The sequence below is a fragment of the Arachis hypogaea genome, chromosome 17, assembly GCF_003086295.3.
Source record: "Arachis hypogaea cultivar Tifrunner chromosome 17, arahy.Tifrunner.gnm2.J5K5, whole genome shotgun sequence".
NCBI classification, from domain to species: domain Eukaryota; kingdom Viridiplantae; phylum Streptophyta; class Magnoliopsida; order Fabales; family Fabaceae; genus Arachis; species Arachis hypogaea.
Genome location: NC_092052.1, coordinates 2,017,753 through 2,161,931, shown reverse-complemented (window position 1 = coordinate 2,161,931; position 144,179 = coordinate 2,017,753). Strand labels below are relative to the sequence as shown.

The window sequence follows — 144,179 nt, the reverse complement described above, 5'->3', positions numbered from 1 at the left end:
CAAAATGGCGGAGTGCATCTGGTTTTATATGCGACAAAAAAGTGCCTTTAAAACTTAAAGGTAAATTCTATCGCACCGCTATAAGACCGGCTATGCTGTATGGTACGGAGTGTTGGGCGGCTAAAGGGGAGCACGAACATAAGCTGAGTGTGGCAGAGATGAAGATGTTGAGATGGATGAGTGGTCATACGCGATTGGATAAAATAAGAAATGAAGATATAAGGGAGAGAGTTGGAGTAGCACCCATTGTGGAAAAGATGGTTGAATCGCGTCTCAGGTGGTTTGGACATGTGAGAAGAAGACCAATAGAACATCCAGTCAGGAGGGTGGATGAGATGGAAGATGGACAAAGGGCGAAAAGCAGAGGAAGACCTAAGAAGACCATCCATGAGGTGGTCAAACGAGACATATAAATGGTCTCTCTGTAGACATGATACATGACAGAACACAATGGCGTTGTTTGATTCATATAGCCGACCCCACTTAGTGGGACAAGGCTTTGTTGTTGTTGTTTGTTGTTGTTGATTTATTAGAGTGAATATCAATTTTCTCAAAACGATATCATTTTTATTAGTTGTGGAAAAAAAAATCAATATGTGTAAAAAAATTAGATAGTTAAAACTTCTTATTCTTGGTGGAAGTAATTGTACATATCAAGAGTAACATATTTGTTATTAGGATAAATTGATGTTGTCCCAATATAGATCTAGAAAAAGACCTTGTCCTAGACTAATATATTATACAAAGCAACATTAGCGAATCAATTATATGTTCACTCAATATCAATATCATCAGTTAAATTTTTTAAAATTATTTTAAATTATAGACCATATTATAAATTTTTAACTTTAAATTTTAAATTATAAGTCTTAAACTCTAATTTAAAAAAAATAGAATTAAAAAAATTAACTAATATTAAGAAACTAAAAATTAATTCCTATATATCACTGTAAGTTTTTTGTCACAAAATTTAAGGACCATTCATAAAGTAAGCAAGACTATATATAAGATTTTATTTTTTTATACATAACTATTTCTGCCATTTTCAGGCATTGATAATCAAAGACTATTTAAAATGGGGGTGCTCCCATAAAGATGTAGAAAACGTCTTTTTTTAAAGATATTTTTTAATAATTAAAATTTTACATATATAATCACTTAAACTATGTTATTTTTGTTAAAATTAGATCAGACAAATTAATTTGACCGAAAAATAGTGAATCAAATTTTGAATTCGTCTAAATTAATATTATTTTTTATAAAAAATGATTACAATACCCCTATTATATAAAATGACTAAAATACTCTTATTATATATATTAATTTTGAGAATTCTAAATTCTATCCCTTTTCTTCTCTATCGTTATAGAGTTAGAATTTAAAGATTTTATATATATATATATATATATATATATGATAGGAATATTTTAGTTGTGTTTTATAATAGGGATATTGTAGTAAATTTTTTATAAAAAATATTAATTTATATCGGTTTAAAATTTTAATTTATTAATTTTTTTGTTAAATTAATTTGTCCAGTCTAATTTTAATAAAAATAATACAATTTAATTAATTATATGTATTAAATTTTAATTTTTAAATAATATATTTAAAAAAAAGATATTTTTGACATCTTCATCTAAGTGGCTCCTTTCAAAATGAGCATTTTATTCCGACCCTTCAACAACGTAATCCCAAGTCTTTCCCATTATATTCCCCAAGTCATCGACCTATTAGGATTTGTGATCAACAACGATGCATACTTCAATTATGATCGAATGCTATTGGAGAATAATCTAAATGCTTTATTCCTATTATTTTATAACTAAAATGAAAAAAATATATATTTAATTTGTAAAGAATATAATGTGATGATCAAGTTTATCAATTTCACCCAACCCGTCTCATATTTTCTCCATTCTCTTCCATGTATATATAGATTATCTCTTTCAAATTTTTCTTTAATTTTCGCCGATTTATTGTTGAAGTAAACGAAAAAGATAAACTATTAAATCAAAAATTTATATTATTGACAAAAATAATTCAAAAAATACAACCAATAAATAAGTCACGAAAAAATAATTAAAAAAGGTGACAAAAATTTAAAAATAATTTTAATGTTCTTTTCAATGAAAATGTTCTTATTATATAGTAATTTAATTACGTTAATAAGAAAATTAAATGGAAAATATTCTTCAGATCAAACAAAATACATTGTGAATTTTTCATATTATTATTGTTACCTGTTAATTACTATAGATTAAGATTAAGAGTAACAATTAGAATCCTTTTGGAGCACTAGATATTATTTTATAAATAATACTTGTATTATTACATTTATTTATATTAGCTCCCCAATCTCTATAGTCAAGCATGGATTGAAGGAAGGGTTGGAAAATTTGTACATTTATAAAGACTTTAAGAACGTATTTGCTGGGATGAATTGATGTTACGATAACGTGGTTCAATGTTGCTTATTGTAGGGCTAGAAGTGAGTCAAGTCAGCTCATGAGCCAGCTTGAATTTGGCTCGTTAATAGTTCGATAAGCTAAGTTCGTGAGTTGGTGAGCCAAATTTGAGCCTGGAATTGATCTCATAAATTAAATGAGTCAAGCTTGAGTTTGGATAAACTCAGCTCATTAGCTCGTGAGCTGACTCGATTATATATATATATATATATATATATATCCTATATGCATTTAGTCTATACTTTTAATATTATATACATATGAAATAGTAATATATAATTATATATATTAATGATTTTAATTATTTAAAATTTTATATTTATTTATTACATATAATTTTGATGTAGGACATAAATAAAAAATTTATATTTATTGATAGATAAACAATATATAAAATTGTTCTTTTTAAATATTTTTTAAAATATATAAGTTATAATTTATTGATATAAAATTATAGATTTTGTGTTTTTGTTCTATTATTTGAGCCAGCTCGTGAGCTTGAGCCAACTCGTGAACTTTCGGTGAGCCGAGTTTGAGCTTAAGAAATAGGCTCGATTGTTAATGAGCCAAGCCGTGAGCCAAGCTCAATTTTGGTGAGCCGAACTTAAGCTTGGTCTAGTTCGGCTCAGCTCGGCTCACTTCCAACCCTAGTGGGGCCATAACCACTTTCAATGTGTTGCTTTCTTTTCCATAACCATTGAATTTAGTTAGGACTATGCTACGTCAGTCACTAAAGTCAGTTCCTAATATAAAATACATATCTATCTATTCTTAATATATAAAAGTAGATACATAAACATGCACCATATTATTTTTGAGACATTTTTTTTCTTTTACTAATGTCATGTCAATAATATTGCTTACTTAGCACAATTTTAGAATCAACCACTCAATTCTTGCCAAATCAACTATTATTTCAAATCAGCCAAAAAATAAAATATACAAATAAAAAACTAAAAAATAGAATTCAATAACTTTGTAGCCTCCAAATACATTGAATTCATATTCCTATATTTATTATATCTTACCGTATTAAACAATCCAATAAATTTATAACCGCAGCAATTAATTTATAAATTAAAAGTTTAAAAAATAAAAATTATATTTTATTATTATAATTATGTTTATTATAATCATTTTAATTTTTGCCAATGAGTTATACCTCAAATGGTATAATCTTCGATATTGGTTGCGAGTTCGAGTCTCCGTAACTTTGGTAAAAAAAAATAATCATTTTAATTTTTAGAAGTAACACTAAGTACAAAAAACTATTATTGTAGTTTTTACTTATTATTAAAAATAAATTCTATTTTATTTTACTAATATAAAGTTTGAAAAGAATATTTGAAAAAAAATAATAAATTTATTAAAAGAGTATCAAAACGAAACCAAAAAATATGATATTAGACGTACATTTACCTCAAATGGCATAATCTTCCATATTGGTCGCGAGTTCGAGTCTCTGTATCTTTGGTAAAAAAAAATAATTTTAATTTTTAGAAGTAACACTAGGTACAAAGAACTATTATTGTAGTTTTTACTTATTATTAAAAACAAATTCTATTTTATTTTACCAATATAAATTTTGAAAAGAATATTTAAAAAAAAAAAAACAAATTTATTAAAAGAGTATCAAAACGAAACCAAAAAATATGATATTAGACATACATTTTCATATTAGATACAAATAAAAAATTAAAAAATAGAATCCAATAAATTTGTAACCTCCAAATATATTGAATTCATATTCCTATATTTATTATATCTTACCGTTATAAATAATACAATAATTTTATAACCGCAACAACTAATTTATTAATTTTTATAAATAACTCACTGAAAGTAATAAACATCCATATTACAAATGTCATAATAATATTATTAATCATAATAAATTTTACATTATAAGTATTTACATTCCATACCATTTAAACTACATATATAAATCTCTTATCACTATTCCTTCACATAACATCAAACTTAGCACAAAAAAATTTATTTCCGAACTGCAATGAGATTCTCTTGATGATCAGGTATGACAAAAAAAAAATCACAACATGCATCATACATTCATACTTAGGCCCAGTTTGGGTAACCAACTTAATTAAGCTCCTTTTGATAAAATAACTTAAACAATAAATGATTTTGTTAAAAGTAACTTATAAATAAGTTATTTTGTGTTTGAATTTTTAACTCTAAAAGTGCTTATTTTATAGAAATGTGATGAAAAGTAGAAGTATTATGAGAAAAGTCATTTTTTTTAACTTCTCTATAAGCTCCTAACTAACTTCTTAGAAAGTTGCAATTTGGTTTTGAAAATTGCACCAGACATTAATACTACTACTTTTCATAAGTCAAAAGTTAAAAAAAGGTTATTTATAAAGTTTCGCAAACGGGCCTTACTCAAATACCATATACCTAATGATATCATAAATTGAATATTGGAATAAGAAAAAGATCTTTACAATTTTAGCAACTATATAAAAAAAAAAGAAACAACTACATTTATGGCATATGTAATCAAACACCACAATATCCAACAATACTTTTCATAATCTCATCTATCAAATTATTAGTTGCTAGCCCAATACTTATTTTAGGTTTAGAATTCAATTAAAGGTTTTAGATCAAAGTATTACAACAACTTTTATACTATTTGATGACGACACAAAAAACTTATTGGGCACAACTGCTTCAAATCTAATGACATTTCAGAAAAATAATAACATTGAAGCACCACTTCAACAAGAGATATTACTTTAGATTTTTCACAATTGAAGATGAAAAATCATTATTTTGCTAAACACATTTTTCTATCAAAACTTTTCATTGACACAAGAATCATGCATGTACACCACTAGTCAGATTGTCAACCATTTGAATCAAGTGAGAAAATTATATACTCTCACAATTTTGTATAATATTGATTTATCAAAGAACAAATTAAAAGGAGAGATTCCGAATATTATTGGAGAGCTTCATCCACTCATAGCACTCAACCTTTCCCATAATACACTCATTTGTTCTATTCTTCAATCCATGGGATATTTGACAGAACTTAAATCATAAGACCTCTCATCGAATATGCTCACAGGTCGAATCCAAAAGAATTGACCAATCTAAACTCTTTCCAGCAACCATCTTATTATAAATTAATAGATGCATGTCTTGTTGCACACTTCTTGGGATCATGGAACACTCTCAATATAAATTTGTACTTCACATCTCTAATACTTTTTCACAATAGCATACCTTTTATAAACAATACATATTGAATTTTTTAATCATTAATGTAACGTAATCTTAGCTTCATGAAAATTCTGAAAAATATTATATTTGTTCTTTTTTAGTATTGTAAACAGAGAAGAAGTACTATTATTACTGGACACAACATTTTAATTCTAGAAAACAATCTAATTGAATTGATCAAATAATTGACTAAGAATCAAAGTATGTAAAGTACTCTCCATTTTCATCCGAGTTTTATCCTCTTATTTCTAACTAAGTATAGATGGTTTAATTTTCGTTTTGAATATAGAAACATTTTCAACTTGCATTGAGAGTTGGGATCAGCTATTACTTGATGATGGATACCAAAGAATTAGTATCTTTTTATCAAACTATTTTAGATTGACATTAGATAAAAAAAGAAGAAAAAAACAATCAAATTGTATTGGAGATATTCCTAATAGTTTGTTAATTATTCTAACATAATTACTAAAAGAATGAACACTCAAAACACCTTACCTCCTAACCCGTAAACAAAAAATCAGTTGCGTGGTCATATACCAATGCATAATAATGATAGTTGTTATAGTCTTCTAGATACTTGGAAGGTGCAAGTGAAGAAGTTTTGGACCAAGAAACTCACCACATATATATATACTTTGAAAACAGAATTCACTCGCAACATTTCTTACAACTATAGAACAATTACTTATTTTAAATATCAAATAAAAACATGAAAAACATAACAACACAAGACATAAACTTATAACACATTTACATTACAACAAAAAGCTGAAACAGAGTTGTTCTTGCACGCCGGCGGTTTCCACGGCTCCTCCTTTTGGTCCTTTTACCTCCAAAGAGGACCACTAGCCATTCAGGCTTTCCAATTGAGAAAACACAATATCCCAATCCTATTCCAAGTACCATTCCACATGCATATCCTATTGCCACTGGTTTCCAACCAAATCCGAATTTGTCTTTAGCCTCAGAAGATGGACATTGTTGCAAAGGGACATTGTTGCATTGAATTGACAATGGTAATCCGCATAGCCCAATGTTTCCCTCATAGGAATCATTTGAGAATGTATCAAACTGTTTTCCTTGAGGTATTGATCCTTCAAGATGGTTGTTGGAAAGATTAAGTACTTCAAGAGAGTTCAAATTGGTCAATTCAGCAGGAATATTCCCATCAAGCATATTTGAGGAGAGGTCCAATGATTCAAGATTTGTCAAATTTCCCAAAGAGCGGGGAATAGGACCAATGAGGTTGTTATATGAAAGGTTGAGGCTTTTGAGTCTATGAAGCTCTCCAATAACATCTGGAATCTCTCCTTCAAATTTGTTTTCTGACAAATCGATAATTACAAAGGCCTTTGGAATTTTCGTAAAAGTAAGACTGACTCTTTTAATTGTTGCAACCATAGAAATGTCATATCCTGATGGGTACCAATTTGTTCCAATATAAGACAAACTGCTTTGCACATCATCAACAATCTTCATGGCTCGAAAATTTTGTATGTATGCTTTTGGTAATGAGCCGCTAAAGTTATTACATGATATGTCAAAAATAATCAGATTTGGAAATATGTTTTCAGATTCCAAATTTGAAATCTGACCGTACAACTTATTGCCTCGTAAGACCAGTATTTCCAAATTTGATATATATTGAAGCCAATTCGGAAATGTGTCCTCAAATTGATTGTTACCGAGATCCAAATCCATAAGTATTGAGCAATTGGACAAAGATTTCGGCAATAGACCTTTGAAATTGTTGCCATTGAGATTCAGTGTAAGAAGATCCGGAAAGGTATCTGGCAAAGTTCCATGAAGTTTGTTCATTTGTAGATCCAAATCTTTAAGTAATGAGCCATTGACAAGGCACTGTGGAAATATTCCTGTGAATTTGTTGTGGGACAAGTTGATACCTTCCAGAAAGGTTGCATTACAAAAGAAGGAAGAAATGTCATCAGCCATCGAGTTGAAACTAAGATCAAGGTATTCAAGTCGATACCATGGAAAATGGTCCATCAATGTAACATTGTTGTGTGAGAGATTCAAATAAGTTAATGAATCCATACCATGTATCCATTCTGGCACTTTTCCCTGAAGACTATTGCTAGACAATTCAAGATAATATAAATTTGGAAATTTTCCTGAGAATTCCAACCAACCAGTAATATTACTAGAAAGCAACTGCAGTGTCTTCAAATTGGAGAAAGTGTGACTCACACTAGTTTCAGATTTTAGCAATAGTGAAGTACAACCTGAAAGATAAAGATACTCCAAGTTTTGAAGCTTAGAGAAGAGTGCGAAGTGGACAATACCGCTCCAGTTATCTGAAGACAAGCACAAATCAGTAAGGTTGACAAGATGGAAAATCGATTCTGGAAAATTTCCTTGGAGCTCATTGTTGCACATGTCTAAATACTTCAAAGAATAAGATGTGATTTCACTTATGTGCCCTCTGAATCTGTTATTTGACAGATCTAAGTATCTCAAAGACTTGAGGGATAAGACCCACTCAGGAATTGTTCCATTTAATAAGTTGCCTTGTAAGTATAATTGAGTGAGATTTAAAAAGGCTACTTTGTCAGGTAGTGGTCCCTCAATTTCATTATAAGAACAATACAAGGTAGAGAGTTGAGTTAAGGCAAATAATGAGGATGGCAACTTCCTTTGGAAATTATTATCCGAAAGGCCAAGGGATTGCAAATTGGTTAGCCTATCAAACACATTTGGAATTTGACCACTAAACTCATTGCTTGAAAGATCCAAGTGAATGAGATGCTGAAGGTTTGAAAGTGATGACGGGATTGAACCGTTGAGTTGATTATACGCCAAATTCAAGGAAGTGAGGTATGTTAGATTAGAGAATGATGAAGAGATAGGCCCTTGGATACCACAATTTGAAAGATCCAAGACACTAAGAGAAGTGGTACAACTTAACTCGGAAAGATGGAGTGACAATTCATTCTTTGATAGAATGAGGTGTTGAAGATTGGGTAAACAAAGTATGTCATTTGTCAAAGAACCCCTTATTCCAGTATAAAAAAGACTGAGAGTAACTAAAGTGGAAGACAAGTTGGCAATAAAAGACAAAGGGTTTGTTGTTGGAACAATTGAAGACATATCTGTTTCATCCAATACAATCTCTCTTAAATATGTTGTGTTTTGCAGCAACCTCATCAAAGTAGTTTCTTCCCACATTAAACCATGATAAAAAGAAGAGAGATCAAGTGATTGTAATTTGGAAAGGTGTGAGATTTGGGAAGGAATTTCACCTATGAATTCACAATGAGATAAATTCAAGTGTGTGAGACTCACAAACCTACCAAACTGAGATGACAATGGAGAATAATTGAAAGAATTGAAAGCAAGGCTGAGTGTTTGGAGATGAGTAAGATGAAAAAGAGTGCTATTGGGATCCATATTACCTACAAGTGCACCACAACTGAGATCGAGGCCAATCACGTGACCAGACACAGAGTTGCACGTGACACCCATCCATGAGCAGCAATCTGTCCCATTCTCCCACGTATTCATCTTTGGATAAACATGAGAGCACTCATCAGAATATTCAAAAAAGGAAGGGTTAAAAATGAATTGGGTCTTAAAGTGAAGCAAGGCAGAGCTGTCTTGGGAATGGCATAGATGAGAAGACAAACATGCAAAATGGAACATCATAAACATATACACACACAACACCACTCTAAGAACCAACAACATCAAATACCCCATTGATTTTTGATTCAAGCTTTTGCTTATTTTATGTATGTATGCCTTACTTGAAAATGGTATTGGTATTGGTATGCCATTCATCAATTAGGATCCATCTATTTATAGATGTTTTTTTAAACTGGAATTACAAGCACCTATACCCAGCCATATGCATGATTTCCATATTAAAAGCTACAGCTACCAATAATATTCATACTATCCCAATCTATCAATGTCCAACACTAATTCATAACGTAAGTTTAATTTTCTTCTAACGCGAGACCCGGAGTGCATAATAACAAAATAAATGAGAAGATAATTTTATTTCCATGATACGAAGCATTTGTGGATGAACTTAGCTTGACTCACGAAGCATTTAATTTGGGTGGTTTCTTCCAAACCCATGGCAATTTTGTGGGTAAGTTACCCTTGCCCATGTGTCTTCATCTCAGCCATTGATCAAGTAAAATTTTCAACCTTGCATTAATGCATTCATTGGTTATAGCAAAAGCTTTTAATGAACATATACCATAATAGATACTACATTAATTAGAGTATATACATACTGTATAGTGTATTGGGAAACATTTGCAATTATAATTTCTACTATCTAACTTATTTTTCATTTTAAAAAGTACCCTCCATCTCTTCCTGAAATTCAACATGCATCTCTCAGAACTTGAAAAACACATCTTCGTCCAGCAGTGAAATTTGTTATCCTAGTACCCACTATCCAACCCTGTTTGGTTTTTTCGCTTTCGTTCAGTGTTACACCAGAGAGTAATCCACCCAGCGTCCATTTAGCAAGATTGATCTCCTTCGAGTAACAGGAGCCGGAACTGGTACTCTGGTTCCGTCGGCTAGGCATCAACGTCAACTGAGGAGATGGTGAATGCTAAACTGATGTGGCTCCAGTATTCAAAATTTGTTACTGAACTTCTGCTTTTGACGAAACTGTGGCTGGTGGAAGCTGGGTTACCATCCCCATTTTTTTGCTGACTTCGAATTAGGTGCGTTGGATTAGGTAAGGTCACCTCCCTCCGACTCCGACAGTGCATTTTTTATCCGTTCAAGCTCAACCTTTGGTTGTCATCAAGGTATGTCCGATTAAGTTTTTTTGTTAATCCAGATTAGTTTAATTTTGATGATAGTCTATGCCTTTTCAACGATTATCTGTTTACGGTGTTGGTTTGCTATTCTGAAATTTGGATATAAAGTAACATTGTCCAGTTCTATGCTGTGGCTAGGTTTGGGGAATTGAAATTAAAACCTAATACTGGGGTCGTAAATAATTGGGTTAGTTTAATTGGATTTGGTTCATTTAATTTTACATGCAGCTTAGTTTAGCTTCCCTTCGTTGCTGCCATTGGCTCTGTTTATTGACATTTTTGGGTAAAATTATGGCAGGGGTTAAATTATGTCCATAAACGAGGATGATGTGAAGAATGATTCTGATAATGATTTGGGTGATGATTTCGATTATCAACCGAATGCAGAAGACGATGCTGAAGACGACGATGTGGATTCGCTGGATTCTACTAGCAAGAGTGAAGAAGTTTGTGGTGTAAAAAGAATAGCAGATTTAATGGTGGAGGATATTTGGAACCTGGAGTTTAGGACAGAGGATGAGGCCTGCCAGTTTTATAACGCTTATTCTTGTTGGCATGGATTTGTAATGAGGAAGGACGACGTGGTTAGGGATAATCAAGGTAGAATAATTAGCAGGCAACTTGTTTGCAACAAAGAGGGCTGGAGGAATATGAGGTATCTCCATCTGGATGATAGATCAAGGGAGGCAAGGTCACTAACGCGAACCAAGTGTCCAGCTCGGCTTAGGGTAAAGCTTGACTACGGCTGCGGTAGATGGAAGGTATCATGTTTTGTCGAATCTCATAACCACGATCTGACGCCACCCCAATTTGCGCATCTGGTTCCGGCCAATCGTCGTCTCACTGTGACTGATAGAGTCCAAGTGGAAAATCTTCATAATTTTGGTGTCAGGACCTGCCATATTATGGGGTATATTGCGTTCCAGAAGGGTGGATATCGTCATGCTGGCTTCACACGGAAAGATTTGTACAACCACATCGATCGGTATCGTCGGGCAAAAGTTAAAAACGGGGATGCCAATGCGGCAATAAACTATTTGATTGGCAAGTCAAGCAACGATCCGCTGTTCTTTGGAAAGTATACGTTCACTAGTGACGAAAGGCTGGAGCATATTTTTTGGACAGATGGGCAGTCAATTATCGACTATCACTGCTTTGGAGATATTGTTGCCTTTGATTCAACCTACAAGAAGAATAAATACAACAAGCCTTTGGTCATTTTCTCAGGATGCAATCATCACGGGCAGACTGTTATCTTCGGCTCCGGCCTACTATCCGACGAAACCACAGAGACGTATAAGTGGTTGTTGGAAACCTTTGTTGAAGCGATGGGTGGGAAAAGTCCAAAAGCAGTAATAACTGACGGAGACCTTGCCATGCGAGATGCAATCAAGAATGTTCTGCCTGAAGCGACCCATCGGTTATGCGGATGGCATCTGCAGAGAAATGCATGTGAGAATATAAAGAATCCTAATTTCCTGCGCGATTTTAAGGGTCTTATATATGACAACAACGACCAGAGAGACTTTGATCGGAGATGGGCAGCCATTTTGGATAAGCACAACCTTGTTGGCAGTACCTGGATGGAAAAGACGTACGAAACTCGTGAGATGTGGTCCCATTGTTTCCTCCGGGATAAGTTTTTCGGTTACATAAGGACGACATCACAGTGTGAAGGTATAAATTCTCTCATCAGATTTTATGTTAATCGCAAGAACACCCTCATTGACTTCATGCATAACCTGGATAGGGCCTTAAAGGAGTATAGAAACAACGAGTTAATAGCTGACTATAAGTCTCAGTGCTCAGAGCCAGTGATGATTACCTCGTTGGAGGTATATGAAAGATCTGTATCATGTTATTTCACGCGAAACATTTTCAAGGAAATTCGTAATGAGATTCAGAGGGCAGAGGCTTTGAATATAACGGTACTAAGCACAACCTTGGACAAGGTAGAGTTCAGTGTGACTGCTCTCGGAGACCCGGCCAAAGATCGACGGGTAGAAGTCGATAGAGGTAAGAAGCTGTTCTCGTGCTCGTGCAAGCTGTTTGAATCACGTGGTATTCCCTGTAGTCATATCTTCTGTGCCATGAAGTTCGAAAACATACTTGAGTTTCCAGATTCGTTGATATACAAAAGGTGGACAAAGAATGCAAAGAACGAATTTATTAGCACAGAAATGCATGTGAATGATGACATCGAAAGGGTCTTAAAGTTTCGAGTTGGAGCATTGGCATCGAATTGCAACAAGCTGTGTGATATTGCTTGCAAGGATCTTGCAGACTTTGATGAAGTCCAGTCTGAACTTGTCAATTTAGTTATCCGTCTGCAGTCACGCAAACAAGGCAAGTCAACTCCTAATGTTAACGTGGAAGGCATCAACGATCCATTTGTTGTCAAAAGCAAAGGAGCCCCTTCCAAGAAGTCTTCTTGGAGGAAGAAGAGAGCATGCTCTAATTGCCACAAGTACGGTCATTACTACAAGCGCTGTCCAGATCTGATGCAGCATAGTGTTGAAGGTAACCATCGCGATCGATCATACGGCAATGCATCAGCCAAGGACTCAGGTTTTAGTCCAGAGAGGTTTGCTAATTCTTCGAGGTCGTTCTCAATTAAGTCCGAACACCTCTCAGGACCTAATACCAAGGTACGATTTGTTTATTCTAAATAGGCTCCTGCTGTGAAAATCTTGTTCCGTGTTTGTCCCTTTAAAAACCATTAAACTATGTGAATGCTCCTCTGTTTGGGCAGCCTTTTAAAAAGGGTGGAACAAGGAAGTTTACGGGGACGGGTATGAGGAACCGGAAGGGTAAAGACAACACTTTTGTTGAGGTAATTTTTTTGAATATAAACATCTAATTTCCGTGTCATGAACTGGGTAAATTAATGAAGATCTCGTTCTTCTTGTCTTAAAAAAAATAATTTATAAAACAGCAGAGCCTCCATGAAAGCAGCGAATCCATTGACATCGCGTCCACGAATGGTGTTTTCAATAAAAATCTCTACTCGTTAACACAGGTGTGATGCATAAAACTCCTCTTAACCACTTTGCAATGAATGACCATTATGGTTTTATGCATGATTATAGTTTCTGATTGGGGATTATGATGTTATCAGCAGGTGAAGGAGTCACAGCAGGACAGGAGACATTCATTCACGAACTATGAATGCATTAATGATGTTGTTGATGATAAATGTGACACACGACATGTGCAGATCGATGTCCGAGATCCGTTACCATCGTCATTGCCCTGTGGCAACAAACAAGGATCGTACATGACATTGTTTGCGTCGATGCATAGGACACGTTGACCATTTCAAGGAATTAGTCTTCTGAATTTAGTGCAATGCAAGTATAATTGGTTCTAAAAGCATGATCTATCCTGATAACTTAACCGCAATGTATTAGTCACTACTTGGTATTGAGGAGTTTTAAGTTGTAGTCATTTACGTTAAGTATGAATATGTCCATTTTGGTGATAATGATGTTCAATAATATGTGTGTGATTTGCTTACAGTGCTGTATTCTCGTTGCAGTAAATTGCGGTTGACTTTTGGGTAACGATTTGCTACCATTGTGATTATGCAATTTAGTTGATCAATTAGAGTTGTGTAAATTGATTTTTTTCCCTACTTGGTCCATTATGATGACAATAATGTTGAATAATATGCATGTGTTTTGCTTACATTGGTGTATTTTAGTTGCAGTTTATTGTGGTTGCATTTGGAGTAAGGACTTCCTACCATTGTGGTTATGCAATACAGTTGAAAAAACAGACCTGTGTTAATTGAATTTTTTTACTTTCTTAGTGCATTTGATTTACCAACCAAATTATTTGATTGAATCGGTTGTAGTCTCCAAGGTTGAATTGTTCTTAGATGGTTACGAATCTCTTTTGTAACGTTGAGGTTGTGAATCTACTTTGTTATTATGGATTTCCTGTATTCATTGAAAATTTTATTTAAGGGAAAATGGCACACTGTGTATGAAAGCAGTTTGAAATATATATAGATATATGAAGCAGAGAATTCGTAAACACAAACACATTTTTATTCGCTCATATCATAGTTTCGATTATTAGGTTCAATAACATTTTGAGGTTGTTAGAGTCTTACATAATGACAGAATTTAACACTAGAAACAATAAATGTTTGAAACACTGCGGACATTTCCTTTAAGTTGTACAATAACGAATCTTTCTATGTTATCAGCTACTTGAATACGGCATGACTTCACTTTGACAGGCAGGGTTTTGCTTCATGGGATTGAGAGCTTGAATATTTCCAGAATGTAGTCATACAGCATCCGTAACATTGTTGACTATTATGACCTGATATTAAGAAAACTCATCACGGCAACTATACACATTAGATGAATAAAAAAAATCAATTAAATCAGTAAACCTAAAAAAAATGATCCACGAAACTGCTAGTTACCCTTTAGCCTTTGGGTTCTAGGTTCTTCATCAATTTCCTTTCCCAGTGTTCTACCTACATACACAACAACAGCCTATGTTAAATATAAGTATATAAATTCAAAGAAATACATCACATGGACCAACCATACATTAGTCAGATTCTTTTAATAGCTCTACTGCATGCACCCAAACACCATCCGAGACACTTCCAGTCTAAATTAGAAAAAAGAAGCATTTTTTTTACCTCTAGACGGATATCTTCCGTGGGAAAAATCAATCGGTACAGCAGCACAAGTGCCTAAGTTGGTTTGGGAATGGTACTTCTCGTTTTCACCATCTTCCTGAACTCTTGGGGGAGAAGCAACGTCATCTGTTCCCTTTGCGCTTCCTCGTCGTGCATTGAGATGAGAAAATGGTTAGTTAATATTTTGCTTTTTTCTTCCGTGCAGAAGTTTGTGGAAAAGGTACCGCGGTCGTAAGTACAACCGTTCGTGAAACATAGACGGATTACCGCTACGTACGAAAATTATGAATTACTCAAGACAAAACCCAAGGCAGTATTATAGAGGTCTGTAGCCGATGACATGTTGTCGAACTTTAATTTAGTGTGTCAAGCCGACTCCATAAGACGTTCCTTGTTCGGCTAAGTGGGAAGGAGTATCAACTCCAATTTTGTCGGAGCTACCAACGGGTGACGGAATAAAAGTCAGACGGAGGAAGGTAGATGATAGTGTTTGGTTAAATGAAGGTTGGTATGCACTTCCTGAGTTCTTAAGACTAAAGCATGGATATTTTGTGGTTTTCAAGTACATGCTGAATCCGTATACGAATTAATTGTGATCCACTTTGACTGATGCAAAGAATGACTAGTCAAGTTTGAAATGTTTTCATAACGACCAGCAGGAAGTGATACGGAAAATCATTTCCCACATCCCGGTGCTCGTGATGGAAACGGATCAACCTCGAAAATTCAATCATCTATTCACTCAGTAGGATCACAAGGAATTCATCATGGATTTAACAGTGCACAAAAAAACAACAAAATACCCATGCCTTAGCGCTAAGAAACCAACAACTCCATACCAACTTTCATTCAAACAGACACGAGCATCAATAATTTTTCTAAGTCAAACCTTTTTCCCGTCACCCGCTGGTACCTCCGACAATATTGTGTTAAAAGAGCCTAACCAAGTAACTCTGAAAATTTTATTCACATTACAACCATCACGCCATTGTCTTACCTTCATAGTCAGATTTGTTGGCTGCTTTGGGTTCGGTTATTGAGTGGCTTCACCTGTGAGTTCAGTTTCCAGCATTCGAACGGCGACGGCAACTACATGGCTGTCAATTTCATCGACCAACGTGCATCTTTGATCACAAAAGTCCACCCAGCAACAATTGGAATGAACACTGCTTCCCGAAGACAATCTGAAATCCCAGACAGACACATCAGGTATAAAACACTCAATAAGTAATTCATCAAATCAATTATATACATTAACAACCATGTTCCAACAAAATCATGTCCAAATACACAACCTAATATAATGACTTCACAAATTATTCCATAAACCGAGAAGAACTTACCATCGTATCGACGATAGAGCCACTTTGATTTAGCGAGAAACAAGTCATCATGTGAGACGATACAGGGCATCCACGATACTACCACTAATTGTGACGATTTGTGGAATTAGGGAAAACAACAACCAAATGAGCTTTGATGGGGTTGAAGACAATCTGCCTATTTGTAGAACCCTCGCTTGGTGTTGGATAGAGTGATCTTGGATGTGGATAAAGTCTTATCTCATTAGGATCGGCAATTTGTGGTTCTCGTTCTTCTCTTCCAGATCCACCTCTTCTTATCTATGCTCTGGACCTGCAAAATGAAACCACATGACCCCCACTGCAAAGTGAATAAGCCCACATCACCTATTGGCCCAACTACCTTAAACAAGTCCACCTCTAAAGACCAAGACCAAAAACCACAACGCAATAACCCAGCCTACGTACCACGTCCCATTCAATCTGTATCCTTTAATCTGTACCATATAATTGCCCCCTTAAGAAATTAAAAAAAAAGGGCACACAAAGTAACGTTAGAGCAGTGGCACAGCTGAGATCCAAGCCCAACCACAATAAATTACCCACCCTTGAGTCATTCAAAGAAACTACGGTTGGGCTATTTTACTCATTGATTGGGCCGAATTAAGTCTTTACTATTCTGTTCATGTATAAAAAAAACATTTTTCATTAAACCAGATTAAAAATAAAATAAAAAAACTGGTGACATACGGCTTCATTCAAACATTACCGGTGTTTTCATCTTTCTCGATTTACTTTTTTTCTTTTACATTTTAAGGTCAAACCAAACCAATTTTTTAAAAAGAATCCCCCCATTAAATTGTCAATTTAAAACCCAACATATAAAGAGAGTTCCACCTACAAAAATATGAGGTTTTGTTGTCTTCCTCACCTATTGGGCCAGATTTTTTTTTATTTTTTGTAAAGGCCAACAAAGTAATCAATTTATCCTGGCTATACTTCAGAAAAAAAAATTAAGGCAACTCTGCCATTTGTACTTGGAAAACTAATTTTTCTCCAATCAAGTTAAAATGGAAAAGTCAATTAAAAAACGAGCAGAAACTAATAATATTTGCGAATGCGATTCTGTTTTAGTTAATAGCGAAAGTTGTTTTCAACTAAATAACACCCAAAAAAAGTCAACGTAATTGTTCAACAAACAAGAAACATATAATACTTTCTAAACCTACGGGAAAAGTCTTAGCATGATATATTATGACAAAGAGGTCAAACACAGGGGCTAAGCGTCTTCAGCCACTCATCGTTGTGCATCCTATCTGTATCGAACCTGGATGATCGTCACTGGCTCCTTTGATATCACCTCGAAGACCCCTACACCACCTGGCTTGAAGTTGCACATTGAAGCAAAGTTCTCCCATCCTCCAGAAATAATGCCGAAGCTACCATCCTTTTTTCCACTGTACCTTGTATATGTAGCTTTGACCTGTATGTGACCATGTGTGAGGATGATAGGGTGCCTCTGACCAGTGAAGTGACTGAGATGAGGGACGTTCGGCTGATTATAACGCAAGAAATTTCTGTTAGTATTAGCTAATTTAATGCTTACTTCAGCAAAACAATATTTCAACCAAATTGTTGCAACAACTTAACGCTTACCAACAATCGCGACGACATCATGCGAGCAGTTAGGTCCATCACAAAAAAAGGCCACTTGCTTTTGACCTTTGCGGCAACCGCTCTAGCACTAGCTGAAGGAGGGATGTTGATACACTTTGCAATTTCATAATTACCAGTCCTTACATATGGTGGTTCTTCAGGATCATGGAGTTGGTATGAATTCTCAATGCCACCAAAATCAAAAATCCGGACTTGGAAATTGGAGTTTCCTTTGTGTGTGAAATATAGTATGGAGTCCAGATTGATTTTGTACATCTGATAGAACTCCTCCCAGCCTCGAGTCAATGCAATTTTTCCACTTTAGAGTTGTGTCCAGAAGCACCTACAGGGGTTATTCCTTCCGTCAGGCACAACCAGGTCCAGGTAGGGGGTACGGTTTGGTAGCTCATTGGGAGTTATAGGTAATGACTGTTACAAATTGGTCAGGTTCTGTCAAAACATCGATAGCATTGTAAAAACCTTAAAATTAAGAGGTGTTAAGGAAACGGATGTTAATTACCAGTTTGAACATTGAAGGCCTTATTACTGGCTTAAGAAACCTCATCTTGTAGTTCTGTGTCGTACCGTTATCAATCGCTTGAACTCTCTTACCATTGTCCTTCGAAGACATCATCTATGGCAAATGTCACACAGTTGCCAAGTTCAAAAAGAAACAGAATCAGATTTCATTTAAAAAACCTAATACAGTCGAATCTTTTGATTTAAAATCAACACACATGCATGTTTTTTTGAATTGAAAACAAAGTGGTTCAATTTTTCTACAAACAGTGCAACTATATTTTGTTGAACTGGTTTACTGTTGTGATCTATTAAATCTTTAACAGAATAATCTTAATCAAACCTAAATGCATAAAGTCCTTTTCAGACGAACAAATCAGAAACCCAAATCAGTCACCCATTCATTTAAAAAATGCTAAACTATCTTATTTTGATTTTACAACGATTGTATTTTTTATTACATTGACACTACATTCAGATGATGAACAACAACCGATCACTATCAGGAGAAGAGTTAGGATAGAGTTTCACCTTGTTTGACATTTTCTCCGATACGAAGCTGTTGTAGTCGATACCTTCAGCAGCAAATTCTGTGTTAGGTTGGGGTTACTATGCGAAGTGTTTTGTGAAGGAAGATGGAAGGTGAATAGTGATTACTGAAGGATACTTATGTTACACGCTTGTGAATGAAAAGAAAATATAAAGTAAAAAAACGAGGGGTTAAAAACGCGGCCTTTTAAAAAAAAAATTAGTGAGTAATTTAGCTACTTAAACCTTGCGGTTTTCGAAATTCTCCAACAAATATTCTGTTCTATCCCAAAAACTCCCCGTAAATCCCTCTCCATCGAATTTCGTTTTCAAAGAAAAACTAATTAAAATTTAATTTACCTCCCAAAAAAAAAAAAAAGAAATCCTAGGAAAATGAAATTATTAATTGTTTGCTATTAACAGCATTAATGGTTGCAAAGTTGTTGGAACACATTTTAAGACTTAAATAAAATAATTAATTTGATTAGTCGGTTTATACGTAACTACTACTATTTCCTTTAAAAATTAAATTCTGCAACAATTGTTACTATCTTATTTAATGCTAGATTAAAATAAAATCGCTAGAAACTCGAAACAAACGTTTTAATATTTTTAAATTTAACTTCAATTTTTTAAATAATTTGATTACTGGGTATCTTTTTCTTTTTCCATTTTAAAATGCCTATGAGTACCTATTTTGATAACTATTATTGTTTACATTTAATTTTTTCAATGAAAATTATTAAACAACATAAAACTAAAAAAATCTTTGCACATTTATAAATGACACATTTCCAAAACATTTTGATAATCAATAAATTAAAGGATATTTTACGTTTTCCAAACATTAGGATAACACAGAGTTTGCTAATAATAAAGTACCCTCTACCACTGATTCGACGTTTTGATTAACTTTACATTAAAAGGCTTAATAAATTTTCAACTAACATAGTAACATAGCAAAATAACTGATAAGGAAAATAGTTACACTCATTAGTGAACAATTCTTCGTCTGAGAACTTCCTTCGCATCTCCCTCCCTTCAACCACAGCCATCGTCGAAGTAATTAACCAAGAATGGAGTCTGGATTCCGGTAAGCATCTTCTTTAATTTTTACTACCTCCGTTGATATCAGCCGTATCTGTAAAGATAAAAATCGAGCATATTTAAATAACTGCATGCATAGAATAAGTAAATAAAGAGTCACAAAATGTTTGTCTCCTCCCTTCTTTTAAGTTTCGGGCCACTGTGTTTTATTTGTTGTTGTTTCTACATGTTGGTTAGGTATGTTAACGCATTAAGGAACATTCAATAATCTTACAACCAGTTCTATGTCATCGGGCTCTTTGCAACAGATGTACGTATATCCAGAATTTTGACCTCTTTTGTTGTTATGATTCTGTTAAAAAACATCTGGAAAACTAAGTTGCCATGGTTTTGTCTTGTTTCCGGCACAGGATGATGTTGAATTCCCACCTAATATCGTAAATCTCTTCAAGTGGTACAGTACCACAGATCTTTATTTGGTTGACATTCAAGACAATTGCCTCCACATCACCCCCAAGAGAGACGGTAACAGGTTCTGGATAAAGGAGCTGATTTAGGGAGGATACGGCGCATGTACAGACGAAGTTCTTTGCTGAGTGTGGAGCTTAGGTACGTTGGCTGGGGAGTATTCTACATGCTCGTCCGGGACATTAACCGGAAAGATGAAACTCCGTGTGTTGTTGATGAACTGTATGCGGGGAAGGTTTTGCCTGACCAAATCGTTCAACGCTTAGCTTCGGTGTGTGGTGCTTACTTCAACAAAGAAGCCCAACTTAGAGTCTACCAGACCGAGATGTTCCTTAGGAATCACCGCCGGAGCCAACAACAGCAATATTTCGATACTCAGCAGTCAGGGTTAGTATCATCGGACCATTATTTTCTGGTCTAATTTCTCACGTTTTCATGTTTTATGCCTAAATTTTTTTAACTCAACTACAGTGTAAACAAGAGGCAACATGGTGGGGGGCTGAGGTAGGTCCTAGTAAGCGACAGCAACCCAAGACCTCTCCTGACTCGTCCGTCAACCAGGGGTCAAATTAACAGATTTATGCAGACCTATAAATTTTGCTGTGTAGTGTAATTAATCAAAATGTTATCCTGGAGGTGTTATTTTGTATGTGATGTAATGTGTTTGATATTTGGTGACCAGTTGTGATATACTATGGTTTGTATTTATGGTGCATATGTTGCTAACTATTTTATTGCGACTATGTTTGGTTATCAGCAGTGTATCGACCAGATAGTGACTGCTACTGCATGCAAATACAATGCTACTGAATGCAAATGATACTATTTGAACATATCATATATGATAACAAAATTGTGTGGGAAAACAATGGATTACGGTAAGCATTACACAGGAAAAAAACTTTTGTGTTAACTGTTAAACAATCAGTTTTACCATGAAAATAATTTTAGAAGTTTAGCTATTCTTCTTGTTTAAGATTTGTTTGTGGCCATAACAAAATCATTGTCACAAAATTGTATTCCCTCAAGAATGCTGGGTTTTTTTTTATTTCTTAACATTGTTATTTGTTAGTCGAAGCACTCTCCCGGTTTTGGGTATTAAAAAAGTTAAGAAAAAAAAGAAACGTACTAGATTTCCAAAACAAGTACATTGTCACTGGCCCACTTAAATGTAATTTGGAATTTTTGGTCATAGTGTATAATCCTTGACGTTTTAGAAAGATTTTTTTTTATAACAACAACTTTAGGGCCCACGTAAAAAATTAAAACTTATACACAAAATGTCTACCACATACACCAGTCCGAATTTAAAATGTCCAACTAAAAAAGGTGAAATTCAAGTAATATATTTCCAAAACAACATTCCTGGTATGTCTCCTACGTTAGTCCCAACAAGTTCAAGTACATAATAATATCTTATGTTTGGGAGGTTGGTGGTGAAGGACTCCAAACGATATTAACTTAATTAATGGTAAAAAGGGTTTGTTATTTCCAATTTAAACTTCATAACCACAGCCGAATAAGGAACCGGATTGATCAAGATTCTATCAACAAAATCAAGTAACATGGAAAGATAATCTAACTTGGATAATAAAAATGAGCCTATAATGTATATTTCAGCTACCTTAACAAGTCAAGATTCTGTTGTAACTAGATTATTTTGAAAAAAAGACACTAACCTTTATCGTATATTGTATGACTAATTCACACAGCGATAATGTGTTCCTTTCCACCATCTGATCCAACATTTCATGCCCTGTATGATATGATGAACGACATTTTTGTCCCCCATGATAATGCGCGGGATTGATGCGTCGTTGAAAAGAACGAAAGCAAAATCACCCGAGTCTTTGTCCCTCCGAGGCATGACTGTTACCCTTTGAACCACATGACCAAACATGTTGCAGAAAAACTCAGCAATGCCTTCTGCAGTGGGCATGGACTCTCGACCGAAGCATACGGTCAGTGTCTTTGGACGTTCCGCGTCATCCAGCTCCTTGCAGACGTACTTCTGCTTTCCCTTATCTTGCTCAGTTTGCCTTCCTCCTTGTTGCATATGCAATCCTCGGCCATTGTTATGCCTACTCAATGCCTCTGGTGCAACCGATATGCACTGGTCCTGTGTGTTGAAACCCACTAGTTCTTTAGGATTCCTCTGGTACTCCAACCACACGGCATCCATCGTTATGTCACCTAGAATTCTAGAGCAAATGGTTGATAGGGTATCGGGAATTAGCGTTAGGAGGACGGATCTCATCCTATGAACCTGGTATAACGTGAGCTCGGTTTTCAGCACGTGTCCGAGGGTTTCGAGTTTTCTGGACTTCTCCACAACCCCAGAGAACTCCTGAGATAGTAGGCATTGCAAACAGATGACACATTCATCGGCAAGACTGTTCATAAACCAGCCTTCATTTTTTATGGCTGTTTGCACAATACCATTCAATCCCATTGTCTCCATTGACAGTAGAAATGCCATGACCATCAGGGACTGTTTAACTTCACGGTGAAGGACTTGCGTCAGCATCCTGAATGCAGTTCGATCAATTCCATGGAACATTTCCAAACATTCGATTGCCATGGTTGAGGGCTTCCTTCTAGTATCCATGTTGTATGGGTTAGAATTTGTAAGCATATAGTTTGTAGTTGTAGTTTTTTATGCTTAGACCACCAACTCATTTCCTCCTTCTTGTAGTCATGCAGCATGGTCTCCACTTTATTGCACCATGTTCTTGCTCGTAGTCCTAGACTAACCATCACCTACCTAATTGGAATATTATTTAATGGCCTTAATTACGTTGTATACATGTATATGATTTTATTGATACCACTAGGTACGGTTTATAGTTTCTTCTTGAAAAAGAACATGTGATAACTTTATCTAGTAAGGCGAAATTGAAATTAAATTGGGTAAACCTCGCCATATTCTATGAATCATAACAGGTTATTTAGCATAAGCAGTAATAATTTTTGTATACTATATTATCATAAATTTACATAATTGAATAGATCTTACTAATTAATTCTATAATAAATTTAATATTTATAGACTAAAATAAAAAATAATATGTAAAAAGTCGGAAAATATATTTTTAATTAAAACTAATAAAACATAAATTTTAGCGAGAAAATAGAATCATTAAAAAAAGTTAAATATTTATGTTGGTAGTAATTGAAATAAATGATTATCGTGTATATTGTTTGTTGTTTGCCGGTTTCCGGTTCAATGTGCACGGTTCAATATGTCCGGTCTAGTGACTAGATCTCAGACTGAATGGTCTTCGTGCCGATGGTTTGTTGTTTGGCGGTGTCCCGTTCGATGTGTACGGTTTAGGGTTCACGAGCTAGTCAATAGGTCTTATCATGAATGCTTCTGTGTCTATGGTTTATCGTTTGGCGGTTTCCGGTTCATCGTGGACGGTTTAGGGTTCGCGGTTTGATCGCTTGGTCTTTTAGTCAACGGCTTCGTGTATATTGTCTATTGTTTTCCGGTTTCCGGTTAAATGCGCACGGTTCAATGTGTCCGGTGTAGCGACTAGATCTCAGACTTAATGGTCTTCGTGCCGATGGTTTATTGTTTGGCGGTTTCTGGTTCAACGTGTACGGTTTAGGGTTCGCGGTTTGGTCGTTAGGTCTTACGGTGAATGGTTCTGTTCCTCTGGTTTATCCTTTGCCAGTTTTCGGTTCAATGCGCATGGTCCAATATTAGTTTTTATGATTTTTTTGCTTATGTTTTGTTCACATCAATCCCTTTTTTTCTATCTTTTATTACATTGTATTTATGTTGCGTATGAAATTTTTTTATTTTTTATTCTAATAAATTTTATTTAATTTTTATTGTATTTTTTTGTTCATATGATACATGTTGTTGGTTTTATCAAATTTTTATTATTTTTTTATCTGTATGTTATTTTTCATATGCTTTGATGTACTCTAGCTTTGTTTTGCATAAAATTGATTTTGCAAACTTGATTTTGATGAAAAGTAAGTTTGTGTTAAAGTGATTTATGTTTGGTAATCTTTATATCAAAATGGTTTATAGTAAAGTAAATATTGTTTGGATTACACTACTCAAAATTACTTTTAGATAAAAAATTACTAAAATAGATATCAAATTAAATAAGTTTTTTATATTATTATATTATTTTAATTTAGATATTTAAATAAGTATTATTAATTAATTTTATAACAAAATTAATATTTTCTTACTAAAATAAAAATAATATATAAAAAATGATAAAATATATTTTTATATTAAAAGCAAAAATAATATATGAAAAACATATCAAAATATACTTTATTCAATTATATTACTTATAATTTTTTTAATACTCTCAATACTCTTTTATTTAATACTATTTTAAACTATAAATTTTTAATTATTCATGACTTTATTCTTAGTTATAATTAGTTTTTAATATTTTATTCTTTTTAATGGGATCAGTAATTTATATTATAACAAAATTATAATAAATTAATATACAAGAATTACATTTACAGATTTTAACAAAGCCAAACAAAAATATTTTTTTTTACAAAATCAAAAGTAAAAATTTAATAAAAAAAAATATAATTATATATTTAAAATATTTGAATACTAAAGAGATTACAAGCAATTTACTAAAGGGTAGAATTGATAAAACAAAATAAATCCAGTCCTAACGTGATTATCTAAACGCAGAAGCTACAATTTCCAGCTCCTTATAAACGCACGTTAAAAACCTAAAATCACGTTGGCGTATAAAGAAAAAAAAGCACCCAAACAAAAAAAGAAAGCGTTCAATGCACTCAAACGTGCTTCTCTTCCTTCTAACGCAAAATCAAACACACCCATAATGGTTCCAGTTTTAGAGTGAGTAAATCCAATGTTATGATACTAAAGATTATACTAAAAAAGTTCCAAACACATTACTAATAGTTAGTTTTAAGTTTCGTTATTATCTTTCGGGGAAGGCAGTGCTTTGCGATGAGGGATGGGAAGTTCAGTCTCCTATAAATGATAGGCAACGGGCCTAAAGGTGGAAAGCAAAAAAGTCATTAAGTAATAAATTAGGGTGCAGCATAAGTTAGATAATGAGTGACCATGACAAACGAAAAATCAAAGATCTGTGTGGGAGACAGGTAATGGTATACACATAGTTAATGAAAAGGAATATAACTCATAGGAAATGGAATAAAAATTCCCCTTTTCGAGTGTTTAGCCGTCGCATTAAACTTTGTTGCGGACTAAATCTTTGACCCAGTGTGTGAAACAACAATAGATAACAACAAACACAATTCTGATATTGAGCATATTACTTTATGAGCAACTTAATGGAGACAAGCATTCATTACGAAAATTAAAACAAGTCTTCCAGTAACCGATTGGTAAAAGAAAAAAAAATATACGGTTACCAGAAAATGTTTAATAGCTTTGACTACAGAAAAGGAAATTAAACAAATGTATTGAGCTGAATAACTTCAAATAGATTTAAAGGATCGATACCTCGACTAAACGGAACTAATTAAAAAAAAAAACAGGTTGGAGCCTTATCTTTTACCAATCAGAAAAAAGATTTTTATGTAAATTATAATTTTACTCAGAAATTTAGGAATATAAACTCTGGAAACGTAAACTGCCTCATATATTAGAGGTTTATAGCCAAATATCACTCAATTGTCAAAACTCCTTTGAATAGTAGGGACAAGCTACCGTGTTTGTTATTCTTTTAAGAAATTGTGCTTGCTAGTGGAGTGCAACTCATTAACTGAACATGTTGCAGTATTTTTCATGTTTTTTTTAATAAAAAAATTAAACAGCTAAAACACCCAATGGCTGCCAGAGGAAAGCGACGCTCAACACAAAAAATAGAAAAGGGAGACGACGAAGCCAAAAAAGAACAAAGTAGAAAGATCTCAAGAAAAGTTGTCGACAAGGAAGTGATAGAACTGTCATCAAGGTTAGAATTAAATTACATTTCGAGAAACTAGTGAAGTCCTTTTATAACGATTCCGAGTGTAAAGTATTCATATTTTTAAGTTTTGTTTCTCATAGTCTCCGAGGAAGCACCATGCATGACCAGCGACTGCATGTAAATTTTAACGGTGGAGCCAGCAAAGAGATAGGTGACGACTTCAGTAAAACTACAGTCGTAGAACCTTCCCTAAAAGAAGTGGTAACGCAAATGTCGACGATGATGAATACACTTTCAAACCTGATTGCTTCCCAGACCAAGACGTGTTATCCTGTGTTTGGAACTATGCCACAAACGATCAATCTTCGGAATGGGCCGCCCGATAACTTCAACCCCACAGTAATGCCTGTGATCATGAGCGGATTCAGCATGCCATCCGGTAATCTTGAGAGGAATCTGGATTCCTCCAAGAAGATTAGATCCAACATGTCAAGCATTCATCAAGCCGCGGATTCAATATCGCATATGGCTACAAAGTGTTGTTCAATGTCTCCGAAGTGTGAACAGACACCGCCAGATGATTATGTTATTCGCCGAAGTTTGTTTAGCGATGATGATACTGGAAAGAAGACAGCTACAGAACCAGTTATAACGAGTAGCTTAGACAAGGCTGTATATGTTAGCTACTTCAACCCGGCTGACAGAAAATTGCCACTAGCGAAGGAAACCGCAAAGATACCTGCGGTGGGTTATATCATGTTAAGTATGTGTTAGAGATTTGTTGTGCTGGTTTACTATTAATAACTAACGACTTAGTTTTCGTTGTATCAGTGGAAGCTTGTTCTGTTCCGTCCCCCAGCTGAGATGGCACTGTGCAAGGACGAAGTTTCAGTCGTAACCTACGTCTTTGGTTTAGATCTGGAGGATGAAGAACTGAATTCGGAGATAATTTCACAGACAAACTTGTGGCACGCTAATAGGAGAGTCATGTATACTCTACTGCCAAACAAACCATTGGTGGACGAGGTATGGATTTTTCAGTCATTAGCCTTCGTTAATTTCATAAACGAAACTCCCAACATATAAAATAATTTTAACAAGAGAATATATGTTTATATTTTTTCTTATTGGCCGTCAATCAACGAACGCTGAAGCAGATCATAAACCTCACATCAAGCATGCTCATGTGTGATGCACGCAAGGACACCGGTTTTCCCTGCTTGTGGTTTTTACCCACTACATTTTCGGTGAGTGAAAACCATTAAGAGGATCTCCATCTCCTGGTTTCCATTGACCTTACACATGTTTATGAAAAATCTAATTTCAGCAATTTGCCCTTAATTGGACTCACTCCCCAAAGACTTTGAAACGCTATTACGCTGAGGAATACATGGGAGAGTTTGAGTCGTTATGCAAGGTAACTTTCTAATTTAATTCTCGTAATAGATGATAATGTAAATTAAAAATGCTTATTCCTGTATAACTTATTTGTGTATATTTTTGATAGATTTTTGTTCCAATGAATGAGGATAACATGCACTGGTACCTGCTTGTAATTGATATAGAAAAAAGACACCTAATATTATTGGATTCTAAACCATGCGTCTCAAGCAGAACCAGGGGCCGTCGTTGTGCTAAGCTAATGGTAGTGTTGCAAAATTTCTAATAGGCGGAAATAGAGTCTAAATTGCTTGAACAGACACCAGAGTTGACACCTGAGTTAAATTTTACTTTGATTACAGGCACTGTTTATTGAGGAGATGCTTGATGACTCCACATTCTATGCTAACCAAACAACACACAGACCAATCATTTCAGAGTATCCTCTAATACACCATGCAGAAATTGGCGAGCAGAACGATGACTCGTAAGAAACCTTACAAGTTATTATTGATTGTTGAGTTCTGAATTACTGAGATGCATCAAAGAATTTGCTAACGTGTGATGAATACGTTTTCCTTCTGCACAAGTAAAATAGACCGCTAACATATTTATTGACGTTGTAATAGTGCTATACATTGCTTTTCCGGCCAGCCTTGGTTACGGAAGATAATATTTTTTTACAGTTCTATTTCGTCTGCTATGATTTTTTTTCCTTAGAAATTAAGTTGGTTATAGACTTCAATAAACTTTTTTTACATATACAAGGAATGATTGTGGAGTTTGGGTGACAACCTGGATGAGGGAGTGCCAATGGAGGAGTAACTACAATATTAAGGTAGTTATAAAATAAAATTGGTTTCATGGTTTCATATATTATATCAAAATTTTAATCTAACCTATGCGTCTGAATTCTTTTGTTTTCTCTCCTAGGTAAATGATAGCACTAGATTACGGCTGGCTATTGATCTGGTCATGAATCCGTTCAATTTGAATCCCAGGAAGTCCTTGAGGCAGCAAAGAAATACTACAACGAAATAGCTAAAAAGGAAGAGCGATTGGTTAAGGGGTTAGGAAGTATGCTCTGAGTTATTTATACCTAAGGCATTAAAATAATTGTGTCCATTGCATAGACTTTAAATACTATAATGCTTGCAATAAGTTATTCTGGTTATGTTATTTTAAGTACGTTCTGTTAATTTTTGATTGACGTTTTGTGTTGCGCTTACTGATTGGGAAAAAGCTACTGGGTCGTAAAAAATATGATTATGTTATTTGAAGTACTTTATGTTAATTTATGAATGGAACAGCACATTGTGATATGTTAATAAAGAAAGGTTTGCATGATTTCCTATATTTTGTCAAACAATATAGTAAACATGATTTCAATAATTTACCTAAATATGAACACGATATTAAACTTATTATATTTTTTAATTTTATTATGTACAACCTTCGTTATGTTTATTCATCTAGTGATACGTATACCAATGAATGGTTATTAAACTACATTTACCTTTACCAAAACAGGAGTAATACAATTCAAATAGAGTTTATTATGTGTATTTATTATTTAGTTTAGATTTACGAAAAGGTTTGATTAGTGATAAGGTTTGAATCCTAATGGATGGCTTCAATATATCCCTTCAACTTCATTTCCAACCGGTGTGACGTCTGGTTTTACCCTCTTTAAAAGTAAAACTTGACTTCCTAGAGAAAATTATTTGACAACACCATTGTTAACCCTCTCCTAATTCACTCACCGCGCCAATCAACTTCAGAGACTAGTCACTAAAATTAGCAAACAAAGATGGAGCCAGAATTCCGGTAAGCAAATAACTAATTTTTTCTTTTTGTTAACTATTTTTTCCACACACATGACCATCTGTCCTTGCATGGTTTGTTCTTTTTAACATTGATTACTTCTCAAGTTTCGGTTATGTCCTTCCATGGTTTCTTATTCTTAACAATACTGACTTTTCAACATTTGGTTTGTGGTGGCTACCGGCTAGTTACGTCAGTGCCTTAAGGAACGTGAGAAGATGCCCTGACCAGACTTTCGTCCTAAACCTATTCCCAACAGATGTAAGCTTACTTTCGGCGCCGCAGACGCCACTTCTCTTTACGTTTTTTTATCTAATTTTTTTCAAAATCTGTTTAACATCTAATTTTGTTTCTCTGACTATAGGAAGATGTAAGGATTCCACAGCACATCGTACGACACTTTTCGTTCTTCACAACCACTGATCTGTACTTAATAGACAGACAAGACAAGTGTCTCCATATCCACCCAAATAGAGACGGTGATAACTACTGGATCAACGCAGCCGACATGGGGAGGATAAGATCTCTCCATCGACCAACTCCACGGCTTATGCTGGAACTCAGTTACGTAGGTTGGGGTATCTTCCACATGCTTGCATGGGACCATACTCGTTCGGTAGAAATGCCCAGAGCCGTTGATGAGATATATGCCTCCAACGTATTGCCGGACCAAATCAAACACTGGCTGGCGGACAGATGCAACGTACACTTCAACAAGGATGAACAGGTGGCTGCATTTGAGACCGAAAGGTTATTACGCCGGCAGCATCGGAGGCAAGAAGGTTCACCACCGTGTTCTCACGAGTCAAGGTAACAATAACTTGTTTACTTAGGAAAGTAAGTCGACATACTTTATTATATTCATTGTTGTATAATAAATTTTCCAAAATTACTGCAGGTTCAACCGCCGTCAACAGGGGGGAGGTGCAGCGGCAGTACCTAATAGTAGGGCAAATGCAGGACCTAGTAGGAGGTATGGTAGAAATTCGCCATCTGACTCTTCCGACTCGTCTGTGGACCAGATAGTACCATCATCGTAGGACAAAAGAAGAATTATTAATTTGTTTAAGGTTTATTGGTGAAATAATGTTTTGTAGTAGTGTTTCGGTAGCCATGTCTGTATGTACATGTTGACTTTTGTGGAAATCTTCCATTAGTATTCTGTGTAATAGCTTTGATTTTCTGATTATGGTGTTTGACTTTGTTATTTTGATCATTTATATACATCTATGGGTTTATTTTTGATCAAGTCTCATACAAGTCTCACAACATCTATGGGTTTTTTTATTCCGGTCATTATTTGTAAGAAAATTTGGTGACAACGATTTTTTTATCGTGTGGAAAACTTGAATGTTGTTTACCTGTGGCTGCATGGATGATGGTGTCGCAATGGTTGCTGGTAACATCCTAATTAGGTATTGGAATTACTTAATGCTGAATCTGTGGAAATGATTAATTTGGGAGTAACATGGTTTTCTTTAGGATGAGGGGTTGTAATGTTGTGATAAGGCAAACAAAATTGGAAATCAAGTATCCAGAATAGTGAGTATATCAGCAAATTAAAACTTAATAGGGAATATTTGCGGCTGCTTCTAATTTCAAACTAGAAAAACGAAAAATCAAAGATAATATTGGAGTATGTTGGAATTCCAACTGAATTTATTTACTAGGGTAGGCAAAAACTTGGGAAGACGAGTCAAATTTAATGGTACTAAACACCTAGTTCAAACAGGTTAGGATAACACCGGTAAATACAATATTCTGCCTCATCAATTCTCGTTGGATGCTGCATCTCACACAATTAATAAGTTAGACTAATTTAGGTTCATTACTTAAAAGAGAGCAACAGACTTCAACAATTCAAAAACTACAAAGTAAACACAACCGAAAACCAAGATTACGAAACGCGCGTCTAGTAAAATGGCTAAATTCCAACTTCCCTTGCCGATTATTCCGGATGAACTGCTACAAGAAATCTTCCTGCGTAGTAGTGCCAAAGCTGTAGGGAGATGTATGTGCTTGAATAAATTCTGGCACCGACAGCTACGCCAACCAGAGACATGCATACACCACATGCGAAGGCAGAAAGTATTAGATCAACATGTTTTGTTTCATGTTGGATACTCACTACTGTTAATGGGTTCAGATTCACTATATATAGTGAATGCTGCTTCTGGAGAAGAAGTGAATGTTCAGCATCCTTTCGGAGTTGGCATCCATGGGTGGTTCCGCATTGTGGGAGTGTCAAACGGGAACATATGTTTCAAGTTCTCCCGTGAACAAGACGACACAAGACTTTTGGTATGGAATCCGACAACACAATGCTCTAGAGAAATTTCCGACCCCCACAGGGACCACGGTAGATCGTTTTTCCCAGTATATGGTTTCGGTCATGTTCCAAACTCAGATGCATACACAGTCATACATATGTGCAAAAGGGACATAGCTGATGCCTACGTTTTTTTCTCTAGATATTGTTCAAGGCGTTCTACATGGTTTCACTGCGTTGATTGTCTCCCTGGTGTAGAAAAAATTGACCCTAACTCTGTTTTTAATAATGGTCACGCGTATTGGATAACTGGTACAGGAGATAGCTATGCTACACCCAAGTCTATTTTATGTTACAGTGTTGAAGATGAATCATTTAGCGAGGTGTCTATCCCTGTAGGTGCAATATATACCGTTCACAATTTACTAACCCACAAGGAAAAACTTGCACTCCTCGCTCATACACACAACGAATTTGGGTATGTCGCAGCAATTTGGCACTTGAATGAAGAAGCGGATGGAAACAGAATATTAGAGCAGTACTGCAGGTTTGCGAGTCGAAGTATCAGAGAAAATCCAATACTATTCGTGGATGATAACCTACTTTTGTTGGTGAACAATTCAAAGGAAAGAGAGTTACTCGTCAATTACAGGTACAGAGAGCTTGTGTTGACAGAATATGACATCGAACATGGCACTAGAAATCTATTGGTGAGGAGAGCATGGCGATACCCAGAAACGCCACACCCGATCACAGTAAGGTCTACACTCAAGTATTTTGCAGGGATGTTTCCTGTCTAGAAATAATTGACATTTAGATATACTCCGACTACATGTATTGTGGAACTTGGTTGAAACTCTTTGTTTAGTATTCCGGTTGATGTTAATTATGTTTTTTTTTTTTTTGTTAATGGAATCCCTAGAACTGTTATGACAATGGTTAATTCCTAGTGTTTTTTCTATCAGTCTGTCTTTACAATTGTATGTTTTACATTTTTTTAAAAGAGCCAAAATTAAGAGAAATGGTTGCATAACAACCTCAATCTATCTAATTCGATGTGTCGTGTAGTCTACCTCATGTACAGGAGATTTATAATGGTGTTATTTTGTTTCTAACCATCCTAGTATAGGGATTATGTGAGAAATAACAGTTAACCTACTAACAATTTACGCAAATATTCAATCAAGAAATGCTATTCCAAATAACATTGATCAAATTAACGGTTAACACACACATGAATGGAATAAATAGTTACCTGGAAAAACTTGGTTTCCTTTTAAAATTCTGGAGAGAGTTGGGCTTAACAGGTTTCAAGCCAGTTGCTGCATTAATCCTGACTTGAATTATCCACTAATTGTTTTTGTAGCTGGCCCAAGTTGATAGATAGCCCACTTTACTTTTAGATATACTTGAACTACCAAAAAATAAACATCTTTCCAGGTTAGTTGACCGAGCCCAATCCCAAGTATGACAGAAAGACTAAATATTCAGTTAACTAAAGTAACCAACCCTGGGGAAAAAAAAATTTCTATGACCTTTGATCATATACTATGTTACACCTTAATACCTAACCAGAACTGATCTGGGATAATCGTGAATCGAGACAATTCGACCTATAATTCGACCAAAGTTTTCCTATGTAACACGATTCGACCAAAAAAGACGACATATAAACGGACATATAAACGGGCAATGTTACAAGAGAAACTCACATGATGGCCCTGGGTTTTAGGAGAACAGTTGTATACACCACTGCTTTGTTGGACGATGACAGAACCTAGCCCAGTGCACGGAAAAACCTGCAATAAGCCATATACTCGTTGAATATTACTTTATAAGAAGAAAAAATGAGCAACCCAGTACATGGTAACCTGGTAATACCTGCAATAAGCCATTAGCACTCCATGAACAAACTCCAGCTTGCACTCTACCTCCACGGCCACGTCGCTGAAATGATCAACCCATTAGCACTCGTTCATTTACTTTAGATTATAGAGTAATAGGAATTCAATCAAGTGCATGAAGGGGTGAATAAAGTCAAACAATTTGAGCAAACAAAGGATTCAGCAATAATGGGAAGTTATGGTAATTTAAAAAGTCAGATCTTTCAATTGGAGTATTATACATCATGTGCAAGGGTATAAAGATGATGATCTACAACTTCAATACCTAATGAGATGAAGCCTTTAAAACCCAATATGTTAACAGACAGGCTAGCTTATTTCAAGCATCATAGCTTGCTGAACAATTTATGTGTATTAGAACAAAGCAGTGGCCATTCATCATGATCAAATAAACTACAAGTGTTAAGATTTATTTAGGTTCAAGGGATTAGGAATTTCGAAACATATGCAAGAAATTTTCTGAAAGGAAAGCAATTAAACTTGACCAACAAGTTGCAATTCAACAAATTTCCAAAGCCTAACATAACATTCTAGTTTACTTTCAGCTTCTTCATTCTATCACAACTTAAAATTTATGCTGCACACTAGTATATAAGAAGAAAAACAGATCTTGTCAATTATCTATTGTGATGGCCGCATGATTTGTCATGGAAGTCACCAAATCATCGGTGTATATTGTCATGCCCTTCTCCTTCCTACTCTTACAGAATTTCCGAAGATTGAGTTATAACATGACTGCAATCTCAAGCATTCGTTTCACTAATAAAAAGGTTGCTATTTTCTGGTATTCAGTCTGACTTACTACAACGTATTAGCCTTCATACGCTATTGAAATTAGTAGGGAACTTTGGTAACTAAGTCACAAAAATAGATACCATAAAACATATACGTATCTATGGGTAAAACAAAAACACGTAACTAGAAACATAAACAAATTCCAACCATATTGCACAAGTCAAATGGACGTCTTCGACAATTTTTTGCTTTTAAAGCTTCAAACGTTTGTGTCTCTACATTCTAGTAGCAATTTTCAGCAAAGAAGGAAATTATTCTTAAGTTTCTGAACCTAATCGAGGTGCTTCGGGTTCTGGTTTGCAGCTAATCAATAGACGTTGTTGATGAAGCCTCCATGTCTCTTGCAGCTGCTTCTCTAGCCTTTTTCCTCAACTCTGCTTCTCTACTTTTCTTGTTCAGCAGCTTCTCTAGTTTTGCTATTCTTTCCTCCACATGGTCTATCAAGTTATCCATTCCCAAATGTTTTCCAACATCACTCTGCTTCCCGTCACCCGATCCCCTTGTAGCCTCCCCCGCTCTGACCCTAACAATGTGGTCATCAACCCAGAGAAAGAACTTGCAATGTGCTTCTGTCACCTACAACGAATAGAACACAATTAATGTAAGGGGTTACAAAATACTCCAATTCAATCTAATTCATGTACGTCACTGTAATTAATCCCTAGATTCTACATCTACAAAATCCTTTCAAATTTTAGCATCCATTTTTAATATCAGATCAGGTACCAAGTCAATTCTTGTCACAATCATGATTTTTAATCTAGGTAGATCTATTTTGAATAAATCAACTTTTTCTCAATTCTCAGTCATTCATCAAAATTAACCAGCACCAATATCAAATCATATACAAAATCAACCCAATTTAACATCAAATCAATAACAAAGTCAAATCATTTTCATAACCAATAGGCATGCAATTCCCAACAATTCAAAATCACATCCACAACAACTTGAGCAGGGTGGAGAATAACCAAAATATAGAGTCTAAAGCTCCATTCCAGAAAATTCAAATTTTAATCAAATTTTAGCATAATCTTAGTTCTCATACATAAAGAATTGCGTGGTTACCTTTAATAATGGGCATCCAAAAAATAACCTATTTGGGTTGGTGTCTGTCTTCGACATATAACTGATGGCATATTTTTCACAGAAGCATTTTGGGGCCACACCATCTATTACATCCTGAGGTTGCAGCGAACTTGAGGTTGCATTTCCAGATCTCAGTTCCTGTTGTCCACCGGCTCCCCCTATGCCTCGTCTCGTGTTTGAGGAGCATGCATCACTGGCCATCGATCTGATTAACATTTAACACCACCATGGAAAACTATCATCATCTATTGCATTCGAAATTGAATCAATCTTCTTCGATGAACGGTGATTACAGAAAGTGATTAACAGAACAAATCATGCAAATTGGCTAAAAAAACAAAAAAACAAACGAATGATCTAGATGAAGAAGCAGTAGGGCTTACAAGGGTTTTCCGAGAGCGTTCTGCACGTGGGTCGCCGGAACCTTGCTAACAAGGGGATGACTTACGTTCTTCGAAGGTAAATCACAGAAAATGACACCCGCGTAACCCTGGACGAAGACGCAGAAGGCAGGGTCTTCCACGGGGTTAGGAAAAAACTGTCCCTAACGATGACTGACCTTGAAATCAGAGGAACGAGGTAGAAAAAGAGGTTATGGACATTACAGCGGTATTTAGGGAATGTTTTGCGAGTGGGTCGTCGGAAAAATCAAACGCTTAAGTTAAGGGGAGGGTAGAAGAAGCACTGAGGTAGATGAAGGAGCTGTGGATACTACAGGAGTATCTGGGGAAGGTTTTAGGAGTGGGTCGCCGGAAAAATCAAACCCATCACCCACATGAAGGGTAGAGAAGAAGAAGAAGTGAGATCGTAGAAGGGTAAAGGAAGCAGTGAGGTTGAAGAATGAAGCAGTTCTTTTGAAGTGTCTTTTGAGAGGTAGAAGAAGAAGCTGTACACATTGAAATGGTATTTGGGGAAGGTTTTGATTTGTATGGTATTTGGGGAGAGATTTGTAAAATCAACTATTTGCGTATTGCATCAAGTATAAATACGTTACGGGGTATAATGTAAATAATATAAAATACAATGTAGTGTGAAAACATTTAATGCATCAATTAATGAAAGGTTGAAAATTTTTTTGATCAATGGCTGAGATGAAGACACATGTGCAAGAGTAACTTACCCACAAAATTGCCATGAATTTGAAAGAAATCACCTTTAATTTGTCCATGAATTCACGTTAATGTAATTTTTTTTTTTTTGCATTAAGAATACATTCTCCCTTCCTTACCGAGGCCTAAGGGACAAATGAAGAGGGAGGGATAGTAAAAGCTAAAACTTATGATCTTTGAACACTCACACGCACATGACACGATATAGGACATGCGAATATACAAATTTTAAAATTTTATAAGATACAAGTAATCAATTATACGTCATATATATAAAATATGAAGTATTTTTTAGTTAAATTGTAGTGATAATTTGATATTTGGTTGGCATTAAAATATAAATTAATTTTTTAATTATATAAAATATTTAAAAATTTTATTTTAATAAATAATAATATATACTATTTCTAAATTTATTTTAAAATACATATTATTATATTAAGAATAAAGTTAGACATGCTAATACTTTATAGTATGTAGGTGTGTCCAAATATATTTGAAAAAGATTTTTTTATTTTTTATTAAGATACAATTAGATACAATAATATTGTATTCGAAATGTATCCGACATGTGGACACGATAACTCAGTAAAATGTACTTGTTTTATAGGATAAAACTAAGGTCAATATTGGTTTATATATGGAAATCAATGGGCATGGGAAGAAAAAGAAGTCCAGGACAAAAGTGGCACAATCCAGGTCCATGTTAAGAAATAATGCTATTTGATTAATCTTTTTTCTTTGGACAGAATTTTTGTTGGCCTATTTTGTCTGGGCTAGAATATTGATTAGTCTGAGTGTGTCAAATGAAAAAACAATTGGTGTGAGAGGCTCGTATAATTTCTCTGTATTTTTGTTGCTGTTTTATATTTGTTTTATATTTATTTGTGGGTATGATATAGTCTAGTCTGTGCGTGATGGAGTAAGAAACTTGACTTTTTTTTTTTAATTTTCTTCTTGTAATTATACTCACTAAAATATGCCATAAAGAAGTAAAATATACTACAAAATATAATTACAAGTATAAACAAATATTCAGTCACCAAAAATTAAGGACCATTCATAAAGAAGTAAAACAAGACTAGTCCGTTTCAGAAGTAACAGAAATTACTTTTTTTTATTTTTAAATTATAAAAAGTTACAATATGTGTGTTTAACACTATTTTTAAAAAAAATTTTAACTTTTCGAAAAGTTAATTAACAATTTTTTTAAGAAGTAAATATATGACTTCTCTACTTTTCGATAAGTTATTCTACCACTTCTTTACAAAAAATATTTGCTAGAAGCATTGGCCTTCCACCATCATTCTCACGTAATGTTTCATCTGCTAGAAGTACGGGCCTCCATCACCATTTTTACGTAATAATTCATCTGTTAGAAGTATTGATCTTCCACTACCATTTTCAGATAATGTTCCATCTGAACAACCTGCATATATTCTTTCTAGGTATTTTTTTAATCATTTTATCGTTCTATTTTTATTATTAAATTTGTATTTAACTGTGGTATGACATTTTAGTATTAATTTTATTTTTTTACATGTGATTTTATTTTTATATAACTTGTTATTATTTTTTTAGTTAGTTATAGCAAGTTTTTGACCTCAATAAAGAAGAAGAAAGTTCTAATAGGAGTAAAAAATAAAAAACAGCAACAAAATATACATTAACACATATTTTATATTTAATTTTTATTTTTACCTACCATATCATTTCCAATATTAGTGATTAGGTTATGTAAAATCAACATTTAATATTGGAAAGTATTTGTTATTATAGTTATTTTAATATTCATTCTGTTGTGTAAAAAAAATTATATTTTTTAAGTTATTTATCCAAATGCTACAACTTTAAAATAAGTACTTTTATAACTAAAAATTTAAATATAAAATAATTTATTTATAATTTTCTATTAATAAAATTTCTTATACTTTAAGCTCTTCTTCTAAAAGAACTTATTTAAGTTATTTATCTAAATTAGACATATATATAAGTTATTTCTATATATAACTATTTCTGCCATTTTCAGTCATTAATAGTTTAATACAATATAAATGCAAATCATGACAATCAATATATGTCAAAGATTATTAAAAATGAAAACATTTTATTCCGACCCTTCAACAGCGTAATCCCAACTCTTCTCCATTATATTCTCCAAGTCATCGACGTAGGATTTGTGATTAACAACGATGCACTAGTTCAATTATGATGGAATGCTTTTGGAGAATAATCTAAATGCATTATTCCTATTATTTTAAAACTAAAATGAAAAAAGATATATTTAATTTGTAAAGAATATAACGTGATGATCAAGTTTATCAATTTCACCCAACCCGTCTCATATTTTCTCCATTCTCTTGCATGTATATATAGATTATCTGTTTCAAATTTTTCTTTAATTTTTTCCGATTAATTGTTGAAGTAAAAGCAAAAGATAAGCTATTAAATCGAAAGCTTATATTACTAACAAAAATAATTCAAAAGATAAAACCAATAAATAAGTCACGGAAAAAAAAGACAAAAATCTAAAAATAATTTTAATGTTGTTTTTTATGCAGATTTTCTTATTATATAGTAATTTAATTGTATTAATAAGTGTTAGTCGAAAATAATTTATTTTGAAAAAGAGAGCATTTGAAGAGCTAATGAGCATATATGTTCGAGTAAGAGTTTGTCGTGACCAGTCAACAAGCTGATCAATATATTGAATTGAAGGATCAAAGGTCTTAGGGTTGCTTAGCAAAAAAAAAAAAACGAGAACGGTTACCTATAGATTAATGAACGTGGGAGTTACACTTCAATTTGATTGGTTGTCGATTTTTATAAATAGAATAAGGCTCGAAGGCACATAGGTTGAAACTTTGCTTATTATTCATGCACACTCACATTCCAGCGAATTTCTGAGTCTGCTTTGAGTCAATTTTCCTTCCACTTGTTTTTTACTTTTTATTTACATTTTCTGCAAGCTTTACTTCTTCACGTAGGTTTATTTTTCAAGCAACATTTAAGATTCCTATTCAATTTACATTCCAGTATTTTTATTATATTTCCATTTCGAAAGTCCTTTGTTCCAATCGAAAGTATTTTACTGCTTTATTTAAATTTAATGCAAACCATTTCAAATTCTGCCAATTTATTTTCAAAGCCTTTATTTACTGTTTTCAGATTTCCTTAAGTTTTTGTCCGAACGAAAGGTCTTTGATGCACTTTAAAAAACTGGTACTCCCAAAGAGAAGTAGGTTTCATTCCCAAACCGTTAGATATCGAACCATTTTTTGATTTGTTTAAAATCGACAAAACAATAAGAAAATTAAATTGGAAATATTCTTCATATCAAACAATATACATTGTGATTTTTTCATATTATTATTGTTACCTGTTAATTACTATAGATTAAGATTAAGAGTAACAATTAAAATCTTTTTTGGAGTACTAGATATATATTATTTTATAAATAATACTTGTATTATTACATTTATTTATATTAGCTCCCCAATCCCCATAGTCAAGCATGCATATTGGAAAATTTGTACATTTGAAGACCTTAACAACGTATTTGCTGGGATTAATTGATAGAGTGGACAGTTTTTTCACAATAGAAGATGAAAAATCTTTATTTTACTAAATACATTTTTCTATCAAAACTTTTCAACGACAGAAGAGAAGAATCATGCATGTACATTATATACTCTCACAATTTTGTTTGCAATATCATGTATATATGACCAATAAATCTGTTATGTGAGAAGTTTGTTAATGTTGCAAGTGTGAGAAGTGTTGAAGTTAGTCCCACATCAAAGAAAGCAAGGAAGAGTGAGGAGTTTATAAGTTGAGAGACCCATTAACTTGACATTTTAAGGTTTTGAGTTGGATGTGGTGTCTTCTCATCTTATATTATCTCACTTAATTCCTTCTCGAAATCTCCTTGGTGGTCGAGACAAAGACTTCTGGAATTTTTATTTGCAAAAGTGATACTGACTCCTTTAATTGTTGCAATCATAGAGGTTCAATGTATGCTTTGAAAATACTAATAATAATACAAATTGCTTTGAATCTTCATGGCTAGAAAATTTTTTATGTATGCTTTTGGTAATGAGCCACTAAAGTTATTGCATGATATGACAAAAATAATTAACCTGGAAAATATATTTTTGGATTTCAAATTGCCAATGGAACCATACATCTTATTGCCTCTTAAGACCAGAATTTTCAAATTCGATAGATTTTGGAGCCAATTGGGAAATGTATCTTCAAATTGCTTATTGCCAAGATTTAAATCCAGAAGATACATAGAATTGGCAAAGATTTCAGCAATAAACCTTTGAACTGGTTGCCATTGAGATCTAGTGTAAGATGTGATTTCACCACTTATTATGTGCCCTCAGAACTGATTATTTGATAAATCCAAAGTTCTCAAAGACGTTAAGGATAAAATTGATGACAAAATTGTCCCATTTAGTAAGTTACCATTGCAGTATAATTTGGTTAGATTAGAACAATCCAATAGAGGGAGTTGAGTTAAGGTAAACAATGAAGATGACAACTTCTTTTCAAAATTGTTATCCCCAATAGAAAGAATTCTCAAGTTGGTTAGCTTATCAACCACATTTGGAAGTTGAGCCCTAAGCTTATTCCTTGAAAGATCCAAATAAACAAGATGCTCAAGATTTGACAGAAATGATGGCAACTTCTATTATGTTTTTTTCTTTCTTTTTTTTTTCTTTCTCTCTCATTCATTATTGTTAATGGTGAAGACGCGCTGAAGACAAAAGTGCAGCATGGGAAGTTTGGAAACTACGTGAAAACAATGTTATTTGATTAGTTAGTGATGAGAATAATGAACAATTGAGAAAGAAAGTGGAAAAACAAGTGCATGCAAAGTCAACAAAGTAGAACCCACTACGTGTAGAAGAATTGTCCATTTACTTTTTGAAGATTTATTAATTGATTGTTTTACCCAAATCTTATCTAGAATTAAACTCACTGCATACAAGTATAATGAAATATAATAGAATTTTATTTGAAATTCCTGGAATAATAAATAATTATTTAATTAGAATGAATAATGCACTATATATATAATCCACTGTTTGGTGTTTAGTTTTAGGAACATAGTTATAAAGACATCAGTGAGTGTTTTATATAGCTGTATTATTTAATATAATGACATATTAATATATAAATTTGAAGGTACTTATTGAATATGAGAATCATAAATATGTCTACACCAATAAGCCTCGTAACTCAATTGAGATTAGCCCTTTTTGCAAGTTTTGAAATCATGGGTGTAGTGATGATCATCATGATAATAAGGGATTGATCTTTCTCTACTTAATTAACTCCCCTATCTGTTCAAATGTTTGCACATTTACACACTTCTTAGAAAAGTATAAATACCCTTGACACTTTGAGACATGTTTAAAGTAAAGAATCAAATTACAAACAGAAACTGAAACAGAATTTCCATGTAATAATGATCTTGATAGTGTTCTACTTGTTTCAATGAAGTTGTACATAACAAGTTGTTCTTGCACGCATGATCTTCCTTTTGATCCTTTTACCTCCAAAGATTCTCACAAGCCATTGAGGCTTTCTAATTCAGAAAACACAAAGCATATTTCAAATACCATTCCACATGCATATCCTATTTCTTTTCAGCCTCAGAAGATGGATATATATTGTTGTTGAGGGAAATTGTTGTTGCATTGAATTGATAATGAGAATTCACATAGATCCATGTTTCTCTTGTAAGAATTGTTTAAAAATGTATCAAACTGTTTTCTTCGAGGTATTGATCCCTCGAGAAAGTTGCTGGAAAGATTTATGACTTAAAAGAGAAATTAGAAGGGTCAGCTTAGTAGGAATTTTCCCGGTAAGCATATTTGAGGAGAGATCTAATGATTTGAGATTTATCAAATAATAACAATTAGAAAATTATTAATTTAAAATCATTGGATTAGACAAAACAATGAGAATTCAATTCGATCATGTTTGTTCAAGTAGGTTGCAAATAAAAATTCGTTGCTCATATAACATGTCATCATTTCTGTTCTTAGGATATAAATTATAGCTTCTCTGTTTTTGTTAGTTTAATCATATTAAAATAGATCAGAAAAACAACATAAGATATTGAGTAATGTATTTGGACGGTGCAAGAAGAGTAAGAAAGAAACACTTAATATGATCAAATCACAATTTACTTGCAACATTTCTTACAATATAGAACAAGCACTTACTTAAATATGTTGGACCAATTGAAGACATATCTGTCTCATCCAATCCAATCTCTCTTAAATATATTGTGTTTTGCAGCAACCTCATCAAAGTAGTTTCTTCCCACATTAAACCATGAGAAAAAAAAGAGAGATCAAGTGATTGTAATTTGGAAAGGTGTGAGATTTGAGAAGGAATTTCACCTTCAAACCCACAATAAGATAAATTCAAGTGTGTGAGACTCACAAGCTTACCAAACTGAGATGGCAATACTGCAAGTGAGATCAAGGCCACTCACGTGACCAGCAGAGAGTGGCACGTGACGCCCATCCATGAGCAGCAATCTCACCCATTATCCCATGTCCTCATTTCCGGATAAACATGGGGGCAGAAATAAGCAGAATAATCATCATCCACATAAAACTATGATCATATATAAATTGTTAACATAACAATTATTAAAAAATGTTCATGTGTGTTTTAGTTTAGAGTAGAAATGATGCACTTAAGATTAGTTAATTGGATTGCATTGCATCTTAGTTGGATATAAATCCTCATTAGTTGCTTATTATTTTCCATTATATCATTCTTGCCTCTTTTCTTCAGTCCCAAGTAAACCAGTTTCTGTTGAATCAAATCAATATCAGGCCATGGGGTCTCTTTTGTTGCTGCAATTTCAAATCTTTTTGTATCTACATCTGTTCTTCACTTCTTTCTCTTAGTCTTTGTCTTTGTCTCCGCCTTTATGCCATCCTGACCAAAACTCTACCTTGCTTCAACTCAAGAACTTGCAAAAAGTTGATGGATGGGAAAATGGAACAGAGTGCTGTTTGTGGCCTGGTATCACGTGTGAATCCATGTTTGGTTGCATTGTAATATTTATATTTTTTAGTGCTTCACATCTCAAATACTTTGTCACAATAGCATACCTTTTATAAACAATACATATTGAACTCTTTAATCATTAATATTATATTTGTTCTTCTTTAGTATTGTAAACAGAGAAGTAGTACTATTACTGGACACAACATTTTAATTATAGAGAACAACCTAATCGGACTGATCAAATAATTGATTAAGAATTAAAGTATGTAAAGTATTCTCTATCTTCACCGGAGTTTTATCCTCTTATTTCTAACTAAGTATAGATGGTTTAATTTTCGTTTTGAATATAAAAACATTTTCAACTTGCATTGGGAGTTGGGACCAGCTATTACTTGATGATGGATACCAGAGAATTAGTATTTTTTTTTATCAAACTGTTTTAGATTGACATCAGTTAAAAAAAGAAAAAAAAAAAAACAATCAGATTGTGTTGGAGATATTCCTAATAGTTTGGCAATTGTTCTAATATAATTACTAAAACACCTTACCTCCTAACCGCTAAACAAAAAATCAGTTGCGTGCTCATATAATACCCATGCATAATAATGATATAGTTGCTCTAGTCTTCTAGATACTTGGAAGGTGCAAGTGAAGAAGTTTTGGACACAGAAACTTACACACACACACACATATATAATTATGAGAAAAAATACTTTGAAAACAAAATTCACTTGCAACATTTCTTACAACTATAGAACAAGTACTTGCTATAAATATTGTCAAGACTTGTAGACATCCATAAAATAAAAGTACGACACTAAATTTAACAAAACATACAAAACACAACAGCAAAAGACATAAACTTATTACAAATTTACATTGCAACAAAAAGCTGAAACAGAGTTGTTCTTGCACGCTGGCGGTTTCGACGGCTCCTCCTTTTGGTTCTTTTACCTCCAAAGAGGACCACTAGCCATTGAGGCTTTCCAATTGAGAAAACACAATATCCCAATCCTATTCCAAGTACCATTCCACATGCATATCCTATTGCCACTGGTTTCCAACCAAATTCAAATTTGTCTTCAGCCTCAGAAGATGGATATTGTTGCAAAGGGACATTGTTGTTGCATTGAATTGACAATGGAAATCCACATAACCCCATGTTTCCCTCATAGGAATCATTTGAAAATGTATCAAATTGTTTTCCTCTGGGTATTGGTCCCACCAACTGGTTTTGGGAAAGACTCAAGACTTCAAGAAAGTTCAGATTTACCAATTCAGTAGGAATATCCCCAGAAAGCATATTTGAGGAGAGATCCAATGATTGAAGATTTGTCAAATTTCCCAAAGAGTGGGGAATATGACCAACAAGTCTGTTATGAGAAAGATTGAGGCCTATGAGTCCATGAAGCTCCCCAAAATCATCTGGAATCTCTCCTTCAAATTTGTTTTCTGACAAATCGATAATTGCAAAGGCATATGGAATTTTCGTAAAAGTAAGACTGACTCTTTTAATTGTTGCAATCATAGAATTGACATATTCTTTTGCTGTGTCGCTAAAAGTAAGACTTATCCAACCTGTTTCAATATAAAACAAAGGGCTTTGCACATCATGAACAATCTTCATGGCTTGAAAATTTTGTATGTATGCTTTTGGTAATGAGCCGCTAAAGTTATTGCATGATATGTCAAAAATAATCAAACTTGGAAATATGTTTTCAGATTTCAAATTTGCAATCTGACCGTACAACTTATTGCCTCGTAAGACCAGTATTTCCAAATTTGATATATTCTGAAGCCAATTGGGAAATGTGTCCTCAAATTGATTGTTACCGAGATCCAAATCCACAAGTCCTGAGCATTTGGACAAAGATTTCGGCAATAGACCTTCCAAATTGTTGCCATTGAGATTCAGTGTAGTAAGATCCAAAAAGGTATCTGGCAAAGTTCCATGAAGTTTGTTCATTTGTAGATCCAAATCTCGAAATGCAAGGGATGAGCTATTGGCAAGGCACTGTGGAAATGTTCCTGTGAATTTGTTGTGGGACAAGTTGACAATGTACAGAGAGGTTGCATTACAAAAGAAGGAAGAAATGTCATCAGCCATCGAGTTGAAACTAAGATCAAGGTATTCAAGTCGATACCACGGGAAATGGTCCATCAATGTAACATTGTTATGTGCGAGATTCAAATAAGTTAATGAATCCATACCATGTATCCATTCTGGCACTTTTCCCTGAAGACTATTGCTGGACAATTTAAGAAAATCTAAATTTGGAAATTTTCCTGAGAATTCCAACCAACCAGTAATATTGCTAGAAAGCAACTGCAGTGTCTTCAAATTGGAGAAAGTGTGATTCACACTAGTTTCAGATTTTAGCAATAATGAATTACAACCTGAAAGATAAAGATACTCCAAGTTTTGAAGCTTAGAGAAGAGTGGGAAGTGGACAATACCGCTCCAGTTATCTGAAGACAAGCACAAATGAGTAAGGTTGACAAGATGGAAAATGGATTCAGGAAAGTTTCCTTGGAGTTCATTGTTGCACAAGTCTAAATGGTCCAAGGAATAAGATGTAATTTCACTTATGTGCCCTCTGAATCTGTTATTTGATAGATCTAAGTATCTCAAAGACTTGAGAGATAAGGCCCATTGAGGAATTGTGCCATTTAATAAGTTGCCTTTTAAGAATAATTGAGTGAGATTTAAAAAGGCTACTTTGTCAGGTAGTGGTCCCTCAATTTCATTATGAGAACAATCCAAGGAAGAGAGTTGAGTTAAGGCAAATAATGAGGATGGCAACTTCCTTTGGAAATTATTATCCCAAAGGCCAAGGGATTGCAAATTGGTTAGCCTATCAAACACATTTGGAATTTGACCAGTAAACTTATTTTCTGAAAGATCCAAGTAAACAAGATGATGAAGGTTTGAAAGAAATGATGGGAACGAACCAGTGAATGCATTGGCTGAAAGGTCCAAGTAAGTGAGATGCTGAAGGTTTGAGAGCAATGATGGGATTGAACCATTGAATCCATTTTCAGACAAGTCCAAAAAAGTTAGCTGTGTGAGGTTAGAAAAGGAATCAGGGATTTGTGATCCTAGGGATTGACACCATGAAAGATCCAAAAAACTAAGAGAAGCACTGCAATTCAACTTTGGAACATGGACTTGAATGTTGGATAGCTGGAGCTCATAAAGATTGGGTAAACAGAGAATGTGACTAGTCAAGTATCCCCTTATTTCAGTATCAACAAGACTAAGAGTAACCAAAGAGAAAGAGAAAGACCAATTGGACAAAGGCTTTGGTGTTAAGCTAATTGAAGACATGTCTGTTTCATCCAATACAATCTCACGCAAAGCTGTTGCATTTTGCAACATTCTTTTCCAACTTGTTTCTTTCCACATCAAACCATAATTAAAAGAGAGATCAAGTGATTGTAATTTGGAAAGGTGTGAGATTTGGGAAGGAATTTCACCTTTGAATTGACAATCAGATAAATTCAAGTGTGTGAGACTCACAAATCTACTAAACTGAGATGAGAATGGAGAATGATTGAAAAAATTGAAAGCAAGGTTGAGTGTTTGGAGATGAGTAAGATGAAAAAGAGTGCTATTGGGATTCATATTACCTACAAGTGCACCACAACTGAGATCGAGGCCAATCACGTGACCAGACACAGAGTGGCACGTGACACCCATCCATGAGCAGCAATCTGTCCCATTCTCCCATGTACTCGTCTTTGGATAAACATGAGGCCAGTCACAAGCATCATAATATTCAAAAAAGGAAGGGTTAAAAATGAATTGGGTCTTAAAGTGAAGCAAGGCAGAGCTGTCTTGGGAATGGCATAGATGAGAAGACAAACATGCAAAATGGAACATCATAAACATATACACACACAACACCACTCTAACAACCAACAACATGAAATGCCCCATTGATTATTGATTGAAGCTTTTGCTTATTTTATGTATGTATATATGGCTTACTTGAAAATGGTATTGGTATGTCACTCATCGATTAGGATCCATCTATTTATGGATATTTTTTTAATTAGAATTACAACACCTGCCACCTATACCCAGTCAATGCATGATTTCTATATTAAAATATAGAGTAAAGTGACAATTATATCATGTTGATTTTGGACTAATTAATTAAAAAAAAAAAAGTACTAATTAGGTCTTTTAAAATAATAAATGATAAACATGTGCTTTTGTTAATGAATAGTGTGAAACAAAATAAAATTGTTCATGTATTTCGTTATTTACAGTAATGTATGTCTCGTTATTGTCACATAAGCAAAAAAATATATAATTTTAGATAGTGACATATTTATTATCTTTTGAGTTTTCATATATCTTTTTATCAACTGCTCCTTATTATTTATTACTAATCCTATCAAAATAAGTGAATTTTTGCTCCGAAAGACAAAAGAGAAAAAAAAAAAAAACCCACCTCCTCTCGAAAGAAAAAAAAAAAAGTATTCGAGCCACCCTCACAATATCCACCATGCATTGGTGTGAAGCTTGACCAAAAAAGCTTGACTTCAGTGCTTTTTTCTTTAAATTTAATTTTTAAGGCATTGATTTATTAATGTAAATATCCATTTTCTCAAAACGATATCATTTTAGTTGTGGAAAAGAATAATATGTGTAAAAAAAATTAGATAGTTAAAGCCGCTTGGTCAATTATTTTTTGTTAGGAACCATTGGTCTTTCATGACAATGACTAATTGAATATTCATTAACTTTATTTATATTAGAGGTTTTTAAAATATTCATTGAGAATATAATTCAATTACAATTTGTTTGAAAAAGTAACATTGGATTTGTTATAGAGATGGAAATGAAGTTATGGGTGAAAATTACAAAAATAATGTGCTTTTAATGCAAATTTTCTTATATAGTAATCATCTACTAATATATTCTATTATGTTAATAAGAAAATTAAATTGAAAATATATATCCTTTGGATAAAATAGCTTCAAGATCCCGTCTCTATTTATATCCAATTTATTTTTTTGTTTACATTCGGTATTGTAAATTTATTCTATTTTATTCAAATCTGTTTTATTCTATTTTTTTTCCTTTCTCTCTCATTCGTTATTGTTAATGGTGAAGACGCGCAGAAAACAAGCGCATGCAAAGTCAACAAAGTAGAACCCACTATGTGTAGAAGAAATGACCATTTACTTTGAAGATTTTGTAACGTCTTTGGCGGGATTAGTTTGTGGTAAAAATTTATGTGTAGTTGTCTTTCGTATAAAATTAATAGTTAAAAATTGTTAGTCGGTGAAAATATGTTTATTTAGTTTTGTTTTGCTTAAATTTGTTGACATGTGTGGTTGTTTAGTTAGTTTTTGTTTAAATCTAAACTTATTTCGGTTCGTTTGTGAATTAACATGTTCTCTTGATACTACTTTTAAGTATTGACTAAATTTTTTATTTTTTAAAAAATTTCGGTTCAATTCTTAGTTTAATTTAGGTTCATTTAGTTTCGTTTCATTTGAATTTGCTGAACTTGTTCATATGTGATTATTTAGTTAGTTTTTGTTCAAATCTAAACATATTTCGGTTCATTTGTGAATTAATTGAGATTCATTTGATATTGTTGTTAAGTATTGACCACATTTTTTATTCCTTAAGAAATTTCGGTTCATTTCTTAATTTAATTTAGGTTTCATTTAGTTTCGTTTCACTTGAATTTTTCCTCCTCGTCTTTCACTTCGTCTTCTTCTTCTTTTTCATTTTTTTCTTTATTTTTTCCTTATTTTGTTTTCTTAAAATTCTTCTTGATTTACTCTCTTGATAGAATAAAACCAAGAAGAAAGAACGCGAAGAAGAAGGAGGAACACGAAAAAAAAAAGGAAGAAGAATGCGAAGAAGGAGAATGAGAAATGTGAAGTAGAAGAAGAAGAAAGAAGAGGAGATAAATGCAGCCATGTAGGAACGTTTATATAGTTGGAGCGTATATTTATACTCCACTAATGAAACTGATTTTTATTGAGTTTAGACCAACTTAGTTTGATTTGGTTGCCAAAAAAACTTAAATGTATTTCTATGTGTTAATTATTTTTAAAATAAATACATAATATTAAATATAATAAATATATAATTTTAAATATTATATATATAAAATTATAGATATTAAGTTATATTTAATAATTTTGGATTATTCTTTCTCGAGTTAGAGAGAAACATAATTGTATTGATCAAATAATTGATTAAGCGTCAAAATATGTAAAGTAACTTTGACCGAGCAAGAACTTTTCTGTCTTTTTTTTTTCCTACTTAGCAAAATTAAAGTGAGTTCAAAAGTAATGGCCACCCAAAGAAAGTAAGTTGTTAAAATGTTGCATCATGCATGTACGCGTTATCTTTGATAAAGTTACTAGTGTATGTATGGCCCTTACCTATTTTAATTTTTGTGGTTCTTTTGAGTAATTGATTGCTTGAAAATCAGGTTGTGCTTCACCGTATACCAGAGTTTAATTCTAACAAAGTGCTGGATGGTCTAATTTTCGTTTTGAGTATACACAAATTTTCAACTTGATGGTGGATACCACAATTATTAATTGATTAAACAAGAATGTCTTTAACTAATTTGGATTGGTTGAATGGTCAGCTCACTCATCCACTTAAACAAATATTGGGAGTTTGAACTCTGTTTTGTGCATGCAGCAACTCATAAATAGAGCTTTGATCTGCGACGGGCTTGAAGTATACCATTATTTTTCCTAAATTTCATCTTTCTTTCTTTTTGTTTTTTCCTCGTTTATCTTGTTATTATTTCTGTTCTTATAACAGTTCTTATAATATTTAGCTTCTCTGTTTTGTTGGCTTAATATGTTTAAATAGACCATAGAAGAATTTAGAGCTGAATATGCATGAAAACTGAAAACTATACTATATTAGAAGGTGCAACTATAGTGAAGCAGAGACACTTATATTCATTAAAAACATAATTTACATGCAACATTTCTTACAACTATAGAACAAGTATTCACTATAAATATCAAGAAGACATGCATAAAGTAAAATAAAAGTACAACATGAAATCAAATAAAACATAAAAAACAAAACAACACAAGACACAAACGTGTTACACACTTAGATTACTACCAAAAGCCAAAACAGAGTTGTTCTTGCATGACGATTTGCATGACTCCTCCTTTTGATCCATTTACCTCTGAAGATGATCACAAGCCATTGAGGTTTTCCAACTGAGAAACCACAAAATCCCAAGCCAATTCCAAGCACCATTCCAAATGCATATCCTATTGCCACTGGTTTCCAACCAAATCCAAATTTATCTTCAGCCTGAGAAGATGAATATTGTTGCAAGGGGACATTACTGTTGCATTGAATTGTCAATGGAAGTCCACAGTCCTATGTTTCCCTTATAGGAATTGTTTGAAAATGTATCAAACTGTTTTCCTTGAGGTATTGATCCCTCAAGATGGTTGCTGGAAAGATTCAAGACTTCAAGAAAAATTAGATTGGTCAATTCAGCAGGAATGTTTCCAGTAAGCATATTTGAGGAGAGATCTAATGACTCAAGATTTGTCAAATTTCCCATAACATGTGGAATAGGACCAATGAGGTTGTTATGTGAAAGGTTGATGCTTTTGAGTGCTTGAAGCTCTCCAAAAACATCTGGAATCTCTCCTTCAAAGTTGTTACTTGATAAATCAATATTTGCAAAGGCATTTGGAATTTTTGTCAAAGTGATACTAACTCCTTTAACTGTTGTAGTCATAGAATTATCATATTCTAGTTCAATGTTGCCTTCTCCTGAACCTGAATCACTTTGAAGATAATAATACAAACTGCTTTGAATCTTCATGGCTTGAAAGTTTTGTATGTATGCTTTTGGTAACGAGCCACTAAAGTTATTGCTTGATATGTCAAAAATAATCAAACTTGGAAATATATTTTCAGATTTCAGTTTGACAATGGAACCGTACAACTGATTTCCTTGTAAGACCAATATTTCAAAATTTAATAGATTCTGAAGCCAATTGGGAAATGTATCTTCAAATTGATTATTACCAAGATTCAAATCCATAAGATCTGTGCAATTGGCCAAAGATTTTGGCAATAAACCTTTGAACTGGTTGCCATTCAGATTAAGTGTAACAAGATCTTCAAAGGTATCTGGTAAAGTTCCATGAAATTTGTTCATTTGCAGATCCAAATTCCTAAGGGATGAGCTATTGGCAAGGCACTGTGGAAATGTTCCTATGAATCTGTTGTGGGACAAGTTGATAACATTTAGAAAAGTTGCATTACAAAAGAAAGAAGAAATGTCATCATCCATCAAGTTGAAGCTAAGATCAAGGTACTCAAATTGATACCATGGGAATTGATGACCTATTGATGTGAACATGTTGTGTGAGAGTTTCAAATGAATTAATGAATGTATATCATGTATCCATTTCGGCACCTTTCCTTCAAGTTTATTATTGGACAATTCAAGATATTTCAACTGTGGAAAATTTCCAGAGAATTTTGAATAACCAATGATATTGTTGGAAAATAACTGTAGTGCTTGCAAATTGAAAAAAGTGTAATTAACACTTGTTTCAGATTCTAGCAATAATAAACTGCAACCTGAAAGGGAAAGATACTCCAAATTTTGAAGCTTGGAGAAGAGTGAAAAGTGGGTAGTACCACTCCATTTGTTTGAGGACAAGCACAAATGAGAAAGGTTTACAAGATGAAAAATTGTTTCTGGAAAGTTTCCTTGGAGCTTATTGTTGCACAAGTCTAAATATTCCAAGGAATAAGATGTGATCTCACCACTTATGGGTCCTATGAACTGATTTTTTGATAGATCGAAAGTTCTCAAAGACTTAAGGGAGAAAATTGATGATGGAATTGTCCCATTTAATAAGTTACCTTCTAGGAATAATTCAGTGAGATTTGAAAAGGCTACTTTGTCAGATAATGGCCCCTCAATTTGATTAGAAGAACAATCCAACTGAGAGAGTCGAGTTAAGGTAAACAATGAAGATGGCAACTTTCCTTGGAAATTGTTATCATGAAGAGAGAGAGTTTGCAAGTTTGTTAGCCTATCAAACACATTGGGAATTTTTCCACTAAGATTATTCCTTGAAAGAACTAAGTAAACAAGATGATGAAGGTTTGAAAGTGATGATGGAATTGAACCATTTAAAAAACTGTCCACCAAAATCAAGGAAGTAAGATATGTTAGATTGAAAAATGATGAAGGAATAGGCCCATGAAAATTACATTCTGAAAGATCCAAGATACTAAGAAGAGAAGTATTACAATTCAACTTTGGAACATGAACCTGAATGCCTTGATTAGCACCTAGATTGAGTTTTTGAAGATTTGGTAAACAGAATATATCACTTGTCAAATAACCACTTATTTTAGTATGAACAAGACTAAGAGTAACCAAAGTGGAAGACAAGTTGGCAATCAAAGACAAAGGACCTGGTGTTGGACCAATTGAAGACATGTCTGTTTCATCCAATACAACCTCTCTCAAAGATGTTGTGTTTTGCAGCAGCCTCTTCCAAGTGGTTTCTTTCAAAGATAAAGCATAATTCCAAGAGAGATCAAGTGATTGTAATTTAGAAAGGTGTGAGATTTGAGAAGGAATATCACCTTTGAAAGCACAATAAGACAAGTTGAGGTGTGTGAGACTCACAAACCCACCAAACTGAGATGGCAATTCAGAACCATAGATAGAATTGTAAGCAAGGCTAAGTGTTTGGAGATGAGTAAGATAGAAAAGAGTGCTGTTAGGATGAATATTACCTACAAGGGCACTGCAACTGAGATCAAGGCCAATCACGTGACTAGACACAGAGTGGCACGTGACTCCCATCCATGAACAACAATCTGTTCCATTGTCCCATGTCCTCATCTTTGGATAAAGATTGGGACACAAATGCTCATAATATGTATTTTCATAAAAGGTAGTGTTTGTAATGAGTTGGGTCTTGAAGTGAAGTAAAGCAGAATTTTCATAAGGATGACATGAATGTGAAGACAAACATGCAAAATGGAACATCATAAGAATCAACAAAATGAAACAACCCATTGATTATTGATTAAAAGTTGTGCTTATTTTATGTATTTATTTGATATGTCACTCATCAATCAAGATCCATCTATTTATAGATAAATTTTTTTACTGGGATTACAAGCACCTATGCCAACCATTATTAACCATAGATATTCATACCATCCCAATCTATCAATGTCAAGAGTTAAGACTAAATCAAATTCTAAGTTTTATTCTAACGAGAGACTTAGATATATTTGGTTCTTATTCTTGGTGGAAGTAATTGTACATATGAAGAGTAATATATTTGTTAGGATAAATTGATGTTGTTCCAATATGAATCTAGAAAAAGACTTTGTCTTAGACTAATATATTATACAAAGCAATATTAGCAAATCAATTTTGTTCACGCAATATCAATATCAGTTAAATTTTAGTCACAAAAAAATATCAGTTAAATTTTTTAAAATTATTTTAAATTATAGATCATATTAAATCAGAAATTTTTAATTCTAAATTTTAAATTATAAATCCTAAACTCTAATTTTTTTAAAAAAATAAAATTTTTAGAATTAAAAAAATTAACGAATATTAAAAAACTAAAAATTAATTCCTTATATATATATCACTCTAAGTTTATCGTCACAAAAATTAAGGACCATTCATAAAGTAAGCAAGACTATATATAAGATTTTTTTATATATATAACTATTTCTGCTATTTTCAATCACTAATAGTTTAATATAAAATAAATACAAAAAAAAGTATAGGTAAACAATAATATTGTTGAATAATGTGAATAATGGGGTTAAAAAAGTAAATTAATACTAAATTTAATTAGTGGCATGGTGTATTTTAATTGAATTGAATTAATTTTAAAGTCTATTATTTATATTATTCAAAAAAATTATTGGTTAATTAATATATGTCAAAGACTATTCCAAATGAACATTTTATTCCGACCCTTCAACAACGTAATTCTAAGAGGATCTGTGATTAACAACGATGCGGTACTTCAATTATGATGGAATGCTTTTGGAAAATAATCTAAATACTTTTTTTTTTGTGACTATCTAAATGCTTTATTCCTTATTATTTTAAAACTAAAATAAAAAAATATTTAATTTGTGAAGAATATAATAATGTGATGATCAAGTTTATTTGTTTTCACCCGACCCATCTCATATTTTCTCCATTCTCTTGCATGTATGTAATATATATAGATTATCTGTTTCAAATTTTTTTTAAAATTTTTTTGCCGATTAATTGTTGAAGTAAAAGAAAAGGATAAAGTATTAAATAGAAAGATTATATTACTAACAAAAATAATTCAAAAGATACCACCAATAAATAAGTCAGAAAAAAAAAGTGACAAAATTCTAAAGATAATTTTACTGTTATTTTCAATGCAAATGTTCTTATAATATAGTAATTTAATTATGTTAATAAGAAAATTAAATTAGAAATATTATTCAGATCAAACAAAATACATGGTGAATTTTTCATATTATCATTGTTACCTGTTGATTACTGTAGATTAATGTTATAACCGAAGAAAAAAAAAAGAAGAGGGGTTTAATGAGTCACGTGACTCACCCCCTCCCCAACCCCACTTATTTTCTTTCACCCGAAACCCTTCTCCCTCTTCTTCAATTTCATTTTTTCTTCTTTTTCTTTTTCTTTTCCTTCTTCTTCTCCCTTTCCATCTTCTCATCTCTTCTTCTTGAAATCATACACTATGATTAAATCCACTTCTTTCATTTTACTTCCTTCTCTTTCTCTTCTCTTTTTTATTTTATTCATTCAAATTTCTTTTATCACAATCCTAAATCATGGAGCTTCAACCTATTTAATGAAAAAAGTATTCAACTTTTGAGTTTTGGTTATTATTGAGACTTTAAAGTAACTCTTTGACTCAATAATTAGCTATATTTCAAATTTTTAGCATCCTTATACTTGTGAGTATAGCAAAATCCGAATTAGGGTTATTAGGGTTAGAAAATTTGGGGCTTTTGTCAAGGTGAGTAAGATTATGTTAATTGACGATATTAGTAGCTCACAAATATCATTATTGTCATATTTCTAGAGTTGTAGTAGAGTTATTGGACATCATTTGGTAGCTCGTTGACGAGCTCAGAGTTGCTTCCGGTTCTTTGGAATCAAGTTGTGAGTGGATATTATATCTATAATTGTTTTTAAATATATTATTATCAATATCTATGTTGAATCATTAATTTTGAAGTTTGAAAATATTTTATTATTGTGATTTTTGAATTTCTAAAAATAAATATTGATTTGTGAAACTTACAATTTTATAAAAAATACACACGAGACGATATTTATATATTTTGTAAAGTATAAATGTTTTCTTATTTGACTTATTTAAATTTTAATTAAATTTTAGTATGCAATCTTATATATATTAATTTGTTATGGAATTTGGTAGTATATTATAAGCATTAGATATTTTATAAGTGATTTGGTTTGGATTGGTTTGGGAGACTCTGACTAGAAACCCGTAATTAACGGCGGTTATGACGTTAACCTAGATGCATCTGGTTCAGACCTCAGCTAGCAGGGGCGTTGCTAGCCTAACGTGTAGGCCACACGTTGGATCTGTTATACCGTACGGACACACTAGAGGAAAGGGCTACCCTTAGAGGTGGAGCCGCCCTAGGTGTGTAATATTTGATTTGATTTGACTTCTGGAATGAGAACTCCCATTTCAGTTCATCCGCTTAACTACTTATCTATTTGTTTGCATAATTAATTCATATAAATTTCTCATCTCTGAAAGGAAAGATAATTTTTAAGGTAAACTCTGTATTGTCTTGTGTGGGTTATAGATGTAATGTTTGCTCACTGACTTGTAAAACTCACCCTATTATATTCCCATGTTTTTCAGATACAGGAGTCATTCCAGGTTCCATTCCACCTCAGTAGATCTTAGTCATTTTGGTGAGCCCTTCTTTTTTCCAAGGGTTAAGTAATTATGTAATGGAACCTTTGCTCAAAATTTAGATTATGTCAATGCTCCATATGTCACAGGCAGGATCCTCGTGTGGTTTATGTTATTTTGAATCTTGAACTGTTTAGATAGTAATTATAAGTTGGTTATGTAAGACTTATGAATTTAACTATATACTCTAGTTATCAACTTGATATATATATGATGCATGTTTTGGATATATTTGGTTGTGGATATGGTTAGAATATGTTGTTGTTGTTGTCTTTAGAAATGGATGTTTATTATTGATACAAGGAGTTAATATCTATGTTGGTAAGGTCCTAAAAACAGAGGAGGTTCTGTCCGATTTTCTGCTGAGGGACTTGTCCCTTGAACGCCAGTCATGGCTTGGTTCGGGCTATGACAATTAAGATTAAGAGTAACAATAAAAATCTTTTTTGGAGTACTAGATATATATTATTTTATAATAATACTTGTATTATTACATTTATTTATATGGGAAACACTCTGATAAAAATACTTAAAACGTCTTTTTTTTTTACAGATGTTTGACGTTATTAACTAACATTTAATACATATAATTGATTAAACTATATTATTTTTGCCAAAATTAGATCAGACAAATTGATTTGGTCAAAAAATTAGTAAACAAAACTTTGAACCAATTTAAATTAGTATTCTTTTTTATAGAAAATGACTACAATAATCTTATTATAGAAAATGAGTAAAATATTTTTATTATATATTTTTTTATTTTAAAAATCTTAAATTCTAATCCTATAACGACATAAAGAAAAGAAAAGGGTTAGAATATATATATATTAGTTATTTTTTATAATCGAAATATTGTAATTATTTTTTATAAAAAAAATTAATTTAGAACAATTTGAGGTATAATTTATCGTTTTTTTGACCAAATCAATTGATCTAATCTAATTTTGATAAAAACATAATATAGTTTAATCAATTATATGTATTAAATTATATGTATTAAATTTTAATTACTTAAAAACATTTTTAAAATAAGACGTTTTAAACGTCTTTATCTAAGTGGCTCCTTATTTATATTAGCTCCCCAATCTCCATAGTGAAGCATGCATTGAAGGAAGGGTTGGAAAAATTGTGCATTTATTTGAAGACATTAACAACGTATTTGCTGGGATGAATTGATATTACGATATTGTGGTTCAACATTTCTTATTGTAGGGCATAACCACTTTCAATGTGTTGCTTTCTATTCCATAGCCAATGAATTTAGTTAATACATTCATATCCTGTTTATTATATTAATGGAATGGACAGTTTTTTCACTATAGAAGATGAAAAATCATTATTTTACTAAATACATTTTTGTAAAATCCCTACAATACCCCTTGTTCCTCTTTTTTTTTCAAACCAAACCCTAACCCTCTTCTAACACACTCACTCACCTCTCACTACCGCACACACTCTCACTCCCCTCACACCCTCTTCCTCATAGCACACACACAGATTTGGACTGGCTTCAAAGGAGTCTAATAGGTGGTATGACGAAAGCGATTGACTATAAATCGTTAAACACCATGATTAGAAAGAATTTACCGCAAGTTGTAGAAGTACGAGAATTAGGAGCATACAAAGCTCTCCTGACCTTTGATAGTATATTAAGTGCTGAAGAAGCATACACCTTCAAGTTGGACAATATCTTGAAGTGTTTCCAAAGCGTGTGGAGATGGGATGAGGAGGAAAGGAGTGAAACTCGGAGAGTATGGCTAGAGTGCTTTGGTGTTCCGTTGCATACTTGGTCAGCAGAAACGTTCAAGCTGATAGGAAGTCAATGGGGAGAGGTTGTTGGGTGTGACGAAGCCACAGCATCATGCATCTCGTTTAGTGTGGGACGGGTGCAAATTGACACTTGTATCATGAACATAATCAACGAATGGATTCACATCTCAGTTGGTACTAGTGGGTTTGACGTTCTAGTTAAAGAGATTGGTCACGAGAGTTATGGGTCACAGTACAAGTTTGATGACGGAATTAAACCTTGTCTCTCAAAAACATATGAAATATTGGGTTCAAGCAGTTTGAGTTCCACAACGCCGGTGATAAACAGAGATCCGGTGGTTGAGATGGCGATGACAGTAACACGGGAGGTAGAAGATGACAAGGATAGATTGGTAATTCCTGAACACATTTTGAATGAATGGAATTATTGCAAATTAATTCACATTCAAAATTCAACGGAAAGTGAAGATTCTGCAGTTAATGGAATTGCTAATTTAAAGGGAGAATTGGCTTTGATTAACGCTGATGAATCAGAAAAAACGGTCACTTGGGATTATGTTAGGAATTATGCAACTGATGGGTTGGCTATAGGAAGTCTAAGGAGGAATAAGCCCAATCAAAACAGGCCTAGTTGCTGGCCCAATTACACAATGCAAGCCTCAGGCGCTGAAGGAGGGAGTTTGGGCTGCGTATCTCCAAGTTCTGGCCCACTTAACATTGGCGCAGGAAGGCTAGGGCTGTTGGTGGATCCGGAACGGGTTGGGCCGGCTAGATTCGCCCCGGTTGCTGCTGGTCTGCCCGCCGCGGCTGAAGACCTGCACGAAGAAGAGAACCTGCACGAAGAAGAGGACCCTGACGCGGACAGTGCGGCTAACCTCCGAATCGGCGGGCAAACACACGGCGGCATTGGCTGCGATGGTTCAAGTCCGGTGAAGGGGAATCGTTCGACTGAAGACCTGTGCGAAGAAGAGAACCTTGATGTGGACGGTGCAGCGGACCACCGAATCGGCGAGCAAACTCACGGCTGCTTTGGCTGCGGCAATTCAGGTACGGTGAGTGGGAATTGTTTGACTGACCTGGGAGGATACCACCGAGCTGGCGAGCAAGGAAGCAGCTCTGTCGATTGCAGGGGTTCACGAGCCATGGTGGGGAACCAAGCATCTGAAAGAGGGATGACAGGCGGCTGTCCGAAGCTTCCCCTGCAATCTGATATCCCAATGAAAGTGAAGGCAGATCTTGGACCCTCCAGGAAGGAAATGTGGGAATGTAGTACTAAGGAGAGGGGTACGTTAAGGGGGAAGGTTGCCATAGGGTACCGAGTTGAGCCCCTTGAAAATGGTGAACATGCACTAGAGGCCGACGCAACTGGGGTACTGGTAAGGCTTGAGGAAGGAAGTGGCGAGAATGGGATGGATGGTGATTTTAGTATTGAAAAACAGGTTGCTGAGGGCGATGGCACGACTGGGAGGAAGATCGATATTGATTCTGGCCACCATGAGCACTGTGGTGGGAATGCTTTGAGCAGAGAAGAGCAAATACTCGAAAATAAGAGGGCATGGGAACTGGCAGTTGAATCCGGAGCAGAGCAATACAATGAAGATGATGATATAATGGCAATTTTGCAAGAACAGAATGAAGCACTAGATCGGAAGAGGAGATTGGCCAAGCAGAAAGAAAAGGCTCGGAGATGTCGACCAAAAAATTTTAAAAAGGTGTGTAAAAAAGTTTTATTATGATTTTTAGCTCTTGGAATGTTAGGGGGTTAGGAGGGGTGGGAAAATTGAGCATGGTTAAAGAGCTAAAGAAGAAACAGAAATTGAATATGTTAGGATTGGTTGAGTCTAAAATGCAAGCTGTGACTAAGTTTGATGTAGTACGAATTTGGGGAAGCGATGCAGTGGGGTGGGAGTTTGTAAATGCGGAAGGCACATCGGGGGGTCTACTATTGATGTGGGATATCATGCTATTTAGAATGAATAACTGTTACAAAGGGGAGAGATGGTTATGTGTGGAAGGAGTCCTTTTGAAAAATGATTATCGTTGTGCTTTTTGTTTGGTATATGGTGCTCATACTAGAGCAGGAAAACTTGCTGTGTGGGAGGAACTGAGCTTTATAGCTGGGTTATGTCAAGTTCCGATATGCTACATGGGTGACTTTAACGAAGTTACACAGGTTGAAGAGAGGAAAGGTCAGGACCGATTAACAGCATCAGCCGAAGATTTTAAGAGTTGGATTCAGGATATGCAGTTAGTGGATTTACCCTTGAATGATCGCAAATATACATGGTTTAGAGGCAGCTCTTGCAGTCGTATTGATAGGGTACTTGTGAGCTTAGAATGGACGGAGGAATTTCCAGAGATTCGATTAAAAGGGGGACCGAGAGGCCTATCAGATCATTGTCCACTTATAGTTCAGAATACCGTATGCAGAGATGGTCCGCGTCCATTTCGAAGTTTAGATTCTTGGTTTACCCATGAAGGTTTCTTAAGAATGGTCAGAGAGGAATGGAGGAACCTGGGTGAGGTGCAATTCACAGATAAGCTGAAAGCTCTTACGGTGCCTTTGAGAAGATGGCATAAGGATAAATTCGGTGACATGGATAAGAAAATTCAGCACTTTGAGGAGGAGATCAGGAAGGTAGATGAGCTGGCTGGAAATGGAGTATATGATGGTACATCGGAGGCCAGAAGGAAGGCTCTAGTAAGCTGTTGCAAGCAGTGGTATGTCAGAAAAGAAGTACATTGGAAGCAGATGTCACGCTCCAAGCATGCGAAGAATATGGATCAAAATACTAGATACTTTCATAACTTGGCGTCGGCAAGAAGGAGGAACAATAGAATTGATGCCCTGATAATTAACGGTAGGTTGGTGAGGAATCAATCTCGGATCAAGATTGCTATCCGAGACTTCTATAAACATTTGTATCACCAGGAGAGATCACCGGTGGTGGGATTTAGGGATGGACTGGTAAATCAGATCGATGAAGAGGAGTCCATAGCTTTGGAGAGATTACCGACTTCAGAGGAGATTAGAGAGGCAGTTTGGGATTGCGAATCTTCCAAGGCTCCAGGAAGTGATGGGTATAACATGAATTTCATCAAGAAGTGCTGGGATGAGATTGGTGCTGAATTCACTAAAGCTGTTATGGATTTTTTCCGATCTTCAAGGTTGCCTTCTGACTCTAATATTACTTGGGTGTCTCTCGCACCTAAGTACACAGGAGCTAAGGAGATTAAGGACCTCCGGCCGATAAGCATGGTAGGTTGCGTATACAAAGTGATTTCCAAAGTGATGGTCAGGAGAATGAGATCTGTCATGCCAGGTCTAGTGGGAGAGACACAGAGTGCTTTTGTCAAGGGTCGGAAAATACATGATGGGGCGCTTATTGCTTGCGAAACAGTACAATGGCTGAAGACGAAAAGAAAGAAAGCGGCGATTATTAAACTAGACTTCCAGAAGGCCTATGATCGGGTCAAATGGAGCTTTGTGGACATTGTGCTACAGAAGATGGGCTTTGGCTGGAAATGGAGGGAATGGGTTAAGGAGTGTGTTGGCACGGCATCTATGTCAATCCTGATAAATGGCTCACCATCTAAACCTTTTAAGATGGAGAGGGGTTTGAGACAAGGTGATCCTTTATCTCCGTTTCTGTTCGTTCTAGTTGTGGATGTTCTGCATCGGATGGTAGGGGAGGCAGTCAGAAACAGACGTATTATGCCGTTGTTAGTTGGTAAGGACAATATAGAGTTGTCACACCTCCAATTTGCTGATGACACTATATTGTTCTGTCCGCCAGAAGAGGAGACCATCAGAAACTATGCCAGGCTGCTAAGGTGCTTTGAGATGATGTCGGGATTATCCATTAACTTTGAGAAATCAAGTCTAATCCCAATCAACTGTGATCAGCAGTGGACATCCAACATGTGTAACTTGCTGGGGTGCAAGGAGGCCTACCTTCCAGTCAGATACCTTGGCATCCCATTAGGAGCGAATCCACGACTGGTCAGGACGTGGAAACCGATAATTGACAAGGTAGAGGAGAAGCTCAGCCTATGGAAGGCAAAGGTACTTAACAAAGCGGGTAAGCTGGTCCTTATTAAGTCCGTGTTAAGTAGCTTGCCGGTGTACTACTTGAGCCTGTACAAGATGCCGAAGGCAGTGGCAGAAAAATTGATATCTTTGCAGAGAAGGTTCCTGTGGAGTAAGGAGGAAGGTAGGAATGGCATGGCGCTAGTTAAGTGGGAGGTGGTTCAAGCCCCTAAAAAACTGGGGGGATTGGGGGTAGGTGATGCTGTGATTAGAAATGCTGCGCTCCTGTTCAAGTGGTGGTGGCGTTTTTCGAAAGAAGAATGTCCATTATGGAAGAAAGTGGTATGTTCTTGTTATGATTTGAATCCAAGTGTGATGTTATCAGCTCAAATATTACCTACTAGAGGGGGCCCATGGAAGGATATCTGCCATCTGCAACTCAAAGATAATACTATAAAAGATAAGATGATTGCGGGATTGTCTATGGAGGTGGGGGACGGAAGGAGGACTCGTTTCTGGGAAGATGTCTGGCTACAAAGTGGTCCGTTAGAGTTGAGTTTTCCGAGACTTTTCTCCATTTCAAACCAAAAAGGATCTGTCATAGGGGATTGTGGGTTCTGGGATGGGTTAGAGTGGATTTGGAATTTTCAGTGGAGGCGAGCTTTATACCAATGGGAGCTGGAATTAGTGGATCTGTTGCATGAGTCCTTAAGGCCTATAAAGCTATCACATGATAAGCCGGACAGAATCTTTTGGAAGTTTGACAAGGAAGGTATATTTTCAACTAACTCCTTTGTGCAGGTAGTACAGTCAGAATCCCTCCCGGAGGATATAACCAGCTATAGTTTCACAAGAACGCTTTGGAAAGGTTTGGTGCCGCCACGAGTGGAGTTATTTATTTGGTTTACTCTGATAGGAAGAGTAAATACTAAAGAAAGACTCCATAGATTGGGAATTGTTAGCCAAGGTGATAACATGTGTGTCCTGTGTAACAAAGAAGTGGAACTTACTCACCATTTATTTTTGGGGTGTGAGTTTACTTGGCAGGTGTGGTGTCAATGGCTAACTGAATTTGGGAGATCATGGACTGTTCCGGGCTCACTGAAAGAACACTTTGAGAGTTGGACAGGTGCTGCTAACAGGAAGGTGGAGCGCAACAAGTGGCTCATTTGCTTTTTCTCGGTCATTTGGAACGTTTGGCTTGAGCGAAACGGACGAATTTTTAATAACAAGGAGGCAAATGCAGAGGTGGTTTTTCAGAAATCTTTAAAAATTTATAGAGAATGGAGTAGTTTAGATCCTTTCTGTTGTTGATGGCAATGCCGGAGATGACATTAAGGAGATTGTTGTTTTTTATTTTGTTTTTCCTGTTGAATTGTTGGCTTGTTTGTCGCTCCACTTCATTGTGTTGAGCTCTCTTATTCAAAAAAAAAGAAAGAAAGAAAGAAAAGGGAAAGAGAGAAGAGGGGAGACCGTGAGAAGAGAAGGGAGGAGGAAGGAGAGAGCTGTCCACGCCGAGCCACCACGCGAGGAGAGAGAGCCGTGCCTCGTCATCGCTAGCCTGGAGCTCGCCCTTCGTGTCCCGTCGCGTCGCCGCCAGCCACGTCCAGCTCGCCGCCGTCGCATCGCCATCAGAGGCCAGAACTGAGTGAGATGCCTCTGAGAGAGGGGACGAGCGCGAGAGAGGAGACGAGGAAGAAGGACTGCCGCCGTTTTGCTTCGCTACCGTCAAACTGCTACAGCTGCCGCGCCTTGTCTCCATCGCCGCTGAGCCTCAACAGTCACCATGCCAAGTCGCCGTCACTGAGGAGAGCACGAGGAGAGAGAAGGGAGAGACTTCGCGAAAGGGGAAGGAGAATACGACAGAACTTGTCGCCGGGAAGAGGGGTAATGGTGGTGTGTTGCCGCTGCTGCTGCCGTTGCTGGGGAATGAGGTCACATTCGAGCTGCGGCCGCCGTCAGAGCCATTCCTTGCTGGCGCCGTTGCTGGTCCTATGCTTCCGGTTTAAGCATCTTATCGGAGCTAATGTTGCCATCACCGTTGTGGTTTCTGAAAAAACGCCGCCGAATAGTGCCTTTGTTTTGGTTTAGGTCTTTTCCTTAAACTTGCATCGTTTCCCACTTTTGCTCTGCTACTATTCCATTTATGCTACCTTGTTTCCATTCTATTTCAGCCGCTATAGCTGTGACTATTACAAAGTTGTTGCTGCGGGATTAGTTGGAGTTGTTGCTACTGCCTCGGTCTAGATTCTACGTCCTTTCGATCCATTCTATTCCAACCATCTTCACCCTTTTAATTTGCCACTCCGGTTTCAGTTTCTTCGGTCTCCTGGGACCAAGTTGTGAGTAGGCTTTACATTTATAATGGTTTGGTTTTATGTCTATAATTATTTTGATATACGAAGCTTTGAACTTAGTTATACTCACAAAAATTATTATCAAATAATTTTAAATTGGTTTTACTAATTGATTTATTAGAATTAAATATTTATCCTTGTGAAGCTCATTTTAATATGCACATGAGACTATATATTTTTATGAGACTATATGTATGTTTAAAAAAAAAGGTTTATATTATCTTAAAGCATTTGGTTTTATTTGAATATGTATTTTTGAAGAATTGAAATTTGGTTGGTATTATTCACTTATTTTGGAATGTGAAACATGTTTGAAATGCCTTAAGATTGAGAAAATATGATTGAATATGATTCGGATGAGAAAGTATTATCTGATTTGATTTGATTCGATACCTTATATATTTGAAAGATCAAAGATTTGTTATATTTGAAATTATATGTTTTGAATTGGTTTGGGAGGCTCGTATTAGAAAACCGTAGTTAACGGCGGTTATGACGTTAACCTAGATGCATCTGGCTCAGACCTCAGCTAGCAGGGGCGTTGCTAGCCTAACGTGTAGGCCACACGTTGGATCTGTTATTCCGTACGGACACACTAGAGGAAAGGGCTACCCATAGAGGTGGAGCCGCCTAAGTGTGGACTTTTGATTTGATTTGATTTCTGTATGAGAACTCCCTTATTGATTCACTTATTATTATGAATTATTATTTTCTAATTAAAATTATTTTTGATATAATGTTTATATATGGTCTCATGTCGATTATAGATGTATTGTCTGGTCACTGGGTTGCAAAACTCATTCCGTTTTTCTAAAAAATAATTTTCAGGAACAAATACTTGAATGTGTGAGCCTTCTATTCAAGAGTAATGATCTGCAATTGGTGCTTCATTTTTGTTGAGTTCTTTAGACGTCATATGCTCCATATATCACAGGCAGGATCCATCCATATCTAATTATTTTACCTTTTATTAAAAATATGAAATTATTCATTTTAGAAACTGTAAATTTCTTTAAAATATTTGTAACTTTCTTAATTAATTTATATTTGAGTTTGATAGGCTTGCTAGGGAACTGTTTTCCTGAGCGCCGGTCATGGTTCATTTTGGGCCGTGACAAAGTGGTATCAGAGCTTAGGTTTAATCTGTGTAATATGGAGCAAGTGTCCTATGATAGGATCACAATTGTATAAATAGAAGCGCGCCTATTTGTACAAATTGTGGCACTATCAAAGGCCTATAGGAATGTCCTCTTTGTCCTCTATGTCATTGTTGTCTTCTGATTATGTAGAGCATGCGTCCTCTCCGCTTCTTACTACTCTTGTCCTTTTGTACCCAATCTTGACATATTCTTTGGTAGATTTTCTCGAATGTGTTTTTGCAAGGGTTTAAGTTTTGGTTCTGGTTCGCGATTTCTCTCGTAGCTAGTTCTAATTTTCTCCGATTTTGTGAATGTGTGCTTTAATCTTCTTCGTCTTTGGGTTGTTCTCTATGATTCCTAATGTCAGTAGTTCATGAGTTATTTAAAAGATTCGATTTATGTTTGTTGTGAATTACCATCTGATTTCTTTATAGAATTGTATTTGGATTTGTGGATTGCATGAATTTGCTGAGTTTCTGATCGAGATGCTTTGTTCTGGATTTGATAAGCAATATTGAGATTTTCCTTCTTATGTTGATGATTTTTGAAGCTAACATAATTTTGATTAGCTTTTGATTCTTTTTTCAAATCAATAATTTTGAAAACAGCTATTTAGTTGCTTAAGAAGGACTATGTGATGCAACATATGAATAGAGTGTTATTGTTGTTTGTTCGATTGTTGATTTTCTTTGCTTAAGTGTAGTGAATTATTTGGGTGATAAGTTAGCTGGATCGAAATTTTTTTTTTTCCGATCTAGAAGTTTAGTTTTGTTTTTCTAATTGATGATCTGTTTCCATTATGGTTCTTTGTTGCTGAATATGACTTTTTGTCACAGAACTATTTCCTGCTTGATAAGTTGAGAGAAAGATTGTGAACGCTTGCCTTTTTGTTGGTGATTATAAGATGAATTTTGCTTTTGAGTATGATCTGAAACCTGAGAATTTTCTTAACCCTTGCTTTTCTGAAAATTTCCTTATTTTCAACTATTGTTCTTATTCTCAGAGGTTTAGGGAGATTGATTTTCTTGATTTGTAGTGCCTTTGTGATATTTGGAAGTAGATCTTAGAGATTGAAAAGAATTGTTGACAATTTTTGATAAAAAGACTAGATATCTAATTTCTTAAAGCAAAATAAATTACTTATACGAATTTTTTCTTTATTATATTCAACTAATTATTATAAACCATGCTTTCTTATTATGTACCCCTTAATAACTCTAGTTTTAAAATTATTTGATTTCTCAACGAAACCTGATATTTCATGAATTACATTTGGTTGGGTTTGTGAAATAAAATAGTGTAAGTAAAATTATGTACTTACTTGAGCTATACAATGATACTTTAAATTAAATTTTCACTAGGATTCAAAATATATTATTTATTTTAATGTGATAATATAGGATTTTTGTGAACTTTGTTGCTTTTAAATTTATAAGTGGGAATCAATATTCAAAACAACTTGAGATTTTATTAGGACAATCATAATATATAGAGACTATTTTGGTAAATGTTTCAACAAGTTAGGATTTTTTTTATTGAATAATTAGTAATTTGAAAGTCTTTTCTCTTGTAACGAAGTTATTGCTAATTTTATTATTAGTATTATGGAGTATTTACTTGAATATTCCCTTGCTTTACATCTTAATCATTAGCTTCTTTGTCATGATTATGGAAGCTCTGTTCTCTTGCTTTGCACTCATTTAAGTATTTAATTATTATAATTCTTGACTCTTTGTGAAGTTGTTAAAGTATTTCAGCATTTGGCATTTTAACTTCTATCAGAATGTATTTTATACATAAAACCTCACCATTACTTTAAGCTTTTCCTTTCCTTTTTCTTTTGAAAAATTTCTTTTACAAGGATTTCACATCTTTCTCTAACCATTGATGATTATATGCTCCTATTTTCATTTTATTTATTCTTATGCATATTAAAATTTTAAGAGCCATTAATATCGGTTGAAAACTGCTCCAAAGCAGATATAGATGTTTGTCTATATAAAATATGTGCATCAGTGTATGCATAATGACTGATTTACCATTTGCAATTTATAGTTTATAATTTTTGTTCTCCTTTTCACATAAAAAATAGTTAACTTTTTTCTATAACCATAGTTATACTTGCATGTATGTTTTCCATTTATCTAAAATAAAAAAAAAAGAGATAAAGTATATATATTTATGAATATGAATTTTTTTTTTTTGTGTTTTAATCTTTACAAGAAATCTGATTTCATACTAATTTTCTGAAATTCTTTTGCTACGTGCTTTGATTATGTTAAGAGCAAATTCATAATTGGAGATTTAGACCAAAAAAAAAAAGGAAGAAATTAGCATCACCCGGATTCGAACCTGAGACCTAATGACAAAAATAAGTTAAATGTATAGGTGAATTTTTGGCCTTGAGAATAATGAGATGATTGCTTGCATTTTCTCGTTATGTTTTACGTTATTTATTTTTTATTTATAGTAAAAAACTATTAAATTTTATTCTAGTATACTTAATATTCAAGGTTATGGCAATAATTATTTCAAATGGCCTTTGTCAAAGAATTCTACATAAGAGAAAATGAGGATGTTAATTTTTGTGACAATTACTGTTTTTAATTTTCATAACTGTACAATTGTCTTTCTAAAAGGTGCGGTCAAATCTTCTATTTGTTGTTTTGCTTTCTCCCTCTGTAATTGTCTTTGTCTTGCTGCTTGGGATTTGGATTTATAATTGTTGTGGGTATTTTATTTACGTTGTATGTTTGTTGCTGTTTAGCTTCCCTTACCTATAGTGTTGTTGCTTCTTATTGTTTTCTTTAACTTCATTTGTCCTAATGTTCTTATTTTGATTGATAAATATTATAAAATTTGTAGGTCTTGTATGTTCTTCCTCTTCTTTGATTCTAAAAGATGTGTGTTATTTAATTGTGTTCCTAGTCATTCTCTTAAATCTTTGTGAATATTACTGTTGATTTTAGTGGCCATCTCTTGTGAACTTCGTGCTTCTTTGATCCAACATAAACTTGTTTTGACTTCATACACCATCTTTTCTTTTATTGTTCTATCAAAATTTTTGATTCAAATTTCCTTACTAAGATGCGATTGATTCTCTTTTTGGCATGCTTCACTGTTTTTGTATATCCTTGTTTAGTTGCGATCCTACGCATCTCCCCGAATTTTTGCGAACACCATTTGTGATGTTTGCTCTTTTCTGCCTAAGTTTAGAATCCTTTTAAACAAACTCGTGTTTGATTCAATGTCACGTGCGATTCTCAGATATAACAAGCGATACGTTAGTTCTTTAGGACACAGCAACCGATGCGGAAGTTCAGAAAGTTGAAATTCGAACACTTGACATAAGTCTGGCTACAGAACCAAGATTGTATTTAGAAAAGATTGACGAACAACGTGAAGAGGGCTATGTATATATGAGTTGTCAAGGGAACGAGAGTAGGGAAATGCCAATGACATCGTTTTATCAGGATCCTATCTTGTAACTTTTGCACCTCGTTATGCTCATTTCTCATGTTCGGTAAAGTGCTAAAACCATGTAAAGTTTTGAAGATTATATCAATTTTCGAGGACGAAAATTTTTATAAGGAGGGTAGAATGTAAAATCCCTACAATACCCCTTGTTCCTCTTTTTTTTTCAAACCAAACCCTAACCCTCTTCTAACACACTCACTCACCTCTCACTACCGCACACACTCTCACTCCCCTCACACCCTCTTCCTCATAGCACACACACAGACTTGAAGGAAAAAGAAAGAAAGAAAGAAAAGGGAAAGGGAGAAGAGGGGAGACCGTGAGAAGAGAAGGGAGGAGGAAGGAGAGAGCTGTCCACGCCGAGCCACCACGCGAGGAGAGAGAGCCGTGCCTCGTCATCGCTAGCCTAGAGCTCGCCCTTCGTGTCCCGTCGCGTCGCCGCCAGCCACGTCCAGCTCGCCGCCGTCGCATCGCCATCAGAGGCCAGAACTGAGTGAGATGCCTCTGAGAGAGGGGACGAGCGCGAGAGAGGAGACGAGGAAGAAGGACTGCCGCCGTTTTGCTTCGCTACCGTCAAACTGCTACAGCTGCCGCGCCTTGTCTCCATCGCCGCTGAGCCTCAACAGTCACCATGCCAAGTCGCCGTCACTGAGGAGAGCACGAGGAGAGAGAAGGGAGAGACTTCGCGAAAGGGGAAGGAGAATACGACAGAACTTGTCGCCGGGAAGAGGGGTAATGGTGGTGTGTTGCCGCTGCTGCTGCCGTTGCTGGGGAATGAGGTCACATTCGAGCTGCGGCCGCCGTCAGAGCCATTCCTTGCTGGCGCCGTTGCTGGTCCTATGCTTCCGGTTTAAGCATCTTATCGGAGCTAATGTTGCCATCACCGTTGTGGTTTCTGAAAAAACGCCGCCGAATAGTGCCTTTGTTTTGGTTTAGGTCTTTTCCTTAAACTTGCATCGTTTCCCACTTTTGCTCTGCTACTATTCCATTTATGCTACCTTGTTTCCATTCTATTTCAGCCGCTATAGCTGTGACTATTACAAAGTTGTTGCTGCGGGATTAGTTGGAGTTGTTGCTACTGCCTCGGTCTAGATTCTACGTCCTTTCGATCCATTCTATTCCAACCATCTTCACCCTTTTAATTTGCCACTCCGGTTTCAGTTTCTTCGGTCTCCTGGGACCAAGTTGTGAGTAGGCTTTACATTTATAATGGTTTGGTTTTACGTCTATAATTATTTTGATATACGAAGCTTTGAACTTAGTTATACTCACAAAAATTATTATCAAATAATTTTAAATTGGTTTTACTAATTGATTTATTAGAATTAAATATTTATCCTTGTGAAGCTCATTTTAATATGCACATGAGACTATATATTTTTATGAGACTATATGTATGTTTAAAAAAAAAGGTTTATATTATCTTAAAGCATTTGGTTTTATTTGAATATGTATTTTTGAAGAATTGAAATTTGGTTGGTATTATTCACTTATTTTGGAATGTGAAACATGTTTGAAATGCCTTAAGATTGAGAAAATATGATTGAATATGATTCGGATGAGAAAGTATTATCTGATTTGATTTGATTCGATACCTTATATATTTGAAAGATCAAAGATTTGTTATATTTGAAATTATATGTTTTGAATTGGTTTGGGAGGCTCGTATTAGAAAACCGTAGTTAACGGCGGTTATGACGTTAACCTAGATGCATCTGGCTCAGACCTCAGCTAGCAGGGGCGTTGCTAGCCTAACGTGTAGGCCACACGTTGGATCTGTTATTCCGTACGGACACACTAGAGGAAAGGGCTACCCATAGAGGTGGAGCCGCCTAAGTGTGGACTTTTGATTTGATTTGATTTCTGTATGAGAACTCCCTTATTGATTCACTTATTATTATGAATTATTATTTTCTAATTAAAATTATTTTTGATATAATGTTTATATATGGTCTCATGTCGATTATAGATGTATTGTCTGGTCACTGGGTTGCAAAACTCATTCCGTTTTTCTAAAAAATAATTTTCAGGAACAAATACTTGAATGTGTGAGCATTCTATTCAAGAGTAATGATCTGCAATTGGTGCTTCATTTTTGTTGAGTTCTTTAGACGTCATATGCTCCATATATCACAGGCAGGATCCATCCATATCTAATTATTTTACCTTTTATTAAAAATATGAAATTATTCATTTTAGAAACTGTAAATTTCTTTAAAATATTTGTAACTTTCTTAATTAATTTATATTTGAGTTTGATAGGCTTGCTAGGGAACTGTTTTCCTGAGCGCCGGTCATGGTTCATTTTGGGCCGTGACAATTTTTCTATCAGAATTTTTCAATGACACAAGAATCATGCATGTATGTACACCACTAGTCAGGTAGTAAACCATTTGAATCAAGTGAGAAAATTATATACTCTCACAATTTTATATAATATTGATTTATCAAAGGATAAATTTAAAGGAGAGATTCCAAATGTTATTGGAGAGGGTCATGCACCCATAATAAACAATAGCATGGGATATTTGATATAATAGACTCGCTGGTTCTATTCCTCAATTCATAGGATATTTGACAGAACTTCAATATAATTTGTACTTCACTTCTCAGATACTTTGTCACAATAGCATACCTTTTATAAACAATACATATGAACTCTTTAATCATTAATGTAAGGTAATTTTAGCCTCATGAAAATTATGAAAAATATTTTCTAATATTATATTTGTTCTTTTTTAGTGTTGTAAACAGAGAAATAGTACTATTACTGAACACAACATTTTAATTCTAGAGAACAACCTAATTGTACTGATTAAATAATTGATTAAGAATCAAAGTATGTAAAGTACTTTCCATCTTCACCAGAGTTTTATCCTCTTATTTCTAACTAAGTATAGATGGTTTAATTTTTGTTTTGAATATAGAAACATTTTCAACTTGCATTGGGAGTTGGGACCAGCTATTACTTGATGATGAATACCAGAGAATTAGTATTTTTTATCAAACTATTTTAGATTGACATTAGTTAAAAAAAGAAGAAGAAAAAAACAATCAGATTGTGTTGGAGATATTCCTAACAGTTTGACAATTGTTCTAACATAATTAACCCCCTAAACAAAAAATCAGTTGCGTGGTCATATACCCATGCATAATATTGATAGTTGTTATAGTCTTCTACATACTTGGAAGGTGCAAGTGAAGAAGTTTTGGAGCAAGAAACTCTCGCACACATATATAGGCTTTGAAAACAGAATTCACTTGCAACATATCTTACAACTATAGAACAAATACTTAAAAGTACAACGTCAAATCAAATAAAACATAAAAAACACAAGAGCACAAGACATAAATTTATTACACATTTACATTACAACAAAAAGCTGAAACAGAGTTGTTCTTGCACGCCGGCGGTTTCCACGGCTCCTCCTTTTGATCCTTTTACCTCCGAAGATGATCACAATCCATTGAGGCTTTCCAATTGAGAAAACACAATATCCTAATCCAATTCCAAGCACCATTCCACATGCATATCCTATTGCCACTGGTTTCCAACCAAATCCGAATTTGTCTTCAGCTTCAGAAGATGGAGATTGTTGCAAAGGGACATTATTGCATTGAATTGACAATGGAAATCCACACAACCCCATGTTTCCCTCATAAGAATCATTTGAAAATGTATCAAACTGTTTTCCTTGAGGTATTGATCCTTCAAGATGGTTGTTTGAAAGATTAAGTACCTCAAGAGAGTTCAGATTGACCAATTCAGCAGGAATATTCCCATCAAGCATATTTGAGGAGAGGTCCAATGATTCAAGGTTTGTCAAATTTCCCAAAGAGGGGGGAATAGGACCAATGAGGTTGTTATATGAAAGGTTGAGGCTTTTGAGTCTATGAAGCTCTCCAATAACATCTGGAATCTCTCCTTCAAATTTGTTTTCTGACAAATCCATAATTGCAAAGCCATTTGGAATTTTCGTAAAAGGAAGACTGACTCTTTTAATTGTTGCAACCATAGAACCCTCATATGCTTCATTTGTATCAATCCAATCTGTATCAATATAAGAGAAAGGGCTTTGCACATCATGAACAATCTTCATGGCTCGAAAATTTTGTATGTATGCTTTTGGTAATGAGCCGCTAAAGTTATTGCATGATATGTCAAAAATAATCAAACTTGCAAATATCTTTTCAGATTTCAAATTTGCAATCTGACCGTACAACTTATTGCCTCGTAAGTCCAGTATTTCCAAATATGATAGATTTTGAAGCCAATTGGGAAATGTGTCCTCAAATTGATTGTTACCGAGATCCAAATCCACAAGTCCTGAGCATTTGGACAAAGATTTCGGCAATAGACCTTCGAAATTGTTGCCATTGAGATTCAGTGTATTAAGATTCGGAAAGGTGTCTGGCAAAGTTCCATGAAGTTTGTTCATTTGTAGATCCAAATCTCCAAAGAATGATCTATTGGCAAGGCACTGTGGAAATGTTCCTGTGAATTTGTTGTGGGACAAGTTGATAATGTAAAGAATGGTTGCATTACAAAAGAAGGAAGAAATGTCATCAGCCATGGAGTTGAAACTAAGATCAAGGTATTCAAGTCGATACCATGGGAAATGGTCCATCAATGTAACATTGTTTTGTGAGAGATTCAAATAACTTAATGAATCCATACCATGTATCCATTCTGGCACTTTTTCCTCAACACTATTGTTGTACAATTTAAGATAATCTAAATTTGGAAATTTTCCTGAGAATTCCAACCAACCAGTAATATTGCTAGAAAGCAACTGCAGTTCCCACAAATTGGAGAAAGTGTGATTAACACTTGTTTCAGATTTTAGCAATAATGAACTACAACCTGAAAGATAAAGATGCTCCAAGTTTTGAAGCTTAGAAAAGAGTTGGAAGTTGACAATGCCGCTCCAGTTATCTGAAGACAAGCACAAAAGAGTAAGGTTGACAAGATGGAAAATGGATTCTGGAAAGTTTCCATGGAGCTCATTGTTGCACAAGTCTAAATGGTCCAAGGAATAAGATGTAATTTCACTTATGTGCCCTCTGAATCTGTTATTGGATAGATCTAAGTATCTCAAAGACTTGAGGGATAAGGCCCACTGAGGGATTGTCCCATTTAATAAGTTGTCTCTTAGGATTAAGTCAGTGAGATTTAAAAATGCTACTTTGTTAGGTAGTGGTCCCTCAATTTCATTATTAGAATAATCCAAGGAAGAGAGTTGAGTTAAGGCAAATAATGAGGATGGCAGCTTCCCTTGGAAATTATTATCATGAAGAGAGAGAGTTTGCAAGTTGGTGAGCCTATCAAACACATTTGGAATTTGACCACTAAGATCATTCATTGAAAGATCGAGGTGAGTGAGACGCTGAAGGTTTAAAAGTGATGACGGGATTGAACTGTTGAGTTGATTTCCCGCCAAATTCAAGGAAGTGAGGTGTGTTAGATTAGAGAATGGTGAAGAGATAGGCCCTTGGATACCACAAAATGAAAGATCCAAGATACTAAGAGAAATGGTACAACTCAACTCGGAAAGATGGACTGACAATTTATTCCCTGTTAGAATGAGGTGTTGAAGATTGGGTAAACAAAGTATGTCATTTGTCAAAGAACCCCTTATTCCAGTATAAACAAGACTGAGAGTAACCAAAGTGGAAGACAAGTTGGCGATCAAAGACAAAGGGTTTGGTGTTGGACCAATTGAAGACATATCTGTTTTATCCAATACAATCTCTCTCAAAGATGTGTTTTGCAGCAATCTCTTCCAAGTAATTTCTTTCCACATCAAATCATCATAAAAAGAAGAGAGATCAAGTGATTGTAATTTGGAAAGGTGTGAGATTTGGGAAGGAATTTCACCTTTGAATTCACAATCAGATAAATTCAAGTGTGTGAGACTCACAAGCTTACTAAACTGAGATGAAAATGGAGAATAATTGAAAGAATTGAAAGCAAGGCTGAGTGTTTGGAGATGAGTAAGATGAAAAAGAGTGCTATTGGGATAGATATTACCTACAAGTGCACCACAACTGAGATCGAGGCCAATCACGTGACCAGACACAGAGTGGCACGTGACACCCATCCATGAGCAGCAATCTGTCCCATTTTTCCACGTACTCATCTTTGGATAAACATGAGGGCACTTATACTCGTACTCGTACTCATACCCATCCTCATACTCGTGCACATACTCATAGTCATAGTCATAATGATATTCAAAAATTGAAGGGTCAAAAATGAAATGGGTCTTAAAGTGAAGCAAGGCAGAGCTGTCTTGGGAATGGCATAGATGCGAAGAGAAACATGCAAAATGGAACATCATAAACATATACACACAACACCACTCTAACAACCAACAACATCAAATACCCCATTGATTTTGATTCAAGCTTTTGCTTATTTTATGTATGTATATATGGCTTACTTGAAAATGATATTGGCATTGGCATGTCACTCATCAATTAGGATCCATCTATTTATGGATTTTTTTAATTGGAATTATAACACCTGCCACCTATACCCAGTCAATGCATGATTTCTATATTAAAATATAGAGGAAAGTGACAATTACATCATGTTGACTTTTGGATTAATTAGTTGTTAAAGAAAAAAAAGTATTAATTAAGTCTTTTAAGATAGTAAATAATAGACATGTATATCTTTTTGTCAATAAGGTAGCGTTTGGTGAAGAGACAGACACGAAAAGACTAAGACTGAGAGACAGAGACTAAGAGATATGGATTGAAATAAATCTCAATATTCTGTTTGGTGCAAAATGGGAGACATGAATTGAAACAAGAATGAAATTCTAATTTAATTTGCAAAAAGGATAAAATTGAAATTAATTAATTGAAATGAAAGTATTTTAGGTATAAAATGTTATTAAAGTTTCAGTCTCTATCTCTAAAAATTTCAGTCCCCTGTGTCCCTACTTTTTGGAAGTACTGAAATACTGAAATTTTAGAGACAGAGACAGAAATTTTAGTACCAGTCTCTGAACTAACAAACACGATACTGAGTCTCAGTCTTTCAGTCTCTGTCTCAGTACCTCAAAACAAACGCTACCTAAATAGTGTAAAACAAAATAAAATTATTCATATATTTCGTTATTTATTGTAATGCATGTTTCATTACTGTCACATGAGCAAAAAAATAATGTAATTTTGGATAATAAAATATTTATTATTTTTAATTTTCATATAATTTTTTATCAACTGCTCTTTATTATTTATCATTAATCCTATCAAAACATACAAGTAAATTTTTACTCCAAAAATTATTACTTACATGAGTATCTCTCATAAATAGACATTTAATAGTACATATAAACATTACTGTTAAATTTTAGTTAATGAATTGATAAAAAGATTTCTCTGTTCACAGTTTAAAAAGGATCAAATTGATGTTTTTTTTTTCTTTAAAAATTAATTATACTCACTGAAATACGCCGTAAAGACGCAAAATATACTACAAATTCTATTAGGCTATAATACTGTACATCAAAACTAGAATAAACAAATCTTCAGTCACCAAAATAAAAACGAATAAACACTTAAATATTTTTGTCATGATTAAATAATTTAAGCTAATTGTCACCAAAAAAAATAATTTAAGCTAATTAACTTTTACACCTCCTCTAAGGACCAAAAGACAAAAGAAAAAAAAAGAAACCCCACCTCCTCTCGAAAGAAAAAAAAAAAAAACAATATTCGAACCACATTCACAATATCCACCATGCATTGGTGTGAAGCTTGACCAAAAAAGCTTGACTTTAGTGCTTTCTTCTTTAAATTTAATTTTTAAGGCATTGATTTATTAATGTAAATATCCATTTTCTCAAAACGATATCATTTTAGTTGTGGAAAAGAATCAATATGTGTAAAAAAAATTAGATAGTTAAAGCCGCTTTGTCAATTATTTTTTGTTAGGAACCATTGGTCTTTCATGACAATGACTAATTGAGTATTCATTAACTTTATTTATATTAGAGGTTTTTAAAATATTCATTAATATAATTCAATTACAATTTGTTTGAAAAAGTAACATAGGATTTGTTATAGAGATGGAAATGAAGTTATGGGTGAAAATTAAAAAAATAATGTGCTTTTAATGCAAATTTTCTTATATAGTAATCATCTACTAATATATTCTATTATGTTAATAAGAAAATTAAATTGGAAATATATATCCTTTTGGATAAAATAGCTTCAAGATCCCTCTCTATTAGGATATTCAAATCCAAACCGATCCAAATTAAACCGCTCATTCAATTCAATTCAAATCGAAACTGATTAAAATCGTACTAATTTAGATTTGATTGAATTTTATTTTTTACAAACTGCTGGATCGGATCGGATTTCGGATCTACTTTTCAAAACCGATTCAATCCAATTCAAACCGCACAATGTGTTATAATATTATTATTTTATTATTATATTTATAATTATACTTATAACATGTTTAATTTATTATACATTTTTATATTATTCATGTATTATTATTATTTAATAAATAGTTTATGTTCAAAATGTTATTTATTATTTATTTTAACTAACCTATAATTTTATTTCTATATTTGTTATCGTTGGTTTTTTAAGATATTGTTGAGACTTGTTATGTCATTGTTAATTATTTAAAATTTGATGTTAAAACTTGTTATATGTATTTAATTTTTTTAATTTACAAAACCGCAAATTCAATCCAATCCAAACCGTTTGAAATTGGATCGGATCGGATCGGACTTTTTTAAAAATATCATCCAATCCAAACCGCACTCCGAACACTCTAATCTCTATTTATATCCAATTTATTTTTTTTTACATTCGGTATTGTAAATTTATTCTATTTTATTCAAATCTGTTTTATTCTATTTTTTTTCCTTTCTCTCATTCATTATTGTTAATGGTGAAGACGCGCAGAAAACAAGCGCATGCAAAGTCAACAAAGTAGAACCCACTATGTGTAGAAGAAATAACCATTTACTTTGAAGATTTCGTAACGTCTTTGGCGGGAAGCTGTAATATAAAACTCATATGTAGTTTTCGTATAAAATTAATAGCTAAAATTATTAGACGATGAAAAAATGTCCATTAAGTTTGAAGGTTTTGTAACGTGTTGATGGGATTAATTGATTTTATTCTACCCAAATCTTCTCTAGAATTAGACTCACTGCATACAAGTATAATGAAATATAATAGAATTTTATTTAAAATTGTAGGAATAATAAATATTTATTTAATTATAATTGAATGAATGCACTATGTATAGTTTTTTTTTCCTTCTTCACTCGATGTCGTTTAATAAAAAATCATCATATCAACTATTAAATTTAACGATCTATCATCTGGTATATTATATAATTTATGTATTGTTAATTGTTATTGCGCACTTCTTGGGACTGTCAAGTTCTTTTTGCACGTTTGGTTGCATTGTTATTAAATTTGTACCTATTTATGTTTTTGTTCATAGTTTCCTAACCTTATTAATTTCAACTTTTTTTAGTTTTTACTTGATTACAATGTTTAGTGTTTTAAGTTTTAGGAAAATAATTATAAAGACATGAGTGAGTATTTTATATAGCTTAACATAATGACATATTTTATATAGCTGTATTTTAAGTGCTCCTTGTCTCAAACATTTTTAGTATACCTTTTATATATAATACATATTCAACTCTTTAATTAGTAATGTAACGTAATGTTAGCCTCCTGAAAATTCTCAAAAAAATTTTTAAATTTATATTTGTTCCTTTTTAGTATTGTAAAGGGTGAAGTAGTAGCTATTATTGGTCATAATATTTTATAAAAATATGTAAGAGACAATAAATATCAATCTAAAATTATTTTTTTTATATTTATTAGAATAAAACTCTACATTTAAGTCATAATCCTAACCAAGTTCAATAAAGTATTTTAAATTTATGCGTGCACGTTTACTGCCGTCATTTTTTCTTTTTCCAAATTCGCACATGCAGATTTTTCTTCTTCCCTCCTCCTCCTTTTTCCCTAATGCTGCGTCGTCTTATTCTTCTTTTCTTTTTTCGTTATCTTGCTATTTCGTTATCATCATCACCAACATGATGTATTTTTGTTGATGATTGAGTTTTTTTACTACTTGTCCAAATTTGAACTAATTTCGGTTCATTTGTGAATTAACTGATGTTCAATTAATGCTGCTGTTAAGTATTAACCAAAATTTTTATTCCTTAAGAAATTTCGATTCATTTCTTAGTTCAATTTAGGTTCATTTGGTTTCGTCTAGTTTGAATTTGTTGAACTTGTTCATGTGTGATTGCTTAGTTAGTTTTTGTTCAAATCTGAACTAATTTCGGTTCATTTGTAAATTAACTAAGGTTCACTTGATATGCTGTTAAGTATTGACCAAATTTTTTATTCCTTAAGAAATTTGAGTTCATTTCTTAGTTTAATTTATGCTCATTTGGTTTCGTTTCGCTTGAATTTGCTGAACTTGTTCATGTGTGGTTGTTTAGTTAGTTTTTGTTCAAATCTAAACTTAATTCGGTTCATTTATGAATTAACTGAGATTCATTTGATGCTGCTGTTAAGTATTGACCACATTTTTTATTCCTTAAGAAATTTCGGTTCATTTGGTTTCGTTTCACTTGAATTTCTCCTCCTCGTCTTCCACTTTGTCTTCTTCTTCTTCTTTTTCATTTTTTTTTTTATTTTTTCCTTATTTCGTTTTCTTAAAATTCTTCTTGATTTGCTTTTTTGAGAGGAATAAAACCAAGAAGAAGGAATGCGAATAAGAAGGAAGAGGAACACGAAAAAGAAAGAAGAAGAATGCAAAGAAGGAGAATAAGAAACGTGAAGAAATAAAAGAAGAAGAAGGAGGATGAGATAAATTCATATTCTCCTAGGAACGTTTACATAGTTAGAGCGTATATTTATACTCTACTAATAAAATTAATTTTTATTGGATTTAGACCAACTTAGTTTGACTTGATTGCCAAAAAAATTTAAATATATCTCTATGTATTAATTATTTTTAAAATAAATATATAATATTAAATATAATAAATATATAATTTTAAATATTATATATATAAAATTATATATATTAAGTTATATAAGATAATTTTAGATTATTCTTTCTCGAGTTAGAGAGAAACATAATTGTATTGATCAAATAATTGATTAAGAGTCAAAATATGTAAAGTAAGTTTGACCGAGCAGAAACTTTTCTGTCTTTTTTTTTCCTACTTAACAAAATTAAAGTGAGTTAAAAAGTAATGGCCACACAAAGAAAGTAAGTTGTTAAAATGTTGCGTCATGCATGTACGCGTTATCTTTGATAAAGTTACTAGTGGATGGCCTTTACCGTATGATATGGGATATGACACGATATAAGAAACATTGATATATGAATTTTAAAATATTATAAGACACAAAAACATGTATATATATAAAATATATAATATTTTTTAGATATATAAATCGTAATGATATTTTGATATTTTATTGATATTAAAATATAAATTAATTTTTTTAAATATTTTTAATATTTTATTTTAATTATATTAAGTATTTAGAATATTTTTTATTTTAATAAATAATAATATATACTATATCTAAATTTATTTCAAGAATATATGTTAGAAATAAGTTTGAACATGCTGATACGTGATGGTATTTAAGCGTGTCCATAGAAGAATTTTTTATTTTTTATTAAGACACGATTGGACACAGTAGACACGCGTGTCGGTAAGTGTCGTGTCCGAAATGTGTCCGATACGCGAACACGGCAACTCAGCGAAGCGTCTGTGTGCTTCGTAGCCCTTATCTATTTTAAATTTTGTGGTTCTTTTGAGTAATTGATTGCTTGAAAATCAGGTTGTGCTTCACCGTATACCAGAGTTTAATTCTGATGGTCTAATTTTCGTTTTGAGTATAGACAAATTTTCAACTTGATGGTGGATACCACAATTATTAATTGATTAAACAAGAATGTCTTTAACTAATTTGGATTGGTTGGATGATTAGCTCACTCATCCACTTAAACAAATGTCCTAAATTTTACCTTTCTTTTTTTTTTTCCTCGTTTATCTTGTTATTATTTCTGTTCTTATAACAGTTCTTATAATATTTAGCTTCTCTGTTTTGTGGGCTTAATATGTTTAAATAGATCATAGAAGAATTTAGAGCTGAATATGCATGAAAACTAAAAACTATACTATATTAGAAGGTGCAAGTATAGTGAAGCAGAGACATTTCTTTGCAAGTATAATTTACATGCGACATTTCTTACAACTATAGAACAATTACTTACTATAAATATCAAGAAAACCTTCACAAAGTAAAATAAAAGTACAACATGAAATCAAATAAAACATAAAAAACACAACAGCACAAGACACAAACGTGTTACACACTTAGATTACTACCAAAAGCCAAAACAGAGTTGTTCTTGCATGGCGATTTGCATGACTCCTCCTTTTGATCCTTTTACCTCCGAAGATGATCACAAGCCATTGAGGTTTTCCAACTGAGAAACCACAAAATCCCAAGCCAATTCCAAGCACCATTCCAAATGCATATCCTATTGCCACTGGTTTCCAACCAAACCCAAATTTGTCTTCAGCCTCAGAAGATGAATATTGTTGCAAAGAGACATTATTGTTGCATTGAATTGTCAATGGAAGTCCACATAGTCCTATGTTTCCCTTATAGGAATTGTTTGAAAATGTATCAAACTGTTTTCCTCTAGGTAGTGATCCCTCAAGATGGTTGCTGGAAAGATTCAAGACTTCAAGAAAAATTAGATTGGTCAATTCAGCAGGAATGTTTCCAGTAAGCATATTTGAAGAGAGATCTAATGACTCAAGATTTGTCAAATTTCCTATAACATGTGGAATAGGACCAATGAGGCTGTTATGTGAAAGGTTGAGCCCTTTGAGTGCTTGAAGCTCTCCAAAAACATCTGGAATCTCTCCTTCAAAGTTGTTACTTGATAAATCAATATTTGCAAAGGCATTTGGAATTTTTGCCAAAGTGATACTAACTCCTTTAACTGTTGTAGTCATAGAATTATCATATTCTGGTTCAATGTTGCCTTCACCTGAACCTGAATCACTTTGAAGATAATAATACAAACTGCTTTGAATCTTCATGGCTTGAAAATTTTGTATGTATGCTCTTGGTAACGAGCCGCTAAAGTTATTGCTTGATATGTCAAAAATAATCAAACTTGGAAATGTGTTTTCAGATTTCAGTTTGACAATGGGACCATACAACTGATTGCCTTGTAAGACCAATATTTCCAAATTTAATAGATTCTGAAGCCAATTGGGAAATGTATCTTCAAATTTATTATTACCAAGATTCAAATCCATAAGATCTGTGCAATTGGACAAAGATTTTGGCAATAAACCTCTGAACTGGTTGCCATTCAGATTAAGTGTAATAAGATCCTCAAAGGTATCTGGTAAAGTTCCATGAAATTTGTTCATCCAAATTCCTAAGGGATGAGCTATTGGCAAGGCACTGTGGAAATGTTCCTATGAATCTGTTGTGGGACAAGTTGATAACATTTAGAAAAGTTGCATTACAAAAGAAGGAAGAAATGTCATCATCCATCAAGTTGAAGCTAAGATCAAGGTATTCAAACTGATACCATGGGAATTGATGACCTATTGATGTGAACATGTTGTGTGAGAGTTTCAAATGAATTAATGAATGTATATCATGTATCCATTTGGGCACCTTTCCTTCAAGTTTATTATTGGACAATTCAAGATATTTCAACTGTGGAAAATTTCCAGAGAATTTTGAATAACCAATGATATTGTTAGAAAGTAACTGTAGTGCTTGCAAATTGAAAAAAAAGTGTAATTAACACTTGTTTCAGATTCTAGCAATAATAAACTGCAACCTGAAAGGGAAAGATACTCCAAGTTTTGAAGCTTAGAGAAGAGTGGAAAGTGGGTAGTACCACTCCATTTGTTTGAGGACAAGCACAAATGAGAAAGGTTTACAAGATGGAAAATTGATTCTGGAAAGTTTCCTTGGAGCTTATTGTTGCACAAGTCTAAATATTCCAAGGAATAAGATGTGATCTCACCACTTATGGGTCCTATGAACTGATTTTTTGATAAATCCAAAGTTCTCAAAGACTTAAGGGATAAAATTGATGATGGAATTGTCCCATTTAATAAGTTACCTTCAAGGAATAATTCAGTGAGATTTGAAAAGGCTACTTTGTCAGATAATGGCCCTTCAATTTGATTAGAAGAACAATCCAACTGAGAGAGTCGAGTTAAGGTAAACAATGAAGATGGCAACTTCAATTCCCTTGGAAATTGTTATCATGAAGAGAGAGAGTTTGCAAGTTTGTTAGCCTATCAAACACATTTGGAATTTTTCCACTAAGATTATTCCTTGAAAGAACTAAGTAAACAAGATGATGAAGGTTTGAAAGTGATGATGGAATTGAACCATTTAAGAAACTGTCCACCAAAATCAAGGAAGTAAGATATGTTAGATTGAAAAATGATGAAGGAATAGGCCCATGAAAATGACATTCTGAAAGATCCAAGATACTAAGAAGAAAAGTATTACAATTCAACTTTGGAACATGAACCTGAATGTCTTGATTAGCACCAAGATTGAGTTTTTGAAGATTGGGTAAACAGAATATATCACTTGTCAAATACCCACTGATTTTAGTATCAACAAGACTAAGAGTAACCAAAGTGGAAGACAAGTTGGCAATCAAAGACAAAGGACCTGGTGTTGGACCAATTGAAGACATGTCTGTTTCATCCAATACAACCTCTCTCAAAGATGTTGTGTTTTGCAGCAACTTCTTCCAAGTGGTTTCTTTCAAAGATAAAGCAAAATTCCAAGAGAGATCAAGTGATTGTAATTTAGAAAGGTGTGAGATTTGAGAAGGAATATCACCTTTGAAAGCACAATAAGACAAGTTGAGGTGTGTGAGACTCACAAACCCACCAAACTGAGATGGCAATTCAGAACCATAGATATAATTGCAAGCAAGGCTAAGTGTTTGAAGATGAGTAAGGTGGAAAAAAGTGCTGTTAGAATGAATATTACCTACAAGTGCACTGCAACTGAGATCAAGGCCAATCACGTGACTAGACACAGAGTGGCACGTGACTCCCATCCATGAACAACAATCTGTTCCATTGTCCCAGGTCCTCATCTTTGGATAAAGATTGGGACACAAATGCTCATAATATGTATTTTCATAAAAGGTAGTGTTTGTAATGAGTTGAGTCTTGAAGTGAAGTAAAGCAGAACTTTCATAGGGATGACATGAATGTGAAGACAAACATGCAAAATGGAACATCATAAGAACCAACAACATGAAATAACCCATTGATTATTGATTGAAAGTTTTGCTTATTTTATGTATTTATTGATATGTCACTCATCAATCAAGATCCATCTATTTATAGATAATTTTTTTTACTGGAATTAGAAGCACCTATGCCAACCATTAACCATAGATATTCATACCAACCCAATCTATCAATGTCAAGATTTAAGACTAAATCAAATTCTAAGTTTTATTCTAACGAGAGACTTAGATATATTTGGTTCTCAAAAAATTAGAGTATTATTAATTAGGGCTACACAACTATATACATTATTGTTCTATCATAATCTTGAATAATCAAATAATAGTATTTTGATGAGAATAGAACCACCCCTTAATATCAGTAACAGAGAGTGATACAACACTATACATGGTTCAGTATATATACGTACACTTCAATCATGATTAAGTAAAATGTTTTTAGCTTAGGTCATCATATCATAAATTTGTGCTTAACTTCAGTACTTAACCATGCGCCATGCACCATGCACGTACGGGGTGGACAGGTTATTAAAATAAAAAAAAAAAATATAGGTAGACAATGAAAATACTAAACAATGTGAATAATGGATATGTAGGATGTTCAATTTAATAGGTATGCAGAGGATTATATTCATTATTTTTAATTAATTGGTTATTTCTTTTGATTCGATTTACTCATGCACAGTTAACAATGGCTGGATGTTCAATTCACTAAGTGGGTAGATGATTATTCTAATGTTAAGGTTTAAGTGAGCCAATTTTAGAGTACATTGTTCACATTATTTATAAAAATTATTGTCTACCTAGCAAAACTAAAAATTAAATTCGTTAATATAAGTGATTTGATCAATTCTAACTAATGAAATTGAACTGTCAGTAATAGATAACTATTTTTTTTTGTCAATATTGGTCAATTTTTTTTATATTATTTTATTTATTTTAAATTTTAAATTCTAAACCATAAATTCTTAATTCTAAATATCTTAAATTATAAACACTAAATTTTAAAATTGGCTCGTGTTAACTAACTAAAAAATTAATTTTCTATATTTTTGTTTTGAAACTATGTATGTCAACTTCGGGAGTTCTATCATTTTATAACTGAGTAATGTCTCATTTATTTAACCTCAAAAAACTTAATTAATTACTTCACATGAGATATAGATATCATCTTGTATTTAATTATAAAGATTGTCAAATTTATATTCATGAAAAATATGAATTTCTAAGAATTTCTAGCTAAAAGGTGTTCTTTTTCACATTAAATGAAATGAGTCTTGTTATATTTAAGAAAATAATGCTCCTTCATTATTCTAAAATAAAAAATTTAACCATGCTATATATACAAAAAAAAAAAAGATACGAAATTAACTATGATATGGCAATACATATTTCATATTTGATATTTATAATTTTTATTATTTTGCTACATAAAAATTGATTATTTAGTTATATCAGATTTGATTATTTTATTATAATATATAATTATTTTAATACTTGATGATTATTTTGGTAAAAAATGTGTAAAATTATATATATGTGTGTGTGATGGCTTATTTTTTGTGTTGATATATAGAGTATCTTTTAAAAGAGTTTATTGAGTGGGAGAGATTTATATTTTAAAATAGAGAGAGTAGTTAAAAGATAAGAATCCAATACTAGAGACATGAAGGTTAATAATTTTCCATAATAGAAAAAATTTGAGAATATACTCACCCTTTTTTTTCCATCAATAGAAGCTAAAACTAAGGTCAACAATGGAATACACGGAAATTAATGGACATATATAGGAAAAAAGGAAGTCCAAGACAAAAGGAGCACGATCCACGTCCATGTTAAGAATGGAAACTACATTCTACATAGCGTCATGGACGGGTTATAAGTAATAATAATTCCATTTGATTATTTTTGTTTCTTTGGACAGAATTTTTAACCTTTTTTTTTTCTTGGGCTGGAATTTTGATTAGGCATTCCATGAGTCAAATGAGAAAATAGTTGGAGTGAGGGGCTTATAGCCTTATCCACTTTCCTTGTTTTTTCTTTTATTTTTTAGTTTGGTTTTATATATTTGTTACTTAATTTTAATTTTGATGTACTAATAATATAAAATATTTTATATAGTTATGTAATTATATTTATCTTTTTAAATAATTATTTATGCACTTAATAAAAATAATAATTATTTTGAATGATGTGGTGTTATGTGAATTGATGCATATGTGTAAAACTACTTTACACAGGACATTAAAATTAAGTTTTGAGAATGATAATTGTCTTGTTAAAGATATAATTATTTATGTATTTTTTATTAGTTTAAATTTTAAAAAAGGTATGGTATCAAAATTTTTATTGAAAAATTTAAAATTCAATTTTTGTTAGATCTTCAGAAAAAAAAAAGAATTTAGCATAAAATAAATTAAAAGAAAAATTATACAAAAATTCAAATAAATTTAAAAAATTTTTTATTTAAAAAAATATTTGAAATATAATCATTAATGAACAACCTCGTATTAGCTTAAGATTTTATTCCAACTTTCAACAAAGTAATTAGAGGTATTTATGGATCGGATCTGATCTGCATATCCGCATATTTGCGGTGTTTATTCGAATCTGATCCGATCCGCAGACTATCGGATCGGATCAGATCTGATCCGCATACTAATAGGATCGGATTGCGGATTTTGTGTAGAGATCCACATATTCCATCCGCATATCCGCGTATCCGCAAAAAAAATAAATTAGTAAATATTATTTTGATGTTTTATTTCAATTAATAATTATCATATATATTGTATTATTTTAATTTATTATTTAAAAAATAAAAAAAATTTATTGATATTTTTTAATAAAAATAAGCTTTTAAAAATATTTTTATGTTTGGCGGATATATTCGATATCCGATCCGATCCACAAATGTGCAGATTAGATCGGATCCAAGCTAAAAAATTGTAAATATTGAATTCGATCTAATTCGATAATTTTAGTATCGAATTGAAATTTTGGCGATATCCAATCCAATCCAAGTTCACCCCTAAAAGTAATCCCAAGTTGATCAATTTTCGGAGAGCAATCTAAAATGCTTGATTCCTATTATCACAAAACTAAAATGAAAAAGAAAAGAAGAATTTTTTATTTGTAATAAGGAATATAATAATGTGATGATCAAGTTTGTCAATTTCACCCAACCCATCTCATATTTTTTCCCTTATTCCTTGCATGCATACATTGTCTGTTTCAAATCTTTCTTTAATTTTTGTCGATTATTGGTTGAAGTTAAAAAAAAAAAACTACTAAAATGATATCAAAAGTTTATATTACGAAAAAATAATTCGAAACATACAAATGACAAATAATTCTAGAAAGAGTTAAAAACATGACTAAAATATAATAATAATTATAATGTCCTTTTTAATGATAATTCTCTTGTATATTAATTACCCACTACTATATTTAATTATATATGTTAATAAGAAAATTAAATTGAAAAGTATTTTTCAAATCAAACAAAATAAATTGTGTTTTTTTTTTATATATATATTATTATGGTTACCTATCAATATAATAATACTTTGTAACAAGAACGTATTTGGTGGGATGAATTGATGGTATGATATTGTGCTACAACTCTTGCTTATTGTAGTTACAGCTACTCTGCACTTTCCAACTTGTTATTAGATAGAGTTTTGGTAACGTGTCAGTGAAGTTATTGCATGATATGTCCAAAATAATTCAACTGGGAAATTGATCTTCGGTTTCCAAGCTAATAATTTTCCCATACAAGTTTCTGATTAGACATTACAACACATTACATGCCTTCAAAAAAATTATTTATTTATTTATTTTTACAATAGATGTGTGTTATTATTTGCTTTTGGCAATAGAACATTAGAACCATTAATAGCCCAAACTAATACGGTTTTTACTTCAACTTGGTAATTGGTAACTAGAACAAATACATGTTTAATTACTTTGTTGATGCGATAATTTCACTAAATTTGTAGTTAGATTTTTATAATTTTTTAATTGAGTTTTTATACTACTTTTAATTTTATAGTTAAGTCCTTTTTATATTAAAATTATTAAAATTAACTGAATATTTTTATCAAAAAATATATAATTAAAGATCTAATAAGTTCTTAAGTGCAAATATATTCAAGTTGCAAAAAAAATTCAATTAGTTTTAACACTTTTTACACTAAAAATGACTTATTTATAAAATTAAAAAAATAGGGTAAGAATTCAATTAGAAAAATACAAAAATCTAATTATAAATTTAATAAAATTATAAAAATCAATCGAATTATTAATTCATAAATAAAAAGAAATGCCACAAATTAACATATTATGAGGACAAAAAACAACTCTCTTTAATATGATTTAATAGAAACTCTTGGCGGCTAAACAGAATTTAGTAATTTTGGTTAGAATTTAGTCATCAAAAATACTAAATTATTTTTTAATAAATATAAATGTAAACTATATTAATTCATATGTCAAATTTTAATAAATATATATGTAAATTATGTATTTCTTATATGTAAATTTTTGTAGATATGGATGCGAATTATTACTAAATAACCCAAAATGACATAAGAATTACGAGCACCACTAATCACATTGTAAACCACAAGCCACAAGAACCACTATATACTCTCACAATTTTGTTTGCAACATCAAGTATATAGGTAACAACATACTCAAGAAACATATAACAATATAATTAACAACTACAACCACAAGCCATAAGATCAGAGTATATATTCTGTTATGATTCAAGTTATCACAAATCCATGCAAGTCTAATATTGATATGTCTTATGCTTTCCCTTTCTCTCAACCAAAAACATCAAGTTAGAATCTAGCTTTATTGGCAAATCTGCTTCTTACTTTCCTTTTTCCTTGTTCAACTTCTCATCTCTCTGTAATATACTAACATCTCTTTGTATAGCAATTATTAGCATCTCTGCTTTCAGCTGACGGCTTAGTTTATATTAAATAAAGAGATTAGTAAGGATATTGCCAAGTGTATGCTTGTTTAGGAGTAGGGACACTAAATTAAACAGTAGAATTAAGTCAGAGAGGTGGAAACTAACGAGTATTGTTGTTGAATTTGCATGAAAACAGAAAAATATAATATATAGGGGAGACAATTATATACTACTTTAAAAACATAATTTACTTGCAACATCATCATATATATGTAGCAACACTCTTACAAATTATAAAACAAGACTTGCAGAAATTTAAAAAAAGAAAAGAAAATTACAATAACAAATAAAAAAAAAAAAAGACACAACAGCAATAACCAACATCTGAAACAAATTTCCCATGCAAAAATGAACTTGAGAGTGGCCCCAAGAAGAAGAAGTTGTGGCCATTAAGTTGTTCTTGCACGCCGATTTCCACGGTTCCTTCTTTTGATTCTTTTGCCTCCAAAGATGATCACAAGCCATTGAGGCTTTCCAATTGAGAAAACACAGAATCCCAAGCCAATTCCAAGCACCATTCCACATGCATATCCTATTGCCACTGATTTCCAACCAAACCCAAATTTGTCCTCAGCCTCAGAAGATGGATATTGTTGCAAAGGGACATTGTTGTTGCATTGTATTGACAATGGCAATCCACATAGCTCCATGTTTCCCCCATAGGAATCATTTAAAAATGTATCAAACTGTTTTCCTTTGGGTATTGGTCCCACCAACTGGTTTTGGGAAAGATTCAAGACTTCAAGAAAGTTCATATTTGTCAATTCAGTAGGAATATTCCCAGTAAGCATATTTGATGAGAGATCCAACGATTCCAGATTTGTCAAATTTCCCAAAGAATAGGGGATATGACCAACGAGTCTGTTATGTGAAAGGTTGAGATCTTTAAGTGCTTGAAGCTCTCCAATAACATCTGGAATGTCTCCTTCAAATTTGTTTTCTGACATATCTATATTTACAAAGGCTCTTGGAATTTTCGCAAAAGGAGTATTGGCTCCTTTAATTGTTGCAATTACAGAATTATCATATTCTGGACGAATGTTGCGCACTCCACTGCCAGCACTAGTGTCAATATAATCTACCAACCTGCTTCGCACTTCATCATCCACAATCTTCATGGCTTGAAAATTTTGTATGTATGCTTTTGGTAACGAGCCACTAAAGTTATTGCGTGATATGTCAAAAATAATCAAACTTGGAAATATATTTTCAGATTTCAAATTGGCAATGGGACCGTACAACTTATTGCCTCGTAACACCAGTATTTCCAACCTTGATAGATTTTGGAGCCAATGGGGAAACGTATCTTCAAATTGATTATCACCGAGATCTAAATCCACAAGATATGTGCAATTGGACAAAGATTTTGGCAATAAACCTTTGAACTGGTTGCCATTGAGATTCAGTGTGTCAAGTCCACGATGCTTAAAAGTATCTGATAAATTGCCATGAAGTTTGTTCATTTGTATATCCAAATCTACAAGGGATGAGGTATTGGCAAGACACTGTGGAAATGTTCCTGTGAATCTGTTGTGGGACAAGTTGATAACTTTCAAAGAGGTTGCATTACAAAAGAAGGAAGAAATGTCATCATCCATCAAGTTGAAGCTAAGATCAAGGTAATCAAATTGATACCATGGGAATTGATGACCTATTGACGTGAACATGTTGTGTGAGAGTTTCAAATGAAATAATGAGGGTATATCATGTATCCATTTGGGTACCTTTCCTTCAAGTTTATTATTGGACAATTCAAGATATTCCAATTGTGGAAATTTTCCTGAGAACTTTGACCAACCAATGATATTGTTAGAAAGTAACTGTAGTACATACAAATTGAAAAAAGTGTAACTAATACTTGTTTCAGATTCTAGCAATAATGAATTGCAACCTGAAAGAGAAAGATACTCCAATTTTTGGAGCTTAGAAAAGAGTGAAAAGTTGACAGTACTGCTCCAATTGTTTGAGGACAAACACAATCCAGTAAGGTTCACAAGATCATAAATTGATTCTGAAAAGTTTCCTTGAAGCTTATTGTCACACAAGTAGAGATATTCCAAGGAATAAGATTTGATTTGACTGTTTATGTGCCCTGTAAATTGGTTATTTGATAAATCCAAATATCTCAAAGACTTGAAGGATAAAGGCCACCAAGGAATTGTCCCATTTAACAGGTTGTTATTTAGGATTAATTGGGTAAGATTTGAAAAGGCTACTTCATTGGGCAGTGGCCCCTCAATTTGGTTATAAGAACAATCCAATTGAGAGAGTCGAGTTAAGGTAAACAATGAAGATGGCAACATCCCTTGAAAATTATTATCATGAAGAGAGAGAGTTTGCAAGTTGGTTAGCCTATCAAACACATTTGGAATTTGACCACTAAGCTTATTCCATGAAAGATCCAAGTCAGTGAGACGCTGAAGGTTTAAAAGTGATGACGGGATTGAACCGTTGAGATGATTTTCCGCCAAATTCAAGGAAGTGAGGCGTGTTAGATTAGAGAATGGTGAAGAGATAGGCCCTTGGATATCACAATATGAAAGATCCAAGATACTAAGAGAAGTGGTACAACTCAACTCGGAAAGATGGACTGACAATTCATAATTCTGTGTTAGAATGAGGTGTTGAAGATTGGGTAAACAAAGTATGTCATTTATCAAAGAACCCCTTATTTCAGTATAAACAAGACTAAGAGTAACCAAAGTGGAAGACAAGTTGGCAATCAAAGACAAAGGATTTGGTGTTGGACCAATTGAAGACATATTTGTGTCATCCAATACAATCTCTCTTAAACACGATGTGTTTTGCAGCAACCTCTTCCAAGTAGTTTCTTTCCACATCAAACCATAATTAAAAGAGAGGTCAAGTGATTGTAATTTGGAAAGGTGTGAGATTTGGGAAGGAATTTCACCTTCAAACCCGCAACCAGATAAGTTCAAGTGTGTGAGACTTACAAGCTTACTAAACTGAGATGACAATTCAGAACCATAAAAATCATTGAAAGCAAAGCTGAGTGTTTGGAGATGAGTAAGATGAAAAAGGGTGTTGTTAGGATGGATTATACCTTGAAGCGCACTACAAGCAAGATCAAGGCCAATCACGTGACCAGACACAGGGTGGCACGTGACACCCATCCAGGTGCAACAATCTGTTCCATTTTCCCACGTCCTCATCTTTGGATAAACATGACGACAGTTTTCATAATAATAATAATCTTCATAAGAGGTAGTGTTAGTAATGAGTTGAGTCTTGAAGTGAAGCAATGCAGAGTTCTCCTCAGGATGGCATGAATGCGAAGACAAACAGACAAAGTGGAATAACATTAACATATGCACACACACCACCACTCTCAGAACCACCAACATCATTTTTGACTATTGCTTTATGTTTTGTGATTCAGATCATGAATTAAGATCCTTGTATTTATAGCCAAACTGGAATTGCAACAACCTATCTTACCCGAATGCATGATTTCTATATTAAAAGCTACAGCTACCAATAATGTTCATGCTATCCCAATCTATCAATATCCAAGACCAAATCAAATTCTGAATTTTTTTTTCTAACGCGACAACTACATATTATTTCTCTATCATAATGGTATTTTGATGGGAATGGAATCACCCCTTAGCTTAGCTTGTGTTTAAACCATTGATGAGTTTGGAAAATTCTAAATTAAAATAGTGATGACTAAATATTATTAATATGATTAATTGCAAAAATTATTAATTGAATAATTACTAATTTAAATAATTTTGCTATGCAGATTTTGTGGTTGGGCCGAAAAATTGCCTAAACCTTGATATTAATTTATTGTAATTATGATAACTGAAATTATGATGCTAATTGGGCCGAAAATAAAAGAAATATACAGCAAGCTCAATTTGATTAAAAATATTCAGCATTGATATAAAATTATTTTTTGATCCTTGTGGCTGAATATTTTGTTATGAGAATGGGCCAGATTGGATTATTTTTGCTACAAGCCTAATTATAATCTTTGCTAAATAGACCAAGGCTTGGTCCAAATTCATTAAGCAAAGAAAGCAAAGTTCCATTGCTTCCAACAGATCTCTCTCTTTAACATATGGTGGAATCCAAATTTTATCAAGGAGGGTTAATGCAGACCTTCGTACAATGAAAGAGAAATTGATTTGATGGTAATCATCAATGCTACACATTGCTCAGCATAGAGGGAAGTAAAAGCAACTTACTTTTATTTTGTTTATCTTAATTTCAAATTGCCTTTCTTTCAACTCTCTCTTCTCTCTCATCTTTCTTCTTCATTTTCGGTCATATCAACACAGAGAAACCATGGAAGCTAAAACTAGCCACCGAAGAGAAGAAGAAGCACGCTACAAGACCATCACAATGATGGCAAGAAAAAGAAAACTAAAAGTATGCTATGGCTAAGATTCTCATCACTTATGGTAAGATTTGGTGAGGTAATCTTAGCTTCTTCATACCGAAAAAGGAAGAAGAAGATCTCGGCCAGTAAGGAGAAGATCCTTGGAGGAATGGCTTGACTCTGATTCTGCTCAACCATCACAGAAGGTAGTTAGGGTGGCTACGTGATGGAAGAGGCAGAGATTGGAGCAGATGAAGTTGTCATCATCAAGCATGCATCAAGGACTAGGAGTCCATCTTGGAGTGCAAGAAAAGATGGAAGGTTCGGATTGATGATTGTTGGTGACCAAAGAAGAACCAGAGGTAATTGCATGTTGGGTTTTACATTCAGTTTCCTCTTCTCTCTCTCTGGCCGAACTGGTTCTCTTGAAGAAGAAGTTGGCTTGTTTTTTTTTTTTTTTTCTGCTTCAACCGTGGAGGCTTCTCCCTCTATAAATAAGGGAGAACAGCCAGGACTTGAAGCAAGGAGCAAGGAGTGAGAGTGCAAGGCAGAGAGTTCACATAGCTACCTAAGCTAACAGTTTTCTTCTCCTTCAATGTATTCTGTTTTGTAATTTTCTGTTTAATTTTGTCATGTCTTGAGTCTCATGGAAAAAGGCAAACAGTGAGGTTTGTAAGAAAAAGTCATAGAGCGAAAAAAGGCAGAGAGTGCAAAATTAAAAGAAAAAGCCATAGATGTCCTTAGAGTTCCTTTGTACATCTGTGTTGTGTTTCATGATTCTGTGGAAATCCCCTTGTAAGTTGGGTTAGCACTTTACAGTAGAAAGCTTGGCAGTAACCAAGTCAAGTTCAGTTTGGGATTAGATTCTGGACTTGTTCCGGATAGGAAGGGTAGTTCCTAGGGAGAATTGGTGTATGTAATCAAAGATGATTATAGTGAAATTCCATTAGTGTTGTGATGGAGACTAGATGTAGGCTGCATTGCACTTAGCAGCTGAACCAGGATATATTTGGGTGTAATTTTCTCTCTCTTCTACTCCATTTCTGTTTCTGCTGCCCAGGAGATAAAACTGAGAAATATCTCGTGCTAGGTCACGAGATAAAAAGAAAAAGTCTCGTGGCTAGGTACGAGACAAAAATAAAAAAGTCTCCAGAAAGTGTTTCAAAAACTAACAAGTGTTTTTAAGTAAAAAAGAGGCTAAGATTCAACCCCTTCTCTTAGCCACCGAAGAACCATCAACCATAAATAGTGGGCTGTGGGCATATATAAAATAAAACTTTAATTTGAAAGGAATTTGATCAAGTTAATCTAGCTAGATTCTCTCATGTAATGTGGCTTATTTAGCTTGAAATTAATTAAGAAAAGAGATTTGTATTACATGTTATACAAATTAACATTAATATAGACGAACATACATTAATATTTCATCAACCATATATACTATAAATTATTTGAAAAATCATTTTAGTTTAGCTTTGATTTTGATACACAATTTTAATTCTTTATATGGGCATTTTTGTCATTTTAGTCATTAATAATAATACATACATACACAATAAACATTCATATCTTTATATATATCATCACAATCAAAGACCATTCAAAATGAACATTTTTGTTCCAGCCTTTCACGTTCAACAACATAATCCTAAAATGAAAATGAACGCTATAAAATTTGGTATAATGAATGAATATAATGCGATCAAATTGTAAACCAATTTCACCAACCCATCTCAGATTTCCTCCATTCTCATGCATACATTGTCAGTCTCAAATCTTTCTTTAGCTGCGTTGTTTAATTTTTGTTTGCTGATGAATTAATTATTGAAGTAAAAGAATGTTAATATACCTTGAAATCTGAAATCAAATAATTAATAACTGCTAATAGGCACATACCTCCTTTATCAATTGTTTTAATCCTTGTTATATTTACTATTTTTTTTCACATATGATATAAATGTATTGGTGTATTTATAAAGATTGCCAAATTTATATTCATAAACGATATGAATTTCTATAATAATTTTCTAGCTAGCTAAAAAGTGCTCTTATATTTAAGGGGAAAAAAATGCTCCTTTCATTTAAAATAAAAAATTGGACCATGTTTCACGTGAAAAAAAAAATTAAATACTAATTAGTTATTATATAAGAATACATATTTGATATTCATATTTTTTTATTATTTTGCTGAAAAAAATTGAATTTCAACTATGTCAGATTTGATTATTCTAATTACTTTGTAAAAGAAATTGTAAAGAAATGTATAAATTTATATAAATACACAGGCAATTTTTAGTGGTAATAGAGTATTTATTTTGAAAAAATTTCTTGTGTGGAAGATATTTGTTTTTTTAAAATAGAGGAAGTAGTTATAAATTAGGGCCTTATAAATTATGAGCACATATACTTAGTTGTGTTACAGGCGTCTGCATGTCAAATATATATTAGGGTGAAAACTTAGGAAGTTGATAGTTGAGAGTCGTTAGATAAAAATTTAGTTAAATCAGTCAAATTATCTAGTTATAAATTTTACGTAAAATCGATTGCACTTAAATGTCCACCATATATTAGACGTGACATTTACTCGGTATATGTATCTTTCGTGTTTAACAATTTTTTAATAAAATATATTTATACGAACACTTGTGACACGCATAAATAATATCACATTTTAATATATTTGACTTATTTTTTTTATCTAATTCTTAAAATAAATTGATAAATAATATATATTTTTTAAAATAAAAAATCTTAAATATTTTATATAATTAAAAAATATTAAAATTTTTATTTAATATCAATAAAATATTAAAATATTAATATAATTTATCTATAAATATTTTATATTCTGTTTACGTATCCATGTCATGTTGTTTTCTCTATCCTTATAGATTATAAAGATAACACTAATAATAGATATGTGGTGTTAAAAATAAAAATAAAATAATTGAGAAGATAACTGTCCATAATAGAAGGCATTTAATTATGAATGACCTTTGCTTGACTCACCAAGCATTTAATTTGTCCATGAATTCACACGTTAATGGTTTATTTTTTTTTTTTTCTTCTTATGGTTGTGACTTGTGAGAATATATTCTCTCTTTTTGAGTTTTTTCCAACGCGTAAGGAACAAATTATGACAGGGAATATAGAAGCTAAAACTATGGTCAATAATGGATTATATATGGAAATTAATTGGCATTGGAAAAAAAAGTCCAAGACAAAATGGGTTACAATAATTCCATTTGATTAGTCTTTTTCTTTGGACCCAATTTTGATTAGCCTTTGAGTGACTCAAAAATCAAAATAGTTGCAGTGAGACGGCCTGTCAAGAGTCTGCAGTCTGGCCTGTATTTGACCTGGCCTGATAGGAAATAGGCCCAGGCTCAGGTTATGGCTATTAAAAAGTCTATATTTTTTAAAAGGTCAGGTCTAAATTTTTAAAATAGCCGGTTGGGCTTGTCAGGCCGGCCTGAACCTGCAAATATATATAGAGAGTTTTATTATACTAGTAAAAATGTTATTGGAAGAATTTGAACTTTGGTCTTCTATCTTATGAAAATAACTTTGTCCACTCAGCTATTTGTCTCTTTAATTATATATGTATATTTTGTATCAATATTATTCACAAATTTATTATTTTATATTTTATAATTTTAAAAATTAAATTATATCTTAAATTTAATTATTATTAAAAAAAACAGGCCTATTGACAGATTTCAGGACAGATTTAACAACAGGCCAGACTCAGTACTCATTAAAAAGCCTATACCAAGCTATAGGCCAGGCTAAGGCCAATATACTCTATTACAGGTGTCACGACCCAAAATGAGTCATGACTGGCGCTCAGGAAAATAATCCTATAGCAAGCCTAACATAGTCAAATATAAGTTCAATAAGCAAGTACAAATATTTTACAAGTTCTAAAATAAATAGTTATATATTTTTAACAAAAAAATTAAAATAACTAAGAATGGTTGGTCCTGCCTGTGACATATGGAGCATATACTTCTAAGAATTCGACAAAGAATAGGTACTCATTGCAGACCGTTACTCTTGAATAGAAAGTCTCACACAGTCAAATATTTGTTCTTGAAAAATATTTTTAAAAAAAACGGGATGAGTTTTGCAACTCAGTGACCAGACAATACATCTATAATCAACATGAGACTATACAAACATTATCATTAAAGTAATTTTAATTAGAAAGTAATAGTTGATAATAATAATAATAAGTGAATCAATAAGGGAGTTCTCATACAGAAATCAAATCAAAAGTCCACACTTGGGCGACTCCACCTCTATGGGTAGCCCTTTCCTCTTGTGTGTCCTAACAGAATAACAGATCTAACGTGTGGCCTACACGTTAGGCTAGCAACACCCCTGCTAGCTGGAGTCTGAGTTAGATGCATCTAAGTTAACATCATAACCGCCGTTAACTACGGTTTTCTAATACGAGCCTCCCAAACCAATTCAAAACATATAATTTTAAATACAACAAATCTTTGATCTTTCAAATATATAAGGTATCGAATCAAATCAAATCATATTATACTTTCTCATCAGAATTCTTTCCAATCATACTTTTTCGATCATAACACATTTCAAATATATTTCACAATTTTTAAAGTGAGTATCAACAAATACTTCAATGCTTCAAAAACAAATATTCAAATAAAATCAAACATTTTAGAATAATGCAAAACTTCATCAAAATTATATATAGTCTCATGTATAGTTCCAAAAGTATAAACTTCATAAAAATAAATTATTCAATTTTAATAAATCAATTATTCTAATCAATTTAAAACCGTTCTAGGCAAATATAGTGAATATAATTCAAAGATCATAATAGATATATGTCAAAATAGTTATAGATGCACAATCAAACAATTATAAATGTAAAGCCTACTCACAACGTAGTTCCTAGGAACCGAAGATATGTGCCAAATTCAAGGTAAGGAGGATTGAAGTGGAATGGAACGAATGAGCGTAGAATTTGAACCGGAGTAGCGACAAGATAGAGCTGGCTATAGTTCTCGATTGTTGAAACTATAATCCAAACGCGCCGACGGAACCTTTCCTCTCAACCCGAAATTGCGGCAGCCACAGCCTCAGCTCCAAATCACTTTCTCAGCAACTACAACGACTCGGACTTAAGGGAAACAAGTAGCGGCAGCACCGGTGGTGGTTCCAGCAACAACAGCGCCATACCCATTGACCAGAAACCTCGACAGCGGCGGCGGCAGACGAACGGCGACCTCAATGTGACTTCCCAGCGGCCAGAGGTGCAGTGGCTCTTGCAGCAGCGGCGAGCCACTCCAGCAACCCCTTGTGCAAGCTCTCTTCCTCCGGCAGCGACCCAGACGGCGACGACTCTCCACGGACGGCGGTGGGCCTTCGGCGGCGGTGCAGCTCCAGTGACGACGGTGCATAGCGGGACAGCGTTCCTCTCTTCCTCGAGCTCTCCCTCTCACTAGTGCTCAAGGACGACGGCGAGGGTGGCTTCAATGGCGGCGGTTGCAGCTCGCGACGATAAAGTCGTTCCTCCGCGATGGCGCAGTTGGCAACGATGGGCATGAACAGCAACAGCGACCTCCGTCTCTTCTCCGCGTCAGTGTAGGTGCTTGTGTGTGGGGATGAGCGACGGCGTGAGGGTGAGCGAGGGGAGTGCGTCCGTGAGTGTGTGTTTCTACGAAGAGGGTGTGTGAGGAGCGGGGGTGGGATCTCAACGGCTAGTGAGGGACTGAGGGTTGAGAGAGTGTGTTTGTGTGATTAGGGTTAGGAAAAAAGTAAAGGAAGAGTGGCCCACAAATTTGTTTTTTTTTTTTTGAGCTATTACATTCCTCCCTTCCTTTAGAAATTCGGTCCCCGAATTTCAAACCAACTTGCTATTTATATTGCCTCTTCGGCAGTACAAGTCACATCTATTTCGTACAACTAGACCCTGATGCAAGAAATGATGCATTTAGGAATAAGGAAAGAAAACAACATTGAGACAACCTTATCCGAAAGAAATATAACCACATCATGACAGCATAAGTTTAATAATTTGCACAAATAGATAGCAAGAACAAGGCTAAAAATCAAGCTATCTGAGCAAAGTTGCAGGAAAGAACTTAAGCAGTTTAACTATACAATATTATATCCAGATACAAATTGAACCCAATGCATAAAGAAAATCATTTTGCAAATATTATGCAACGATCAAATGCTGTACATTTTCTTAATATTCACATATACAATGTAGCAAAAGGAATCGATATGAAGCACCATCAATCACAAAGAACAGATTGCATAATTAGAATGATATGAAAAATGTCAAAAGCACACTACAAACTCTAATTGGAGTCCAAATAACATAGCCAAAAGTGTAAAACATATAGAGTAACACAAATTCCAACAATACACCCAAAATATAAAGCAATAATTAAAAAGCACAGTCATATGAGATTCCAAGAGTTCGAGTTCAATTATGTGGTGGATAAGGATGAGAAAAAAAGAGAGGCAAGGTGAATAATTAAGCATAATATACATGGCCAGATTCCAGATTTAGAGACAAACATAACCACCACATCAAACCAAGCATGCAAGATATAGCCAGCAAAACATTTTCAAATCATATTATGCATATTAACCTTAAATGTCGAGTGATAAGAGGTAGGAAGGTTAAACAGAAGGAAGGAATTTAATCGATCTACAAGGCTCTTTAAGGGCATTGTGAAAGCAGCATATTAGTATGAATAGTTCCGCTTACTCAAACATAGCATTGGCCCTAGCCATCCTTTAGGTTAGCAATCGACAATCCCAAATAATAAACTAACAAATGTGCTACATATACACCAATTGATAAACAAACAAAATGCCATTAGTTGGGAAACAATACCACCAATCTAGCAAAGTTTTGAATTTCATTACTCAACCACCATTACAATGCAGCGCACTCAAGGAGTAATAGAACCACGGATTTAGTGAAGCTCAAGAATATCGACAGACGACAACATATTTCAATTAGTTGCAATCCTGAGCAACTTGAAACCAGCAAAGTGATGTCTCAAAAAAGTCATACAACATAGGATCAGTTAAGCAGCAGACTAATGAATCAATGTGACTGCCTCAAAAATTCGATCATGTTAAGAACTTTGCAAAACCTATATATCTTTAGAAGAAAAATGGTTGATACAACAATTTAAAATAAATTGTACTTAGATCATGATGTGCAAATTTAAAGAATAATAGTACAACTGATAATCAAACCCTTAACGTATGAAGAAATGTCAACCTAAGATGTGGGCTATGAACTAAGGCAAAATACTAGTAGTAAAACAGTCAATTTTCAGAATTTCTAACAGACAATATTCAAAATATACTGTGATTGTTACCAAGAAAAAATTTGGCCAAAAAGGAACAACTTAACACAAAACCCTCAATGCAGAGACTCTTTAATCAATTAAAATCCTTATTGGGCAAACAAAGTAGAATCCGCAACATAGTTAGATAATCAACAAAACCATGGGATAATAGAAAATATTGATTCTGCAAATGAAACAAAATCAGAAAAAGAAAAAACTCCTTTTTTTTTTTTTGAAACCATCAGTAAGAAGGAGTAACTTAATACAAAGCCAGCTACTAAATATTACCAAAATTCAAAACTACATAACAAAAACAACAATCCTATTAGCCAAGATAATCCAGCCAAAAGTACAAAACTAATTTATTTCACTGCCTTTCACTATTAAAACAAATGAATCAAAGCTCAATAGGCTGTAAAAGGACAAGCTGATAAATTTATTACACTAGAGCACATAGTCTGCAATCACACAATCACCAGAAGCATATAAAGCATCTGCACCCAATAAGCGATGATAGATCTGAATCAAACATCCATTCGCAACTCAATTCATTTCACAACCATCATTTGAGAAAATTATATAGTAACAAAAATAGTTTATTGACAAAAACATTTATGATGCTTGGCATTACTTAAAAACCAAAGAAATCGTCGGTGTGTCACTACAAAGTAACACAACACACAACTTTTGAAATACGTACAAAAATATAATTGTAACTTTGTAAGGGCAAAGGCTATAGAGGTAAATAAAAAGATGTACCACCACAACTAAAACCACGGGCTAGGAGCATTTTAAGGGGAAAAAATGAAGAAACAAGCCAAATCTACAAACAATTTGGGCAGAGCAAAATAAAAATTCACGAGTATGAATAATAGACATAAAAAGGTTTTACATGTACAACAACCATTTAAACTAGAGAAAAGGAAAGAAAAAAAAAAACATAATTAGACACGGCATGTGAATAGATAAGCTAAACCCATAAATAAAGCAAAGCAAAATGAACATTCATCAGAAAATTGTAAAAAATGTGCCACTCTAAAAATAGAAACACGATAATCCTATATATAAGAAATCGTCACATAACACAGATTATATGATAAGCACAATACTTGATAGTTTTGACATGTTAAAAATTTAATTAGGTTTTTTTTTTTAAAAAAAAAAAACAATGTAGAAAAAAGAAAAATAAACGAGGCAAGGTCATTAAACATTTTTTTTTATTGAGAATGTGAATGCAATACTAAACATTTTTACATAAATCTTATAGTGCTGACTAGAGTAACTAACTTTTACGTTAAGCATCATATAATGGACCACCAATGAGATAATATTGAGTAAACTTTAGAATAACATGCTGAAAGAGTTGGAACAACTTTTCTAGTCAATAAAATAATTAATTTTGAAGGAAAAAATTTCAGATGCTCAAGTGTGTCACAAAAGTATTGTACAGATCACAAGTTTATCATGACAAACTTCAATTCGAAATTATCAAGTCCTCATCGTATCAAAAAAATCAAAACATTTATTAATCTGCCATATATAACTACAAATCAGGCATATAATCTCCAACAATAACACAAGCAATTAAGAGGGTTTATTACCGCCTTTCAATAGAAATTTTTACAAGATAACAACTAAGATTCACCTAGTTACAATCACATCAGTCACCAATTCAGCAACAAATAATAAGATCAACTCCTATACAGCAGCAAAAAACCAATAACCTTATGGATCTCTCAAATAATTAACCAAAATCATTTACTTGTTAATTACTGTAATAATCACTAATCAAATGACATGAATCAGCAAACAAGTATCTAATCAGTGGCTACTACTCATAAGCAAGCTACAATTTATCATATTTAAAATAATCATCAAATGCTTCATAATCACCATGATCAGTCCACAAGCTCAGCAAACAAGCCTATAAAATTAGAAATCACATATAATCTAAGAGACGTATTCACTTAATAACATATAAAGATGAAGATTTTACCTGAGTGAAGCTCAAATGTGTTTTTCATACAACCAGTTATACTAAGTATAGAACTTTAGCACTCAATTTGGTTAACATCCAAATGTTAATATCAACTATGGAAATTTCAATGATCTTGGACAAAGACAAAACTTTCTCAAAGAAACTCATGCTGTGGATTTAGTTTCTTTAAAATCAATTATGTTTAACTAGAAACTAAATAAACACATTTCAAACGGATCATAACAATTAAAGATCGAACAGAACCTAAAACAATATAATGATTTAATGTCTTAAAGTAGATGAAAGTGGGGCTAAATATCAATTCATATTATGTACCATTACTCAAAACATTCTATTTCGATGAAAAAAATTTCACAAACTTTAAATCTATTAGAGAATAAGTCGAGATTGGGTACAAAGGGAAGGAAAAGAGTCGCAAGAAGCGGCAGGAAAGGAAAAGAGTAGCAAGAAGCGGCTGGAAAGGAAAAGAGTGGCAAGAAACGGTAGAGGTCATATGTTACAATCAGATGACAACAACGACATAAAGGACAAGAATGACAATCCTATAGGCCTCTGATAGTGCCACAATTCGTACAAATAGGCGCGCTTCTATTTATACAATTGTGATCCTACCATAGGACACTTGCTCCATATTACACAGATTAAACCTAAGCTCTGATACCACTCTGTCACGACCCAAAATGAGTCATGACTGGCGCTCAGGAAAATAATCCTATAGCAAGCCTAACATAGTCAAATATAAGTTCAATAAGCAAGTACAAATATTTTACAAGTTCTAAAATAAATAGTTATATATTTTTAACAAAAAAATTAAAATAACTAAGAATGGTTGGTCCTGCCTGTGACATATGGAGCATATACTTCTAAGAATTCGACAAAGAATAGGTACTCATTGCAGACCGTTACTCTTGAATAGAAAGTCTCACACAGTCAAATATTTGTTCTTGAAAAATATTTTTAAAAAAAACGGGATGAGTTTTGCAACTCAGTGACCAGACAATACATCTATAATCAACATGAGACTATACAAACATTATCATTAAAGTAATTTTAATTAGAAAGTAATAGTTGATAATAATAATAATAAGTGAATCAATAAGGGAGTTCTCATACAGAAATCAAATCAAAAGTCCACACTTGGGCGACTCCACCTCTATGGGTAGCCCTTTCCTCTTGTGTGTCCTAACAGAATAACAGATCTAACGTGTGGCCTACACGTTAGGCTAGCAACACCCCTGCTAGCTGGAGTCTGAGTTAGATGTATCTAAGTTAACGTCATAACCGCCGTTAACTACGGTTTTCTAATACGAGCCTCCCAAACCAATTCAAAACATATAATTTTAAATACAACAAATCTTTGATCTTTCAAATATATAAGGTATCGAATCAAATCAAATCATATTATACTTTCTCATCAGAATTCTTTCCAATCATACTTTTTCGATCATAACACATTTCAAATATATTTCACAATTTTTAAAGTGAGTATCAACAAATACTTCAATGCTTCAAAAACAAATATTCAAATAAAATCAAACATTTTAGAATAATGCAAAACTTCATCAAAATTATATATAGTCTCATGTATAGTTCCAAAAGTATAAACTTCATAAAAATAAATTATTCAATTTTAATAAATCAATTATTCTAATCAATTTAAAACCGTTCTAGGCAAATATAGTGAATATAATTCAAAGATCATAATAGATATATGTCAAAATAGTTATAGATGCACAATCAAACAATTATAAATGTAAAGCCTACTCACAACCTAGTCCCTAGGAACCGAAGATACGTGCCAAATTCAAGGTAAGGAGGATTGAAGTGGAATGGAACGAATGAGCGTAGAATTTGAACCGGAGTAGCGATAAGATAGAGCTGGCTATAGTTCTCGATTGTTGAAACTATAATTCAAACGCGCCGACGGAACCTTTCCTCTCAACCCGAAATTGCGGCAGCCACAGCCTCAGCTCCAAATCACTTTCTCAGCAACTACAACGACTCGGACTTAAGGGAAACAAGTAGCGGCAGCACCGGTGGTGGTTCCAGCAACAACAGCGCCATACCCATTGACCAGAAACCCCGACAGCGACGGCGGCAGACGAACGGCGACCTCAATGTGACTTCCCAGCGGCCAGAGGTGCAGTGGCTCTTGCAGCAGCGGCGAGCCACTCCAGGAACCCCTTGTGCAAGCTCTCTTCCTCCGGCAGCGACCCAGACGGCGACGACTCTCCACGGACGGCGGTGGGCCTTCGGCGGCGGTGCAGCTCCAGTGACGACGGTGCATAGCGGGACATCGTTCCTCTCTTCCTCGAGCTCTCCCTCTCACTGGTGCTCAAGGATGACGGCGAGGGTGGCTTTAATGGCGGCGGTTGCAGCTCGCGACGATAAAGTCGTTCCTCCGCGATGGCGCAGTTGGCAACGATGGGCATGAACAGCAACAGCGACCTCCGTCTCTTCTCTGCGTCAGTGTAGGTGCGTGTGTGTGGGGATGAGCGACGGCGTGAGGGTGAGCGAGGGGAGTGCGTCCATGAGTGTGTGTTTCTACGAAGAGGGTGTGTGAGGAGCGGGGGTGGGAGCTCAACGGCTAGTGAGGGACTGAGGGTTGAGAGAGTGTGTTTGTGTGATTAGGGTTAGGAAAAAAGTAAAGGAAGAGTGGCCCACAAATTTGTTTTTTTTTTTTGAGCTATTACAACAGGTCTGGCCTGTTAAGAGTAAAGCCTGGCCTGACCTGGTCTGTTTCCATCTCTACCTACAAGTGCACCACAATTGAGATCGAGGCCAATCACGTGACCAGACACAGAGTGGCACGTGACACCCATCCATGAGTAGCAATCTGTCCCATTTTCCCACGTACTCATCTTTGGATAAACATGAGGGTACTCATACTCATACTCATAATAATAATAACTATATTCAAAAAATGAAGTGTTAAAAATGAAATGGGTCTTAAAGTGAAGCAAGGCAGAGCTGTCTTGGGAATGGCATAGATGCGAAGAAGAGAAACATGCAAAATGGAACATGATAAACATATACACACAACACCACTCTAACAACCAACAACATCAAATACTCCATTGATTATTGATTCAAGCTTTTGCTTATTTTATGTATATATGTCTTACTTGAAAATGGTATTTGTATGTCACTCATCAGTTAGGATCCATCTATTTCTATATAATATTATTTTAACTGGAATTGCAAGCACCTATACCCAGCCATATGCATGATTTCCATAATAAATTATAAATTGTTATTTTACATATGGAGCACTTCTTCTACAATTTACATTTACGTGTTCCTCTTTTTCAAATTGTTATTCTACATGTGCAGTATTGCTTCCACATTAGATGAAAATCAATCAATCACTATTTAGTAAAATGTTTTAAAAAAATTAAAACAAAAAACTCTTATCTATTATTATTCAATTGAAACATCAAGTACTAATTAAATACAATAAACATACATTAAAAGTTTCTTTGCACATGAAATGAGTTTTCTTAAAATTAGTTAATAAAGAAAATAAAGAAATATGCTCCTTTTATTTAAAACAAAGTTTCTCTTAGTGGGAAAGATTTATATTTTGAAATGGAGGGATGGAACAGCTATAAAGATAGGAACTCCAGTACACTAAAGATATATATGGAAAAAAAAAAGTAGAATAAATAATCAAAATAAATGAGAAGATAATTTGACACATAACCTTAGCTTGACTGACCAAGCGTTTTGCCCATGAATTCACGTTAATAAGATATATGTTTGTTTGCTGTGTTTCTTCCAAGGCCTAAGTAACAAATTAACAGGGGATATTATAATATATACAAGCTGAAACCAAGGTCACTATATAATACAAAATGTTATATGTGGAAATTAATGAGCTTAGGAAATATAATAGACCTCCAAAACAAAAGAGGCACCATCGAGAGCCAGGTCCATGAAAATGGATGGGAACTACTTAAATGAAAATAGCGTCATGGATGGGTTACAACTTAGAATAATTTCATTTCTTTAGCATTTGAATGAGTCAAATGAGAAAAAAGAGTTGGAGTGAGAGGCTTATATGGTTTTGTTTGTTTGTTCCTATGTGTCATGGACTGGGAAGCTTGATCTTTTCCCCCCTTAGAATTATTAATTATACTCACTGTAACAGGCCAATTTGGGTAACAAAGAAGCAAAATATACCGAAAGTTATATTGGGTAAGTGTGTAAATCGATGCTGGAACTGCAAGAATGCAGAAAGAGTTGAAAGAAACAGTTTGCTAAAATAGCTTGAATAGCAAGAAAACTGAAATTGCAATTGTGTGTTTTTATAGAGTTGAGTATCTATACAAGAGTAAGTAGATGTTAAGTGGGCTGGCACATAACTAAAGTCTGCTAACTAACTTAACGGCTAATAACAGTAATTCAAGATTCAACACAAGATTCTATTTTGGCCAGTTCACATTGGTTCTCTACCGACCCTCTCAAACTCAGGGTGGTGATAGGAATCACTCTTTCTTTTCTCAAAGAATGCTGAGGATAATGACTGAGTATATCTGCTGTTTGAGAATCAGCAGGTATGTGAACTATGTGCAATTGTCCTTTTTAATATAACATACAATATACTTAACAGCTATGTACAATTTTGTTTGCAACATGAAGTATATAGGTAACAACATACTCAAGAAACATACAACAATATAATTAACAACTAAAACCACAAGCCATAAGATCAGAGTATATATTCTGTTATGTTTCCAAGTCCATCACAAATTCATGCAAGTGTGATATATATGTCTTATGCTTTCCCTTTCTCTCAACCAAAAACATCAAGTTAGTGTCTAGCTTTATTGGCAAACCTGCTTCTTACTTTCCTTTTTCCTTCTTCAACTTCTCATCTCTCTGTAATATACTAACATCTCTTTATATAGCAATTAATTAGCATCTCTGCTTTCAGCTGATGGCTTAGTTTATATTAAATAAAGAGATTAGTAAAGAACTTGACAAGTGTGTGCTTGGTTAGGAGTTGGGCACTAAAAACAGTAGAATTAAGTGAAAGAGGTGGAAACTAACTTGTAGTGTTGTTGAATTTGCATGAAAACAGAAAAATATAATATATAGGGGAGACAATTGTATACTACTATAAAAACATAATTTACTTGCAACATCATCATATATATGTAGCAACACACTTACAAATTATAAAACAAGACTTGCAGAAATTTTTTTAAAAAAAAAGAAAATTACAATCACAAAACAAAAAAAAAAAATATAAAAAGACACAACAGTAATAACCAACATCTGAAACAAATTTCCCATGCAACAATGAACTTGAGAGTGGCCCCAAGAAGAAGAAGAAGTTGTGGCCATTAAGTTGTTCTTGCACGCCGATTTCCACGGCTCCTTCTTTTGATTCTTTTGCCTCCAAAGATGATCACAAGCCATTGAGGCTTTCCAATTGAGAAAACACAAAATCCCAAGCCAATTCCAAGCACCACTCCACATGCATATCCTATTGCCACTGGTTTCCATCCAAATCCAAATTTGTCTTCAGCCTCAGAAGATGGACATTGTTGCAAAGAGACATTATTGCATTGAATTGACAATGGAAATCCACACAACCCCATGTTTCCCTCATAGGAATCGTTTGAAAATGTATCAAACTGTTTTCCTCTGGGTATTGGTCCCACCAACTGGTTTTGGGAAAGACTCAAGACTTCAAGAAAGTTCAGATTTGCCAATTCAGTAGGAATATCCCCAGTAAGCATATTTGAGGAGAGATCCAATGATTCTAGATTTGTCAAATTTCCCAAAGAGTGGGGAATATGACCAACAAGTCTGTTATGAGAAAGGTTGAGGCCTATGAGTCCATGAAGCTCCCCAAAATCATCTGGAATCTCTCCTTCAAATTTGTTCTCTGACAAATCTATATTTACAAAGGTTGTTGGAATTTTGGCAAAAGGGGTATTGGTTCCTTTCACTGTTGCAATTACGGAATTATCATATTCTGGAAGAATGTTGCCCACTATAGCTCCAAAACTAGTGTCAATATAATCTACCAACCTGCGTTGCACTTCATCACCCACAATTTTCATGGCTTGAAAATTTTGTATGTATGCTTTTGGTAATGAGCCGCTAAAGTTATTACATGATATGTCAAGATAAATCAAACTTGGAAATATATTTTCAGATTTCAAATTGGCAATGGGACCATACAACTTATTGCCTCCTAAGACCAGTATTTCCAAACTTGATAGATTTTGGAGCCAATCAGGAAATGTATCCTCAAATTGATTATTACCGAGATCTAAATCCACAAGATATGTGCAACTGGACAAAGATTTCGGCAATAAACCTTCAAACTGGTTGCCATTGAGATTCAGTGTTTCAAGTTGAAGTTGCTTAAAATTATCTGATAAATTGCCATGAAGTTTGTTCATCTGTATATCCAAATCTACAAGGGATGAGGTATTGGCAAGACACTGTGGAAATGTTCCTGTGAATCTGTTGTGGGACAAGTTGATAACTTCCAAAGAGGTTGTATTACAAAAGAAGGAAGAAATGTCATCATCCATCAAATTGAAGCTAAGATCAAGGTATTCAAAGTGATACCATGGGAATTGATGACCTATTGATGTGATCATGTTGTGTGAGAGTTTCAAATGACATAATGAGGGTATATCATGTATCCAATTGGGTATCTTTCCTTCAAGTTTATTATTGGACAATTCAAGAAATTCCAATTGTGGAAATTTTCCTGAGAACTTTGACCAACCAATGATATTGTTAGAAAATAACTGTAGTGCATACAAATTCAAAAAAGTGTAATTCATACTTGTTTCAGATTCTAGCAATAATGAATTGCAACCTGAAAGAGAAAGATACTCCAATTTTTGGAGCTTAGAAAAGAGTTGAAAGTGAACAGTACCACTCCAATTGTCTGAGGACAAGCACAAATATGTAAGATTTACAAAATGAGAAATTGATTCTAGAATGTTTTCTTGAAGCTTATTGCCACACAGGAATAGATATTCTAAGGAATAAGATGTGATTTCACTGCTTATATACCCTATGAATCGATTATTTGATAAATCCAAAGATCTCAAAGACTTGAGGGATAAAATTGATGGCGGAATTGTCCCATTTAATAAGTTGTCTTCTAGGAATAATTCAATGAGATTTGAAAAGGCTACTTGTTTGGGTAGTGGCCCTTCAATTTGATTAGAAGAACAATCTAATTGAGAGAGTTGAGTTAATGTAAACAATGAAGATGGCAACTTTCCTTGGAAATTATTATCACTAAGAGAGAGAGTTTGCAACTTGGTTAGCTTATCAAACACATTTGGAATTTGACCACTAAGCTCATTCCTTGAAAGATCAAGGTGAGTGAGACGCTGAAGGTTTAAAAGTGATGACGAGATTGAACCGTTGAGTTGATTATCCGCCAAATTCAAGGAAGTGAGGTGTGTTAGATTATAGAATGATGAAGAGATAGGCCCTTGGATCCCACAATCTGAAAGATCCAAGATACTAAGAGAAGTGGTACAACTCAACTCGGAAAGATGGACTGACAATTCATTCCCTGTTAGAATGAGGTGTTGAAGATTGGGTAAACAGAATATGTCACTTGTCAAAGAACCTCTTATTCTAGTATAACCAAGACTGAGAGTAACCAAAGTGGAAGACAAGTTGGCGATCAAAGACAAAGGATTTGGTGTTGGACCAATTAAACTCATATCTGTTTGATCCAATACAATCTCTCTTAAAGATGTGTTTTGCAGCAACCTCTTCCAAGTTGTTTCTTCCCACTTTAAACCATAATTCAAAGAGAGATCAAGTGACTGTAATTTGGAAAGGTGTGAGATTTGAGAAGGAATATCACCTTCAAACCCACAACTAGATAAATTCAAGTGTGTGAGACTCACAAACTCACCAAACTGAGATGACAACTGAGAATTATAGAAATAATTGTAAGCAAAATTGAGTGTTTGAAGACGAGTAAGATGGAAAAGTGTACTGTTAGGATGGATTATACCTACAAGTGCACTGCAACTTAGATCGAGGCCAATCACGTGACCAGACAGAGAATCACACGTGACACCCATCCATGAACAACAATCTGTCCCATTCTCCCACGTCCTCATCTTTGGATAAACATAGGGGCAGAAATTAGCATAATAATAATCATAAAAGGTAGTGTTAGTAATGAGTTGGGTTTTGAAGTGAAGCAATGCAGAGCTCTCCTCTGAATGGCATGAATGAGAAGACAAACATGCAAAGTGAAACAGCATAAATATGTGGACACACACCACCACTCTAACAACCACCAACATCATTATTGATTATTCCTTGATGGTTTTATACGACTCAGATCATAAATCAAGATCTATCATCTATGTATTTATAGCCAAATTGGAATCACAACTATCTACCCGAACCCATCATATGTATGATTTTGATTTTAAAAACTACCGCCACCAAATAATAATATGAATACTGTCCCAATCTGTCAATGTCCAATAAGACCAAATCAAAGTCTAATAAATAGTTTTGTTCTAATGTCAGATTTAGATATATGTAGTTCTCAACTGAGATAGAGTATTATTAATCCGCCTTGGTTAAAGCAATAACGGTATTTCATATTGACTCCAACCATCAAATTTTATAAACCATTATTGCTTTATCATTGTTGCTTAAACCATTGACTACCTTCATCATATAATACTTACATTTATAGGTACACTATTTTACTTCTTTACGCGATTTTTGACCCAGTTATATATGACTCTTTCTACCATTTTCAGTGATTATATTAACACAATATAATAGACAAACATTTCTTTATATATACATCATCGCTTTGTCATAATCAACAATATATGCCATAATGCCAAAGGCTATTCAAAACGAACATATATTTTTTTTCCATCCCTTCAACAACGAACGCAATCCCAAGTCTTCCCCATTCCCCAAGCAATCGGTGATGTAAGATTTGTTGTCAACAATATAATAATGCTAGTTCTTTTCATAATCTTGGTTGAGCATTTCTGTGATACTTCAATCATGAAAATGAAAAAAAAAAAAAAAAAGAAATGTTTGAAAGAAATATAACTAGAGCAATGTTGGGAAAAACACTCTTCTAAAACATTAAGAAGGCAGAACCACGTTTGATTGCAAACAGCTGCTTCTTACTTTGCTATTTTCTTGTTCAATTTCTCATCTTTATAATATCTATTTTTGTAACAATTATCTTCTTTATTTTGAGCTTTGATGGCCAAGTTTAAATTAAAATAAAGAAATAGATTACTTAAAATATTGAAAAATATGTGGTTGGTTAGGAGTTAGAACTTAGAACACACTAAACAGTAGAATGAAGCAAAAAATGTTGATGTCAACTAGTGTTGGAAATGCACGAAAACAGAAAAAATATACTATACCAGAGACAAGACTATATACTTTGAAAACATAATATTACTTCCAACATCATGTATATGTAACAACGCACTTACAAATATGTAAGAAATAGCAAGTATAAAGTATAAATATCACCAAGATTTGCATACAACACATAATGTAAACAACAGAAATAACCAAATTACAGCCCCAAATAAAATATAAAGAGACACAACACCACATGATACAAAATTATTATTGCACATTTACATTACAACAAAAAGCTGAAACAGAGTGGTTCTTGCACGCCGACTTCCACGGCTCCTTCTTTTGATTCTTTTGCCTCCAAACATGATCACAAGCCATTGAGGCTTTCCAATTGAGAAAACACAAAATCCCAAGCCAATTCCAAGCACCATTCCACATGCATATCCTATTGCCACTGGTTTCCAACCAAACCCAAATTTGTCCTCAGCCTCAGAAGATGGATATTGTTGCAAAGGGACATTGTTGTTGCATTGAATTGACAATGGCAATCCACATAGCTCCATGTTTCCCTCATAGGAATCATTTGAAAATGTATCAAACTGTTTTCCTTTGGGTATTGCTCCCACCAACTGGTTTTGGGAAAGATTCAAGACTTCAAGAAAGTTCAGATTTGTCAATTCTGTAGGAATATCCCCAGTAAGCATATTTGAAGAGAGATCCAATGATTCTAGATTTGTCAAATTTCCCAAAGAGTGGGGAATATGACCAACAAGTCTGTTATGTGATAGATTGAGGCCTATGAGTCTATGAAGCTCTCCAATAACATCTGGAATCTCTCCTTCAAATTTGTTTCCTGACAAATCTATATTTACAAAGTCTCTGGGAATTTTTGAAAAAGTGGTACTAACTCCTTTAATTATTGAAGTGATAGAATGATTTCTTTCTACTTCAATAATTCTGTCTCCTCTAAGGTGGAAATCAGTGTCAATGTAATAATCCGAACTAAGCACTTCATCATCCACAATCTTCATGGCTTGAAAATTTTGTATGTATGCTTTTGGTAATGAGCCACTAAAGTTATTGCATGATATGTCAAAAACGATCAAACTTTGAAACATATTATCAGACTTCAAATTTGCAATGGGACCATGCAACTTATTGCCTTGCAAGACTAGTATTTCCAAAAGTCCTAGATCCTGAAGCCAATAGGGAAATGTATCTTCAAATTGATTATTACCGAGATTTAATTCCTGAAGAAACACGGAATTGGACAAAGATTTTGGCAATAAACCTTTGAACTGGTTGCAATTGAGAATCAGTGCATACAGTTGAAGACTCCTATTTAAAGTATCTGGTAAATTGCCATGAAGTTTGTTCATTTGTAGGTCCAAATTCCTAAGGGATGAGCTATTGGCAAGGCACTGTGGAAATGTTCCTATGAATCGGTTGTGGGACAAGTTGATATCAGTCAGAGGTGTTGCATTGCAAAAGAAGGAAGAAATGTCATCATCCATCAAGTTGAAACTAAGATCAAGGTCTTCAAGTTGATACCATGAGAATTGACCCACTGATGTCAACAAGTTATTTGAGAGAATCAAATGATGTAATGAATCTAAATCATGTATCCATTGGGGAACTTTTCCTTCAAGTTTACTATTGGATAATTCAAGAAACTCTAATTCTGAAAAGTTTCCAGAGAATGTTGAATAACCAATAATATTGTTTGAACGCAACTGTAGTTCCAGTAAATTAGAGAAAGTGTAATTAACACTTGTTTCAGAACCTAGCACTAATGAATTGCAGCCAGAAAGGGAAAGATGGCTCAACTTTTGGAGTTTAGAGAAGAGTGAAAAGTGGACAGTATCATTCCAGTTGTGTTGTGATAAGCACAAATTTGAAAGGTTTACAAGATCAAAAATCGATTCTGGAACGTTTCCTTGGAGCTTATTGTTGCACAAGTCTAGATACTCCAAGGAATATGATGTAATTTCATTTATGTGCCCTGTGAATCGATTACTTGAAAGATCCAAATATCTCAAAGACTTGAATGATAAAGCCCACCAAGGAATTGTCCCATTTAACAAGTTGTCATGTAGGTTTAACTGGGTGAGATTTGAAAAGGCTACTTTATCAGGCAGTGACCCCTCAATATTATTATAAGAACAGTCCAACACAGAGAGTTTACTTAAGGTAAATAATGAGGATGGCAACTTTCCTTCAAAATTGTTATCCCAAAGAAACAAAGTTTGCAAGTTGGTTAGCCTATCAAACATATTTGGAATTTGTCCACTAAAATTATTTGATGAAAGATCCAAGTAAACAAGATGATGAAGGTTTGAAAATGATGATGGGATTAAACCACTGAGTTCAATATTCCAGGAAAGATCCAAGTAAACAAGATGATGAAGGTTTGAAAGTGATGACGGGATTAAACCACTGAGTTCTTCCCCTGAAAGATCTAAATGAGTGAGGTGCTGAAGGTTTGAAATTGATGATGGAATTGAACTGTTGAAGAAATTATTCCTCAAAATCAAGGAAGTAAGATGTGTTAGATTAAAGAATGATGAAGGGATAGGCCCGTAAAAACCACATTCTGAAAGATCCAAAGTAAGAAGAGAAGTGTTACAATTCAACTTTGGAACATGGAACTGAATGCCATCATTATTGTCACTTAGATTGAGGTGTTGAAGATTTGGTAAACAGAATATATCACTTGTCAAAGACCCACTTAATTGAGTACGAGTAAGACTAAGAGTAACCAAAGTGGAAGACAAGTTGGCAATCAAAGACAAAGGATTTGGTGTTGAACTAATGGAAGACATGTCTGTATCATCCAATACAACCTCTCTCAAAGATGTTGTGTTTTGCAGCAACCTCTTCCAAGTGGTTTCTTCCAAAGATAAAGCATAATTCCAAGAGAGATCAAGTGATTGTAATTTAGAAAGATGTGAGATTTGAGAAGGAATATCACCATCAAACCAACAATGTGATAAATTCAAGTGTGTGAGACTCACAAGTTGACCAAACTGAGATGACAATTGAGAACCATAGAAATGATTGTAAGCAAGGTTGAGTGTATGGAGATGAGTAAGCTTGAAAAGAGTGCTGTTAGGATCAATATTACCTACAAGTCTTCTGCAACTGAGATCAAGGCCAATCACGTGACCAGACACAGAATGACACGTGACACCCATCCATGAGCAACAATCTGTCCCATTTTGCCATGCCCTCGTCTTTGGATCAGCATGGAGGCAGAGACATTCAGCATCATGATCACATGAGTAGTGTTCATCAAAATTATTGAGTTCGGTCTTGAAGTGAAGCAAAGCAGAACTCTCTTCGGGATGGCATGAATGAGATGACAAACATGCAAAATGGAACATCATAAACATGTGCAAACACAGCATCACTCTAAGAACCAACAACATGGAATAACCCATTGATTATTGATTGAAGGTTTTGCTTATTTAATTTTGTGTATATATTGGTATGCCAATCATCAATCAAGACCCATTTATTTATAGCCATCTAATTATTTGGAATTAATTAATGAATGTTCGTATATTATATATTAAATCTCATGGTTGTTTTTTTTTTTTTTGGTATCTAATTATCTAAACTTGATTCTTTTATAAGTATATGTACGTACACTATTTTAGGTAACGAATTTTTTACCCACTTATTATATATACTAGAGTGAGGCCCGCGCAATGCGCAGAGAGATAGATTATTTATATTATATAGTATATTTTAATAAATGTTATATTAAAAATATTTTAGAGAACATATTATAAATAGATTTTGAATTTATTTATTTTTAAAAAAGACATAGGTTATTTATATTAGAGTTATACAAAACAGCATTTTTTTTTCATTTTTCGATTTGCATTAATAGTTACACTTTGTCTTTTCTTGTGGTTTTTTTGTTTGTCAATAATGAAAAAATAAATAAATGAGAATGAAAAATATATAAAAATGTTATATTAAATTTAAGAAATTTTTGACAATTAGTATAAGAAATTAAGAAATGAAGAGTAGTAAGAGTCTTAATATGTATAAGTTGTAGAATTTGAATTTTTGTAACTGAAATTTTTTATAATTATTATTATTATGACACTTTTAATGTATGTTTATTGCATTTAATTAGTACTTGATGTTTCAATTGAATAATAATAGATAAGAGTTTTTTGTTTTAATTTTTTTAAAACATTTAATTACTAAATAGTGATTAGTTGATTTTCATCTAATGTGGAAGCAATACTGCACATGTGGAATAACAATTTGAAAAAGAGGAACATGTAAATATAAATTGTAGAAGAAGTACTCCATATGTAAAATAACAATTTATAATTTGATGATGAAATATTGCAATCGATAGTATATAGGGAGCAATAATTTTAAATGCACATTAATTTTGGTTGTGAGTGTTGAACAGAACCGTTTACAAAAGAGGACTACATAAACTTGTGCTATTTGCAATGAGTTCACAATTAAAATGTTATTATTTATAACAAATAAATAGGGCTATTGAAAATGATATTGAACCATGAGAAGAGTAAACGACAAAGTTGAAAATTTTTAGGAAGATATTTGAGACAAATTTTCTATGTTGGCGGCGCCAAATGGTGACGTTGGTCTGAGACCCAGAATCGAACTCTGGAGAACCGTTTACAAAAGAGGAATACATAAACTTGTACTACTTGCAATGAGTTTACAATTAAAATGTTATTATTTATAGCAAATAAATAGGCCTATTGAAAATGATATTGAACAATAAAAAGAATAAACGGCAAAGTTGGAAATCTTTAGGAAGATACTTGAGACAAATTTCCTACGTTGGCGGCGCCGAATGGCATTGGTTTGAGACCCAGAATTGAGCTCTGGCAGGGGAACCGCAAGAGGAGGAATGGAGTTTGCCCTGGTTTCTGCAATTTATGCAATGCGGCTCCGCCGGAGATCGCGATGTACAATTTGTTTTGAGGAAAAAACAATGGCTCATGGGACCGGAAGATGATGGAAGAAATAGGATGGGACCGGAAGAGGATGAAGAAAATAGGATCTTGGTACGGAGAGGTGCTAAGAGGGTGAGAGTTTGAGAAAGGTAATAAGCTCTTTGGTTTTGAGAGCTTTTTGTTGGGGTAAATGTTAATTTGTGTTTTTGTTTTTTTAGAAATAATGATTGATTTAGAAAAAGTTAATTTGTTGGTTTTTATTGTGTTTTTTAGTTGTTTTTTGATGTGAAAATAAAAGTTGATTTGGCAAGATTTGAATAGTGGATTCTAAAATTTTGCCAAGTAAGCGTTGGTACTGACATGGCGTTAGGAGAAGAAGAGAAAAAACTTAGAAATAATGTGGGTAAACCTATGTACCTACTTTTATATATTAAGAATAGATAGATAGACGGCTATTTCTTGCATTTTCAGTCATTATATTGACCCAATACAATATACAAACTATTCTGTTACACTTTAATCATGAAAATGAACTTCGCTTGATACATTACTATCAATTATGATGTAATTTTTAGGAGAACATACAATAATCTAAATTTAAATACTTTGTTCATTCTCATTATTTAATTTCAAAACTAAAATGAAAAAAAAAAAAAGTTTGGAAGGAAAATAATGTGATCAAAGTTAAGCAATTTCACTGAACCCGTCTATCACTTGCGTACATTATTTGTCTATAAAGTATAAAGTCTTTCTTTAGCCGTGTTGTTAATGTTTTGCCTTTAATTATTGAAGTAAAAGAAAAATAATAATATACTTTAAAAATCTGATATCAAATTAACAATTAGGAGAAGCACTTTTTATTAGTTAGTTGTTTTATTTATTAGTCATAATTAAGTAATATCGACTTAATTTTAAAAGTTATCTCACAAGAATAAAGACTAATAAATTTATATTCTTAATAATTTAATTTAAATCTAATAAATTTTAGAAAAAAAAAACTCTTTTACACGATGAAATCAGTCTTGTTAAAATTAATTAGTTAAATAAAAAAATGCTCCTTCCATTTTAAAATATAAGTTTCTCTTAGCTTGACTGACCAAACGTCTTTTGTCCATGAATTCACGTCAATACTTTATATGTAAATGATTGGAAGTTACATATGGAAATAGCGTCATGGATGGGTGTTGAAAAATAATTTCATTTCATCACTAGTCTTTGAATGGAGTCAAACGAGAAAGAAGAGTTGGAGTGACTTGTGAGTTGTGAGAGATCTTATATGGAATGAGAGTATCAATTCATCAATACAATTTGTTTTGAAAAAATAACACAGGATTTGTTATTAAAGGGAAATGAAGTCATTTATGACAAAAATTAGTTTTAATGCAATTTTTATTATATTGTAATTATGTACTACAATATTTAATTATGTAATAAGAAAGTTATATGGGAAATATTCTTTGAATCAAACAAAATAAATCGTGAATTTTTTGGTATTGTTATTATTATGTGTTAACATATTATCAAATTAATAAAAACATTATAAGAGTAGTGATATATATCAAATTATTATAGGAAAAAGTCTACATATTTTATTATTATTTTTTTACAATTCAATAAGTAGAATAATCATAAATATTATTATCCAATGTAAAAGTAATGTGATAATGATTTCAAAAGGTAAAGAGTTAATTAAAATTTTCTTTTTGGAGTAGTAGTATACTAGATATTATTGTATAAATAATATAAATAATACTTATATTATTATATTTATTTATATTAGCTCCCCAATCCGGATAGTCAAACAGTCAAGCGTGCAGTGAGGAAAAGGTTGGAAAATTTGTAATAACGAGTCGTATTTGTTGGGATGAATTGATGTGGTCTTATTGCAAGATATAAAAAAATTAGAATAAATATTTAAATTGGTATTCAACGATTTTAAATTACAGTTTTAGTTTTAAATATTTTTTATTATATTAAAAGTTTTTTATAATTATAGAGATATAATTATAAAATTGATAAATTTATAAAGACCAACAGAATAATTAAATCTAAATTTTATTATACAACAATTGAATCCTAAAAAATGTTATTATAACACAAGCTAGTTTTTAATACAAAAGAACCGATTCATTTTGAGATCTTTTAAAATAATAACAAATTGTTAAAATTATACAATTAAACTTGGGAATTTACATATTTACTCTGATAAAAAAAACTTGGAAATTAATCTTTGGTTTTGAAGCTGACTTGGCCCATACAACTTATTAATTTAAAAATTACAACACATTATATCCTTAAAAAAATATTTTTTCTCCTTATTGCAACATATATAACTTGTAAACTTATATAAAACTTGTAAACATATGTAACTTGCAACATATTTTCTAAATCTTCATTGTACACATTGTACGCTTAGGTCATTGGCTTCCTATACTTTCTCATATAAATATAGAACCATAAACCATTAAAAACACAAAAATACAGCGTCGAGTAGCATACTAATGCCTATGTGGAACAAAAAGTTGCACAGCTTAGTAACCAACAAAAGTTGCACTACAATAAGACTAGACATTTTTCTTTCACAAACTGATAATTAAAAGTCACGACCAACAAAGAAAAACTGATAAATAAAGTAAAAGAGGTGCAAATAAATTTGGGTTAGTCTAGTAGTTAACTCACTAATTCACTTAAGTAATTATTGGAAGTTCGATTTTCACTTTGTGCATATAGCAATCTATTGGTCAACAACAAACTATTAAATGGAGTTTTAATCCTTACCCTGTCGAGATGGTCTTTATCCTTTGATGGTTTCAGTGGCTAAGAGAAGGGGGGGTTGAATCTTAGCCCCTTTTTCGCTTGCTAACACTTGCTGGATTCAGAGGAGACTTTTCTGTTTTTAGCTCGTCCCTAGCCACGAGACATTTTCATTTTGTCTCGTCACTTGGCACGAGACATTTTCGGTTTTTGCTCCTGTGCAATAGAAAACAGAAATGGAGTAGGAGAGGAAGAAAATTACACCAAGATATATCCTGGTTCGGCTGCTAAGTGCAGTGCAGCCTACATCCAGTCTCCATCACAACAATGATGGAATTTCACTATAATCAAACAGATTACAACTTGTAAAGTGCTAACCCAACTTACAAGGGGATTCCCACAGAATCATGAAACACAACACAGATGTACAAAGGAACTCTAAGACATCTATGGCTTTTTCTTTTAATTTTGCACTCTCTGCCTTTTTCCGCTCTATGGCTTTTTCATTACAAACCTCACTGTTTGCCTTTTACCATGAGACTCAAGACATGACAAAATTAAACAGAAAAATACAAAACTGAATACATTGAAGGAGAAGAGAAAACTGTTAGCTCAGGTAGCTCTGAGAACTCTGTGCCTTGCACTCTCAATTTTTCTCCTTACTTCAAACAGTGGCTGTCCACCCTTAATATAGAAGAGGGGAGCCTCCACTTATTGAAGCCAAAACTGAACCAACTTCTTCTTCCTTCAACAAAACCGGTTCGGCCACATAGAGAGAGAAGAGATAACCATGCATTAACCAACATGCAATTACCTCTAGTCCTTTCTTGATCATCACCCTTCATCAATCCGAGCTCTCCATCCTTGGCTTGCTCTCCAAGATGGAATTCTGGCCCTTGATGCTTCATGATGATGATGACTTCATCTGCTTCAATCTCTGCCTTCAACCATCACTTCGCCACTCTAGCTACTTCCTGTGGTGGTTGAGCAGAATCGAAGACAAGCCATGCTTCAAGAATCTCCTCTAGCTGGCCGAATCTTCTTCTTCCATTTTGAGCATGAAAGACTCAAGATAACCTCACCAAATCTAACCACATTTGGTGAATATCTTAGCCACAGCTCATTTTTATTTTAGTATGTTTTCTTGCCATCATTGTGATGGTCTTTAGGCTTGCTTTCTCTTCATCTCGGTAGCTTACTTTTGCTTCCATGGCTGCCAATATTTTCTGAGTAAAGACCGAAGAGAGAAAGAGTTGTGAGAGAGAAGAAAGAGAAAATATTCAATGGGTTTGAACAATAATCAATGAACAAAGAGAGAGAATGTAAAAGTTAATTCAAGTTTCCCACTTCCCTTTGTTGAGTAGCGTGTAGTGTCATAATAGCCATCAAATCAATCTTCTCTCTTTTTCTTATGTTTCCAATGTATTAATTAAATTTGAAATCCTTCAAAATAATGAAGTGGAATCCGTTGGAAGCATTTAGGCATTTCATTTGCTTCATGGATTCGAATCAACATTGGGCTTGGTAGCAACAATATTTGATCTTGGCCCATTAATAACATTTGCTTTCCTGATAGAATTTGGAGCATGCATAAAGCAAGTGGAAAGCATGTAACCCACTTGGGCTTAGATCAGAAAATTATTTGGGCCCAAGTAACATTAAAACAGCCACATTTATTTTTGTTATTAAAACCAAGGCTGAGTGTAAATTGGGCTTAGCACAATACATTTGTTTCCGGCCCATGATTAAACCTGCAGCAAAATTATAATCATCAATGTATTGAATAAAAATTCAGATTAAATAATTTTGCAATTAATTAATTTTAATAATGTTTAGTCATCACACATATTAATTTAGAGTTTTCCAAACTCATCAATCTCCCCCTTGATGACAAACAATATTAAAATTGAAATGGAAAGAAATTTAAAATTGAGTAAGAGTACTCCTTTTGAATTTGAATTTCTCCCCCTTTCAAAATGTCACATTGCTCCCCCTTAATGTATGCTTATGTTACCAAGGGAAGCACTAACCTGTAACACTTTAATCAAGCTTCTAATGACAATGTTATTTAGCACATTTTAAGATGCTAAATGCTTGATTTATGAGCAGTTTTAATTGATAATCAAATCTCTTTTGATATCATAAACTGATTTACTGCTCAAACATACACATATCAACAGAACACAAACCAGTGTTGTTCAGAAAATTTCCAAATATTTTCCAGTCCAGATATCAGAGCAATGTCATTCAAAATAAGGAAAATATTTTTGAAACACATATTAGCACATCAAAACATGGCAGTTGTTAAATAACACAGCTTAAAGGAACTGCCAAATGTAAATTTTCAAACCAACAGGTTTATCAAAGATGAACCATCAGCCAGGCATCAATATATCAAACATCATAGTAAACCAAATGCCAAATGCAGTACATACAGCAGGAAATATAATAGAAACATGCTTTCTTTGAATAAGGGTAATCATGAATTTTCAATTTGAAAATTTCAACCCTTATCCCCTGTTTTTCAGCCCCTGTTATCCCCTGTTTTTCAGCCCCTGTTTTATTCCAATTTCAATTTTGGAATCTAAATTTCCTCCCCCTTTTGGCATCAAGGGGCATAAAAACCTGCAACAAGAGACATGAGCAATACATAATATTTATAACAAAGCAGTAATTGTTCAGAGTATCATACGGCAGGGAGTATCAAGTCATGCCTTTACAAAAAACAAAAGAAGGATTGAGCCTATTGTTGCCAATATCAAATAAAAGTAGAGGAATAGTCACTAATCATCAGAAACATTGAACTCAGAACCAGAATCATCTTCAGAATCTCCTGTTCTCATTTCATCATCAAAGGTTTGAATCATGAAACCGACCCTTTCATAGCACTTCCTCCAGGCTTTCTCATTTGCATACGCCAGTTTCCGGGCAGCCTTGCTTGACTTAAGCATTAATTTGGACATATTGCGGAATTCACTGAGAGTCTCCCTGATGGATGCCGACACCTTTGAGGGTTCAGGGTGGCTTTCGAAATCGCTTAGAGAGGGTTCGGAGGCAACAGATTTCTTGCTTTTCTTGTTCGAAACTCCTCCTCCTTTAATCTGTGACACTTTGTTCTCAACAGATTCATTAGACAAATCAACCTTAAAATATTCAAATATACATGTAAGAAACATGCCATAAGGAAGATTAGCCTTTTTTGTGCTTCTTACTGCTTCCCACATATGACGTGTCATAATATAAGCAAATGAAATTGGAGTGGAAGTAATAAGAGCAAAGAGGATGATAGAGTCAGAAACTGTTACTCTATGATGAGAACCACTTTGAGGAGTGATGATATGAGTGATGATACGGTGTAACAGAGAGTTCTCTGGGCCGAGGGATTTGTGAGTTGGGATTAATCCATCAAGCCCGGACAGGTTGGCACAGATGTGTTGCATTACAGTTTGTTGAGTAACTCCCACTTGATCATCCCATTTATCAACCATATAAACCTTTGGTCCCTCATCTTCATACCCAAGGGGAGCACCAATGGTTTGAGGAGTGAGGGTTATGTAAACACGCTTGACATAAGAGTGGATTGACCCACCAATCAGGCGCATGTTTGCATAAAATTCCCGGACCAGCCCCGGGTATACCAATTTCTGAATGTGAGTCAGAGGAGTCCATTTCAGAGCATCAAACAAAGACGAAAAGTTCATTCCTTTGGTGGCAAGATTTGGAAGGTTCACCAAGTAAGAGGGGCAGAGATTGCGCTGCAGAAGAACGTCTTTGTGAAATTCATAGAAGGCACATGATTGGAAGCGAGAAGGATCAAAATGTGAATGAGTTTTGTGGAATTTGTTTTTGAACTCTAGAGATTCCAGATTGGGGGGTTCGCTTGTGTCATGCAGAGCAAAGGTTTTCTGTTTCTTTTGGGAGCTTTTTGTATGAGGGGTAGTTCTTTTTGGTGGTGATGGAGGTGGAGTAGTATGTGATGTTTCTTCATCTTCTTCAACACTTGGTTGCTTGTTCTTCCCTGTCTTGCCTCTCCCTGAGGTTTTCTGAGCAATAACCTTTCGGCGCATGGTTTCGGTTTTCTTGGAGGGTGGTGACTGAGAAGAGGATGAGGTAGAATGGAGATGGATATGTGTATGGGTTGGAGGTGATGAGAAAGGTGGGTTTTTTGGAATGGGGGTTCGGCTACTTCGCCTAACAGCGGTTTTCTTTTTCATGGTGGATGAATGAGGGGTTGAATATGAAGGGGTGATGGCCGAATGAGAGGAGGATGGAAGGAGGTTAGAGGTGCAATAAATGAGGATTGGAGAGAGATGATGGGAGGTTAATGACCATAATGGCACGGTTATTATCCAAATGGGAGTTTCAAAAAGTGATAAAGAGGGAGTTTTTCCTTGAATCAAGGGATTTAGTTGGAAGGAGAAGATATGATTTGACAACATGTATCTTCCAACTAGATTTGAAAAGACAATCTAAAAAATTTTGTGATTTTATTTTTTCAAGGAAGGAATAACTAACTAAACTGCCATGGTGGGGTCAGAATTTATTAGGTGGGGCCCAGAAGAATTTAAATTTGTGTTGCCTCCCCCTGAACAGAGCTCCTCCATCAAGCTTGCGTTTTTTATCTCGTCCAAACCTACGAGACAAAACTGAACAGAATCAAATATTCACAAATTTTCAATAAAACTTAAATCAAACATTCCCAATCTTTTTCTCAAGGTGCAGAATCTGTCTTCACAGAGGGGTTTTGTAAAAATATCAGCAATTTGGTCTTCTGATTTTACAAATTGAATATCAATAGTACCCTTTTGCACATGTTCCCTAATAAAATGATATTTTATCTCAATGTGCTTAGTTCTTGAGTGCAAAACAGGATTTTTTGAAATATTTATTGCACTCATATTATCACAAAATAGGGGTATACTATTGATTTTTAATTTGTAATCTTCCAATTGTGTTTTTAACCAAATTAATTGAGTGCAACATGCAGATGCGGAAATATATTCTGCTTCAGCGGTGGATAAAGCCACTGTGGCTTGTTTCTTGCTTGACCACATGTTGAGAGAGCTTCCAAGGAAGCAACACATGCCTGACGTGCTTCTTCTATCCACTCTATCTCCCGCATAATCTGCATCACAAAACCCTACTGCACAAAATTCATCAGATTTAGGATACCACAAGCCATAATCACAAGTTCCCTTAATGTATCTAATGATGCGTTTAACAGCCGTAAGATGGGATTCTTTTGGGTGAGATTGAAATCTTGAACATACACCCACACTTTGAACAATATCCGGTCTAGAGGAGGTAAGGTACATGAGTGAACCTATCATTCCTCTATACCTTGTTTCATCCACATCTTGACCATCATCATCCTTTTCAAGTTTTGTGTTGGGATGCATTGGTGTACTCATTGCTTTGGAATTTTCTAGGCCAAACTTTTTGATAAGTTCTTTTGCATACTTTCCTTGGTAAATAAAAGTACCACTAGGAGTTTGTTTAATTTGGAGGCCAAGAAAGAAGGTAAGCTCTCCCATTAAACTCATTTCAAACTCACTAGTCATGAGTTTTCCAAACTCTTCACACAAGGAAATGTTGGCCGATCCAAATACAATGTCATCAACATAAACTTGAACAAGAAGTATGTCATCATTAGATGCTTTAATAAATAAAGTAGTGTCGGTGGTACCCCTTTGAAATTGATTTTCCAGCAAGAAGGCACTAAGCCTTTCATACCAAGCTCTTGGAGCTTGTCTAAGACCATAAAGAGCCTTAGTTAATTTGAAAACATGATTTGGAAACTCTTTTTGTTCAAAACCGGGGGGTTGTGCCACATACACTTCTCTATCAATAAAGCCATTAAGGAAAGCACACTTAACATCCATTTGAAACATTTGAAACCTTTATGGGCGGCATAGGCAAGAAGCAATCTAATTGCTTCCATTCTAGCTACCGGAGCAAAAGATTCATCAAAATCTATACCCTCTTCTTGATCGTAACCTTGGGCCACTAATCTAGCCTTGTTACGAACAACTTGTCCATCCTCACCAAGTTTATTTTTAAATACCCACTTAGTACCAGTAACTTTCTTACCATCCGGATGAGGTACTAGTGTCCAAACCTCATTCTTGTCGAATTGAGCCAGCTCCTCTTGCATAGCCTTGACCCATGATGGATCTTCAAGAGCTTGTTTGACATTGTTGGGCTCCATTTGTGACAAGAGAGCAAAGTTGCTTGGTTCGGTTTGCCTTTTGGTAGAGGATCTTGTTGTTACACCATGAGAGGGATCACCAATGATGAAGTCATGAGGATAACCTCTCATAGACTTCCATTCTCTAGGTTTTCGGCCAGGTGTTGAACTTTGATGAACTTCTGATGGTCTCACTGTTTCAGTTTCTCGTGTCTGCTCAGGAGATAAATTGGAAGTTTCTCCTACAATCTGACGAGACAAAACCGGGCTGACAGATTCTTCAATTTGAACAGATTTGGGATTTTCTTTACTTGTTCCAGCCTCTTCACAATCTGAATCAATATCCTTCACAATACAACTTTCCCAACAGCCACAATTTTTCCTTTTGCATCATCACCGAAAGTGACAAGTCCTCCATCATAGTCATCAAGCTTTATGAAGAAGGTTGCCTTTCCGGTCATATGCCTAGAGCATCCGCTGTCCATATACCACACATTTTCTTTCCTTTGGGATGCTAGGCACACCTACAAAACAATGCTTAAAACCTTAGGTATCCAAATCTTTTTGGATCCTTTTACGTTAAACCATCTTCTATGTCCTAAGCCATTGTAATCAAAAACAATTTTATAAACCTTGTTACCAACCATTCTTTCACCGAAAAAGCATTGAATGGGAAAGTGTCCATTCCGATTGCATAGTCTACAAAATCTTGGAGTTGCCTTTTTGTTAAAGTAGGTGGGATCTTGAAATCTTATGTCATTAGAAGATGAAGCAATATTTTCAAAATGTGAATTTTCAGATTTATGAAACCCCAACCCAGCCTTATCATAAAGAGGTTTTTGACTAGCCAAGATGTGATTTAAACTTTCAGAACTTTGTGTAAATTTGGCTAAGTCTTCCTCAAGTCTTTTAACCTTTTTAAGCAACTCTTCATTTTGTTTAAAACAGTCCACATATGCAAGAACACAATGGTTACTTTCACAGCTCCTAACTTGGGCTCTTAACTGCTTATTTTCTTCAACAAGATCACAAGCAGTTTCGGCCTCTCTCACTTTTTCTTTTAGAAAACTGTTTTCGGCCTTAAGAATGGTAATTTGCTGTTCAAGTTCTTGATTTTCCAGCAGAAAACATCTTATTTTTTCAGAAAGGTGGTCTATCATAAGATGGAGATCTTCAGTGTTAGGGTTATGAAAGACTACCTGATCTATGTGGTCTGCCATGAGACATGTTTGTAACTTGGTCTCGGTTTCTTCATCATCATCATCAGAATCATTCTCCAAGTCTTCCCATGTGGCCATCAGTCCTTTCTTCTTTCCTCTTTTTGGCTTTTCCTCCTTCTTCAGCTTGGGACAATCAGATTTGAAATGCCCCATTTCCTTGCAATTGTAGCAAGTTACCTTGCTGAGGTCTTTCTTCACTTTCCTTGTGCTGCTGCCTTTGCCTCTGAGCTTAGCCATTTTCCTGAATTTTTTTGCAAATAAAACAAACTCATTTTCAGAAGAGTTATCACTGGATTCATCATCCAGGGGGTTAGTCACAGAAGAAAATGCAATTCCTTTCTTTTTTGTATCTTTTTTCAAATAGGTATTTTCAAAAGCAAGAAGATTTCCTCTCAAATCATCAAGTGTTATGGAGTCTAGGCTACTACTCTCAGAAATAATTAAAGCTTTAGTCTCCCACTCTTTTGTGAGACATCTCAACACTCTTCTCACTAGCACAGAATCAGAATGTGTAATTCCCAGAGCATCTAAGCCAACAATGATAGCATTGAAACGTTCAAAGAGTTCATCAATGGACTCTCCTTCCTTCATTGCAAACGTTTCATATTCTCTGTTTAGCATATCTGCCCGAGTCTTCTTGACAATGGTGGTTCCTTCATGGGTGATTTGCAATTTGTCCCAGATTTCCTTTGCCGTTGTGCATCTTGATACCCGTCGGTACTCCTCAAAGCTGATAGCACAATTGAGCAGATTTATTGCCTTGGCATTTAACTCCACCTTCTTCCTATCTTCCTCGGTCCATCTTGCTTCTGGTTTGATAGAAACAACTCCTTCTGCACTTGTGGTAGTTGGAAATTTAGGCCCTTCGAGGATAATCTTCCAAAGTCTGTAATCCACTGCTTGTACGAATATCTTCATCCTCTCCTTCCAATAGGTATAGTTTTTCCCATTGAAAAGAGGGGGTCTGTTGCTTGATTGTCCTTCAGTTAGATTATAAGACACCACATTTGCGCCACTGTTTTCTGCCATGAGGATCTTTACTCCAAGCTGCAAAGCTTGATCTCTTTGAGACCAAGCTCTGATACCAATTGATGGTTTCAGTGGCTAAGAGAAGGGGGGGGTTGAATCTTAGCCCCTTTTTCGCTTGCTAACACTTGCTGGATTCAGAGGAGACTTTTCTGTTTTTAGCTCGTCCCTAGCCACGAGACATTTTCATTTTGTCTCGTCACTTGGCACGAGACATTTTCGGTTTTTGCTCCTGTGCAATAGAAAACAGAAATGGAGTAGGAGAGGAAGAAAATTACACCAAGATATATCCTGGTTCGGCTGCTAAGTGCAGTGCAGCCTACATCCAGTCTCCATCACAACAATGATGGAATTTCACTATAATCAAACAGATTACAACTTGTAAAGTGCTAACCCAACTTACAAGGGGATTCCCACAGAATCATGAAACACAACACAGATGTACAAAGGAACTCTAAGACATCTATGGCTTTTTCTTTTAATTTTGCACTCTCTGCCTTTTTCCGCTCTATGGCTTTTTCATTACAAACCTCACTGTTTGCCTTTTACCATGAGACTCAAGACATGACAAAATTAAACAGAAAAATACAAAACTGAATACATTGAAGGAGAAGAGAAAACTGTTAGCTCAGGTAGCTCTGAGAACTCTGTGCCTTGCACTCTCAATTTTTCTCCTTGCTTCAAACAGTGGCTGTCCACCCTTAATATAGAAGAGGGGAGCCTCCACTTATTGAAGCCAAAACTGAACCAACTTCTTCTTCCTTCAACAAAACCGGTTCGGCCACATAGAGAGAGAAGAGATAACCATGCATTAACCAACATGCAATTACCTCTAGTCCTTTCTTGATCATCACCCTTCATCAATCCGAGCTCTCCATCCTTGGCTTGCTCTCCAAGATGGAATTCTGGCCCTTGATGCTTCATGATGATGATGACTTCATCTGCTTCAATCTCTGCCTTCAACCATCACTTCGCCACTCTAGCTACTTCCTGTGGTGGTTGAGCAGAATCGAAGACAAGCCATGCTTCAAGAATCTCCTCTAGCTGGCCGAATCTTCTTCTTCCATTTTGAGCATGAAAGACTCAAGATAACCTCACCAAATCTAACCACATTTGGTGAATATCTTAGCCACAGCTCATTTTTATTTTAGTATGTTTTCTTGCCATCATTGTGATGGTCTTTAGGCTTGCTTTCTCTTCATCTCGGTAGCTTACTTTTGCTTCCATGGCTGCCAATATTTTCTGAGTAAAGACCGAAGAGAGAAAGAGTTGTGAGAGAGAAGAAAGAGAAAATATTCAATGGGTTTGAACAATAATCAATGAACAAAGAGAGAGAATGTAAAAGTTAATTCAAGTTTCCCACTTCCCTTTGTTGAGTAGCGTGTAGTGTCATAATAGCCATCAAATCAATCTTCTCTCTTTTTCTTATGTTTCCAATGTATTAATTAAATTTGAAATCCTTCAAAATAATGAAGTGGAATCCGTTGGAAGCATTTAGGCATTTCATTTGCTTCATGGATTCGAATCAACATTGGGCTTGGTAGCAACAATATTTGATCTTGGCCCATTAATAACATTTGCTTTCCTGATAGAATTTGGAGCATGCATAAAGCAAGTGGAAAGCATGTAACCCACTTGGGCTTAGATCAGAAAATTATTTGGGCCCAAGTAACATTAAAACAGCCACATTTATTTTTGTTATTAAAACCAAGGCTGAGTGTAAATTGGGCTTAGCACAATACATTTGTTTCCGGCCCATGATTAAACCTGCAGCAAAATTATAATCATCAATGTATTGAATAAAAATTCAGATTAAATAATTTTGCAATTAATTAATTTTAATAATGTTTAGTCATCACACATATTAATTTAGAGTTTTCCAAACTCATCATCCTTATTTGACATTTTTATTTCCGTAATATCTGTTTTTAATGATTATTATCTTCTGTTTTTGGCTTAGTTTATAAACAGTATGATTAAGCGAAAGAGTTGAAACTAATAAGTGTTGTTTAATTTGAATGATGAAAACATAAAAATATAATATATTGGAGAGACAATTATATACTATAACTACATAATTCACTTCACAACAATCAACACACTTACAAATATAATAAGTACAAATATCACCAAAACTTGCAGATATGTAAAAGAAAAAAAAAATACACTCTCAAGACAAATAAAATATAAAAGCATAAATTATTACATATTTACATTACAACAAAAGATAAACGGAATTTCCAGGCAGAAGTTGTAGCCATTAGGTTGTTCTTGCATGCCGGTTTCTACGGCTCCTCTTTTTCATTCTTTTGCCTTCAAAGATGATCACAAGCCATTGAGGCTTTCCAACTGAGAAAAGACAACATCCCAAGCCAATTCCAAGTACCATTCCACATGCATATCCTATTGCCACTGGTTTCCAACCAAACCCAAATTTGTCTTCAGCCTCAGAAGAAGGTGGATCTTGTTGCAAAGGGACATTGTTGTTGCATTGAATTGACAATGGAAAGCCACATAGCCCCATGTTTCCCACATAGGAATCGTTTGAAAATGATTCAAACTGTTTTCCTCTGGGTATTGGTCCCACCAACTGGTTTTGGGAAAGATTCAAGACTTCAAGAAAGTTTAGATTTGTCAATTCAGTAGGAATATCTCCAATAAGCATATTTGAGGAGAGATCCAATGATTCCAGATTTGTCAAATTTCCCAAAGAGTGGGGAATATGACCAATAAGTCTGTTATGAGAAAGGTTGAGGCCTATGAGTCCATGAAGCTCCCCAAAATCATCTGGAATCTCTCCTTCAAATTTGTTCTCTGACAAATCTATATTTACAAAGGCTGTTGGAATTTTGGCAAAACGGGTATTGGCTCCTTTAATTGTTGCAATTATAGAATTATCATAATCTGGAAGAATGTTCTCCACTCCACTGCCAGCACTAGTGTCAATATAATCTACCAATCTGCTTTGCACTTCATCATCAACAATCTTCATGGCTTGAAAATTTTGTATGAATGCTTTTGGTAATGAGCCACTAAAGTTATTGCATGATATGTCAAAAATAATCAAACTTGGAAATATATTTTCAGATTTCAAATTGGCAATGGGACCATACAACTTGTTGTCTCGTAAGACCAGTATTTCCAACTTTGATAGATTTTGGAGCCAATTGGGAAATGTATCTTCAAATTGATTATTACCGAGATCTAAATCCACAAGATATGTGCAATTGGACAAAGATTTTGGCAATAAACCTTCAAACTGGTTGCCATTGAGATTCAGTGTTTCAAGTTGAAGTTGCTTAAAATTATCTGATAAATTGCCATGAAGTTTGTTCATTTGTATATCCAAATCTACAAGGGATGAGGTATTGGCAAGACACTGTGGAAATGTTCCTGTGAATCTGTTGTGGGACAAGTTGATAACTTTCAAAGAGGTTGCATTACAAAAGAAGGAAGAAATGTCATCATCCATCAAGTTGAAGCTAAGATCAAGGTATTCACATTGATACCATGGGAATTGATGACCTATTGATGTGAACATGTTGTGTGAGAGTTTCAAATGATATAATGAGTGTATATCATGTATCCATTTGGGCACCTTTCCTTCAAGTTTATTACTCGACAAGTCAAGAAGTTTCAATTGTGGAAATTTTCCTGAGAACTTTGACCAACCAATGATATTGTTAGAAAGTAACTGTAGTGCATACAAATTGAAAAAAGTGTAATTAATACTTGTTTCAGACTCTAGCAATAATGACTTGCAACCTGAAAGAGAAAGATACTCCAATTTTTGGAGCTTAGAAAATAGTGGAAAGTTGACAGTATTGCTCCAATTGTCTGAGGACAAACACAACTCAGTAAGGTTCACAAGATCATAAATTGATTCTGAAAAGTTTCCTTGAAACTTATTGTCACACAAGTACAGATATTCCAAAGAATAAGATTTGATTTGACTGTTTATGCCCCCTGTCAATTGGTTATTTGATAAATCCAAAATTGTCAAAGACTTGAGGGATAAAGGCCACCAAGGAATTGTCCCATTTAACAGGTTGTTATTTAGTATTAATTGGGTAAGATTTGAAAAGGCTACTTCATTGGGCAGTGACCCCTCAATTTGATTATCAGAACAATCCAATTGAGAGAGTCGAGTTAAGGTAAACAGTGAAGATGGTAACTTTCCTTGGAAATTATTATAACTAAGAGAGAGAGTTTGCAAGTTGGTTATCCTATCAAACACATTTGGAATTCGACCACTAAGCTTATTCCTTGAAAGATCGAGGTGAGTGAGACGCTGAAGGTTTAAAAGTGATGACGGGATTGAACCGTTGAGTTGATTTTCCATCAAATTCAAGGAAGTGAGGTATGTTAGATTAGAGAATGATGAAGAGATAGGCCCTTGGATACCACAAAATGAAAGATGCAAGATACTAAGAGAAGTGGTACAACTCAACTCGGAAAGATGGACTGACAATTCATTCCCTCTTAGAATGAGGTGTTGAAGATTGGGTAAACAAAGTATGTCATTTGTCAAAGAACCCCTTATTCCAGTATTAGAAAGATGGAGAGTAACCAAAGTGGAAGACAAGTTGGCAATCAAAGACAAAGGATTTGGTGTTGGACCAATTGAAGACATATTTGTGTCATCCAATACAATCTCTCTTAAACATGTTGTGTTTTGCAGCAACCTCTTCTAAGTAGTTTCTTTCCACATCAAACCACGATTAAAAGAGAGATCAAGTGATTGTAATTTGGAAAGGTGTGAGATTTGGGAAGGAATATCACCTTGAAACCCACAATTAGATAAATTCAAGTGTGTGAGACTCACAAGCTTACTAAACTGAGATGAGAATGGAGAATGATTGAAAAAATTGAAAGCAAGATTGAGTGTTTGGAGATGAGTAAGATGAAAAAGAGTGCTATTGGGATGAATATTACCTACAAGTGCACCACAACTGAGATCGAGGCCAATCACGTGGCCAGACACAGAGTGACACGTGACACCCATCCATGAGCAGCAATCTGTCCCATTCTCCCACGTACTCATCTTTGGATAAACATGGGGGCACTCATACTCATACTCATAGTCATAGTGATAATCATAGTCAAAAAGTGAAGGGTTAAAAATGAAATGGGTCTTAAAGTGAAGCAAGGCAGAGCTGTCTTGAGAATGGCATAGATGCGAAGACAAACATGCAAAATGAAACATCATAAACATATACACACACAACACCACTCTAACAACCAACAACATCAAATACCCCATTGATTATTGATTCAAGCTTTTGCTTATTTTATGTATATATGGCTTACTTGAAAATAGTATTGGTATGTCACTCATCAATTAGGATCCATCTATTTATAGATATTTTTTTTAACTGGAATTACAAGCACCTATACCCAGCCATATGCATGATTTCCATATTAAAAGCTACAGCTACCAATAATATTCATACTATCCCAATCTATCAATGTCCAACACTAATTCATAATCTAAGTTTTCTTCTAACTCAGAGACTCAGATATATGATATATGTGATTCTCAAATTACGGTATTATTAATTACGGCTACACAATTATATATTATATTATTCTTCTATAAACCAACAATGGTATTTATATATACTGCAACCATAAAAATATAATGAACTTTATATATATACACACACACACACACTTCCTTTAAGTGGTTATATATCATACTTCCTTTAAAATTAGGCATATGATTCTAAATTTCTAACGGACTTCAAGAAATCTATCCTTTAATAACTCATTAACTCTGATTTTGATAACACTATTTTAATTCTTTATTAGCAGATTTTTAACCCAGTTAAATTATTATATATATGTCTATTTCTACCATTTTCAGTCATTAATACAATAGAAGAAATGCATATATATCATCACAATCAATATACATGTCAAAGACTATTCAAAATGAACATTTAATTCCAGCCCTTCATCAACGTAATCTCAAGTCTTCCCCATTCCCTAGTCATGGATGTAACTAAGATTAGTGGTAATTAACAATAATGCAAGTTCTTAATAAGCTTGGATGAGCACTTGCATTGTGTTATGCTTCAATCATGAAATTAATGGCGTGAGAAAAAAGACGTCCAAGACAAAAGGAGCATTCCATGCAATGAATGAAAAACTAAATATGAAAATAACGTCATGGATGGGTTAGAAAATAATTTCATTTCATTAGCCTTTGAATGAGTCAAATGGTGAGAAACAACTGGAGTAACTAATGAGGGTTCTTATATTACGCCATGGAGTGAGAATACCAATTCTTTAATACAATTTGTTTTGAAAAAATAACATAGGACCATTAGTTATACCTTACTAGAAAAATTATTTTTAGTAGCCTTATTCTGTAATTTTAGCAGCAATAAAAATAACTATTAATATATTTATCGACAATTAAATATTAGTCGTCTTATACTTTATTATTAAAAAAATATAATATATAATTATTATCACATAACAGTAAATATATAATTATTGCAAAAATATAAGTTAAATAAGATATATAATAACTGTTACGGTGGGTAACCAGAGATTGGTGGGCCGGATGACGTTGGTAGGCCCAAACGTGTGAGGGAGGAGACTATCGCGTTTGCCCGAAACTCGGTGTTCCTCCGTCCGACTTGCACGTGCGAAAGGATGGGGGGTGATACCTGCAAAGACACTCCGATGCCTAAGTTAGCAAGGGTGTAAGCAAGTTTAGAATGTATTGGACTTAGTGATACCTGAGGGAAGTCAGGGTATTTATAGTGGTGAACCAATAACCACCGCTGAAGTAGTGCCACCTTTTTAGGCGGATAACCGTTCCCATATCTTAGGGAGGTTAAGATATGGCTCTATGAAGTGGTTAGAGAGTTTCTAGGGGCAGTTACTCATTCGAATGAGTGTTATCTGCCAGCTAACCCTCGTATCCGACTTCTTTGGAGCAGGTCGTGTTTAGTACCGACTTCTGGGACGAAGGCCGGTACTGGAGGAGGGCCAACCCTTTGGGTTGGGCTTCTTTGCTTAGATCTTGGGCCCTATTTATTGGGCCAGGGTATGAACAGTGCCCCTACTCGAGCCCAATTTCTTTTTAAGAGTTGGGTTCGAGTATTCAACTCGGGGTTTTGGCCGATTTGCAGGAGGACCGACGTGATGGTTTAGGAACCGACGTGATCTTTCTTGACCTTTCGGTTCTGACAGTTACGTCTAATCAAGCGTCGTGTCCGTTAGGGGTGTGTGTAGAGATTTAATGGCCTTGGTAACGGTGCATCTTCATTAATGACTGCCCCCATTTTACCATTATGCCCCTAACGTTTTTATAAATACTTTCCCTCTCTTTCGTTGTTTCATTTCTGCAATCTTTCAAATTTCCCTTGCATTTGTTCGTGCTGTATTGTTGCGTTTCGAAGGTTCTTACTTCCTCCTGTCTTGATTTCAGACTCAAAGGTTAGTTTTTCCCTTCTGTGACATGTTTTCTATTTGCGTGCCTTTATCTTGTAGGTAGATTTGGTTTGTAGGCTTTAGTTCCGTGCCCCTTCCCTTAGAGACCGTGTGTTGATTTTCTTTTCTTTTGTAGGTTTCTTGTCACCCCCTTTTTTAAGAAAAGAAAATGGCTTCCGTAGATGCTCTCTCCCAGTGGGTAGACGTTACGGTTCTAGGGGAGGAGCCCTCCGTTGACACTGAATTTATCACCCACCTTCGTACTCACTATAGAATTTGTACTTCTGAAGAAGATGAGCCCAAGTACGAGTTGGTAGTCCCGGGTCCAGAAGACCGGGTTTGTTTCGGGAGGGCTGACGAGACGGCCCCTCATTTCTTTTTTATGTATGAGAGTATGGTCACTCGTTTGGGCGTTTTCCTCCCTTTTTCAGAGTTTGAAATGTCTGTATTGCGTCATTGCCGAGTGGCTCCCACCCAGCTTCACCCCAACTCTTGGGGTTTTCTAAAAATTTATCAATTTATCAGCCAGGCTCTAGAGTTTTCGACTTCTCTAAGGATTTTCTTTTACCTTTTCCATATGACCAAACCCTTCAGTGGGCTAAATAATAAGCAACAGTGGGTGTCCTTTCGAGCCATTCAAGGTCGGAGGCTTTTTACCCTTTTTGACGAGTCCTTTCACGACTTCAAGAACTATTTTTTCAAAGTGCAAGCTGTAGAGGGTCACCACCCCTTTTTCCTGGATGAGCATTCCTCTCCCCGATTTCCTTTATATTGGCTGGAGGCCTCCCCCTGCGAGAAATATGGTCTAGATGACCTAAATGAGGTCGAGGTAGCCATTGTGGGGTTCCTCCGAGAAGTGTGGGGGAGGGCCCCATACTTGGATACTAAAAAATTTCTCCAGGGGTCGCCGGCCTTTGTCCAGCCACAATTAGGTAGCTTTTTGCACTTCTTGCTTATTTCCGACTTGCGATTTCTTTTTCCGACTTTATCTGATTTTAGCTATCATTTTGTTTTTGCAGAGATGGCAAAGAAAAATGCTCAAGAGTCTTACCAGAGGGTTCAGGAAGCCAAGGCAAAGTCTCGAGCCAGGTCTGGAGGTGTTAGAATGGTTGTCTCTCCCCCTCCTCCTCCTCGGAACGTCGGGACTTCCTCTCAACCTATTGTAATTTCTTCCTCTGCTTCTTCTCTGCCGCCCCCTCCCGTCCGACCTACTCCTGAACCAGAGCCAAAGAAGCGCAAGACCTTAGAGTCTGGCGCTACTGGTGAGGCGGACGCTCTTGCGTTCGTCCGAAAGAACATCTATCCTCATGCTCGTATGAGTATGGATGATGTCTCTGTTCGGCACTACCTCACTACTGTGGTTGAGGAGAGTCTCAAGACGGCGGGGGTTTGTGGCAAACTCTTGGATATATTTGAGAAGACTCCCATCAGCTCTTTAGGGACGACCTCGAGGGTCGAGGAGCTGGAGGGTAGGCTTCGTATATATCAGGAGCATGAGAAGGAGTTGGAGGGGAAAGTCGCCAAACTGACGGAGGAGAGGGACAGCCTCAGAGAGAAGGGGAAGAAGTTGCAAGCCCAGTGCAACATGGAGATGGATTTGAGGAAAGCAGCGCAAGCCAGCTACAACAGTTTGTTTGCTGATCTTGTGTCTGTAAAGAATGACTTGCTGAACGCTCGGAAGGCCTATACCGAGTTGGAGGACTCTATTGCGGATGGTGCTGACGAGGCTTGGAGGATTTTCAAGGAACAGGTCGGAGTTATTGCTCCTGACTTGGACCTTTCTCCTTTGGACCCTGATAAGATTGTAGTTGATGGTGCCATCGTGGATCCTCCTGTCCCCGTGGTGGAGTCTGAGTCTGATTTAAAGACTCGGGGTCAGAGGATCATAGAGTCCCCTCCTCGTTCCAAGGATGCTCCGAGTTCCTCTACCGCTCCTCCGACTTCCTCTTCGACTCCTGCTTCTGGTGTTCCCCCTGACTCTGCTGGTGGTGATCCTCTTGAGAAGTGATTTTGGCTATTGGGGCCCGGCCTGTGGGCCCCTCTTTTTTAAACTCTTTATTTATTTTGGTAGCGTTTGAACAATTTTTTGGCCTTTTAGGGCCGTAAACAAAACACTTTATGATACCCCTTTTTATAAGGGTTATTGTAAGTTAAAAAATAAGTACCCTTTTTTTGGATAAAGGTTTTGAGTTACCTTACGTGCGCATGCTTTTTCTGTTCGTGGTTCTTTTGACTCCTTGATCTTTTCTAGGAAAAAAAACCTTTTCTTTGGGGCTTGCCTGCTTTTCTGAATTTTCTTAAGGCAGCCTTGCTATTCTTTCATAGTTTTTCCTTATCTCTTTTTGTTATTCCTAGTACTCAATTTTGTTTTATTGAGTTTTTCGTGACTTAGGCTACTTTTGCGATTCATTTTAGCTTTACTCGGCTTCGTTTTCCGACCTATGAGTCGGATTGCTTCCGAGTTTATCATGATCGACTTCTATAGCCTCTTTACGCCGACTTGTACCTCGTCGTTTTATCCTGACGACCATCTAGGTCGGTTCATGGGATTTTCACGTTTTGTCAAGCTTAAATCGGCGCGTTTCGTAGAAGGAAAAAAAAAAAAAAAAGGGAATTTAAAAGAGATATTTAAAATGAAAAAGATCTTTATTAATTGAGGAGGTACCTTATTGCTACTAAGGGCTTTTGATAATTTATTTCCCTTAGCCCCTACTATGATGCCTCGTTAAAAACCCTTCTCCAGAAAAAACCCTTTGATTCTGGGAAAAAATCATGAAGCTGGGAAAAGAGTACATCAGGGAGTAGAGTTCGCTTCTTAGCTGTAGTACCTTTTCATATTACAAGCATGCCATGACCTTGGTAACTCGGTGCCGCCTAAGTCGGTCACCTTATAATAGCCCTTTCCTAAGACCTCCTCGATCTTGTATGGTCCTTTCCAATTAGCAGCGAGCTTTCCCTCCCCAGATTTGTTGACTCCAATGTCGTTTCTGATTAAGACTAAGTCGTCAGGGGTGAAATTCCTTCGAATGACTTTTTTGTTGTATCTTGTAGTCATCCTTTGTTTTAGCGCTGCTTCTCTTATGTGAGCTTCTTCTCGGACTTCAGGGAGCAGGTCGAGCTCTTCTTTGTGCCCCTGTATATTCCTGATCTCGTCGTGGAAAATCACTCTTGGGCTTCGCTCATTGATCTCTATTGGGATCATTGCTTCTACGCCATAGACTAGTCGGAAGGGCGTTTCTCCAGTGGCGGATTGGGGTGTTGTTCTGTAAGCCCATAGTACTTGTTGGAGCTCTTCAGCCCAAGCTCCTTTTGCATCTTGTAATCTTTTCTTCAGTCCTGCCAGTATGACTTTGTTGGCCGCTTCGGCTTGCCCGTTGGCTTGTGGGTGTTCCACCGAGGTGAACTGGTGTTTTATTTTCATACTGGCTACCAGGCTTCTAAAGGTGGAGTCAGTGAACTGGGTCCCATTATCTGTAGTGATGGAGTAAGGTATCCCATACCTTGTGATGATGTTTTTGTAGAGGAACCTTCGACTTCTTTGTGCAGTGATGGTGGCCAGTGGTTCTGCTTCTATCCACTTTGTGAAGTAATCTATTCCCACTATTAGGTATTTAACTTGTCCTGGCGCCTGGGGAAAAGGACCTAACAGATCCATTCCCCATTTTGCAAAGGGCCATGGAGAAGTGATACTAATGAGCTCTTCTGGGGGAGCCACGTGGAAATTTGCATGCATTTGACATGGCTGGCACTTTTTCACAAATTCTGTGGCATCTTTCTGCAAAGTTGACCAGTAGAATCCTGCTCGGATCACTTTCCTGGCCAATGACCTGGCTCCGAGATGATTCCCGCAGATTCCACTGTGTACCTCCTCCAACACCTCGGTGGTTTTTGAGGTCGGCACACACTTTAGCAATGGTGTTGATATCCCCCTTCTATAGAGAACATTTTTCACCAAGGTATAGTGTTGTGCTTCCCTTCGGATTTTTTGGGCTTCTTTTTCCTCCTTAGGGAGGATGTCGAATTTTAGGTATTCGACTAAGGGGTTCATCCATCCGAGGTTCAATCCGACCACTTCAAGGACTTCTAGTGTGTCTTCCATTTTTACCACTGAAGGTTCCTGGAGAGTCTCTTGAATCAGGCTTTTGTTATTTCCTCCTGGCTTGGTGCTTGCTAGCTTGGATAGGGCGTCTGCTCTGCTGTTTAGATCCCGAGTTATGTGCTTCACCTCGGTTTCTGCAAAGCGCCCCAAGAGTTCCGAGGCTTTCTCCAAGTACCTTTTCATAGTTGGGTCTTTTGCCTGGTACTCCCCACTTATTTGAGAGGTCACCACTTGGGAGTCGCTGTATACCATCACTTTCGTAGCACCGACTTCTTCAGCCAGCTTCAATCCTGCGATCAAGGCTTCGTATTCTGCCTGATTATTTGAAGCTGGGAATTCGAACTTGAGGGAAACTTCTATCTGGGTTCCCCTTTCATCTACCAATATTATGCCTGCGCCGCTTCCTGTTTTATTGGAGGATCCATCCACATAGAGTTCCCAAGTAGTCGGTTTGTCCTCTTGATCCCCTGCATATTCGGCAACGAAGTCGGCGAGGCACTGGGCTTTAATCGCCGTCCGAGTTTCATACTTTAAGTCGAACTCGGAGAGCTCTATTGCCCATTGTACCATTCTTCCTGCAATATCCGTTTTTTGGAGGATTTGCTTCATGGGTTGATTCGTGCGGACTCTTATTGTGTGAGCCTGAAAGTAAGGCCGTAGCCTTCGAGAGGCTATTACTAAGGAGTAGGCGAACTTTTCTAATTTGTGGTACCTTAGCTCAGGGCCCTGTAGAACTTTACTGATGAAGTAGATTGGGTGTTGCCTGACCTCCTCTTCTCTTATCAAGGCTGCTGAGACAGCCCTGTCTGCCACGGAGAGGTATAGGATGAGGTCTTTTCCGGGTATAGGTCGGGTCAAGATAGGAGGCTGGCTCAAAAACTTTTTGAACTCCTGGAACGCCTCCTCGCATTCGGGAGTCCACTCAAACTGGTGCCCCTTTCTCAGTAGGGAGAACAGCGGAAGGGATCTTAGTGCTGATCCTGCCAAAAATCTGGAGAGAGCTGCTAGTCGGCCATTCAGCTGTTGGACCTCTCTCAAACAAGTCGGGCTTTTCATCTCTAGGATAGCTCTACACTTGTCGGGATTGGCTTCAATCCCTCTTTGTGTTAGCATGAATCCTAGAAATTTTCCTGCCTCCACTGCGAAGGCGCACTTTGCAGGATTTAGTCTCATCCCGTGCAACCTTATGGTGTCGAAGACTTGTGAGAGGTCAGACAAGAGGTCGACTTCCTTCTTGGTCTTTACCAACATATCGTCGACGTATACTTCCATTAAGTTTCCTAAGTGAGGGGAAAACACCTTGTTCATCAGCCTCTGATATGTGGCCCCTGCATTTTTCAATCCAAATGGCATGACCACGTAGCAAAAGTTAGCTCTGGGCGTGATGAATGATGTTTTTTCCTGGTCTGGTTCGTACATCGGGATTTGGTTATATCCCGAGTAGGCGTCCATAAACGACAAGTATTGATAACCCGAGCTAGAGTCTACTAGGGCATCAATGCTTGGTAGTGGATAAGGGTCCTTGGGACATGCCTTATTTAAGTCGGTGTAGTCGACGCACATTCTCCATTTGCCATTTTGTTTTTTGACTAGCACTACATTGGCTAGCCATGTTGGGTATTTGACTTCTTTGATGAAGCCGGCTTCTAGGAGCGCCTGCACTTGTTCTTCTACTACTAGGGCTCGTTCTGGGCCGAGCTTGCGTCTTCTCTGTTGCACAGGTCGGGACCCTGAGTAGACCGAGAGCTTGTGAGACATGAGCTTGGGGTCTATCCCAGGCATGTCGGAGGCCTTCCAGGCGAAGAGATCGGAGTTATCTTTTAGGAGCTTAGTCAATCCTTGTCTTAAGGTTTCCCTTAGGTTGGCTCCTATGTGAGTATTTTTTCCTTCCTCTTCGCCGACCTGAATCTCCTCGGTTTTTCCCCCGGGCTGGGGTCGCAACTCTTCTTTAATCCTTGCTCCACCGAGCTCTATTGTGTGAACCTCTTTGCCTTTTCCTCTCAGGTTTAGGCTTTCGTTGTAGCATTTTCTTGCTAGCTTCTGATCTCCCTTCACCGTTGCTATCCCTGCTGGGGTCGGGAATTTCATGCAAAGGTGGGGTGTCGATACCACCGCTCCGAGTCGATTAAGGGTAGCTCTGCCGATTAGAGCATTATAGGCCGACCCCACGTCGATGACTATGAAGTCTATACTCAGAGTCTTTGATTTCTCCCCCTTTCCAAAGGTGGTGTGGAGGGGCAAAAATCCTAGTGGTTTTATTGGCGTGTCACCTAGTCCGTACAAGGTGTCGGGGTAGGCTCTCAACTCTTTCTCCTCTAAACCTAGCTTGTCGAAGGCGGGCTTGAATAGGATGTCCGCCGAGCTTCCTTGGTCTACTAGTGTTCTGTGTAGATGGGCATTTGCCAGGATCATGGTGATTACCACTGGGTCGTCGTGCCCAGGGATTATTCCTCGCCCATCTTCCTTTGTGAATGAAATGGTGGGGAGGTCGGAGGACCCCTCTTCAATCTGGTACACTCTCTTGAGGTGTCTCTTACGAGAGGATTTCGTGAGTCCCCCTCCTGCAAACCCTCCTGAGATCATATGGATATGTCTTTCCGGAGTTTGCGGTGGTGGGTCTCTTTTGTCCATATCATCTCGCTTTCTTTTTCCATGACTGTCCGACCTTTCTATGAGATATCTGTCAAGCCGACCTTCTCTGGCCAGCTTTTCTATCACATTTTTAAGGTCGTAACAGTCGTTTGTAGAGTGCCCATATATCTTATGGTACTCACAGTAATCCCCGCGACTTCCCCCTTTTTTATTCTTAATAGGTCTGGGGGGAGGCAGCCTTTCGGTGTTACAAATTTCTCTGTATACATCCACTACAGGGACTTTCAATGGAGTATAAGAGTGATATTTTCTTGGCCTATCAAGGCCGAGCTCTTCCTTCTTCTTCGCTTCCCTCTCCCTCTCTTTCGTTGAGGGAGGGTGCCCGAGTCGCAAACTTGGGTCTCTTAGCCTAGCGTTTTCTTCCATATTGATGTATTTTTCGGCTCTTTCCTGTACATCATTTAAAGAGGCGGGGTGTCTTTTTGATATGGACTGTGAGAAGGGACCTTCTCTAAGACCATTGACTAGCCCCATGATGACTGCTTCGGTGGGTAGGTCTTGAATCTCCAAACATGCTTTGTTGAACCTTTCCATATAGGCCCGTAAGGACTCTCCGACCTCCTGTTTTATTCCCAGGAGACTTGGTGCATGCTTTACTTTATCCTTCTGGATGGAGAACCTCATCAAGAACTTTCTTGAGAGGTCTTCA

At 34.6% G+C, this 144,179-nt stretch overlaps 11 protein-coding genes and 2 pseudogenes across 12 annotated transcripts; 2 read left to right on the top strand and 11 right to left on the bottom strand.

Moving 5' to 3' along the window:
- Positions 1-6,319: 6,319 nt before the first annotated feature.
- LOC112762500 (receptor-like protein 6) lies at positions 6,320-9,242 on the bottom strand. Its single transcript, XM_025808349.3, has one exon. It carries the CDS (start codon positions 9,240-9,242, stop codon positions 6,471-6,473), a length of 2,772 nt encoding a protein of 923 aa, XP_025664134.3. The 3' UTR covers positions 6,320-6,470.
- Positions 9,243-10,833: 1,591 nt separating this feature from the next.
- Positions 10,834-13,838, top strand: LOC112765759 (protein FAR1-RELATED SEQUENCE 5-like). The gene is made up of 3 exons (XM_025811616.2): positions 10,834-13,173; positions 13,278-13,358; positions 13,647-13,838. Exons 1-3 carry the CDS (start codon positions 10,834-10,836, stop codon positions 13,836-13,838), a joined length of 2,613 nt encoding a protein of 870 aa, XP_025667401.2.
- Positions 13,839-22,406: 8,568 nt separating this feature from the next.
- Positions 22,407-23,315, bottom strand: LOC112765757 (uncharacterized). The gene has a single exon (XM_025811614.1). It carries the CDS (start codon positions 23,313-23,315, stop codon positions 22,407-22,409), a length of 909 nt encoding a protein of 302 aa, XP_025667399.1.
- An 8,410-nt stretch (positions 23,316-31,725) lies between these two features.
- LOC112765752 (F-box/kelch-repeat protein At3g06240-like) lies at positions 31,726-32,874 on the top strand. The gene has a single exon (XM_025811607.1). It carries the CDS (start codon positions 31,726-31,728, stop codon positions 32,872-32,874), a length of 1,149 nt encoding a protein of 382 aa, XP_025667392.1.
- An 11,851-nt stretch (positions 32,875-44,725) lies between these two features.
- Positions 44,726-48,051, bottom strand: LOC112765246 (receptor-like protein 9DC3). Its single transcript, XM_025811163.3, has one exon. It carries the CDS (start codon positions 47,950-47,952, stop codon positions 44,887-44,889), a length of 3,066 nt encoding a protein of 1,021 aa, XP_025666948.3. The 5' UTR covers positions 47,953-48,051; the 3' UTR covers positions 44,726-44,886.
- A 2,890-nt stretch (positions 48,052-50,941) lies between these two features.
- LOC112767174 (receptor-like protein 7) lies at positions 50,942-54,130 on the bottom strand (annotated as a pseudogene).
- Positions 54,131-73,141: 19,011 nt separating this feature from the next.
- LOC112762488 (receptor-like protein 9DC3) lies at positions 73,142-76,248 on the bottom strand. 2 transcript variants are annotated; one of them, XM_072223123.1, is made up of 2 exons: positions 75,822-76,242; positions 73,142-74,285 (listed from the first exon to the last, which is right to left on the bottom strand). In XM_072223123.1, exons 1-2 carry the CDS (start codon positions 76,135-76,137, stop codon positions 73,156-73,158), a joined length of 1,446 nt encoding a protein of 481 aa, XP_072079224.1. In that variant the 5' UTR covers positions 76,138-76,242; the 3' UTR covers positions 73,142-73,155. The 2 variants fall into 2 exon arrangements, with proteins under 2 accessions (XP_072079224.1, XP_025664123.1); XM_025808338.3 differs by having other exon boundaries at positions 73,142-76,248.
- A 5,774-nt stretch (positions 76,249-82,022) lies between these two features.
- LOC114925698 (receptor-like protein 54) lies at positions 82,023-83,659 on the bottom strand (annotated as a pseudogene).
- A 309-nt stretch (positions 83,660-83,968) lies between these two features.
- Positions 83,969-85,183, bottom strand: LOC112765748 (receptor-like protein Cf-9). The gene has a single exon (XM_029294603.2). It carries the CDS (start codon positions 85,164-85,166, stop codon positions 84,111-84,113), a length of 1,056 nt encoding a protein of 351 aa, XP_029150436.1. The 5' UTR covers positions 85,167-85,183; the 3' UTR covers positions 83,969-84,110.
- Positions 85,184-90,302: 5,119 nt separating this feature from the next.
- On the bottom strand, positions 90,303-95,403 carry LOC112765746 (receptor like protein 23-like). The gene has a single exon (XM_029294602.2). The coding sequence runs from the start codon at positions 93,501-93,503 to the stop codon at positions 90,525-90,527; it is 2,979 nt and encodes a 992-aa protein (XP_029150435.2). The 5' UTR covers positions 93,504-95,403; the 3' UTR covers positions 90,303-90,524.
- Positions 95,404-108,873: 13,470 nt separating this feature from the next.
- LOC112765742 (receptor like protein 24-like) lies at positions 108,874-112,226 on the bottom strand. Its single transcript, XM_029294601.2, has one exon. It carries the CDS (start codon positions 112,147-112,149, stop codon positions 109,183-109,185), a length of 2,967 nt encoding a protein of 988 aa, XP_029150434.2. The 5' UTR covers positions 112,150-112,226; the 3' UTR covers positions 108,874-109,182.
- Positions 112,227-113,421: 1,195 nt separating this feature from the next.
- Positions 113,422-116,664, bottom strand: LOC114925697 (receptor-like protein 7). The gene has a single exon (XM_072223813.1). The coding sequence runs from the start codon at positions 116,632-116,634 to the stop codon at positions 113,473-113,475; it is 3,162 nt and encodes a 1,053-aa protein (XP_072079914.1). The 5' UTR covers positions 116,635-116,664; the 3' UTR covers positions 113,422-113,472.
- Positions 116,665-131,395: 14,731 nt separating this feature from the next.
- On the bottom strand, positions 131,396-134,715 carry LOC112765740 (receptor-like protein 34). The gene has a single exon (XM_029294599.2). The coding sequence runs from the start codon at positions 133,964-133,966 to the stop codon at positions 131,594-131,596; it is 2,373 nt and encodes a 790-aa protein (XP_029150432.1). The 5' UTR covers positions 133,967-134,715; the 3' UTR covers positions 131,396-131,593.
- Between the last annotated feature and the right edge of the window lie 9,464 nt (positions 134,716-144,179).

What these genes read in the sequence shown, in the direction of transcription:
- LOC112765740 (XM_029294599.2), bottom strand. Translation starts at nt 133,966, where the DNA reads ATGTCTTCAATTGGTCCAACACCAAATCCTTTGTCTTTGATTGCCAAC.
- LOC114925697 (XM_072223813.1), bottom strand. Translation starts at nt 116,634, where the DNA reads ATGGGTTATTCCATGTTGTTGGTTCTTAGAGTGATGCTGTGTTTGCAC.
- LOC112765748 (XM_029294603.2), bottom strand. Translation starts at nt 85,166, where the DNA reads ATGGGTTATTTCATGTTGTTGGTTCTTATGATGTTCCATTTTGCATGT.
- LOC112765742 (XM_029294601.2), bottom strand. Translation starts at nt 112,149, where the DNA reads ATGATGTTGGTGGTTGTTAGAGTGGTGGTGTGTGTCCACATATTTATG.
- LOC112765752 (XM_025811607.1), top strand. Translation starts at nt 31,726, where the DNA reads ATGGCTAAATTCCAACTTCCCTTGCCGATTATTCCGGATGAACTGCTA.
- LOC112765757 (XM_025811614.1), bottom strand. Translation starts at nt 23,315, where the DNA reads ATGGATACTAGAAGGAAGCCCTCAACCATGGCAATCGAATGTTTGGAA.
- LOC112762500 (XM_025808349.3), bottom strand. Translation starts at nt 9,242, where the DNA reads ATGAATACGTGGGAGAATGGGACAGATTGCTGCTCATGGATGGGTGTC.
- LOC112762488 (XM_025808338.3), bottom strand. Translation starts at nt 76,137, where the DNA reads ATGTTTATGATGTTCCATTTTGCATGTTTCTCTTCGCATCTATGCCAT.
- LOC112765746 (XM_029294602.2), bottom strand. Translation starts at nt 93,503, where the DNA reads ATGATGTTGGTGGTTCTGAGAGTGGTGGTGTGTGTGCATATGTTAATG.
- LOC112765759 (XM_025811616.2), top strand. Translation starts at nt 10,834, where the DNA reads ATGTCCATAAACGAGGATGATGTGAAGAATGATTCTGATAATGATTTG. An exon ending in TCTCAGGACCTAATACCAAG is followed by an intron (nt 13,174 to 13,277) that starts GTACGATTTGTT and finishes CTGTTTGGGCAG; the next exon opens with CCTTTTAAAAAGGGTGGAAC. An exon ending in AAGACAACACTTTTGTTGAG is followed by an intron (nt 13,359 to 13,646) that starts GTAATTTTTTTG and finishes TGTTATCAGCAG; the next exon opens with GTGAAGGAGTCACAGCAGGA.
- LOC112765246 (XM_025811163.3), bottom strand. Translation starts at nt 47,952, where the DNA reads ATGGGGCATTTCATGTTGTTGGTTGTTAGAGTGGTGTTGTGTGTGTAT.